Source organism: Podarcis muralis, chromosome 6 (genome assembly GCF_964188315.1).
Source record: "Podarcis muralis chromosome 6, rPodMur119.hap1.1, whole genome shotgun sequence".
Lineage (NCBI taxonomy): Eukaryota > Metazoa > Chordata > Lepidosauria > Squamata > Lacertidae > Podarcis > Podarcis muralis.
Window position 1 is genome coordinate 74,189,231 of NC_135660.1, and position 144,179 is coordinate 74,333,409.

Here is a 144,179-nt window from a genome sequence, read left to right on the forward strand (position 1 = left end):
TTAACTTTTTAAAACCCACATGTTCACTAATAATGCCATTTAGTGGAACACATAGTTAGCCCCTTAATAATATAGTAACTGAAACGAAGCCAACATGATGCTGCAGCAGACACATAGGGCTGCTACAGAAAACAGCAGCCTCATGCCTCTTGCTCATCTTTCTCAAGTAACACTAAGGTCTCTCAACATTCAACAATAATTCATCAGACGGTTGAGTTTCTTTACCCCTCCTGCTCCACTTCACTGGCTGTCATCTGCAGGTTTAGAGAACCTTGCATCACTATTATGTCATATCACACATACAGCATCCCCTTAGATCAGGGGCCAAGCTTTCTAGGTTCATGGTTAAACTGAGATCCAAAAGAATTAAACTGAGCCTTGAAAAGCACATAGAGCTGAAAGAGGAAGTGGGAAAGGGTGTCGCTCTTCCAACTTCCTCCTTCAGCTCTGAACATTTCAAGGGATAAAAACAGCACCCTCACCACCTTACAACTGAGGGTGCAGTGAGTGGGGACTGGGGGTCGGCTGAGAGGTTTCAAGGGCACCAGGAGAAGACCTCAAAGATGCCACTATGCCTATGGGCACCATGTTACCACCCCCTGCCCCAGATATAAGAAGACTGGGGACAATCTAGCTGTAATTTAAGAGTACCACCCGGGGAAAATAAAGTTATTTGCACCATAGCAGAACCCTGTGTGCAGCAACCAAAAGATAAATAAATAGCGGTATGAAAAACAAAAGCCAGTGCTCAAGGAGCTTAGCACTGAACTAAGTGGAAGGAATGCTGCAAGATCTGAGTTTCCACACTGGCTCTTTCATATTACCCACTACCACACCTTCTCTGCAGAACCTTGGCCAAGATAACAACCTTGTTCTCCCTTACATCTAGAAAGGATTGAGATGTTATCAAGTCATAGCATTACAAAACAAATTGAACTTAAGAAAAAACAAGTCCACAATGCTGCTTAGATTTGGTGAATCTAAATTTAGGTCTGGTTACAAGTAAAAAGGCAGGACTCCACATTCATTTACGGACTCATTGTTAAAACTGTGTTAATGGAAGACAATCTTACTCAGCTATGAGTGATCACCAAAGAAGAATAAGCCTTTCAAATGAGCAAATGTAGGCATGCCTAATTCTGCAAAGGCTTGCATTCTACACTGGAAAAGAAGGCATGACTTTCAGGCTACTACAAGACCCCTTTTTAGATGTTTCTTTCATAACCGAATCCTGTTGTAAAACTCAAGCACAGCAGTAGACTAGCAGTGGGCTCTTATGCAAAGTTTACTCAGAAGATTCACTGTGTTCAATGAGGCCATGTGTGCATTTATGTGGGGAAAACCAGAGAACTCATTGAAACATGCCTCCACTGTAAACATGAGCGGAGACTGTGTTGTAGAGAAGGCAGGGCTGAAAGCAAGTTTTGCTGAAGAGTGTATCCCATCCGATATCAATGAAACAAATAACTGCCCTCTGTGGGCAGCCTTGTATAGTAGGGAAGTTTTTAATGTTTGATGTCTTACTGTGTTTTAATTTGTTGGAAGCCACCCAGAATGGCTGGGGTAACCCAGTCAGAAAGGCGGCTTATGTTGTAGTAGTAGTAGTAGTAGTAGTAGTAGTGCATTCATTTTGCCATAGCGGCCTGCAAGTATTCTCCCTCACACGGGACCCCACCCATTTCCACTGCTTACTCTTGACAAAGCAGGCTCTTATGTGTCAAAAGGGCCATCTGAAATAAAACTTGGGTATGTTGCCATGGGCTTTTGCTTTAGTCGTGAGGTAACTTTACAGCCCATAGGTCACGCAACCCGTGGCAGGGCAGTTACCCCGAAGTACCTGCTTGTGCACAAGGCCTTAGAGCGCCTAGCAAGGCAACGCCGCGCACCTTCCCCTCAGAAGCCAGTCCAACCGGGGATGGGTGGTGGTGGGCGACTTACTTTCTCATATATATAACTCGGGCTCCAAGTTCTGGTGGGCCTGAAGGCCGTGCCGCCCGAAGCTCACCTGAGGCAGCAGCGGCGGCGCTGCTTTACCTAGAGACTATTGACGCCGCCTTTCTTTTTTTGGCGTGCAGATTGCGGTTCCGCCCAGGGAGGCGTCGGCGTCGGCGCTGTCTCCGCCCAGGCAGCCATGGAAATTGGCTGTATCCGTTGCAGTATCCCTAGGCCGCGGCCGGCGTCGCTGTGGGCCCGCCGGGGGAAGCGGGCAGCTCCCTTCTTGGAGCCGAGCGAGAGCGGCTTATTCGGCGCGGACGGAGCGTGCGCCAGCCTCTCGTCGCTTGCTCGGCCCAGGCGGTGAGCTTCGGCCGCCGACCCCGCCTCCGTGCCTCGCAGCAGCAGCAGCAGCACAGCCTCGGCAGCCGCAGCTGCCCGAGAGGCGGGCAGACGAGCAGGAAGGCGCGCTGAGGTGTGTGCAACAGCAGCAGGAGCCGCCGCCTCCCCAGGGCCGGGCATGGCCGACAGTGCCAGCGAGAGCGACACGGACGGCGCGGGGGGCAGCGGCGGCGGTCCGGGGGTGTCTCTGCCCGGCTGCCCGGCGGGGCCTGGCTCCTCGGGGGGCAGCAAAGCGGGCGGCATCGTGATCTCGCCGTTCCGGCTGGAGGAGCTGACGAACCGCCTGGCGTCGCTGCAGCAGGAGAACAAGGTGCTCAAGATCGAGCTGGAGACCTACAAGCTCAAGTGCAAAGCGCTGCAGGAGGAGAACCGCGACCTACGCAAGGCCAGCGTCACCATCGTGAGTGCGGGAGGGCCGGGCAGGGCGTTACGGGAGCAAGCGGGGCTCGACCCCCTTGGCCTTCCCCCCACGCGAGGCACCCTCGCTCCGTCCTCAGCGAGGCCCGCCGCTCGCCTCTTCACCTGGGAGTTGGTGGAGGGGAGGCTCCGGCCGGGCCCGCCTCAGGTGGGGCTTGGGAGGGCCTCGCCTTGGGAGGGCTCCGGGTGGTAGCGGGAGAAGGTGGAGGCCCAGCTGGGAGGGCTTTCCCGCGCCTCCGTCCCCTTTTCTCGCCTGCGCGCTTTTCCCCACGCGCGAGCTGCTGCTTTTCGCCCTGGCAGACAGCGCCTACTCCAAAGTAGGTCCTGCCGAGTTGAGTGCGCGCAGGATTGCATCTCCGAATCTGAGCCGGGCCTTCTCGGTATTGGGTCCTGGGCAGCAGCCACGCCAATGGGCCCCTGGTGGCAGCCGACTTTATTTTCGTTTTGCTCGCCACATGTTTTGGAGAGGGAATGGGCTCCCTTCTTCTCTGCTCCGCCTGCTGCCGCCATGCACGTCTATTGCACACAGTTGTTGTTGTGTCGTCGCCGCCGCCGCCTTCTGTTGGAATGGCTGGGTTGTGATTTTTTGTATTCGCACCTGAGCGGAAGGATGGCGTTGGAGATGGTGGCTGCCCGAAGCGTGGTTCGGAATGAACAGGGTGCCCATGTAAATTGCAGCGTTAGAATCTCAGATACATAAGCTAAGTGCCAAAAGGCTCCTTAAACCAGGGTTGCCATCACCAAAATGGATAGCCCTAGTTGCCGTTTTGGGGCCAGGTAGTCCTAAAACCAAATTTCTCAATATGTCTTTTTGGTTGCTGAAATTCATTCTGATTGTGCAGATAAAATATAACGGGTAGAACTTGTGTGTGAAAAGAGTCAAGATCCAATGATTCCCAGGCATGCAGCTCCAGATGATGGAGACATCAAAATGCACCTGACGAATTTCAAATGCTGGCAAGTTGGTGAGAGCAATGAAAAGCAAGCAAGGCATTATGTGTGGGTACAGCGAGGAATAGAAGTGTGGAGCTAGATGAATGGTGGACTTCAGATATTGCACACCTTTATACATGATCTTTCTATAGTTTTTATAAATTGCTTTTCTGTGCTTTGGGCTAGATGCCCATTGGGCTAGATGTCCATTCTATTATTCTATTCTGTACCCCACTTTTTTCTTCCAAGAAGCTCTAAGTGGTATACAAGTAACTCCCATTTGCACAGGCGTTGTGTTCTAGGTCATTGGCATGTCAGTGGTCACACATAAACCCATTCTGCCCCCCTCCAGGCCTGAAAGCTGCATGTATGTTGGCCATCAGTTGGACATGTGCAAAATGGTCGCCACCTGTACATGGTTCTCTCACCCCAATCCCCACAACAACCCTGTGAGGTAGATTAGAGTGAGAGGCAGTGAGTGAGTAGCCCAATGCCACCCGGTGAGCTTCATGGCCACAGTGGGGATTTGAACCCTGGTCTTCTGGGTCCCAGTCTGACATTCTAACCACTCATCCACAGTGGCTCATTTTATATAGCAAAGCCAGGTCTAGGGTGACTCAGAAAAACAGGGCATAGAGCAGTCACAAAACATACCAGTGGGATCAAGTTTTATTCTTTATTCTCTCTCGGATCACTGAATGGTTGCCATTGACTTGTAATATGGGGGAAAATAAAATGTTGCACTGAGAGGAAAGCCATGGCAAAAAAAGGTGCCATATGGTACTGCATAGGTCTGCTATGTACTTACATTCTGTGGCAGAATTGCTGGAACCACCTTCATTGGTTTTGTGTGAGGTTGCAGTCAAAAGTCTAGTTACTGTGTTGCCAAAGCCCTGTTCAAACCTAACATTTGAATGCTTCCATTGAGTCACATCAGTCCTGTTATTGCTGCGCAAATGGTTCATTGGATCCAACAATGACATTACATTGGGGCAATGCTAGATATGGTTTTCCTTTCTCTAATTAAAGAGAATCAAACCTATTTGTGTGGGACCAAATATATAATGTCTAAATCAGAATGGGCACTTTCAGAGATTTGAAGTAGGATTGCCTGTCTAAAATGGCTTTGGTTCTTGGAAAGAAATTCATCAGTCTTAGCAAAATTCCATGGTTTATGGTAGATTCAGGATTACAGCCTCTGTAAGCAGAGTTGCTTCAGAGATCATGAAAATTAGCCATAGCCTTTCTTTTGAAATTTGACTTTGTATGTAGTTTGTACGGTGTGCCAAGGTGAAAACTGTACTTGAGTGCCTTCAGGTGACATCCAACGGGATTTTAGTTGTCCAAAATAGTTTGACAAATAGGCTGCTATGATGTTTATTTTACATTTCTAAGCACAGTCCTGATGAAGACGCATGGGAGCTGACACAACACAAGTACTGGTGCAAGGCTGGGCTTTTAATATGCAGGGCTTCAATAATGAATATTAGGTACTGTGGCAAAATACACTAGCTTAGTTTTGTGAGCATCTATAAGTCAAGCCAAATATATACTGAACACAATATTTGTTGTCTATTGTAGACACAAGCTGTTCACAAACATATTGTGTGACATTGACAATAGTGGTATGTTCTAAGGGACCAGACTACATAGGGGAACCAGTTATGTAGCAGAACTGGTCTAGTTCATTGTGGAATGGACATTCCTAGGCAATCACTGACTTTCATCAGCTAGGTAAAATACTATCTCTTTAGTTGAAGTTGCTGATTAGTTTGCTTTATTCAGTTCTTAAGTTTGAATACTTATTTGAGAACTGACTATCATACTGGAACATTTCACTCATTTTGAATCTATTCTGATACTAGAAAACCTTTCACTTAAGGGTTTACTCTAAAGCATAGTAATAGCATTCTCCATGGCTCTGAAATTTTGAAAACTTGGTGTTTGTCTTTTTGGCATCCAGCTTATCCTATAAATCAAGAGGCAAACTTGTGGAATCTATAGAGGTTTGGCTTCCTGTGTATTTCTTGGAGAATAGTGACCAAACCGTTAGGAAGGAGTCCCTGGTGCATCCTAGAACTAGACACGATACTCTTTGAACAAATGAAGATTCTTCTTTGATGCCAGTAAAATGAACAAATGATTTTTTGCTCCCTAGTAGTGTAATTCTAACAAGAATGAGTCTGACAGGGATACCTCTCCCCAGCAAGCTCCCTATATCAGGATGTAATCTCCTGCCATAGGGAACCTGTGTAGCTGCTCTCTGCTTATCTGGTAGGCTCCCCCAAAGTCTGGGTGAAATTTTGTTTACAAAGTGCTGTGAAAGTGACCACATTTAATGGATTTAATGAAAGCTTATTTGTCTGGATAGCCCTTTCAAAATAAATGTTAACAGCTTGATAAGTGTCTTGATAAGTATCTTGATGATGAAACGCATTAACAGGATGCTGAATTAAATTTCCTTTTTTACTAACAGAGAAAGTCTTCCAATCTATGACTTCTCAAGTTTGATATTAACTGGTGTGTTCATTCAAATAGTATGTTTAATGAGGCTTGATTGGGTCACCTGATCTGGATTCACATGGGGAAAAAGTGTAATAAGCAAGTGATAAAGATTCATTTCTTCACTTGTTTTTATCATGATGAAACAAGCCTCTTTATAAGTTGTGGATATACTTGGGATAATTTAAAGTTCAGTATTGGTACATACTATGTTAGGAGGCAGAAATCTCTGGGGGAAATGCCAAAATTATTTGCAATGTGACTAGAGGAGCTTATTGATGCTGATTTCAGTGAATGGCCTCAGATGCAAATCTTCACATTAAAGATGTGTACTTTATGTAAACTAAAGCCTTAGATGTGTGCAAGTTCAAAGGGGTTATCTTGATAATAAACAATTACAATTGGCAATACTTTCTTTAAGAGTCTAAATATTGCATTGACCAGAGGTTTATATATAAATGCTTTTATATGCAATACAGAAGTACAGATAGTTCTGAAAAGCTTACTGAAGAATATAGAAGGGTACAGCATTTCTATAGCAAGTTGTTGGCAGTCGGCCTTTTAATAGCTTTCAAAAATATCTGTAAAATGAACACTTAAATAGTTTTTGATTGTCATTGCAGGGGCAGTTTAGATACTGAAAATCAAGCTAGATACATAATGGGCAACATGAAAAGTACTGTTAAATCAGTTGTGCGTCACAACTGAAGTGTTAATGTGCAAGCAGTAAAGGATTGGGTGAATGCATAAAAAAGAATAGGATGTTAATATGAGAACCTCTTTATACCATTTTTTGCTGTCACTACCGTTGGGGCTTAGAGATGCTTCCCCTTTCAGTACAGCCTTTTTCTGTTTGTTTTTGGTGTTTTAAGATTTCAGGCAATGTTTTAAAAACGTAGCTGTGTATAGTTCACATTTCTTTTTGCTGTAAGATTTGAACATATTTATGAAACCAGTGGAATTTATTTGTTAATGTGAAAAGAACTGAAACTGTTTTTAATGTTTGTTAAGCAGAAACGAATATTTCACTAACTTTTAGTGCTAAAGACGGCTTCCACTATTAAGTATTCAGATGTATCCAGTCATGTAGAGAAGAATAGTTTTTTAAAAAAATAATATTTGAAATTTGTTAATAGAAGAGAGTTGCCCAAACTTCTGAAAGCTGAGGCAGTCCCCCTTATCCCACAATTAAAACTGACGGCATTTTTCTCTTGTTTACATAACTAAAAACAAAGCTCTTTGGGTGTGTAAGAACTATCTGCCCTCAGAGGAGCTTTACCCCTGTGTTTCTGAGTTGCTGTTCTCAGTGTGCCTCCTCTGAGGGTAGTTCTGCTGCATCTCTCTCTGTGGGGTGATTTAATGATCAAATTGCATCAAATGCTGAGGCTGCTTGGGAGGCTCTAAGGACAAACAGTGGATCTTACTGACATGCAGGTGGCAGTCTCCTCTGCAGGTGGATCCTTTTTGCTTGTGAGAGGTTACTTTTGATTGCATCTTAGCTGTTCTCTTGCGGCTCACTGGTGTGCCCAAATAGCAGAAATTTATGGGGGTAGCTGTGCTGGATTTAGGAGGGGGGCTTGAATTTAGGATGGGTACACATTACCTCTAGTGCTTGTATACTGTAGGATAGGTAGATCAGAATCCGTTGTTGTTGTTAGTTCACCTTCTCCGCTCTGCCTGGATGAGTAGCATGTCATTGTGCATTGGATTCCAAGGATGATACCATCAATATAAAGTGGGAAATTTTGTTGCATGTATCAAGTGTTGGAGCCCAAGTTAGAAATTATTATTTATTTGTGTGATGTGTTAACAGTGTACTTAGTTTTTTTTTAAATCCAAAGATGCCTTAAAATTTATAGTGTATTGATCTGTTTCTTACTGGAAATAGAAATCGTGGCCACAGCAAAGAACCACTCATCCATACTTGTTTCTTGAATTGCACCTTCTCAAAACACATTCCTCCACCCTCACACCAATTCTACATGGCAAACCTGTTTTAAAGGGGAAGTTTTAAAAAGAAGCTTGTGCTGTGGCAATGCGGGTGAGGTAACTATCTAATCACTTTTTTAAAGAAAACCCAAGTTAGTACAAGCATTTGGGTGTGCCGCAGTAGTTCTTTGGACTTCAGCCCATTTGTGTCATTTTTTTTGGATTATTTAATATTGATATGGAATAAGATTTCCCTTAAAGTTACTGGTGTGTCCCCCCCATGATATGTTGACATAGCTTTATACACATAAACATAGTATTAAACAAAGACAATTTCAACTTACTCTGCAGAGAGAGGAGTGACTACGCCAACTTTTGCTGGGCAAGTGGGGTGTGTGAGTACCCAGTGATGCACCTTTAATTATTTTTATTTAATTGTCAATCTATTCTGTACATCCTAGGGACCCAAAATTCACTTACTATCTAGCACTTCCACAGTGTTCCTTTATAATAGGAAGCAAAATTCTGCACAAGGTCCTTTCTACCTTTTGGGGGGATTGTCACATCTATTTATGCAGATTTCTGGTGATGAGTCAATAAAAGTACGGAAGGATCCTGCAGGTGAGATACCCAGAACTAGGACAGTACTGTTGATACAGACTGGACAAAGAGTTGTAAAATGTCTTTGCGGTCAGAGGTGCCCAGTACAGCAATGGAAAATAATTTAAAATGGCAAGTCCTGGCAAGAAGTTGGAATATTTGCTTAGTTTTTGGTTTGTGTTAATGATGACAACTCAGACCTTAAAGCAAAGCGGTTATTAAACTAGGTTCTTGGTGGAAATCAATAATATGGCATTCTTTCGTTCTCATGTTTAGTTTCATTTTCTTTATTACTATTTTCTTTAGACTCCCTGATTAGATTTCTTATGCAGAATGTTAGTCTTGATCCTCCTAATAAGTGTTACAATAAGATGCTTACCGTTCTAGGTTTTCTGCTTCCTGAGAAAGGAGGCCTATGGTTGTCTCTTGAGAGTGTGGCAGAAGAGATGGATATGAATGTTAAGGCACTCCATCTTTTTCTTAGTAATGAAACTGGCAACTCTTTGGGCAACTCATCCTAAGTACACTCCGTGATGAAATTGTTAAATGTTTTTGGTTTTGCATGTTCCGGTGAAACAGCCAAAGCTGGGCATAGCCATTTCTAGCTGCAGAAGAGATTTGAGACTCTGGTGACAAGTTGGAATCCTGGAGTACTCTCAGACTATGAATCTGTTCCTTCAACCCCTCGCAGAAGAGTTTGCTCCCCTAATTCCTGGACTTGGGAGGCATCCACCCACAGAACCTCCATCTTGTCAGCTTTCAGCCTGTTTAATTGGCCCCTATCCAGCCCATTACTGCTTCCAGACACAAGTTCAGCACCTGCATAGCACCTCCAGATTGAGATAAAATGGAGAGATAAAAGAGTGCCAGAAGCATAAAGATTCTGTGCTCCCAACTCCACATATGATGGCACCCAACTATTTCCTATAGATGTTGGATAACATATAAAACAGAATGGATCCTTGTGAAGACCCCAAGCTGAAAAGCTATGGAGCCAAGTAACTTTCTCTAGTTGCTCTGAAATAATAGCAACTTTCGGCAAATTGAGGGACGTAGTTAAATCTTTTTTCCTCTCTTCATTGACATTTTCCTCTTCTCCTTCTCTCTCTTTGTTGTTGTTGTTGTTGCTCATTCAAATTTGTCCTGTTAGACAAAAAAAGCAAAGGTAGCCTTCTTTCTGTTTCATGATACTGTATTGCTGACTGCACGGCATTATTTGCTGACTGCACGGCATTATTTTAATAATTGTATACTCCATCCATAGAGCAAAACAGAGTGGAATTTCAGAAAGAACCTGGAAGAATGCCAAAGTGTAAGGGGTGGGAGTGACTCAACAGAACAGTTAAACAAATATGGTAATTTGTAACTGTGTTCTTATTTATACTTCCCACATGTAGTGGAACTATAACTGCTCTCTGCTTGCTGCTAGACACAGGACAGAAATGTTAATTATTAAAGTTGATGAATATCTTGCAGGTTAAGAGTGAAGATTGTGCATATCTTACCTGTAGTTATGCATATTCTATAGCCTTCTAAGTTGAATTGAAACTTGCTTCTTTTCTCTGGGAAACTGAAAAGAACAGCCATGCTTGGGCTATGTTAGGCAAGGCAAAAGGTATGTGGCAAAGTTCAAATTATCCAGTTAATTAAAAGTGTCAGTATAGTCAAGTCACAAAAGGAAAGAGTCTTTAATAAAATGGAACCATTTATATATATGAAGAGATCACCGCAGGAAGGGAGACATGAGAGTGAAATGAAAATATTCCAAGGCTACACTCCAAAGAGTCTATTTAGTTGCACCACAGGGCTTCTGTGTTTTTCTCCATCTCCGTTGGCTGCCAGTCCATTACTCGGACCAAATCAAAGCTTTGGTATTAACCTTAAAGTCCTGAACAGCTTTAGGCCAAGTTACCTGAAGGATTGTTTCCTCTTAGACATAAGTTTCTGGATCCTAAGATCATCTTCAGAGACCCTTCTCTTGGTGCCAGCACCAGATCAGATTCTGTGGCAATGGTAGCTACCCAGGAGGGACATTTTTTGGTGGTTTTGGAATGCCTTTCCTAGAGATGTGTGCCTGTTACCCACATCATGGTTGTTTTGCCATGCTTTTTAAGTACCGTATTTTTCGCCCTATAGGACGCACCGGCCCATAGGACGCACCTAATTTTTTTTGGGGGGGGGGAATAAAGAAAAAAAATTATTCCCCCCCAGCCGCGGGGGAAGCACGAGCTTTTAAAAACGCACCTACCGTAGTTTTTAGAGGAGAAAAGGATATTTGCCCGAAGCGCGGGGCGCTCTGCTTCAGCGCACCCCGCGCTCCGGGCGGCAAGCTGGAACTCCTGCGGGCTCCCCAGGCTTGCTGATAGCTTCCTGAAGCCTGGAGAGCGAGAGGGGTCGGTGCGCACCAACCCGTCTCACTCTCCAAGCTTCAGTGAAAGCCTGCATTCACCCCATAGGACGCACACAGATTTCCCCTTCATTTTTGGAGGGGGAAAAGTGCGTCCTATAGGGCGAAAAATACGGTATTTAGAATCTTCTGGTGCTTTTTAATGCTGTTTTTATATAGTTGCAAATTGTGGCTATATTTTTTATTGTGATTATATGTTTTGCCTTGTATTAATTTTTGTATGGCTTTTAAATTTTCTTGTTCACCACCCAGAGAATTATTGGATGAGTAATTGAGCTGTGGTGCACTTGTGAAACCAGGCTGGGCACACAGGGTTACTAAACCTGTGAACCTGATTTTTTTTCTTTCCAAACCAGGAGCAATGGCTAATTATGGTTTATCCAAACAAGCCAGGATCAGAAATGGTGGTTTGATCTTGGCTTGTTTGGACAAACCATAGCAAAAGCTAATCAGACTTTAACCTCTTTAAAATGGAACCAGATGCTTCCCATGTTTTTCTCGCCACCATGCTAAAGAATGAGAAGGGAGTGCACAAGCACACGGCTCATTCATACAGAACTATGATTTAGTGCTGTGTTGAAAGGCAACCTTATATAATTCACAGTTTGTAAAAATTAAATGCAGGCAGGCAGCATTGAAAAGCAAGGCAAATGCGCCTACAAAGCTAGTACAGTGGTGCCTCGCAAGACGAAATTAATCCGTTCCGCGAGTCTCTTCGTCTTGCGGTTTTTTCGTCTTGCGAAGCACGGCGGCTTAGCGGCTTTAAGAAAAAGGAAACAAACTCGCAAGAACTCGCAAGATGTTTCGTCTTGCAAAGCAAGCCCATAGGGAAATTTGTCTTGCGGAACGACTCAAAAAACGGAAAACCCTTTCGTCTAGCGGGTTTTCGTCTTGCGAGGCTTTCGTCTTGCGGGGCACCACTGTAAGGGAAACCAGTGTTACGCCAACAGATTGAGCTTCATTGAAGGCTTCAAATCAGTATGAATTTCTTCCATTGGAAAAATACAAGGTAATAAATACATCACATGATTTGGATTTAGACATCAGACACCCAAAATGAAGCATTGTGAAAAGGAAATGATAGATACTACTTTTGCAACTTCACAGACAATTTTTTCTAAGCACAGTGTTCAAAGTTTATTCCGATGGATAGCATGACCAATATGCTAGAATCAAGTTGCAAGTTTCTCCAACTTGTTTGCACACCCTATTTTTCTGTATTTTGTAATACAAATTAGCTCCAGTTTCAACCAGTGGGTGCCAGCTGTTCTGCCAAACCTGCTGCTTCAAGTATGAGTGTGCACTATTCTAGAGCACACTTGGGTCATCTACGGTTCCATGCACCAGTGTAGTTTTTTCTGTACACTACTGAAGCAAGGAGCTCTGAGCAGTACAGTGAAGGAGAGGTAACCTCTGTTGGTTGCCTAACTACCGTATATAGGACGCACTTTTTCCCCTTCAAAGATGAAGGGGAAATGTGTGTGCGTCCTATAGAGCGAAGAAGCCATAGCCCCGCGACCCTCTCCCAGCTGGAGAAGTGACGCGTGACTATGGCAGCAGCCTCTCTGCTGCTCCCTGACCTGCTCTTTGCGGCTGGTGGTGGGCTTCCCCCCGCCAGCCCCAAAGAGCAGGTCGAAAGGAACCTGAAGCCTGGAGAGCGAGAGGGGTCAGTGCGCACCTACCCCTCTCGCTCTCCAGGCTTCCAAGGTAGCCGCCTGAACGCACCTTAAACGCACCTTGTTTTAGAGCGGGAAAACAAGAGGGGGGAAATTCTCCCACTCTCTGTGCAGCGCCTCCTGCCGCTTCACTGAAGGGGCGCTGGGCAGAGAGCAGAAGAAATTTTTTCCCTTGTTCTCCCCCCTCTAAAACAAGGTGCGTCCTATTGTCCGGTGCGTCCTATGGTGCGAAAAATACGGTATACCACACAGCCAGTCACACAGGTCCTCTTTTTCTTTTCTAAGCACGCTACAACTCCTCTTCCGTTTTCCATTTGTGTCACTGTTCTGCATTATAAAGGCATGATTTTCTCCAAAAAGCACTACTTTCTTCATCTTGTTTTTCCAGTTGTGCATGTTTTATACTTCCTTAAGAAGCTTAGTATAGTCAATATTTATAGGACCAGCTCCTTATAAGAGGAAAGAGTGTTGAAAGCTCATGGTACATTGTACTGATCTGCTTATTTACAAATGTGCACATACAAATGGATAAAACACACAAACATACTCAGTTAGAGTCACAGTTGCTGCCCCCCTTTGCCTCTCTAGAATTATCGCAATCATCCAGCCAGCCAGCTCTAGGCTGCTTCTGTTCTGCAAACTTTGTGAAAAGAAGAAGAAAACAATTGTGCCAAACTAAAACTGGATTGAGTTCTCACCAGAGCAGTATGAGTCACATCAATGCCTGGAACAACCTAATGATCCATTAATGCCATGTTCAAAGCTCACCAAGCACAGGGTGGATGTCATAGTAGGCCAGCAAACTTTACAACCCAGTAATAATTTTTGAAACCGCATTTTATATTCCCACTGCCACAAGACACACACAGGCTATAATCTGAAAACGAAAAACTGCAGTTAGGTGAATATGGAAGCGGCTCCTTCCGTTCTCCCCCTTGGCATCTGTGCCAAGCACCATAGTCTGATAGATTTGTGTGTAGCATTAATTGGGATTTTAAAAATTGCTCCATTCCAAAGCCTGAGGTCTGATTTAAAACAAGATTAAAATATTGTAAACCTACATACATCTGCAGCTGAAATCTTAACACCCCCTCCAAAAAGAGCCAGCTGAAAAGCTAGTTTTATAGTCTCTATAAAATAATTTCTATGATATTGGTGATTATTTGATTTTGTTTTAAATTCTTTTTTAGCTGTATCTTGCATGGTACAATAAATGTGGATTTGGAGGGCATTTTCTGCTTTTGTCTCCTCAGTGGTTCCCATTTTGCATATTGAGATTGAGGAGAGAACTGATATCCGAAACCATTTTATCGTTTTCATCTCGAAATGGTAATGTGTCATATGTGTCAGTAAACAAGTCTTCTCTTTTTTTAAAAAAAAAAAAAGCAACATGGCGCCAGTGGCAGGCAAAGCTTCATTGCTTTTCTACTGCCTCAGGCCAAGTAGCATTGCAAATTATGTTTGGCGGTTTAGTAAACCAGTCCAATTGAAGTTTGTATGAAACTGTAGGTAGAGACATTTTTTATTAATGTATTTTGTTAGGTTTTTAAAAATTGGTTTTTTACAAAATAACAAAAGCCAGCAAGGGAGAAAAACATGAGTTGGGAGGATGGTGTCTAGATCAATAGCAAAATATCCATGAGTGGCTGCCTGTCCATAACCATGTGGGTAAGGGTGTAAAAGTAATAAGTTCAGTTTATACGTTGAATTCTGTAAGGCAAAGTGGCTAACCTGGGGCATTCACATTTTATTGGACCATAATCCCAGTCATCCCTGACTACTGGCTACAGTTTTTAAGCATAAGAAACAGATTGTTTCATTAACATAATGATAACAGTTGCACAATTATAAGACCGAAGTAATCATGGGTTGTGAATTACCAGTGGCAACAACAATGGATCTCATAAGCCTTGACTGAGCAGCCAATGCACACTCACCACCACATGGGTAGTGCCCACAAAATGGTTACATGAAGCATATAATTGCTGTTATTTTATGCAGTTGTGTCAACCACAATGATGGCATCTGCCTCTTGGTGTCATCTGTGGTGAGCCCTACCACTTCCGAGCCTGCCTTTCTTGACATCCCTAGCAGGCTATCTAGACTCAGTCTGTGGTTTGATTGACTATAGTCCTAGGTCTGCTAGGAAGATAATGTCTTTTGCAATGTTCACACCCTCATGGGTTGTTGAGCTTCTATCTGCTGTGTATTTTGGAAAGTGGTTTGTCTGTCCATCTGTCCTCTATAGGTTTGACTATCTCTTGAGATATCACTGTCAGACTTGGCAGAATGGTTCCCAAGGTTGGGGCAGTGGTCTTCGTTGTCATTTGGATGCCGGACAGCATTTTGAATCAAGATGGGAGTCTGCAACCACACTTTGGCATGGCTGTTCCCATTTTCTGGGCTAGGTTCAGCTGCCTCCTGTGAGATACTGTTGCCAAACTTGGCACAAAATTTCCTGAAGTGAAGATGGGGGACTTTTCTGCCATTTGGGCACTGAGCACCACTTTGAATCAAGATGAGAGAACAAAACATTGCTTTGACGTGACTTCACCCGATTTTTGGCATGATGAGTCCAAACTCACAAATTACATTATCCATTTTAAAATCACAATCTTTTTGGTTTTCAAAAAGCACGACATATAAGCAGCCAATGCCATCTTATTATTATTTTATTATAAAACTTCTCTGGCTTTTACATCACGTGTTTAGAACATATGTAGACGCCATTAGGTCACCAGTGTCCATGCCTCGTTTTGATTTATTATAATAAAGTGATATCTCAAGCTCGAAATTCTGTTTATGTGTTGGAGAATGGTGACTCACTGTCCTTCATTTGTTTAGTACATATCTTAGCAATGTCAAATAACCTTGAAAACAAAACAAAAAATGCTACTTCTATATTTTTAGGCAAGGATTTTTTCTTTCTGCAGTGTAAAGCAGAAATGTCCCCCCCTCACCTTCACAATTTGCAGGGGGGAGGTTTGGAAAAATAATGTTATTCTAATTTGACAGAAAAAGCTGTAGTTACTTGTTCTCGTTTGCAGTGATATTCAACCTCAGAAACTTGAATTCAAGGTTTTGCTTTCCTCTGTTTGCCAATTTAAATGTTTTTAGAAAATGAGAAATTTACTTGTTGTGAAAGAAAGAGAAGAAGCTAAGCTTGGATTTCACAACTAGCCAGTCACCTAATGGATTTTTATTTCATTTCTCCTACCCTCTAAAAATAGAACACACTTTTCTGTTCACTACTGTCGGTGTTGGAGAGGGGCGCGGGTGGCGCTGTGGTCTAAACCACTGAGCCTAGGGCTTGCCAATCGGAAGGTTGGCTGTTTGAATCCCCGCAACAGGGTGAGCTCCCGTTGCTCGGTCCCAGCTCCTGCCAACCTAGCAGTTCGAAAGGACGTCAAAGTGCAAATAGATAAAACGGTACCGCTCCGGCAGGAAGGTAAATGGCGTTTCCGTGTGCTGCTCTGGTTTCACCAGAAGCGGCCTAGTCATGCTGGCCACATGGCCCGGAAAAGGTGCGGACAAACGCCGGCTCCCTTGGCCAGTAAAGCGAGATGAGCGCCGCAACCCAAGTCGTTCATGACTGGACTTAATTGTCAGGGGTCCTTTACCTTTACTGTAGGTGTTGGTGTGAGTATGATCATTCACTGCTTAAAGTGAAAAGTTACTACATTCTGAGCAATAATCCTTTGACCATGCTTGGTTAATTATAGGACATGGGCGTGCTCCTGTCACTAAGGCACATAGTAAAAACAAGGTGCTGTCATTGTATGCCTCAGCCATCATAAGCAACTTTTAAGAGTGGGAGCAGAGATCTCATGGTGGAAAAACTGACATTTCCTAATCACTGTGGGTGTTCTCACACCTTTCCCTACATTACATACACACACACACACACACCAGACTTTAATTTTTCCCCCTCCCATTGATACTAATAGGAGGGATTACAAGTACACTATTGCCAGGGCTGATGTAATTTTTAGCTCTTTAGAGGAGAGTGTCAGGAAAACAAGGGGCCTTTGGATCCAACAGATCCAAAGCATCTCCTGATCAACACCATGTTTCTTATGCTACTAACTTGTCTCCGGAGCACTGGTATTAATAGAGCAATGGTGGCAGAGCTTCCCATTGTAATGGGGATGCTTTTGACTACAGAGAGGGCAGACACACAGGTAGCTGATGGGTGCTTCAATTAAGTTCTTTACTTTGAAATAATATACCACTGCTTAAAGTGGTATTATTTGTAATATATTTATAGTGCTGTATAAACTACTGAAAGCGCAGGGTGTAGCAAGACTCAGAAGCATACCAGGTCAATTCCCATTTATGCCTCAGTGCTGTGTCTCACTCGGTGATAAGTCATTTTACATTATTTTTCATTGTGGATGTTGTTTTCTTTCATTTACGGTATTACTGAATTGGATTGGTTTTCCCTCCCTGTTGCAACCCTCTTGAGCTTCCCACCTGATTTTCACCCTGCAGCATCCAGGCCCCCATCCCACACTGTTCTCTCAAGGGTCCACAAACTCCCCGGTGTAGCTTTCCATGGAGCTTCAATGGAGAGGAGCCACCCAAAGTGGCTGGTGCAACCCAGTCAGATGGGCAGGGTATAAGTAGTTAACTTAGCAGCAGCAACAACAACAGCAGCAGCAGCAGCAACATGACAGTTCTGAATCCAATCCATTGTTTTTACTTTGTGGAAAATTGAAAAGCAGAAAAGAGGTGTTTTCAATAAGAGATTTGAAAAATGTGCAGCCAAAACTCAGCAAATATCACTTTTGGAATTGATAAATACTGAGGAATTAATAACCTGGAGTTCCTTGTGCTGAGCAAGTGGAGGAAGAGTGTTAAGGGCAATGAGGCAAACAGTTATTTCAGGGAAATATGGCGTTATTTCCTTTTTTTCTACCACCAAATTATGTTTCTTCCCTTTGTTGTCTTGCCCCCCCCCCAAAAAAAACCCCACATATTAAACATTTTGTGACTGATAATTTTCATCTTAGACTGCTAAGGGTTATCCTTTGAACTTCCCTCTTCTGATCCTGGTAAATAGAAATGATAGAATCATAAATAGAAATGATTCAAAATATTTTGCTAGAATATCAATAAACCATGGGGGCTGTGAACACATGTAGATTGGTGGCACAGTCCTATCCAATTACGTATACTTGGAAATAACCCCTACTCTGTTAGGTGAATGTGCATAGAATTGCAGCCATAATCTTATACTTCGTCTTTTTGCTGGCCTGGGGTCGCTGCACATTTTGCAACAACCCCAGTGTCATCCCACTCTTGTGCTTGCTGCTGTTGTTGAATAGCGAATTACTAATTGCCCTGTTTCTTTTTATATATCCTTTGTTGAATTTCCTGCTCTGAGAAAATGTGTGAATAACTGTTAAGTATTGCTAAGTGAGACCAAGTGTTTAGGTGTTCTACTGGATTACTAAAGGTTTTTGTCTTGTCTTATTTGCAGTAGCATTCACATTACATTCTGAACTTCAGTATTTTCTCTCTCTCCAGATACCTTTGTGCATTGTTGTGTCAGTTTCTCAGATAGGGAACCGGTATGAATCAGATGGTGAATCTTCCCCAAGAGCACACATAAATCCTGCAGTAGACTGGAAGCACAAATGAAAGCTGAAGTCTCTAGAGGCCCAATCCAGTTCTGTAAACAGCAAGCAAACCTTCCCCTCACTCTTTCTGAGCTCTCTGAATCCTAATGCAAGTGTTACTGCTTAGGGCTGTGAAAATTTGCAATTGTGTTTAAAACATGCACACTGGGGCCTTTATTTCTAATGTAATTTCTGAAACTTCATTATGTACTGTAGAAGTTGACTATACATAGAAAACAGGTATTCCTATTAATATGTTTCACTTCTTGTTTCTCCTTGCTTTTTTTGAGCCAGCTGCTGATAAATGTAGACCAAAGAATTGATGTTTTAAAATCCTGGCACCTGTCTCGTATGTGGTGTGTGTCCTGTATAAAGGTGATGAAGGATCTCTGACTCCTCAAGTAGTCAAGAGACCTGCTGTCACTTCATCACATCTCCCAGTCCTTTTATATACATGGCTTTATTATCTATTAAAATCACCTTTACTCTCCTAAGGGCTTGCATTTTGTGATGGCTAAAAATATTCGCACTCTGGTTTGGTCATTGCACAGCATTGGCTAAAACTTGTGCGTACAGCTCTGCTTTGCTTTTTATAGGAAAGCCCACTGTCTATTTGGGAACTTAAGAAAACAAACAAAGCTGACCACACCCAGGAATCTATTAAATGTATGCATAACTCGCTTGGGTTAGTTTATATAACCCAATCACCATCAGTCCACACAGAGCTAGGCACTGTTTGTCCATTGGTGCAGCAATGTGTGCATTACTTCTTGCTGTTCTGTGGCTCTCTGGATAAGAACTTGGGTAATGTGGGTTTTATGGGTAGCGCTGCTGTTTCGCATCTTTTTGAATCTGATGAAAGTGGGGGCAGAGCAACTGCATTTTTCTCTTGGTGCCCAGTGCCTTTCTAGGCTAAGTGGCAAAAGGAAGGACTGAGCAGAGAAACATTTAGGGTACAATCCAGTTCATTGCTGGTGACTGGATCATTTCATCTTGTGGTTTCTGGTTTTATTATTTTTAAAAAAACAACAGACATGTTTCTCTTACAGCAAGCAAGGGCGGAGCAAGAAGAGGAATTTATCAGTAATACTCTCTTTAAGAAGATTCAAGCTTTGCAGAAGGAGAAGGAGACACTTGCAGTGAACTATGAAAAAGAGGAAGAATTTCTCACTAATGAGCTTTCAAGGAAGCTGATGCAGGTATGTAATGTTTCAGCTTGACTTTTCAGACCCAAAAAACCCACCAGATGATTCAGCTGAGGCACTATTACGAAAGTCATAGCTTCAAAAATTGTGGGTGGTATTCAACTAAATAATTGCGTACAGACTGACATTGGCACAACAGGACATCTCCCCCTCCCTCTGTGTATGTCCTGCACCATCGCCAGATCTGCTCCTGAGAGTTGAAGGAACATCTAGAACATATTTAGGGGGCATGTGGGGGGAGAAAGGTGCAGACTGTTCCATTGCTCAAGGAGAAATCCTTGTAATGATGGAACTGGAGGACATTGAATAAAACCCTGTAGTTTGAAATCTTTAAAACCCAGTATTGTAGTTTGAAATCTTTAAATGGAAAATGATATGTAACTGTGAAAGACCACTTAGGTAAGCATTCATGGGATTGGGCTATAAACTAATAAATGAGCTTAGTTGTGCATGTTTAGCCAGATGTCTCACCAAGTTCAGTAGTGCTTACTAGAGAACAAATGTGCATAGGATAGCAACTTAACTTTGCAACTTGAGGAGGGTATGGAATAATAGGGTCAGTGAGGGATATGGCCTGGGTAGGGACATGGCTTAGGGGGTGACAAGGACTACATAGAGGCACAAAAACCACATACACCAACCCCCACAAGCCTGAAGTTCCCCAGCCCTGGTTTAAAGTCACCATAAACCAGTCTCTAAAGCCAGCATGTGACGGCAAAGGTGAAATGAACACGTGGGCACAATCTTGTTCTCAGCTAAATCAACCATGGCTTAAGCTGGAATTGTTTTATCTGAACTAACCCACATGTTCCATCTTTGACTCTATCATGAAAGAGAATACGTGTGAGCTAGGGATGTTGCATGTTCTGAACGTTGTGTTCTTGTACCATTTCCTTCGATGTTTTTGCTTTAAAACATTAAAGATTAAACTCCGTTCCTCCCAGGCATAAGAACAGCCATGCTATATCAGGTCAAGAGCTCCAAGGCATTTTGTTCTCAAGATTGCAAATCAGTTGCCTGGGGACATGAGACCGATAGCCTCCTCCCTTTTGCCACTATGAAAATTGCTGCGAGGAATTCTGGAATTCTAAGCTACAGGATTCCTAAACCTGTAAACACAGAACCCTCATTTTGAAGTGCTGCAAATTGTGTCGTTTTCACATTAATTTGCTTAATTTACAGCATCTCAGAAGATTTTCAAAATCTTTCTCAAGGTGGTGGTCTCTTACTCTTCATGACATGATCACTCAAGCAGATTTCCAATGTCCCTGATTGCTACTACAGTGGTACCTCAGGTTAAGTACTTAATTCGTTCCGGAGGTCCGTACTTGACCTGAAACTGTTCCTAACCTGAAGCACCACTTCAGCTAATGGGGCCTCCTGCTGCTGCCGTGCCGCCAGAGCACGATTTCTGTTCTCATCCTGAAGCAAAGTTCTTAACCTGAAGCACTATTTCTGGGTTAGCGGAGTCTGTAACCTGAAGCGTATGTAACCCAATGTACCACTGTACATCATTCCATTGCAAAAACAGTTAACAAAGCAGCTGTCTCATAACGCCTGCACACATGCACTGTTAAACTTTTGCCTTTCACTGTGTAGGGAGTTAGACTTGTGTATTCAAAGAGGCATCTGGAAAAAGCTTCCAGAAGGATTTTTTCAGCACACTGTAAATACAAAAGCTAATAGCCAGTGTGAGAGCTATAGATCTCCTGTTAGCAGCTTGGCAAGAATTCCCCACATCAGCATGATTTGCTTTGTTGTAAGAAACACACTGATGTATCAGCTTTTCAGTTTTAGTGTAGGAAGGTATTGATTTTAAATACTCTTCAAACCTGACAGCTTAATTTAAAAGTAAAGTATGCTTTCACATGCAAGAGGAACATTTACTTAGACCCACCTCCAGTGAGAACATATTTTTTACAGTAGCATGTCATGACACACTATGCTGGCCTGGGCTGTAAAATGCCTGGATGTTGCTTTTAGTAATACTTTGTACTTATTTATTGGCCGTGTAAAGGCACTTTGTTCAATTAGGTTTATGTAGCACAGTAATTGGTTCCATAGATAATGCGCTGCAGAAGCACGGTGAGGGGGGAAATGCCCTATTAGCAGACATCTTGGAAGAGACTGTACTTGTCAGAAGAAAAGCTTTTAGAGAGAGACTGATGATGTAGAGCAAAACCTTAATGGACCCCTGCCTGTTTGGTTAGGTACTCAGTGGGTCAGAGTGGATTGGTTAGGTGTTTCTCTGTGCTCTTAAAAGTCATTGAGTTACAAGGGAGCTGAAGTCTGTCCCATTCTTCCCAGACTACAAAAAGTTAGCTAGCTCTTTTGTGTCCTTAACATTATGTAAAAGCTGTTCCAGTTCAGCTGATCGTTTGAGGCTTCATAAACTATTGAGTGCTGGGGAATAGATTCTGGTGCTAAGCGCACTTCCCTTACCCTCTCCTTCCTTCTGTCGCACACCAGCTTTAATTGTTGCTTTCCTAACATTATGCTATCCCTTCAGCAATCCCTTCAACAAATACATTGCTATATTTAGTGCCTTGTCACTTACCCCAGTTTTTTGGAGCCCCAACAGAAATTTCCTATTAATTATAATGATGAAGCTATCCTTTCAAAATGCAATGCAATGTTAATTTGCTTTTATTTCTTAACCATAATTTACAGATCCTTAATGTTTCACATTTTAGGAACAGTCTCTTATTCAATTTCAGAGTCTTGTTGTTTTTAAGCCGTATAAATTAAATGATGCTTATAAGTGCTTTGTAGCTCTTCAATTGCTTATGTCTTGGGTTTCACTATCTCTTCCAATCACAGCTACAGCATGAAAAGGCTGAACTCGAGCAGCATTTAGAACAGGAGCAGGAATTCCAAGTGAACAAATTGATGAAGAAAATTAAAAAACTGGAAAATGATACCATTTCAAAGCAGCTAACTCTGGAGCAGGTAAACACTATATTACCTATATTTAGGTTTGCCATATGTCAGGAAAATTCCTGAGATGTCCTGGTTTTCAGGTGTAAAAATGGCGTCAGGGGGATTTTGTCGAATCAGCAAAATGTCAGGGAAAACCCGGATGTATGGCAACATGATGTAAAAAGCAGCAGAAACAGCTCCAAAAACTTAAAATCACTGTTTTGGGAGGAGCTCAACAATATGGGTTTGTTCCCCAAAAAAGCTCAGCAACTTTGTGGGTGTCAGGAATTTTACTTTTTGAAATATAGCAACCCTACCCATATTGTATTGCACTTGTGCCAGTGAATTCTTTGAGGCTGACTGAGCTCTGGTAAAAATGTTGGGGATTAAACACTTTTGTGTTGCATCCCATCAAATAGTAATAAACAGGGACAGTAAGAAGAATATCTCATACATCTTATTGCATTAAGGTTAATTGAAGTAAAAGAAATGGCCTCTAGGTGGCAGTTGTTGCCTAATTCAAGTGCAATTGTTTATCTTCCAATGATTTGCTGGTTTACTGCAGGTTTTTAGGATGAGTTAAGATCTTCCTGTCTACCTTGCCTTTTATTGTCTTCAATATCCATTACAGATATAGCGTTACTGGAGTTGGTCATGTGTGATGGTCTTTGTGTGTTTTTTTTCCTTATTTTAATTGCAATTTAAATTGGGAATGAGAAGTTAACACAAGTGTGTGGTTGTTTGTTTGCGTTGTACGCCAGTTTGTATCCATTTCACCCAAAAAACAGGTTAAAATTTAGCAAAAACAAACACTATTGCAAAGGATTTCTGTAGAATAATAGCAATACACACCGACTTCTGTATAAGAAATCATACTGAGAATCTAAAACTTGTTTATGTGATGACAACCACATTCTGTTTTAAATTTAAAATGGTTCTGTCATTTAACCTTAAAGTAAGGTCATTGTGTGTGGTGCATTTAGCATATTTTTTGCTGACTTGTTTTAGGTTGTGTTATGTTTTTAAACCAAAAGCAACTCTCCACTGAGAACTACTTTTATGTGAACTTTAGTAGCTGGGAGTTGCAACAAAGAGAGGTTTGTTCCAATGGTTCACATTCTAGAATCATTCCTGGTAAATGATACATATTGGCCCATACAATGCTAAACCATGGTTATCCTTATATGCAAGAGCTGGAACAAACCCCCCACACAACTCAGACTCATGCACTTCACTCCCTTCCATCTCCTCTTCCCATGCTGACTTAAGAGGAGGACTGTTACATTCTTTACTCTCACTTTCACAGAATCCTGACTTACTGTTGCACAGGAACCAGAGACCATGACTTATAACAACTTCTGGTTAGTTTCAAAGCAAATCAAATTCAAACCAGAGGTTAGGAAGTGGATTTGTCAAGAGTTATAAACCACAATCTCTGGTTCATATGCAACAAGTCAGATTCAGTGAAAGTGAACATCATGTGACTTGCAGTTCCACATTCTGCGAGTTCATCTTCAAATAACTTTGAGGTGCTGAACAGCTTCCATTGATCTAGAAAACTGCAACACACAAGCTGCTTATCTGGAAATTGTAAATGCATTGCCTTCCAATTTTTTCCAGCATGGCATGCTGAAGTAGCAATTATATGCACAAAGGGAGTGTGCAGGTATATTTTGTTTTTATTGACTAGTCTGCTGCTGCAGTTTGACTGGTCCCCTGTGGTGTAGGAAATGAACAACAACCGGATTAGCACGCATGAAAATAGAAACCTTTGATAGAAGTGAGAACCATGATCATTCCAAAAATATTCTCTACAGATTTATAACGCTGACAGCCATAGTTGAACAAATGTCAGGTATGTTAGTATTTGTCTTTAGATGTGGAAAAAATTGATTAAGCCTATTAGCCACATACTGCAGGTTCTAACATTGCCATTTAATTTCTGGGATTGATCCAAAGGCTTTATAAGAGTGCTCTGTGGCATGCTCCCTAATGGAATCTGCATCCCTTTGCAGTAGCACAAGGGAACAATGTGTGCTATGCATTTACATTCCTACCATTCAGCCTGGCTGTAGAGCCATCAATGTGCGTGATATGCCCAATGGATGTGCAGAACTAGAGCCAGGTATCTAAAATAGCTCCTCTCTGTGGACAATAGCCTGTGGTCCTTCTCTAAGCCCGCAACCTTAGTTCCCCCAGCTTCTAAACCAAGCTGTTAAAGCACGTGTAGTTGTGAAGGGCTGTCTGGATCAGAATTATGGAAGAGGACTGCTGGAGTCTCCGTACCGCCTGCCCAGTTGTAGATTATGTAGATCACAGTGTAGGGGGAAAAGGTGAACACCACTTGTCATGATACCAATACTGATCCATCCCCACATGCAAGTGTCCAGCCAGGGTTTCTGCTGTAAGTGTGGATGGAGCAGGAAGGGGTCAGAGGTTGACCCAGCATCTGCACCTTGGCAGCACTGTGACTCAAGAAGCTGAAGCACCCTGCTTTTGGGGTGTTTCCTTTTCCCAGGAATCACCTGGCAAGGAGAGCTGGGAGCACCTATATACTGTTGCAAAAAGAAGGGTCTTCCTTGATGTGTCTTCATAGTTCACTGGCAATCACTACAGTCCCTTCCTTCCCTCCTTCTGTGTGCCATCAGTTTCACAACCACGTTTTTGTTTCCCTCAGCACAGTTGGCAAATCTTTAGACATCTACTTGACAAGCAGATGCAGGCTTTTCAGCAGTCACTTTGAGTGGAAAACTGGTTCTTATTTGAGGTGTCTGGCAACGCTCGTAACATCTAGCAGAGGTTTGAGCCCTACCTGCCAGTGATATTCAAGAGGCTGTTGTGCTAGTGGGCTTTGGAGTAAATTCTTTTCACACTAGAGGAAGATTTGTGCTTGGTAGTAAAAATATGGAGCTGGTTTATGTTCTGGTTCTATCATGAACATTCAGTGTAGCTGAGATACAAGTTTCCATATATGTTTTAAAAAAATGCCAGTAATTTGTGAAAGCTACAGTCCCATGATATGATTGGAAGTCATGTGATACAGCATTGGTCTTCAACTGGTGCGTTGGAACGCACTACTGGCTTGATCTATGATGGATCACCATACTATATATGGTAAAAAATTAAGAAATTGTCCCCAAGTTCAAATTTGGGTTACATGTAGGTCCTAGATCTGAAAACACTGAATACTACTGGGATACAGCAACCTTGCTAAAACTAAGCCTGTCTAGATCTGGTTAGCTGAATGGCAGATTTCCTGGGATCCCAGTGTACAAAGCCTTGATGGAATCTAAATGAAATAGATAAAATAGAGCAAGACTACTATTTGTTTTTGTTTCATTTTAGGAGTAAGATTCAGTAAGTATTTGGCATTATAGTCTCAAGCCCAATGGACTATATCTCTCAGTTTGTATGGGACCATTCAGCCTTGCAAAGGGAGGGGAGAGTGTTTGCGGCTTTCGAGGGTGGGTGAAATCAGATGGTGTGGGCTTACTTTTAAAGTTGTGGAGACATGGGGCTGCTTTTTCCTATTTTTTAACATAAAGGAAAAGCTTTGTCACCACTTCAAATGGCAGCTTGCTGCCCTCAGCAGCCCTGTAGAATCCCTTTGAAATTTGTGACAGACTCACCTCAGGGAACAAAGGTACATCATGGTCAATGGGGACACGCTTTTCCCGCCCAGAATGCTCCTTGGAAATGATGCTATTTTATGATGGAATATTCTTCCTCAGATTTCTGTAATTTCATTTTCTGCAGTGAATGGTACCAGAGCAGTTAATCATTTGGAAATCAGAATACAAAATCATTCAGATGGTAGTTTTAATGGAATTACATTCACATTTAGGCTGTTACTCTTCTATCGTGTAGGACTGCTTCCTTTTTAAGGTGGGTGGGTTATTATTTTTTAATAGATGTGGTTTATGACAAGGGTAAGTAAAGGCCATCTAAACATGTTTTCTTTATCATCCATTACTTTGATTACAATTATTTAGTCGTTGATGATTGAAATTATCCCCCCCCCCCATTATGCTTCTGCAGTGAAATGCTCATCTGAAACAGCAGTTCCAAGCTCTCTCTTTTTATCCACAATTTCTTTTTCCTAGCTAAGACGTGAGAAGATAGATCTTGAAAACACCCTAGAACAAGAACAAGAAGCACTAGTGAATCGTCTCTGGAAGAGAATGGATAAACTTGAGGCAGAAAAACGGTCTGTCATGGCTTTCTTTCTGCAGCTTCCCCCCCCCCAAATTGTGTGGTAAAACTCGAATATTTCACAATACCTTTTAGAGAAAAGAAAGCTATTTAAGTACTAATATAGTAATTAAAATAGGAAAGCTACATTTTTTGCATGCATTGATGCAAGTAGTGTTTTATTGAAGAAAAGAACCCTCTTCGGGCATCTCTCTGAACATACCATGGTTAATTAAAATTATGTAAGGGGTAGAACTATGCACACAAGCCTGTTCCCAATGATGTGTGGCCTCCTCTCTGCCCTTAGCGCTAAGTGTCTTTGAACTGAGTGCTATTCAAAGCCTCTGCAGCCCCCATACTTGTGGACCTTGGGAGTGAAGCTTCTGCCCCTCAAGAAACTTTTAATGTTCACATGTTCAGGCAAATGCTTGAGAAGGACTATAGAGAAGGTTGCTGAGTCATGCAGTAAGGAGCAGAGTGGAATGCTTGTTGGTGCTTATTCACCGGTAGTCATCCTCTGTGTCCTGTGACGAGCTTCGGCTTAATGTTACGAAACTCACTTGAAAACAAAAACATTAATATTCATGTAGCAATCCTGACTAGTCTGGATCTTCATAGGAACTGACATTTTACAGCATTCGGTGGATTTCACAGAACTAGTCAAGTCTTTGAGGCTATGAATATTTGTGATGGTGCTGTTGTTAATCTAGTTAATGAAGAGGTTAGAGTGTGATCTCTCTTGGCCTCGTGACAGTTTATTTGATCTTTCAGATCACATTGGGCTGAAAATGCTTTTTTATGGCTTGGCTATGTGATGTTGCATGTCATGTGTTCTTTTGCTCCAGTTTGCTTCAAATGTTGCTGGTTTTTAAGCATGGAGTTCTCAGTGCTGGCTGTGAGTCAAATTGTGGCCATCTGATTTATTGGATATATTTTTTCTTAAAATACAAAATGAGCAAGAAATTGCTTTTTATATGAGTGATATGTAAAAGGGACTTTAAAAGAACATTTTGAATACATTAATGTTGACTTGTCCATTAAGAGCCCGTGAAGACACTAGGTGACTGAAAACGATAGTTTTCAAAGTGGTAACTTAAATAAAGTATTCATCTAGCCATGTTGTAATCTGATTATTTGAATTACCGCCACATGTATTGGGGGAAATTCAATTAATCCCCTAAATCCTACCACAGAGTTCTGATCAGGTATGAAAGCGCTGTTAAAAAAATAAAATAAAACAAATAATGCTTATAACTTGGCATAAGATACCACCTCAGCAAGTATTGACTACAAGACTGAAGGTATGGCTGGTAATTGCAATAGATTTACCATCCATCATGTATCAGGAAATACGTTATTTAGATTTAGTGGCCTTGGGCATTTGCCGTCCTTGTCTTTCAGCTACAGACCTCCATTCTGCAATATGATGGTGATAACAATAATTAGATTAAGTATCAGTAGCACCTTGAACATTCTGAAACGCTAGAAAAAATTTTGGTAGTGATGACTACTACATCAGTTGTAGCAGCGATGTGGGCCCTGACATCTTAAATATAGCATTAAAACGTAACTCTTCTCCCATCAGCTTTGTTGCATTTGTAGGATCAATGCTGAGTGGTATTTTTACTTTTTGCACAGAGCCAGAAAGAGGGGAATAAAAGTTCAGTCAGGTTTTTAAACATTGTTAAAAGTAACCTATACTGAAGTCTTTAAACCTATTAGAGATTCTGTAGAATTTGTCTGTGGCCTTCTCTATTGTCTGTTAATGGAAGAATACTAAAAATGTGATGGCTCATTTCCTTACATTTCTGTAAGGAAGTTTTAATACTGTATTTGCAGTTTGTTGAATTGGCAAAGCCAAGACTCCACATTAGGTGAAAGTATGGGCTGGCAAACTATGGTTTGTCATTAATTCCCCATTCCCTCAATGTTTTAGACAACTCCCATGATCCCTGGTTGAAGCTGAATGGTTCACTGTGGCCCATGCAGTGAACAACACACCATGTTAATTTTTCAGGAAATGAGTTTACCAGAAAGAATGCTGATAATTTCAAACCACCTTGCTGTTTATCTGTTGGTGTAATATTACAAAGAATTGAAGCAGAATGTACCAGTTGGCATGTTTGATGTCAGAAGATAAAATCTCATTTATCTTAATTTCAGAATTCTGCAGGAGAAATTAGACCAGCCTGTTTCTGCTCCTCCATCTCCAAGGGACATATCAATGGAGATAGACTCTCCAGAGAATATGATGCGGCATATCAGGTTTCTAAAGAATGAAGTAGAGAGGTTAAAGAAACAGCTCAGAGCTGCACAGTTACAGCGTAAGTCCTGTTTGCCTTGGCTGTGTGGTCTTACTCATAATGCTGAGATGTGCTTTTCATGAACCGTCTCCTTTTCAAGTTGAAATTAATAACTCGAGGACCAAGTCAAAAATACAGTAATTTGTCTGTAGTATGCTAAACCATTTTCTTTTGTTCCACTTGGGTAGCTGAACAAATTTTAGTTGGACAAATCCTTTGGGCAGAACTGAAACAATTTTGTTACAAAGTTACATGTGATCTTGTACATTTGATTATCTTTGCTAAAATGCAATCATCCTGCTTTGCTTTGCCTTCAGTAAATATACAGTAGTACGCTAGTTTGATTGCTACAGTGAAAACATATTGGACAGTATCCAGTGAAATATACACCCCATTTGCACCCTAAATCTGTTCTGGGGGTTCCCCAACCCTCTGGTGACAAGGAGAAATTCCATTGTTCAAGCAGAAATTATTGTGCAGGCAGAAGCACTTTAGTTGAACACCACCCTTAGGTTCTTCCAGAATCGGCCCTACCATTTTGCAGCGTGAGGCACCCTCAGTGCTGGGGGGAGGGGTAGAAAGCAGCTTTCTCTTGAGTTATTTATTTGATTTCATTTTTCAATTACTTCCCATCAAATAGCTCAAAAGGATTTCATAATGAAAAGGGATGATGAAGACAGTTTAAAACTATTTTATATATTGTTGTTTAGTCGTTTAGTCGTGTCCGACTCTTCGTGACCCCATGGACCAGAGCACACCAGGCACTTCTGTCTTCCACTGCCTCCCGCAGTTTGGTCAAACTCATGCTGGTAGCTCCGAGAACACTATCCAACCACCTCGTCCTCTGTCGTCCCCTTCTCCTTGTGCCCTCCATCTTTCCAACACATCAGGGTCTTTTACAGGGAAGCTTCTCTTCTCATGAGGTGGCCAAAGTATTGGAGCCTCAGCTTCAGGATCTGTCCTTCCAGATTTTATATATACAAACAATCAAAAACATTTCCATGTGTAAAAAGTTAAAAGAATTTCAGCTGCCAGTCTGTTCAGAGTCATTAGGTGGAATGGGGTGTGCCCAGTTTTGTCCTTCAGCCAGCAAGCAGTTTGGGGCCATCCCTGGGTCCTGCAACTGCCTAGGAGCGTAATCTAAGATCTCTGGTAATGCAACCCACATGCCTTTTGCGCTACATCATCATAGCCTTCAAGGAACAAGTGTGGTCATCTTATGGAGAAACACTGTCTTGTGCATTTAATGTGCACACATGGTGACTAATAGTCCATAAATAACAATAAATAAGTGACCTATTGTGTAGAATTGCTATCTCCCCCCCCCCCCCGAACAACCGGCAGTTCATTGCTTTTGACAGAGCCTTGAATTTTATTTTGTATTGGCCTCATCCTTGCGATATCTGAATTTAAACAAATAGCTGTTCTTTAAAGTGAGATTTAACTGTGTGTGTCTATGGGTTTGGGGTTGTTTTTTTAAGGGTGATATCCATTGTTGGTCATAGTTGGAATAGACCTACTGAAATCAGTGGACTTAAAGTATAAACTTTAAAGTATAAACTTTCTAAGTATGACTTTGTTGGATATCGCCCACTGAATCTGATACTCAGAAGAATGTTTTTATTATTATTACTCCCAATTTTGGTTTCTCATCTGCATTTTGTGAGGGGAACAGAGACTAAGTGTGCAAGAATGAAGGCTTATATCAGTTTTATTGTGTTTAGAGATGGGATTGGGGCGGAGGCTAACATCTCCCCAGGACCTTATCTCAGATTTAATATGAACAATAGTTTAATGTTCTTATTTCCTTTGGGTGGAGTGGGGAAGAACTGTGCAAACAGTTGGCAGTTCTCACTGCTCTTGGATGCCCGTGTAGTCATCTTGATGAATGTGATACCCCTGTTTTGTCCTTTAATTCTTACTCTCATATGTTTAATTTAAAATCTAATAAAGCACTTTGGAATAGCAGTGGATTTTTTTCCAGCTTTGCTTTCTGGGGAATAATGTTTTGAATAATATATTCTTACTATTTGGAGGAGAAAGTATGTTGCATACTGAAACCTTGTATGGAAGTTCAGAAAATTAATATTCTTCATCCCTTAAAGGAGATGACATTAATCTCTCTGTACTTGTCAGTCTCTTCTATGCATTGCCTTTACTTTACTGTGCTTAAAAGTGGGAACAAGGGCTCTGAGTAATAGCTGTGTGCAAATGCTGGCCTGATTTATTGCCACGAGGGTGGATCTTGGTTTTGCTCTTCATCTTCTGAACATTCCGTTCTTGTCCTTGAGTGACCTGATGAACAAGTGAAGCTCTGCATGCGTGGATGTGGTTGATTTATCATTGCATGTGCCACCAAAAGCAATCATAAAAGGATCCTAACAGAAGAGCTGCAAAAAGTGCAGGAGGTCTTTGGAAGCTGCTGTAATTTCAGAATGGTCCAAATGACCTAGGAGAGAGTTCTGTTGTACCCTTGACCTGTCTCTGGGCAGTTGATGGGCCACCATGAGAACAAACTACCATTTGCCTTGAGTGGCTTTTCTCAAGGTGTGAGACTGAGGAAGAGGGAAGCTCTCCCAGGTGAGAGCTGTGAGGATTCACTTCTCTGTATGTGGATTGAAAATTAAAGATCTCATGGAGGGCTATACAGTGGTGCCTCGCAAGACGAAAATAATCCGTTCTGCGATTCTCTTCATCTAGCGGTTTTTTCGTCTTGCGAAGCAACCCTATTAGCGGATTAGCGCTATTAGCGGTTTAGCGGCTATTAAAGGCTTAGTGGCTTAGCTGCTAAAAGGCTATTAGCGGCTTAGCAGCTTAGAAAAAAGGGGGGGAATCGCAAGACTTGCAAGACATAGGGAAAATCGTCTTGCGAAGCAACTCAAAAACGGAAAACCCTTTCGTCTAGCGGGTTTTCCGTCTTGCGAGGCATTCGTCTTGCGGGGCACCACTGTATATGCACAACTTTGTGCTTAATTATATTATGTTATTTCTCTTTCTTCTTTTCTCTTTCCTCACCCTCCTTTATTTTTCTTTTTATGTTGTTATTTTGACTAGTGTTTTTATTTATCATATGTTGAAAATTCTTAATAAAATGGATTTATAAGAACAAACTGTCATGGGCCTGACCAATAGGGCTCTTCTTATCTCTGTCATCAAATTTCAGCTGGGACTTTTAATTCTACTTGAATGCCTTCTTGCATTTTCTTTCTGGCTCAGGAGCCTTTTCTCTGGGGTTCCTCCCCACAAGATTGTTGCCCCATACCTCCTCTCAATGTGGCACAGGTCTTCTGATCTTGTTTCCGCATCATGATACTCAGACCTGAAACTTGCTGGGTGGGCCTTGGGCCATTCAGTGTATCTGAAGCTAACCTATAGCACAGTTATTATTATTTATTAAATTTGTATACCGCCCTTCATCCGAACATCCCAAGGCAGTTCACAACAGAAAAAATAAAAAATGAGAATACAAAATACATAATAGAACAAAAACAGACAAAACCAATAACCCCCCTCATGTTCTGTGAGTATACTTTGAAGACAACCAACTTTGGATACAGCCCCGCCTATCCAGGATGCTGATGGTCCCTCTTACCTCCCCATAAGACACAGCAGCGTCACTAATATTGTTAGCAGTGAACCAGAATTAAGGGTTGGGGGGATGTTTATATGATGGTGATGATAATGATGATTTCCCCCTTACATGTCTTTATAACACACCACAACATCTTGCTAGTTATTTTTTAATAATTTAATAACTTTAAATATTAGGCACTATTACTAGCAACAAACCAAAATTCTGGTACAGGGAGGAGGGGACAAGCCGTCAACTAGTTAGTTACTAACCATCTACTCTTTTTGTGAAAATAATTTGGGTGAAATCCCAGGGGGAGGGGGGAGGGAGTCAACAAATGCAAATAGATAAATCATGACTTGTGCGCTTGGGGATTTCTGTAAGTGTGAAAGGGTTTCAAGGTTTTAAATTATCCTTTTAAAAGGGTAATACATTTTAAATGACGTCTCGATCCAAACAGTTCTTCTCATTAATGTAACAGCAAACCACTGCTGTCCAGCAGGCAGCAGTCTCTCCAAAATTAAAGCTTCTGGCTGAATGCCTGGTTCTAATTTCATCACTGCTTCAAAGTGGAGAGTCTTTCTGTACTGCTGCTTGAAAATGGAGCAACAGATCTAGTTCAGACTAGCATTTTAACCCAGAATGGGAAGCCTGTGGCCCTCCAGATGTTGTGGTACTCCAGCTCCCATTAGACCCAGCTAGTATGGCCCGTGGTCAGCGATGGTGGGAGTTGTAGTCCATAACATCTGGAGGGCCACAGGTTCCTATCAATGACCTAACCCATCATTTAATGCTTGCAAATAAGCTTGCATGACCAAAAAGACCAAAAACTTCCATTTTCCCTTTACAATAAACTCTGCATCTCTGCTACGTATGAACTTGTCAAATGGGGGTCAGATTGGATCAAATCAATCCACATTCTCATCACTTGGCAAAGGCAAGATCTGAGCTCTAAACATCTACCTGTATTTGACTATGCCTCCAGAACAAAACGTGAGTTTAGTAATAAAAAGGCTGATCAAATTTTTGATTCTTCAGATTCAGAGAAGATGGCACAGTATTTGGAGGAAGAACGCCACATGAGAGAAGAGAACTTAAGGCTCCAAAGAAAATTACAGAGAGAGATGGAGCGAAGAGAAGCCTTGTGCAGACAGCTGTCAGAAAGTGAATCGAGTTTGGAAATGGATGATGAGAGGTTTGTGTTGCCCGTATATTTAGGTGCTGCAGTAAGAAATCAAAAGCAGTCTAAAAACCAGGTTTCTAAAAATGGTACTGCTATAAAAATGATATCCTTTGTCAAGTTTCCCCCCTCTATCATGTATTGGACACTGTCCCTTATGTCCCATATTATTACGCTGTGCATTTCCCTCCACGTCAGCCGACCTGGTGGAGCTGGGGAGGGAAGAGACACAGCATAATGATACTGGGAGACAAGGTAAGTAGTGATTAGCTGTTGGGGGGGGAGCGTTGTGACACAAGTCTGATGTTTTGGGCAGCTGTCCAGTGTTAGGGATAACTTAGCAAATGATATATATAAAATCAAAGTAACAGTTGAGCCAATCAGGCCAGAGCATTAACAAGATTTGAGCTTCCAAAAACTGACCACTCTTCTCAGTTCCTTTTGAGTAGTGACTTCATGGTGCACCTCCTGGCAACCAGGTCATTTGTGAATTAAGCTAGTCTGTGTTGAGGACTGCCGAAAGGAAGGAGCACACACTAGATCTGTTATGGCTGGCACCCGGTCAGCGAGTCCCTTCTGCATTTGGTCACTGCACTGGCTTCAATTGATACGCATAAATTTGCTTATGAACAATTCCTCGGAAAGAAAGCAAACACACATAAGCACACTGCGGTTGAGCTTTCCTTGCTTTGTCATTGAAGGGAGGCCTTGCCTTTCTGGAAATGGTGCTTGCCACAATTCGTTCTTGCATCAGTACTTTTGTAAAATAAATTACTACTTTAAAAACCTTTTAAAACTAGTTGTTCACCAAACTAGATGGCTTTATTTAGAAGGGGATTAGAGAAACTCATTTAGGATAAGGCTATCCATGGCTACTAGCCCCGATGGCTATGCTCCACCTCCATGGTCAGAGGTAATAAAACTTTCCAGTTGCTGAAAACCATAGGAAGGGAGTGTACTCCTGCGTTCAGATCACGTTAGTTCACCAATGATTTAACTAAACATCGCAGCCTTGCTAACTACTGGTGCTGCTCTAGTATCTTCCAGTATTTGTCTCATGGTACACAGGACATATGCTGGAGGGGAACCTAAAAATAAAACTTAAGCAATAGTTCTTGGAAAGAGGAAACTCATCCGTGTTTATCTCTTAAAATAGATATTTTAATGAGATGTCTGCACAAGGATTAAGACCACGCACTGTGTCCAGTCCAATTCCATATACACCTTCACCAAGTTCTAGCAGACCTATATCACCTGGTAAATATATGCACCACTTTCTTCTTTATTTTTTAATGTATTGTGATAATATTTATATTTATCTAATCTTTCTTTTTACAAAAGCATTCAGTGGAAACTTGTGATGTGTCCTGAAATCTGTCAGAGCTTTTGTGTGTAATTAGCCAGTAAATGGGATTGAAGCATTTTTAATGCATGGACGTATTGGAATGCATACTTTTTTACTAAATTTGTTTGTAGGTTTTGTCGTTTTTTCTTTTTAAATAACGCTTCAGTGTAGCTTAGGAAGCCCAGCTGTTGGTGGTGAGAAGCAGATGTGCAGGTCCCAACTGTGTGACAAATATGGTGCAAAGTGCTTGGATTGGGGCAGGCTAGAAATTAAAATAACTCAAATCATATCTTGCTTTGTCAATTCCACTAAGCATAATAATTGTGCAAACAGGTGTTCAAATGAAGTTTGCACAGGTTAGGAGATAATGCCTGTTGCTTCTTTTTTATAAGGTGCTGGGTGTTTTGGTATCTGAGCACATTAGCATTTGTAAACCTACACCGTCTTGCTTTCCTTATTTTAGGTCTCTCGTATGCAAGTCACACAGTTGGCTTTACTCCCCCAACTCCACACACCAGAGCCGGCGTGTCTTATTATAACAACCCAGGCCTTCATGTGCAGCATATGGGACCATCCCATGGTATTACAGTGAGTATTTAAGAACTGAACATCATTATCTCTTACACATTTTTGGGGGGAGGGGGAATATATATTCTATGCTGGTTCCATTTAAGTGTCTTCAACCAGACCACCATTCATTCCATGCTTCCCTTTTTGCACTAGATAAAACATTTATATTTTTGCTCCAGTATAAAGAATAGTGCATGCCTTCCTCCCTCACTTCCAAAATCAGTAATGACTGTGACCTATAGATGGCTGTGTTGCTGCAAAATAGCGTGGCTCAGACTTGGGGGCAGGATAGTTTCACCTACGACCTCCCTCCCTCCATCAGTGCCTTTCATGCACCAGTTCAGCTGCTATGGTTTCCTATAGCATTCAGTTTATTAACTGCTTTCTACTTAAATAAAAAGTTTTTTTAAAAGAAGAGGAGGAATAGTACCAGGAGCAGCAAGTGTTAGAAATTAAAGTGGTGGAAGAAAGAAGCTTGGCTACATTGAGGATCAGAGCAGTGATATGATGAAAGTCATTCCTGCTCCCCAAGAAAGAAATGCTGCTTTTCACATCTTTCACCACCTTGACAGATGAATCATCCCATATTTTTCCAGGATTAGGTGTTCTTGTAGATATCCTACATATACTGTCATTCAGTCATTGTGTACTTTCACCCATTTCCTGCCAAATAGACTAGAAAGATTAGACCTCTTTGTTAAGACCGCCAGCTGTCTGAGTGTATTCTGGTCTGAAAAGCCAGGAAGCCTCAGAGCTGGCCCAACATACTTACTTATTGGCGCGGAGCCTAAAAGACCCACCAGTGCCCAGTCTTTCTTCTAATAAAAACCTGGGAACCCCACTTTGTATTGGGTTCCTGAACAAGCAAATCGTCCATCCCTTGCAGTTCTTTCAATTTTGGACAATAGTTTTCAAGCTTTTGATTCCATTCTTAGTTCCATTCTGTTTCCTCAGTTTTCCTAGGAAACATTTCATAGACTCATAGTATTATAGAGTTGGGAGGGACCCCAAGGGTCATCTAGCCCAGCCCTCCACAATGCAGTTGTGGAGCTGTGATGATAATGATGATTCACTGCTCAGCCACAAGGGGAGAAGGGTAGCAACAGTGACTGTACCTGTTGACTTACTCCTGCACAAAACCCTGGTAAAGGGCTCCATAGGCCTCTTTCACCGAATGCAAACAGTAATAAAGGCTTTGTGAGAGTTGAGAGCAGTGATGGGTATAAGGGGAGAATCCTTGATAGAGCCTCTGTTGCTGATCAGTCTTGAGGGGCAGGTTTTGAAACAGCCCTTTCCCTGAGTGTCATCTGGAGAAAAAGTGGTCCAAGTATTGGATGGAGTGAGGTCAGGAGCTATGATGGGAAGCCTTTGAGTCCTTGACCTCTGATTGCTTATCTCTGTTAACAGTTTCTATTAAACATTAAAACAAAAATACAGTTAACATCTAACCGATACACTTAAAGAGTTTCCTCCCCTCACTTGTAACTTACTTCCTTCCTTTTTTAATTTACTCCTGCCACAGTCCAAAGTGAGGAAAGTTGTGGTTAGTGCCAAGAAGGAATTGTCTCTAAACCATGGTTTGAAACGATTGATTTAGTGTTCAGTTACTACATCATTAGAGTTGAAACATTGTGTGTTGTTATCCAGGCGTAATTCAAATTCAGTTCTTCTAGAAAGGAGCCATTACTTTCAGCTGTTTTCAAGCTTTCTGCTACCATCTTGTATTTCCACTGTGTCAGTAGCATTTGTTCTTCTCATTTTGCCCTGCATGGGACACGTCATACGACAGCAGCATCACAGTATCCTGCTAAGAGGACAGAGGGCTATGTACAAAAGGCCAGCTTGAGACCCATAAGTTAGCTTTTCCCCTGTTTGAATTTCCCCACCAGGAATGATTTTGAGTTTAAGTGTGTCAAAAGGCAAGAGTGTCCCTGTCTTGTAACATGAGTCTATGCTAGTCAAAACTCTGGCTCTGTTGTTTTCTTTCACAGAGACCATCGCCCCGAAGAAGCAACAGCCCTGACAAATTCAAGCGTCCCACTCCTCCTCCTTCTCCTAATACACAGACCCCACTGCAGCCTGCCCCTCCACCTCCGCCACCCCCTGTGCAGCCTGCAGTCCAGTCGCCAGCCACTTTTCAACATTCAATGCATCCTTCTTCTCAGCCTTAGTGCATGTGCTCAGCAAATCTGTATTCCGAGTTGGACTCATAACACAGAGCAGTTTACTACAAGCCAAAGGCTTACAATGGTATATTTGGATTTGACTTATTTGCACTGAAGTTTTTGAGGCTTCACTGTTTAATTGTGTTGTACAAGTTTGTCCGAGGTTCAAATGTTAGCACGTCTCCTACATTGAAATACCTTCTGTGCAGGGGGGTGGGGGAAACATGAAACCTGCATGTAGATAATCACATGAATACATGTGGTGGTTTTCATGGTGGGTTGTTTTTTTTTTTAACATGGATGTGCTTTCCACGTAGGAAGTGTGCTATATTTGAAGTTGCCGTAAAATGCAGCCAGTGTTGTGGATCTGCAACACTAAATTTAAAATAAAATAAAAATTCCATCAGTGTTTTACTTGAACTTACATGTCTGTCCATCCTCTGGCTGGAACATTTGCTACTTTGTTTGGTATTATGGCATTGCTTTGCTGAGCTCCCAAAGCTTAAATATATATTTTTTTCTTTCCCCCCAGGCTTCTAGGTTTGTAAAATAAAAGGGACAGCTTTTTATATTTTTTCATGACAACTTTCATATAAAATTACAGGCACGAGCTGTATGTTACGAACTCCTAAATATTATAGTGTGTTTCAAGCATATAAAGTAAATCAGCACTACAGTTCAGTAATAAAAAGATACAGCTTTTAGTGCAAAAGTGAAAGTCTGACACCTTAATGCCCAAGCTCACTTTTTTTTTAAATTTTATCCCTTAATTTTCTGATACAGCAGCAAACATACATTGACAAATCCATACGTTTTCTCCAGTGTGTGGTACAGTCTGAAGTACAATGTGGGAAGCCTGACTTGTCAGAGTATATAGAATGTATTGATCCATGGACCTTAAAAGTTGATTGTTTCATTTCTCATTCATGTTGACCTGTAAAACTGTCCGTACTGTTGTTTTCATCACAATGATCTTCTGTAAGTGTGGTTCTGCCAACAAGATCCTTGTGGCTGATTAAAGTGTGCTCTCCAATTTCTGCTTTAGAAAAGCAATTTGTATTAAAAAGGCTGATTCCCCCCTCCCCTTGTTTAAAATATATTGTGTGACACCCCCCTCCTGAATGTTTGAACCAATATTTTAAGCATTCAAAGAAAAATCAGAGGAAAATATGATTGAAGGTGCACATTATAGCAGCATATTGGTGTAACAGCCGAAAATGTTGTATTGCTTGGTAGAAAAGGAACAGATTGCAGAGAAAAGTTAGATGGCAATAGCAAATGCATATTTAGCAGCATAAGCCGGTACAATGTATAAAGAAATGTATTCTGAAATACATTCTTTCCATTCATTTAGCACAAATAAATTGTTTGGTTTCACTTTGCAGTGTAACAAAGTGTCACTTTTTCCCCCTCAATAGGGCACCTATCTACTTACACAGGTGCTTTTTTCTTGGTACTCCTGCTCAACAGCTTTTACATAATGGGGATTAATTTTTTTAAAAGCAACCACAACAAAAATCAAGCCTGAATTTGCACAACTCTTACATGGAATTCCCCTTAAGCCACCATCAAACCACAGATCAGGCCATTTCGACGGCGCAAAATATGAATCCAAAAATAACCACGGTGGTGTTGAAAAAATCTTGGCTGCAGCTTGAGGTGAGGAGGGAGCTTGACCACAGATCCCAGTTTGGATGACCCGCTGCACCAAACCTCGGCTTAGCTTCCCACAGCTTAACAGGGGAAAGGACTAGGGAGGAGGAAAGCAGCTGAAAGCACCTCTCCAGGAGCCTGCAAATTTATGTGGTCTCCCCAAATCAAGGTTTGGCTTACCACGTCACGTGAACCAGCTCTCTCTGTGTTGTTAACATTCTGTTTTGGTTGGTTCTCTTGAGCAGCCATAGAGCCAGGTGGAAGCCTGGTTCCTTGTGAACCAGAATTGGCAAATTAGCCATAGAAGTGCAACTCCAACCAATTCCATGAAATTCTCCCCTCACTGTTCAACCTTGATTAAGCGGTATTTTGGCACAGGTACAAGCCACAGTCAAAAGGGGTTCTCCTTTACCCGGGATCTTGGAGTGCAACTTGAAATGTGTTCCACATCCTGGGTGGGGAGTCAAAGGTGACATTTCACCTGACTAGAAATTGTCCATGTTAGTCACCATTATTGCTTTTGATTATCCATATAACAAATAGAAAATGCATTTATTCCTTAAAAGTAATAACTTGTGTCTATCGCGGGCTGCTTAACATCTAATTCTGCTCCAACATTTTCTCCTTGTGTAGTTTTGTGTGTGTTTCGACAAATGGTGTTATGTTGGTTGTAACTTTGAAAGCAACAGTGGAAGATGGATGGACAACGGTTGAGGTGCTTAAAAGCCAAAACAGTGCAATTTAACTTGAATTTGGGAAAGCTGTCTAAAACTGAAGTCCTGTATTCCAGTTTGAGCATCAATTATGTGTGCTGTGATGAATTCTCCCCCATTTGTTTGTCTTCTGATACTCATTAGCTGAAAACCAAGTAAAAGATAGAGTGGTATGCATTCTTATTCAAATAGGTATTGGCAAATTTGTGCAGCTAAGAATTTGTACCTCAACTTTTATACAGTCATCTGTAGGCTAGAGAAGTTCATTCAGACTAGGGCTCCCATTCTATCAAGGGATTCTTTTTCTTGTCTTACACAACTAGAACAAAGCATCTTGTTGAATTGTTGTTGACCCCTTATACAGTGGTACCTCGGGTTACATAGGCTTCAGGTTACAGACTCTGCTAACCCAGAAATAATACCTCGGGTTAAGATAGATAGATAGATAGATAGATAGATAGATAGATAGATAGATAGATAGATAAATTTTATTGTCATTGTCCGTATATACACAGTATACACAACAACGAAAATCAAACACCCACCCAAAGACCGGGTTCACATACACATTTGCACGTATCTCCAACACTCTCATCCTATTCAGACATAATCTATAAAAGCATAACATAATCCAGAATATAACATAACCTATTAAAGGCATAACATAACCTAAAACCTATCTCATTCCTTCCTACTCCCTGCTTGCTATTTCTTGCAACTGGCCCTGAGATCATTATTTAGTGCAATCAGAGCTCTTGGATAGAAACTATTCAGAAGGCGTGTGGTTCGTGTTTTCATTGTCCTATATCTTCTGCCCGAAGGCAACAGTTCAAAGAAGTTGTGAGCAGGATGGGTGGGATCTCTCAGGATATTGTGTGACTTCTTCAAAGTGCGAGACGTGAAGATCTCATCCAGGGTTGGTAGTTGGAGCCCAATAACATTCTGGGCAATTTTAATTATTCTCTGTAAAGCTTTTTTATCCGTTTCAGAGCTGCTCCCATACCACGATAATATACTATAGGTTAAGACACTCTCGATGGTACTGTGATAATAGGACAGAAGTAGGTGCTGAGATAGATTCAGTCCCCTGAGCATTCTCAGGAAATACAACCTCCCCTGCACCTTCCTCACAACCATATTAATATTTGCAGTCCATGAGAGGTCCTCAGAGATATAAATGCCCAGGTATTTAAAACTACCAACCCTCTCCACCTCCTCGCCATTTATGTGCAATGGTAAAAATACACTTTTCTTTCTCCTAAAGTCAATTATGAGTTCTTTGGTTTTTTTGGTGTTAAGCATAAGATTGTTTTCTTTACACCATTGAATTAACCCCTGTACTTCTTTCCTATAAGCAGTCTCATCGTTCTCACTAATGAGCCCCACCACTGTTGTATCATCCGCAAATTTGATGATTGTGTTGGACTTGTGTTAAGAACTTTGCTTCAGGATGAGAACAGAAATCGTGTGGCGGCGGCGCAACAGCAGCGGGAAGCCCCATTAGCTAAAGTGGTGCTTCAGGTTAAGAACAGTTTCAGGTTAAGAACGGACCTCCGGAACGAATTAAGTACTTAACCCGAGGTACCACTGTACTTCTGATGTCACCACACTGCCTGTCTCAGAGTTGCAAAGCCACAGCTATCAGCTGCTGCTTAGTTTCTTCTCTGGTGTAGCAGTCACTCTGTGCTGTAGACACTTCTTCTTCACTTGTTCTAATTTCCTGTTTCAACTTGCTAGACTAACCAGCCACCCTTACTTTTAAGAAGAAGAAAAGTGCTGCTACAGTGAATGTCACCTGGTTATCTCGCCAGCATACTTGTTTGCATAGCATGAGCAGAGCTGAGAGGCAGATAATCCAAAATGCATTGTTATGGTAGTTTGCTTGACATTTTATGGAAGCAGCTATGTGGATTAAGATGTAATCTGTGGAACCTCGTTTTCTTTCCCAGCGTTGCTACTAGAAGTGATTGGATACTGTTTCTAAAACACATTTCAAGTGAGAAAAACACTCCCTGAACATGTTTTTACCGTTCTCAAGAAGGTAAAACATAGCTGATTGTGTAGGGCTTAGTGGTTATTTTTGTATCCCATGTATTGTTTGTATTCCTCCCTTGCACAGAGTTTGGAATGTGGGTGGTATGCTAGATTGTTAACAGCCTAGCTGTTAATCTGTATATGTAAAATTGAGTTCCTAGAATGAAAAGCAACACAGAAGAAGAAGAAGAAGAAGAAGAAGAAGAAGAAGAAGAAGAGTTTGAAGGGATGCTGCTCAGTTCTCAATGGCTTGGGTCACTAGGGGTCAATGAGCATCATCTCAGTGATGTCCCCTTCTGTGGCACAGAAGGGGAACCTGTGGTCCTCCAGATGTTGGACTCTTATCTCATCAGTCCCAGTGAGCAGGAATGATGGGAGTTGTAGTCCAACATCTGGAGGACCATAGGTTCCCCACCCCTGTTCTGTGCAAAGAGTAGCCATTGCGCTGGGGGCAGCAGAAGGGGGCTGGGGCAAACCTGAAGATTATTTTGCGGTGCTGTGAGGCATCTAGAAGAGCTGGAGTGAATCCCAACCTTCCATTCCTGCGCTTGAAATCTCAACATACCTTTCGCTAGTAGCAAGAATACTTGGTGTTCATTATTCTGTTAGTGGTCAGGAAGCTTCATAGACAGGACTGTGAGGTAGATCAGTATTCTTAAAAGTGAGACTGGTTAACCATTTTATTCCAAGGGCTGCACTCGCTATTGGTCAGCCTTCTCTTGCATGCTTGTACACATGCAAGAAGAGGTGACGAAGCAGTCATGGCAGCATACTGGAGCAGGCACGTCTCTTGGACCCTTGGGAACGGAACGTGGAACTAGATGTGCACTGGTCGTCTCCTGCAAGGCAGTTCCTTGTTGGCTGTTTGTCAGAGATGGAATTTATAGTCTTATATAAAAGTGGGGACACATCATGGGAGCAACTCAGCTACAAGTGCCTGCATGCTCAGCCTTCTAAAGGAGCTGCAAAGCACTGCACGACATACAGGTAAAAGTACAGCTAAGCCCTTTACCCTTAAATGAAAGATTTACACATCTTTATTGCCAGTTCCTTTTGCCAGTAGCCTTAACGCAACATACCTCAGCCTAGTGTAAGAGGATGCATTTCTTTCTGTTTAAACAGAGATAGTTTTAACAGACTTTAATGAGCTGTAGCTGTCATACCAGCTTTATTTAAATGAATGTATAATTCTGTTTGCTTCTTTCCAAAACAAGCAGAAGCCATGACAACATATTAAAGTATCAAGTCAAATTCTTCAACCTATTAAGTAACTCACTAGGATTATTTCCTGGTATTCGGGGGGAGGGGGCTGTTTTTGTTTTTTTCTAAATCACAGACTAGTTTAATGCTTAATTCCTGGAGTGTAAATAAGGATTTTAAAACTGTTGAAGAAAACTTCCCCTTGTGCTATGAATTTGGACTTCTGCCAGATGCATATTTTTTGTTGCGTATACACTTAAATCACATGGAACAGAGTTTTTGGCTTTCTACCATTTCAGACTGCAAATAACATGGAGGATTGTTAAAAAAAACATGAACCAAAAAAAGCACCTGCCATTGGAAATTGCATGTCTGCACATTTTTTATAATCCAACCTTCAAGTGACAGTTTTGTCTGCCAGTAATCTGTAGCACACCCTCACACAAAGCAAGGCACGCACACATATCCTGACTGACCCCTAATAGACCTGCCTGTGCTGTTTGAATCTCCATGTGCCATGAGGCTCACTGGGCGATCTTAGGCCAGTCACACACTCTCAGCCTAACCTACCTCACAGAGAGATTGAGGGGCTAAAAGGGAGAGCTCAAGAGGAGTCTGTACCTTCTGAGCCACACCTTATCTGTATAACCCATTCCTGGCTTCAATTTATTGGCCCTGGCGCAGGTGGCGTGACAGCGTTCCCATGCCCGTGATCAAGTCTGGTGTCCGCTCCTGGCAAATAGCAGGGTCTGTGGTCCTCAGAGGGCCTACTGTGGCTGTAGCCAGCTTCCCTTTTTTGAGGGCGGAGGAATACATATTTTAGAGCCCAGCACTGTGACGTAGCCAATCCCCATCTTTGTTGCCTCATAATGCTGCTCTCCCCACATTTCCCCAGAGGCATTCCAGAAAAATCAAGATGGTTGCAACAGGAGGCTGAACTGCTCAGCACCAGAGACTGCCGCCATTTTCTCCTTTGCAGCCCAGTAAATATTTTTGTGGAGAGGAGGGCACCTATAGGTGGTATTTAACACCAGTTAAAGTGGCCAAAATGTATAGAACAAAAAAAGTTGGAAATGTAAGGAAAAGGAAGGTACTTTTTACCATATGTGGTGGACATGTAAAGAGATAAAAGCTTTCTGGGAAATGATATATAATGAGTTAAAAGAAAATGTCTAAAAACACTTTTGCTTAAAAACCAGAAGCATTTTTTATTGGGTATAGTGGGGATAAAAAATTGATAGATAAAAAATAAAAAGATAAAAAATTGTTCTTATTTGCAACAACTGCGGCAAGAATTTTGTTAGGCCAAAGATGAAAACAACAGGAGTTACCAACAAAAGAAGAGTGGCAGATGAAGCTGATGGACTTTGCAGAACTGGCGAAACTGACAGGAAGAATCCGGAGCCAGCAAGACCAAGCATTCCCAAAGGGCTAGAACAAATTTATATGCAATTAACAGCATTAGCAGGGTTCTCTGAAGATTTGTAAGATGAAATTGCTACCTATTCAGGTTGAGTAATATAATGTTTTAGGTAATGATACAACAAGGATAGGAAACGAAGCAGAATGTAAAGATGTAAAGTTTAATTTTGTAAACCATCAAATGGGAGGGAGAAAAGTCGTTAGGCTCAGTTGAGCCAAAGAGATAAAATAAGAGGGTACGATGTTATGAAATGTGATTATATGTAAAACCAATAAAAATCATTTATTAAAAAATAAATTGAGAGAGGAGGGCACCTTGACCAGGGCCTCTTCAAACCTGGGGCAGTCGTGTGCTGCGCTGAAGACTCGAAAGCAATTGTATCTGAGAATCTGCACCCATCTCAACCAAATTAGCTGATGCTTATCTGTGCCTCTGGCTTAAAAATATAGCCTGGGAAATGTCCAGTAAGATGAAAGTGTGTGTGTACTTGTTCATGTTGCCTCTTGTACGGCTGGAGGGCATGGGACATATCAACAAAAACTAGTGTGAACCAGCTTCAGGGTCTCTTCCGTGAGATTTTGTATATAGAAATACTAACCAGTTTGTGATGCCAGTAAAAGTGAGGAGTTAAACTATGTCACCTTTCATGTGGCTCTTAATTTAGATGGGTAAGAGAGAAGCACAAACCTGGTCAAAATGACTTAAGTTGTGAGGGTGACTTGCTGTGCTGCTGCCATTGCTGCTGAATTATTTTTTTAATTGGATTTCGTTTCCATTCCAAGGTGGGTCAGAACACTGATCTTCAACTGGTGGATTGGTACCTAAAAGCGGACCACAGCCTAATTGCAGCTTAGGTCACAGCAGGAGCACTACCACCGTATAAATACATTTTTTAAAATGTATTTCTACGGTTGCAGTGCTGCTGTTGTCAATTAAGAAATGATAGCTAAAGGCTGAAGGCTGCTGGTTTGCAACAATGTAAGAATACAAGATTAAAATCAGTTGGAACAACGCAGAGAGGGGGCCAAGCTACGCACAGGCTTCTTTCTCTTTTAACAGTGCAATCCTACACAGCTTTTACTTGGAAGGAAGGCCCATTAAAGAAAATTAGGTTTTTTCCCTGTTAAGTGAACTAAAGTTTGCTGCTTAAAAAGTTGGTCAACCACAATCATATATAAAGGTAGGTTGATTTCCAGTATCAGAATGTACAACAACTCTTGGAAATCAATGTTGCCTTTTCCTATTACTTAAAAGACAGGGGGAAGAGACATAGAAGGTCATTTTATAATTAACTTTATGGGAAATATAAGCTTGGCATACTGTTGTTTTGATGCGGTCTTCCAATTTGGAATAATTGGAAAAGGGAATCTTGCAAAATTCCAGAAGTGGAAATCATGGTTGCACTCACAACCACCCTCTTAATTATTATTGGATTATTGTAATCTCACATTTAGGCTGCAGGCCATTGCAGAAAATAATTGTATGAAGTCTGTACAGGAGTATAAGAAGAGGAATTGGAAAATGAGCCAATAACCTGCTAGGCCATACTCTCTCCTCCTGTTACGCTTTTGGCGAGCCATTCAATTTAGTTTCCAGTTAAGTGCGTTTTGTCAAAGCAAATTCAGAAAGCACAATCAAAAGAATCAGGTTTCTTATGATGCTCCTTATGAACTTCTTTCAGAACAGAATATTGTAACTTTAGACGCAATAGATCTTCTTTACAAACAAACAAACAAACAAACAAACAAACAAACAGACAGATAGATAGATAGATAGATGATAGATAGATAGATAGATAGATATATCTATATATATCTATCTATCTATCCATCCATCCAACCATCTGACAGTCTTGATGTTATTAACTAGCAGGACACCAAGGAAGAGGATCCCAGCAAGGGGTGCAGCTATAATTGGTACACACCATGACAAGCTGAAGATGGAGAAGAGGAGGCAGGGGACTTAGGAGGTACTCAATGGGCATCAGAGGATGTTTGCGGGAGCCAGAGAAAGTGGACACATCATCAAAACTGGAGATGCCCCCTTCACAAACACGAAAAGCAATGAGCAGTTGTGAACAGCAGGAAGTACACTTTAGGAGACTTGAGGCAGGCAAGAGAACACAGCCCAGCTTACTAGCTTGATTAAGCTCACAGCAGGTGATCACATGCTTCGTTAAGGGGAGACACACAGCTACTCAGCTGGAGCAAGCTAAGAGGAGGAACAAAAAGAGAAGCAAGGGAGAGACTCTTGTGTCTGCTCAGCTTTGACCATTGATGTACCCTCTCTTGACTGTTCCGGGAACTCCACCAGACTGTGATTCAACACTAACCTTAGGATTCTAACCCTGGATCGTCTTCAGAGACAGGAACCTGGCCTTACGGTTTGACTTTGAACCTTTCTCATTGCATTGGAACTTAACTTGTATTTGACTATGGGACTGCCTGATTCCTCTCTAGTGTTGCCCTCGAGACTTTGGTCAACAGAACTTTCTGCTTAGTGCAAGCAGTGAAGTCAGTAGGGACTTATCTCAGAGTACGCCAGCATTCAGGAGACTTGATTGGTTTTTGCGTGTGCCAGCAATGGTGCAGGAACTCTGCTCTTGAGGGTATGCTTGCAATGATGATCTAATTAATCTCTTGTCACTTTTGAATGTAATATACAGTGGGGAGATATACCTGATACCTGCCCCCCCCCAGCTAGTTGACCCTTCGGGTTCCTTCCAGCTCTGTGAATCTATGTTCTCTATCCAAAGCCAAACTTGTTTTTCTACACACTTTCCTTTGATGTTCCATGGGTGTGTTGATATCTTGAGAGCCCCATAGTATGGAGTGAAGACACGTGAGTCCATCATCAAGCCAAAGTTAAGCAGGCCTGGGTCTGGTCAGTGCCTACCAGGGAACTCCATGTACATTCCTTTGGAATCCATGATGGAATGCTGGTGGTTGTGATGAAAGACTCCCTATATAGTAAGGCCCTGAACAAAGCAACAAGCCTAGACATATGAGTGTCCTCAGTCTCTATAGATACGAAAAACCAAGATCAGTCTTCTCCAACTTTGTGGTCTGCAGATGCTTCCCATCAGCCCCAGCCAGTAGTACAAAATAACTAGAGCACACCAGGTTGGAAAAAGTGGATCTACATCATTCCACATTCAAATGTTGCCTCCCCCTCCCCTTCCCCCGCCTCAGCAAATAATAAAGGCACATGAGGCCATCTGATTGGAGATTTTAATCCCCCTCCTCTTGGGGAATGTCCCCCACATACTTATTAGAAATAAACGGGAAAACCCAATTCCTTTGTTCTTTGTGTGGGCAGCAAATGAAACTCAGGCCAGCTTCTGTTCACTTATCTGCAAGCTGTTTTGCACCACTTTTTTTGTTTTGCCTATTTTAGGCTCCCTTATATGTAAAGCTTAGCTAGTTGATTTTGTGTTTTCTTTTCATTCTTGCAATTCCTCACTTCTGAATTACTTATGCTTGGTTCTTGGATAAATGTATTTAATTGGACTCTGGAGGTAATTTGAGTTATTTGGCATAACCTAGGTTGGCTCTGCACCCACCCCCTCTTAGACCTCTCGCTTGGTTTTCTGGAGTTTAGAAAAAGCTCTGTAAAATGTCCTCCAGAAATGAAAGCTGTAAGCCAGAGCTGTCTGTGTGCTCAGATATGGGGTGAAAGGACACCGAGTGCACCTTTAAAGCATATTTGAAACACATTCTTTCCCTCAAAGAATTCTGGGCGCTGTAGTTTACCCCTCACAGAGTTCCATGTCTGGAGAATAAACAAGTTGCAACCCATTGTTCACCTTGAAAGCATCTAATGAAACATTGGTATTTGGGAGTGGCTTTTTTGGTAACTAGAAAATTTTTAAGAGCCCTGCTGGATCGGACCAGAGGCCCAGCATCCTGTTCCCAAAGTGGCCAACCAGATGTCTATAGGAAGCCTGCAGGCTTGAAGCAGTAAATTTAATTATATATCTGTCATTATTTAGAATCTAAAATTCTCTAAATCGGTAAAATTAATCTGTGTGCAAATTCAGTACTTGTTTGTGCAAAAGCATATGGTTACTTTGATGCAAACTTCACGTGCAGATCATGCACTGTTATCCATGTATTTTGGACTTTTGTCAGGGCAACTTAAAATCTAGTATTGGGCACCAGTGCTGACATCTTAGTTTGTTTTGGTTCACTTGCAACAGTAATGAATTATTTGCCTTTTAAAATAATGAAGGTTAATTTTTCATAGTATAATGCACATTTTGTTCTCTTCCTGACTGCAGCCAAGTCTCTTTGTGCTTACACATCCTCCTTCTATTTGCTTTTAAAAATTATTCTTAGTGATTGAATAAAATACCAGGAATCACAAGACAAAGAAACCAGTAGGAGAACACTTCAGTCTCCCAGGACATTCTATACAAGATCTCAAAGTAGCTGTCTTATTACAAAAGAATTTCAGAAATAGACTGGTTACAGGCAGGTAGCCGTGTTAGTCTGCCATAGTCTAAGGTGCTACTGGAAGGATTTTTTTAAATTTTGTTTAGAAATAGATTGGAAAGAGAAGTTGCTGAATTGCAACTTATTACCAAACTTAAAACCATGGAGGGACCTGGTCTGAATAGAGACATTGGATTCTTATCTCATTATACATTACAGTGGTACCTCGGGTTAAGTACTTAATTCGTTCCGGAGGTCTGTTCTTTACCTGAAACTGTTCTTAACCTGAAGCACCACTTTAGCTAATGGGGCCTCTTGCTGCCGCCACGCTACCGGAGCCCAATTTCTGTTCTTATCCTGAAGCAAAGTTCTTAACCTGAAGCACTATTTCTGGGTTAGCGGAGTGTGTAACCTGAAGCGTATGTAACCTGAAGCATATGTAACCCGAGGTACCACTGTATAAAGCTATTTTTAGCCATCTCACGCCTTGCTTTTTCCTGTAAGACCAATTGCAGTCGTTAAGTCATCAACAGGTTTACCACACTTATCAGCCAATCACCCATTCCCACCACCCTTCTGAGTAATACCCCTCCCCACCCTCTCAATATATATAAGGGCCTGATGACTTCTGTTTCAGTGTACAGTCATACCTCAGGTTGAATATGCTTCAGGTTGAGCGTTTTCAAGTTACGCTCCGCGGCAACCCGGAAGTAACGGAGTGCATTACATCCAAGTTTCGCCGCTCGTGCATGCGCAGACGCTCAAAATGACATCATGCGCGGAAGCGGCAAAACGCGACCCGCACATGCGCAGACGCGTCTTACGTTCTATTCAGGATGCGAACAGGGCTCCGGAACGGATCCCATTTGCATCCGAGGGACCACTATATCTGAAGAAGTGTGCATGCACACGAAAGCACTCATACCAATAACTAACTTAGTTGGTCTCTCAGTTGCTACTGGAGGGATTTTTAAATGTTTATTTATTTTTTTAATTATATTTTGTTTCGACTATGGCAGACCAACACAGCTACCTATCCATGAATAAACTACAGTTTACCTTAGCATATCTATTTATGTTCTGCTAATAAAAGAAAATGAAGTTAAAATACCTTAGATATCCACTTTGTGTCCCTTACATTTAACTTGATAGATACTTTTATATGGGAGCAATTTAGCTTAATATATTGAACTGCTAGTGATTTCAAATTCTACCTGTAGCCTCGCCCTTTTTATCTGTCTAACTTACGACTGCATTACGATCCAATTTCCTGCATAGATATAAATTCTGTAGAGCAAAATGCATACATCTTGCAAGTGCATTTTGTCACACATAGCAATGAACATGTGTCTATTTTACCGTATTTACTGATGGGTGGAAATTCCTGACTGGCAAGCACATTTCTGTAGATTGTACATCTGGAAAATGTATGGCATGAGCTCACTTTCGTTTAAGAGGGTATCAGTGTAAGGGGGGGAACTATTTACAGGGTAAGTGCATTAAAGTGGTTCAGCAGTTTATGACTCCAGCTAAATTGCCCAAAAATAGTCAGGATATGAAAAAGCTGTGTTTATCTGAAGAAATGTAAACGTAAGAACGCTCTATTTTAAACACTGTTGGATTGTAAGTAAACTTCTCAGAGAGTGGGAAATTGTCTTATTCCTATCTGAAGCCAGAGAGATACATTGTGTTGGGTTTTAGTTGACAGTCTGCCAGTTAGCAATTATGCTGTTGCTGGAGAAATGACATGTAACTTGGAAGGTTTCAAGTTGTGACAGTTGGCTGTAGAATTCGTGTTTTAAATGGTTCAGTGGACTTAAAAACACCAGACTGTTAAATATCAGAATTATTGTGTTGTTGTTTTTGGTGGACATTCCATTCAAGCTTATTATAGGCCAACGAGGTTTCAGAATTCTAGAGGGAAACTGCTCTCTCGCACTCTGTTTTCCTCAGACAAGCACCTACTCCAATCAGTTAATGAATCCACAAACTCAAAAGTTTGGCAGAAAGAGAAATCCTGTTGGCAATTTCTACTAGCCAATAACCATATTCACCTGCCCACAGGGGGTATCTGCACCCCAAAAAGTCTCAATCCACCCCCACCCCACCTACCAAACATGACACATAAGTGGCTCACGTAAATGTAAACAAGCTTTAATAATGAACTGAGAAAAAACTGTAAGAGAATAACATAATGTCTGAGAGAAACTAAACATCTAGAGACAAGTCTGAGGCAAGAAAACAAGAAGTGCCAGTTGGTCTCTCTCAACTGACATTCTTAACGGAGCAAGCACTGAAGGGAGGGGCTGATTCCAGAGCAAAAAAACAACAACCTCTGCACAAGCCCCACCCACCAGATACCAAGCACTCTATTATTCAAATTAGACCCCAGTGTTTTTCTTACAGGGAGAACCTTTTAAATAGGCCTGGGTACCACAGTCTTTTGTCCCTACCATCTAAGTTCATTGATCTCTTACCTCAGGGCATGTCATTAGATAACCCTGCAAGTCACCCTCTACATTGTGTGCTATTCATGAGGAGACCAGACCTAAATAGGCATAACAGATTAACTAAGTAAATCAGCATACTAGATTTGAGCTAAAGAGCTCCTTTTATTTTCCAATCTGCTGTGTCCATTTGTCCTCTCCCCTACTTTTAGAAATCCTTACTAAAACCCCATATAATGTCAAATGTTAAGGTTCACGTAATCCCCCACTTGCCTAGTTCTCTTGGTTCATGCTACAGGAATATAGGATTGGGGTTGATAGAGAAGAGCAGGCTGCTCTGATCTGAGTTGGCTGCTCTGATCTCAGTTATCATACATAGTTTTGATGAAGGGCTGAAAGTTCTATTGTCAATCATTGACCAAGAAAACTCAATATGTTCCTGGGTCTTGTACGCTGGAATATAAAATTACTTGTTTCTTCCTAATTGCTCTGGGCGCTCTGTATTTTTACACTCAATTTAATTAACACTCCCCTCTTCATTCTTTACCTTATCTTTTATCTTAACAAATAAACCCTGCAAACCACTTTTAGAAATTAGATTTTCGCCCACATTGAATAAGCAAAATGTGTCTTGTCTTGTTTCTTTTTTTTAACGAGTAGCATATTTTTTTAAAGTAAAAAATTGAAATCCAGAAAAAAGGCATAACATTTTAACAACACAAACCTACAATATCAAAATTAAAATGAGCATGTTTAGCCCCAGCAATTAAAAACAGCCTAATTTTTAAAAGCAATAAGCTCTGGGCATGTTTCCACTATGTTAAGCAGAAAGGAGTGGCACACTCCACAACCACAAACAACTTTTATTGTAATGTGGAAAGCCTATTTTCATTTACAGTGGTACCTTGGTTCTCAAACTTAATCCACTCCGGAAGTCCATTCGAAAACCAAAACGTTCCAAAACCAAGGCATGCTTTCCCATAGAAAGTAATGCAAAATGGATTAATCTGCTCCAGACCTTTAAAAACAACCCCTAAAACAGCAATTTAACATGAATTTTACTATCTAATGAGTCCATTGATCCATAAAATGAAAGCAATAATCAATGTACTGTACTATAAAATAAGACAGTATTGTAGATGATAATAATTAAAATTATTATTTTTTATTACCTGCACTGATGATGGTCATTGTTTGGATGGGGGGGGGGGGCTTTTATCCATTTCTGCAGCCACACAATCAAATCAGTAGTTGAACTGGGTTCCACACAGCCACAAAAACAATTTAACCAAAAAAGCCACAAAAACGCAAAATAAAGAGCAAAAACAAAAGCAAAAACAAAAACTTAATCCATTCCAGAAGTCCGTTTGACTTCTGAAATGCTTGAAAAACAAGGCACAGCTTCTGATTGGTGCAGGCGCCCCGGAAACAATAGCCGACAGCTGCATCGGACGTTCGGCTTCCAAAAAACATTTGAAAACCGGAACACTTACTTCCAGGTTTTCCGTGTTTGGGAACCAAGGTGTTTGAGTACCAAGGTACCACTGTACTATCTTACCTTCAAGCTGGCACACCGTTAAAAAAGGTTTAAAATCTAATGCCAAACAGTGTAAGTGAACACTGTCAAACAACCTCCAGTTAAAAGAGGGCCAGAGTTGTGTAGTGGACAGAGTATCTGCGTTGTTGTGTAACGAAGACCTGTGTTCAAATCCCCAGACATGAAATTTACTTGGTGACCTTGGGCTAATCGCTCACTCTCAGCCTGAGCTGACTCACAGGAATAGTGCTGACTGAGAATAAAACGGAGTGGGAGCTCTTTGGAGAAAGGGATTGTTTAAATAAAATAAATATGAATGAAAATGTGTGTTATACTCTAAGCTTGCTTTCTAGAATATGTGCCTTGCTTACAGAAGCGCAAGAGAGAGGTGGACCCTGCTCATAAGAGTTGATGATTCTGCTGTGGGTGGGAGGAGCTGGGGTAGACAGGAGTCCCATAGAAGAAGCCCTGATGAAACAAACATGTGAATTGCTGAAGTGTGGCTTTTGTTCCAAGCTGGATAAATTTGCTTGTGAATAAATAGATGGTCTAGTTAAGAGTGGTCTCTCATGAGGCATTGCATATAGGAGGCATTAGATCTGATTTCTCTTTGTCTCTGACTCTCTCTGGGAAGAGATTGCGCTGCCAGTTTTCATTATTGCTGCTGAGTTACTTAACCCATTTCTAAATCCCACTGAAGTAAACATGCTATGTATTTTCATTTGAACCCTGCATTTGAGACTTAAAGTGCGCAGCTGTGTGCGATAGTGATTATTTTGTTTTTTGTAGATGTGCCATTTACTGGGATTTTCATTTCATTAGCTTAAAAGCTAGAGAAGGGATAGGGCAGGGGTAGGCAACCTAAGGCCCAGGGGCTGGATCTGGCCCAATCGCCTTCTAAATCCGGCCCACGGATGGTCCGGAAATCAGTGTGTTTTTACATGAGTAGAATGTGTGCTTTTATTTAAAATGCACCTCTGGGTTATTTGTGGGACATAAGAATTTCTTCATCCCCCCCCCCAAAAAAAATATAGTCCGGCCCCCCGCATGGTCTGAGGGATGGTGGACAGCTGAAAAAGGTTGCTGACCCCTGGGCTAGGTTCTACCTCCCAAACATTTGCTAGAGATAGGCAAACTGGCAGAATTCTGTTACCCTGATGTGGTGTTCAGACAAATGAATTTTGTTTTATTTTTTCCTCGTTTGACTTTTTGTACTCGGACTCATAAGACCAAGTACAAAATATATTCACTTTATGTCAAGCATGGATGACGCGTATCTGTATGTATCTTGGTGTGTGCAGTCTGTTGTCCCCCTTCCACCAACCTTATATGAATACCTAACAAAAATGTAAAAAACCATTTTCAGTGCATGAATTTCATTTACTATATCAAGGCTTTTCCAAAAATGACTATGCTTCTATGTTTCACCAATTTAGGGCACATCCACACTATACATTTAAAGCACATTCAATGTGTTGGTTGATGGAACCACTGTTTATTGGTGAAGCAGTGTTGCATATCTTTTGTTTGTTTGTTTGTAAAAGATATATATATTTTTTCTTTTGCATAATTTTGCTATTTATTTGTCTGTTTTCTTTTTGTTTTCTTCTTTGCTTTTCCCCTAAATGTTCTTTGTGTGTATGTGTTGATTTTAAAACCTAAAAAGATTAATATTTTAAAAAACAAATAAAGCACATTCAATGCACATTTAAAGTACACGACAGCTTGCCCTAAAGAAGAATCCTAATAAACTGTAGTTTCTTAAGAATGGAAGTGGTGGTTCTGTGAAGGGTGGCGGTAGAAGAGGAGAATGAAGACCTGTGATAAAGTACTCAATTTCAAGAGAATCATTCAGTCTGGACTCTGTCACCCCCCCCACACACACACTTCACTCTCTGCCCTCAGTCTTGGCTGTTCCATAGAATCATACAATTGTAGAGTTGGATGGAAGCTCAAGGGTCATCTAGTCCAACAGCCTGCAATCTCAGCTAAAGCATCCATGACAGGTGGCCATCCAGCCTCTGCTTAAAAACCTCCACGGAAGGAGAGTCCACAACCTCCTGAGGGAGACCATTCCACTGTAAAACAGCTATTACCGTCAGAAGTCCGTCCCCCCCCCCCCAATGTTTAGTTGGAATCTCCTTTCTTATAACTTGAAGCCGTTGGTTTGAGTCTCCAGAGCAGGAGAAAACAAGCCTGTTCCACTTTCAGTTCAGCTGTTCAGGTGCCAGTCTGAGCCTTGAAAAGCACATAGAGCTGAGAGAGGAAGTGGGGGAAATTGCTGCTCCTTTCACTTCCTACTCCAGCTCCATTTACTCTTCAAGCAGGGGGCGAGGGGGGTGGGGTGGGGAGGTGATCACCCTTGCCACTCTATGACTCAGGGGACAGTGAGTGGGAAGTGAGATGCAAAAGCTTAATGGGTACCAAGGGAGGTCCTCATGGAAACCATTGTGCCCACATCGATGACCTCTGAAGTATATCATGTTCCAGGAGTACTAAAGTGTGCTTACTTTAACTACAAACATGGCATGATTCTGGCAACGCCAAGCCTTTATAAGACTAATTGATTTCAGCATGTGATAACATTTTTTAAAAAAGGATACCCACCTTTCCTTATAAAAGGTAAACATGACTTGTATGCCAGAATCAAGCAGTAATGCAACAGAGCAGCAGATCAAGAGATAACAGATAAGACCAGCAATAACATTTAATTAAAAACCCATGTTTTTAATTTAAAAACTCTCCCTCCCAATACACTGATGTACTCAGGATGATAAGGTTTAAACACCATGACTAATGTTCTTCCTCACAAGTTTCAACACCTGGGTGAGCAACAGAAAAGGTCCTCTCCCTTTTTTCCATCAAACACAAGTTTGGAACTTCGTTGATTACCTTAATCTGCAGGGAGCCTCAAGTCACAAGAAGCATGTGCTTGAGGCTACAATACTATACGCACTTTTATTTTATTTTTTACAAGTAAACAGTGGACACTCTCAGGATAGTTAACAATAAAATTTAAACCCATAAAGATTAAACAAGCCAAACATAATAAAACAACCGCAGTGTAAATCTAACTAAAGAAAACCAACTGCAGCAAAGCATTAATACAGTAAATTGAAAGCCTTATGATTAATATGCCTGATGAAATAAAGATGTGCTGACCTGGTGCCAGGTGAGTCTTATCAGTGGGAAAGGAGGAACAACATCACAGGAGGAGTGTTTCCACCTGGCTGCCTCTGGAAGCCTAGCAAGTTGCTGCAGGAGAAGGACTCTAAGCAACATCACGAGGCAGAGAGGTTTCCAGGACCAAGGTAAAACTGACAAAGTTCCCTTGCTATTGTTACTATTGTCAGGAGGTATAATCTGGTTGATGCAATCATGTTATATTTATAGTACTGAAATGCTGTCTTTGTGTATACCGGTAGTTGCTATTATGTTGCACTGTAATGAAATTGGTTGATGTGGGAACGTGTTTTAGTTGGCTTGCAAGGAGCTTTCAGCTCGCCACCTTTTGCAGAGAGACATGTGGAGGTGAAGGGCTGCTTTTGTGGTATGAACACGTGGGGGCCCTGCATTGTTATGTCACCTCAAGCAGCAGCAGGGGCCCCTCCAAAGTTAAGGTTGTGTTTTGTGCTTAAGGGCCCTTCCCCAAGAGCACTCCTTCCTCTTGTCCACAAAGGCAAAATTCCCCGGGCCGCACACCCTAATGAAATGTGGTGCACTCCCATCACTGGCTTGAGAAGTGGTGCATGCACAACATTAGCCACAATCCATGTCTACCCCGTATCTACTCTTTTGTTTGAAATACTGTGTCCCCCAAAACAACCTTGATCCAAATTGAGAAACAGAATGACCTAGCAGCACTTTAAGCTAATACAGTAATGTGTAGATAGCAATAAATGCCAGCTTAAATTAGGAAACCTGGTCTTTACTGCCCTAATCGCCCACTTCAGTGACTATCTTAGAACATGATGTTAACAGAAAAGTGTCTGGGAAATTCCCTCATATCCAGGCTTTTGTATGTTCCTGGTATTAGAAGGAATGGTAAGAGGGAAAGGACCTAGCCCTGCTTTGCTTAAATATGGAGGAAGGAAATAGTTATCTTGTTTTTATCTATTTTAGAGGTTCTTATATGCCATGCGTGATCCTTTAATCCTTTGCCAAGTCCTCTTATTTCCTGGTGTACGAACAATGGAGTGATCCAGGGTGTGTTGCTCATCCTACGAACTTTTATTGCCCCACTTTTAACGATACACAAAGTTAACAGGGAGATTTCGCTGGAATGCAAGAGACTTAAGAAGCACCTCTATGGCCTCTTACTGCATGCGAGAGGCAGAAAGGTATAGGTTTGAGTCTGGGATGTGAGATTAGGCTGCTTTAGGAAGCTTGGAGTGTGTGCACGGTGCCAAATGCAGAACATAAAAGCAAGCGTATAGAAATGCTGCAATGTCTTGCCTTGACAATTGTTTTTGCAAAGCCAGCACTCTTCAGCTGCTACCTCCATTGTGTCAGAGAAAGCTGCTCCCAGATTAAAGGACAAAGCAGATAACTCTCTCTTTGTGTGTGTTTTAAACCAAGGCAACTCACTCTGCTTCACCTAGCATTAGAAGCATCAGCATAAAGAGATTCACCCCAAACTTGACCGGCGCAAAAGAGAGCCAACCGTTGAAAAAGCAAGCCTGTCGTTACCGAGGGGTGTGCAGGGCTTTGAGGCGGAGACGTGCGCCCAAGTTGTTCGAGGTGCTTAAGAAAATGCGTAACCTTTTTTTTTTTTTTTCAACGGGGAGTTTTTAAAAAGTGACTTTTTCAGTTCGGGTGATTGAAAAGGCACTGGCTGCTGCCTATGTCTGTGTGTGTTAGTTTCACCCCTCGCTGACCCCGCGGCGCGCGACGGAGAAGCCGCGGGGGACGCAGGGAGGGAGATGGGCGAGGGGGGCTTCCCGCCAGCACCACCTCCTCCCGGGGGCAGGAAGGCCGCCGACTTCGGCACCCAGCAGCAGCCTCCGCTTGACGGCGGCATTTCCCGCCTCGCTGCCTTGAAAAGGCGCCGCCTGCTGCCCATCCCCGCCCCTCTCTCTTCTTTGCAGGGCTAGCCAGCCAGCCAGAGGTTTATGGGGACAGACGGAGGCGCCTCGGCCGCCTTCTCTCTCTCTCTCTCTCCGGCGGCAGCCCGAGCCTCTGCAGCGCCGCCTTTTTCCTCAGCAGAAAGGAAAACACACACAACACGCACACGCCCCACACGCTCGCTTAGTTGCAACCGGTTTGTACCGGCCGCCGGCTCTGGCTGCCTCCACACGGCAGCGCCTCCCCGCCGGAGGATGAAAGGAGCCCGGGAGGGCGGCGGGGGAGAAGGAGAGCTCGGCGCTGGAAGGCGGCCCGCGCGCCCACCGGCCGGCCGGCTGGCTGCCTCCCTCTCTCCCTCCAGCAGCCTCGCTCTGCCCTCGGCCTGAGGGCGCAAATAAATAGAGGGCCGCCCCCCGCTCTGGGGGTGGGTGGGATCCCTGTCGCCGCAGAGCGAGCCTTCCTTGCTTGCCACCCCCCCCCCCGGGACGGCGGCAGGTAAATAGAGGGGTGGGTGGGGCGACAGAGGGAGAGCCCCGTGGGAATATTTGGGGGTGGGTGGGGGGTTGCTGTGTCACACTGGGGGCTGGGGCGGGAGGGGCAGCAACTTTAGCAGCAGCAGGGAGGTGGGGGAATTAAAATATTTAAAAAAGACTGCCTGGACTAGAGATGTGGTGCAAAGGGGAGCCAGCCCGGAGACTGCAGCAGTGTCGTGGGCTGCAGACGCGGGGAGGTTTCTGCAAGCCCTGATTGAGCCGCTTGCTGTGCTTCTTAAGCGAGCAAGTCGCCCCCCGCCCCAAAACAACGAGCAAGCGCAGGTCGCCGCCAAGAGAGCACATAGCTTTTGCTCAGGTTGCTTCTGCAGGTTGCAGATCTTCTCCCCGTGCACTCTCCCCTCTCCCTACCCTTGGACGTAGTGGGATTTGCTGCTGAGCAAGCATGCATTGGACTATGATGTTAATTAACTTCTTCTCTTTTTTGCAGTAATGCTATGGCAGGGCAGCGAAAGCTTCATTTCCTGGTTGTCTGCACCGGGGGATTCTAGCCAGCTTTCGTGAGGTTAACTTGCTGATATTTGTCCTTTCTTAGTCTTCTCTCTCTCTCTCCCCACTGTACGGAGCTTAATACTAAAAACTCATGCAGGCTCTTTCAGCTTGTTATCCCGCAAACCTCCCATGTGCATTGATGGCCATTGTATAAACAAGCAGGAGTAGAAGATGCAGGGCTCTTAAAATTCCTCAAGTTCCAGTTAGAACTGTATGTTGTGGACAATTAGCGCACTATTCCAAAGTTAATTTTGTCCTTGCACACTGTACCCGTTGTCATCTCGAAGAAGCATGCTTGTTTTATGTTATGTGAACGCAAGGTGTTTCCTGTGGTTAATGAGCTACAACTGTCAAAGGTGGGTGTCCCACCAGTGACACATAAGCGAAAAAGCTGCATATGTTATGGGAGAAGGAAATGTTAACACTGTTAAATAGGCTACTTTTGGAGTTTGGGTCTCAGGCTGGTGCTAAGGAGTCCCGTTGATGGTTTAACCAACTTTAAATATAATTTCGATAGAACACTTAATACATTACTGCCATGTTATCTTATTTGCCCTTGCAAGACTCTTGCTCTTTTTACTGATGGAAGACGTAAGAGGTAGTTCCCCTTCAGTCATCTGCTGAGTGCCAGGATTTGAATCCAGAGTGCAGAGTCCAAATTTCTTTCCAATAAATTCCTTTTCTTTGGTCATAGTTCCAAGATAAGCTGCAAGCTCATCCCTTAAACGAGAACGTCAAAGTGCCTTAAGGACAACAAGGTGTTCCTTTATTTAAAGGTACTTTAATTTCCACATAGGTTTATCGTGTCCCCTCTTTTTAAAATTTCATTCTGGAAACTTAATTAAGTGTATTGTTAACATTCAAGCATGAGGATATCACTGTGTTTAAGGCTATCCTCAGCTTGCCTCAAGATACCCTGAGAGTTAAAGGGTATAAATGTGTTGAGGCTGAAGTGCATGTTGTCTTATGACAGCCTGGAGTTCAGTGTGTGTCTCTGGAAGTTAAGATTATTTTGAAGCTTCATTTTATAAAGCCAGTTGTATGTCTGAGGAGGTTTTTCTACTTTACAACTTAGTGTTAAAATACTAGAAGTGGTTTTCCCCACCTATTAAAAAGACCCCCCCCCCCATGTTTCTTATTGGTTTGCCTCCTGGTGGCACTCCAGTATTCTTCAAGGCCGTCTTTTATTAGACGATGATTTCGGTTTTTGTTGTTTTCAGCTGTGGACTAAGTAAGGAGACAGTCTTCCTGTTTTTGTTGTTTTTTTGTTGTCAGTTGTGGATTAAGTAAGAAGGAAGGATTGGAAACATCAGGAAGCAGATATGCCGGACACTTAAGGCTGCATTGCTAAAGTTAGCTGACTTGCTGTGACCGCTTCTGGTAAGTTAAAGCCTTTTCTTTAATTATCCTTGCATTTTCCGCATTTTCCTCTGCTTGTTTGCCACCCTTTCTCCAAGATTATCTGGGTAGGATATGCAGGATTATCTTATCCTCCCAACAACTAACTCCTCTCTCTCTCTCTCTCTCTCTCTCTCTCTCTCTCTCTCTGTGTGTGTGTGTGTGTGTGTGTGTGTGTGTGTGAGAGAGAGAGAGAGAGAGAGAGAGAGAGATGGATGGGTGGATATCCAGTGAGTTTCATGACCAAGTGGATCTTTGAACCCAGTTCTCATGTGTACTTGACTAAAACTCTATCCTATAACAAGTTGTAGGCAGAAATTCAGCTACAACCAACTAGTGGTTCACAGAATTCTTACCAAGGAATGTTGGACTATGTGAACCTTGGGTCTCCTCCAACAAAACACTTCTTACGTTAAGCAAGAATGCATACTCAGGATCACTTAGTGCAGATTAGTTGTGCTTTAACTGTTCAGAGGTCTTGATTATTCAGTTCTGCTGTGCAAATTGAAAGCACTTTAGTGGGCCATGGGGAATCTACTTTAAAAACCAAACAGTAGACCAAGCAACACTATAGTTGGTAACTCCTGCACAATATTATATTGGTTGTCATTGTCTTTTTTCAGTCTGTGTGGTGAGCTGCATAGCGTTGCCTTGATCTGACTTCTAGATAAGTGCCGAAACATGTTAAAATAAGACTGCTTCCCTCAGTTAACCATTGTTACCTAAACAAACACAACTAAATCAATGCAAACATTTAGTGGTTATTTTCTAAAAGTATTTTCAGCTGTTTAATGTCGGGTGTCATGAAAGCTCAGTACAACCTCCCCTCAGTCTTATTAGTGCAATTCCGTGTAGCATTGCATTATTTCTATGCTACTGTTTATCAATTTGACAGTTTTCGGGGGGGAAAGACACTTGGCAAAAAGTTATTGTGAGTGAATAGAAATGTCTGAAAACAGGAACAATAATTCTTGTGCTCTGCTTCTCTGCAAAAAGTGTTGAAGTGGAAATAATTAGTTTCTGTTTAACCAAGAGCGTGATAGGATTGTAGGCTATTGAGAACAGTGCTTTCTAGAGTGTTGGGCAAGAGATGTTAAATTTGTTAACCACAAACGGAAAACAGATTTTATCTGGAAACCAGGTAACGCAAAGGAAGTTCACTTATTAGTGATCTCTGGGAATGTGTATTGTTTGTCATAAACAGCTCTGAAGTGGTTTGGGGATACTGTGAGGTAATAAATAGTTTAGATCTGTGTATCATTTAAGAGGAAGTTTGCCGTATGGATAAGTAGGAGAACAACCCTATAAAACCCTGCATCCCTTCTTTAAAATAAGAACCCAGTTGCATGGACTTACTGAAATGGAGACGAGACTCTGAAAGGAGCCGACATGTATTGTGGCATGTAAGATTACAGCTTTCAGATGTTATACTTTGTAACTAAGATGTCAGCTGGCAGCTTGATTCAAGAAGCCATTGGAAATGCTTCTTGCTATTTAGCAATCCAGTGATGTGCTTTTTATTTATTTAAACAGTAAGCTCATTTCCTCCTCCTGGTTATATTTTTCTTCTCTGACAGTTCAGAAGCCATGAAATGTGAATTGGGAATACATTTTTATTTTATGAACTCTAGCCTTTGGTAGGTAGACAAGGGCCCTAATCCAGTGAGTGTGAATGTTTTAAGTTGCACTGAAACTAATGGCACAAGTTAGTCACAGCTATCTGGTATCCAACACTTTCACTGGGACTTACCTGAGTAACTTCCTTTAATCATTAGGACTTACTTCCTGAGGGGATAGGTAGAATCAAGTTGCATGCCAAAACTTAACTTTAGTAGAAACAGGGCCAAGTGTAGAGGAGTTAAATATTTTGTTTACATCTTTCTGATTACCAAAGAAATATGACAACTGAATGAAAGCTTTAAAAGAGAACAGAGAAATCCATGGAAATTGATGGATATGACTAATGTGAGTCCATTAATTTCAGTGTGCCTACTGTGACTAGAAATTAACTGGATGCAACCCTATTTTTTCAGTAGCAATGGTTAGAAATATCAAATGGTCAGCAATTGCGAAGGCAATAATGCTTTGAGTAAAACGCCACCAATGACTAACATAAGATTTTCAAATGTTATAATATTAACTTTTGGTCATTTGTATTTTAGTAACCATGAACTCTTGTACTCTTCTCAAGTCTGGTATGAGGTTCTTTTGATCCTTAGCCTTCTACCCTCTTAGCCCCACTGCATACCAGTACAAATGTAAACATTGGTGCAGATCATGGCACCTCACACCTGTGGTCTCTTGGACTACTGCAATGTGCTCTATGTGGGGCTACCTTTGAAGGTGATCTACAACTAATCCAGAATGCGGCAGCTAGACTGGTGGCTGGGAGCGGCCGCCGAGACCACATAACATCGGTCTTGAAAGACCTACATTGGCTCCCAGTACGTTTCCGAGCACAATTCAAAGTGTTGGTGCTGACCTTTAAAGCCCTAAACGGCCTCTGTCCAGTATACCTGAAAGATCATCTCCACCCCCATCGTTCAGCCCAGACACTGAGATCCAGCGCCGAGGGCCTTCTGGCGGTTCCCTCACTGCGAGAAGCCAAGTTACAGGGAAGCAGGCGGAGGGCCTTCTCGGTAGTGGCACCCGCCCTGTGGAACGCCCTCCCTGTTGGGATTTTTATATCTCACCAGCTGCGGAGAAGCAGCACATTGTTGACATCATGTGATGTCTCTAAGCGTGAGACAGGAAGTCTCTGCTTGTTCTCATGTAACCAGAGAGTTACTTTCGCTTCTGAGTTGAAGTGTGTGTTGAGTCGTGGACTTCTGTGCTAGCTGCTCAGGAGAGCAGACATGCCTGTAAGAGCTGCATGTACAGTCTGTAAATAAAGTAGTGAGTAGACTACTGACTGTCTCTTTCTTCTGTGATGGGATACCAGAAGATGAGTGTGCTCCTCTCAGGATGGAGGGGTCGCTTATTGCCGGTCTCTCTGGACTGAGGGCAATTCCAGCCAGAGAGTGACCACCGGAGAGAAGCCTCGGTGTCGTGTCTCGGGAAGTTGGCACCCTTCCCGGGGACGTTTTTCCAACACTCCCACCAGATGTCAAAGAGAACAATAACTACCAGACTTTTAGAAGACATCTGAAGACAGCCCTGTTTAGGGAAGCTTTTTTTGTTTGGACTACTGTATTTTAATAATTTGTTGGAAGCCACCCAGAGTGGATGGGGAAACCCAGCCGGATGGGCAGGGTATAAATAAATTATTATTATTATTATTATTATTATTATTATTATTATTATTATTATTTATTATGTAGGTTGGCAGACCTCTAGCAACTTTTTGTGGGGATGCTTCATGCCCCCAACCCCATGCATCAAGCTGTTTTTGAATGGGATATTTGTTTTTTTTTTGGAGCTGCTATATTTGCTTGTTTACTTTGTTTGCAAAGAGAAGTGTATAAAAACAACCCCTACTTCTCATAAAATAGCTAAGATAGTATGGTGGCTAAAAGTGTGATCTGGGAAGATCCAGTCTTTCCTCTTATAGCTATAGACTTAACTTGAAAGGCTTCAGGCAACTCACTGTTTCCTCAGTCTCAGCAACCCAGACTGCAATATGGGGTTATACTGGCCTATTTTACAATTGGAAGGGTTCCTGAGATAAGTGTACATGAAGTGAACATGTGGGATCCATTACATAAATGTTGTTTGTTGGTCATAATTATGTAATATTCAGTTCCAAACATTGGGTTTAAAGGCCAATATCTATCTTATCTATAGGGGGAGGATTGATTATACATTAAGGACAAGTCATTGCCAGGCAATAAATAAAATCAACCGTCACCTTAGAGTTCTGTAAATCATTATAAAATATTGCAAGTTTCAAAGCTTTTTACTTTCCTTCGGTCCAAGGCTGCTGTCAAGAGCTTGAGTGATGGTAGGAGTTGGGTCATGATTTTTCTTTCTGTCTGCTTGTTCCAGAGAGTATGATCTTTTGAAGTTGGTATGAAAGTGTATAAAAATCAACCTCATACCAGAATTTCCTATTTCCATGTTCATTTCCGCTACTTGGTACAGTAAGAGTTGCTTCGGTTTCATGTACCTGGTATTTCTCTGCAGGTTGAATTGCCAAATACACCAAAAACAACATGTTCTAGAAGACTGAATGACAAGATTCTATTCTGTAAGTAATATACTTTCCCCTTTTAATAAGTACTTTGCAACTTTGTAATATTTATACGGAAGGCCTTCCCTCCCTCCTTCCTTCCTTCCTTCCTTCCTTCCTTCCTTCCTTCCTTCCTGGATTTTCTTTTAACTTGAAATTCATGATGCAATTGATATTTTTATGTCCTTCCCATTGTAATTCTGACTATCCTTTCTTTTACAAAAATTAATCATTATTTGTAATACTTATTTTGCATCCTCATGCTTTTTGACATTTGGATATACTGTATTCAGTTTCTGTAGAAACGAAGATTATGCTAAATCCTCTGCCTTGGGAACCAAAACCTCTGATTGTTTTCTTGTTAATTACTTTATATTACACAACATGACTTCAACTATCTTTGGGAGTTCAGATTGTGTTCACATGAGGCTCCCGTGTCGTCCTATACATGGTACATAGTCTCAGAATAGTCAACCCTATCCAGCTATTGTGGCATCCTTGTGCCTTCAAAGCAAGCAAACGTGTTCCTTTCTGCCTCCTTGGAAAACAAACATTTCTCCAAACTTTGGTTCCACAATGTGAGGCCAGCAGCAAGTTGCAAGTGCTCTTAATGAGAGCTTCTGACCAAGTCATGATGTTGAGGTCAGTTGTTAAAACACCATTGACAAATATTTCATTCAATAAAGCTGAACTGGCTCCCAGGTCATTGTTATATCAATTCTAAGACCATAGTACCCTGTCCTAGGCAATTTGAACACTACCTGTTAGCAGGATGAGACTTACAGGGTTTTTAAGACACTTGGGGTATGTTGCAAACTTTCAGATCTTTGTATATTTACAATGAGCTCTTCGTGGAGTTTAGGCAACTGGGTCAACTAAGAGCCAGTTCACACAGTATGTATTTCCCAGAGGAAGAATCTGTCTCCAGTTCCCTTGGTGCTCTGTGTTCCTTCTTATCAACTCTGTTTTCTATTTCTTTGTATTCTTTTATATAGAGCTGCTTCTGACCCTTGAATTTATCCTGGAAAATGGTGTTCCAGAAGTCACCAGATGGTGGATGGGGCTGGATGATTGTACTGGTGTCCTTCTTTACCCAGTTCTTGTGCTATGGATCTCCATTAGCTGTTGGAGTTCTCTATCTAGAATGGCTGGATCTATTTGGAGAAGGAAAAGGAAAGACTGCATGGGTTGGCTCCCTTGCAAGTGGAGTTGGACTACTTGCAAGTAAGTCTTTTAGATAAAGCATATGATTTAAAATGAAGTGTTTACTTATTAAATGCTTTTAAAATGCATATATGTGATCTTTAAATTTCTGGCCTGAAAGAAATGAATTCTTTTAAGAATAGTTCCTTGCATATATTTGAATAAGAATATAAAGAAAGAAAATGTCATTTGACTGTCGTCAAGTTGAAAACATGCAACTTTTGAGAAATTGCAAATAACTAAAGTAAATTGGCATGATGGCTTGGAGAAAGGATTGACCTCTAATGAAAATTAGGTAAACATATTGTCTTTCTTGATAACATGCTCTGGATTGTGTGGTTTTTTTAGTCCCCAGCACTGAATTCAATTGAATTTATTCATAGTAATTGTTCTTAAGACTGCAAGCTTAGCAGACAGTAGGAAAGCCAATGTAGATGTTGCTGAAGCCAGCTTGTGTGAGCAGTGTAATAATATTTGACGTAGGAAGATGGAAGATTGCAGCAGCTATTTTCAGGGCTAGAAAACCTGAAATATGCAATTTTTCAAATAATAGAAAGCACTACTTCAGTCTTATACAATTATCTGCTTCAGGTGTTAGTTGAAACATGAAACAAGAAATAGAAAACCTTCAGAAGTGAAACATCTGCACCAGCATTTAAGGCAAATAGAAAGTCCAGTTTTGTAAGTTCACCACAACCCGAAGGAGCTATGTTTATTTTGGAAATAGTTCAAATGGTGGGTGCCATCCAGAGAATGTTGGGCATATGTCTGATCTTCTGAAATGATTTTTCAGTGTTTGTGGTATTTTTAAATACTGCACAATTCAGTGGAGGGACAAGGTTCTGTGAAAAGTGAAAATTTATTACCCTGATCACTGAAAAGTTCAGTAAGAAAGCAGACACTGTTTTCAACCTGCAGAGCTTTCTCTTGAATATTTTTTTTGAGCAAAAAACTTGAATTTGTAATATGATAATTGTAAGCTGTAAGCTGGACTCTAATCCTTTGAGCTCTCAAAGTCATGCTGTGAAACTAATTTTCTTAAATGTAAGAAGTTGATGAACCAGCTTTTATACAATTCCACATGATATCTTCGCACATAACAGTGAGTGTTGTAACTTAGAAAGACCCACAATTTATTGGGCATCTCAATTTAAACTGTGGTTTCCAGTTGTAGTTTTGAGGCAAGCTGCTTGCCTTACACAGGCAGAGCTTTCCAAATTGTGTGTCATGACACGTTAGTGTGTCGGCTGCAGTGTGTAGGTGTGTCGCGCAAATCTCCCCACGTTCCTCCCAGGTCTGGAAGGGGGTTAGTTTAACCTCCAGTTTCCTAGTAAAACTGAATTACAAAATGATGCATGTCTAAAAAGTGTGTCACCAACATGAAAGTTTGGAAAACTCTGGTGTAAAGCGTTGATTTGGATGTCGTGGCAAGGTGAATAAAATATGTACCTTCTGCAAACCACACAGGCTTTAAAAACTGTTCTTGGTCCTTATAGTAGACTGGGGCAGCATGGCTGGCAGGGACCAGATTTGTTGCAGACAGTCCCACACAACCGTATCTCTCTCTTCTCCAGTACGATCTCCAGTTTAATACTAGGATTTAGTGTTTGCCTTTACATCCTGCCTTTCCTCTAAAGAGCTCAAGGTGGTACATGGAGTTCTGTCCTGTCCTCTTTCATCCTCACTACCGTTCTGCGAGGTAGATGAGAAAGAGTAACTTCCCTAAGGACTCCATGGCTAAATGAGGCTTTGAAACTGGGTCTCCCCAGTCCTAGCTTGGTACTCTGTATCACCAGCACCACATCACTCTGCCTCTCAGGGATTCAATCTAAGACAGGATTTTGCCCATAAAATAAGATTTTAAAGATTATTTTTTTATGTGGTGGTGAAGTTTGGATCAAAATATTTATCACCAGTGCTTATGAAGAAAAACGCATTGCCCTTGAAAAATGATTTGCTGGATTTGAAGGAGTGGGTCATAAGGACATCATATTTAAGCTTTAGAAATGGCATTGCCAGCTGCAGGAGGGAAGGCTATCCTGTTTCCCTCTCCATGGCAACCAAGGCTCTTTGGAGGTGCCTCATCAACCAAAGCAAGGAAGATGTATAGCAAAACATCCAGCCTAATTTCCCAAGTCGTAAACTCTCGTAACACCCCTGCTAGTGGAAAGAAAAAATCCCACTTGATTTCTTTTCTTACAGTACAGTGAGTTTTAGGCAGGGGTCAGCAACCTTTTTAAGCCGTGGGCCAGTCCACTGTCCCTCAGACCATGTGGTAGGCCAGACTATATTTTGAAAAAAAATAACAATGAAAGAATTCCTATGCCCCACAAATAACCCAGAGATGCATTTTAAATAAAAGCACACATTCTACTCATGTAAAAACATGCTGATTCCTGGACTGTCCGCGGGCTGGATTTAGAAGGCTATTGAGCTGCATCTGTCCCCTGGGCCTTAGGTTGCCTATGCCTGATTTTAGGTAATTCTTAGTGAAATAGAGGCTCATTTATTGAATGCTCCCTGTGCTCTTCTAAATGTTAGATGTGCAAGGGATAACTAATTTGGATAACCAAGACCTGGTTACTGAGATTTCTTCTTTTTCTGTCATTATTTATAGCTGCATACAATAAATGTACTGGTTTTGTGTAAATGAACATTTATTATTTTTAATATTATGGGGTGAAAACCTTCATATTTTTGCAAGTCCTCTCATGATTATTTCCCCCCATTGATTTAAATGGTACCAAAGTGTGCCTAAATTAGTTTGGATCCAGCCCATTGTGTTTATTTTTTAAAAGCAAATGCAGTTTTTCTCTCTTCCTTGGCCTATGTGCTGTGTTATCACTGTTTATATACCTATAATTATTATCATCTATATTTTAGATGTAATGCTCATGAACATTCAAATGAAAGCATGAAGCTTTTGCCTTTGAATTCTGACATCTACATTGGTGAGATCTAAATCTACCATTGGTTTCTCCTGTACCTTTAGGGCTTGGTCGCAAACAGTTTTACAGAGTATTACCGGAAGAAATACCAAGAAAAAAGTTTTTACCATTAACCATGGCTTTAATGCCTCCCTAAATATCTGGAAATTCAACACTTTAACTGTGTGTCTGCTGCCAAAAATGGAGCCCTGTGTTGGGCTCTCATTTCATAAAACTAAATAAAATTTATACCTATGTCCTCAAAGGACAGCTGCTGCTAAACCACAGAGCTTCCATCATTGGCAGCAGCTTCTAGTTTAGCATAACTTCTACTTCGGTCCTTAAAAGTGCATATTATCTTGGTTACTATGCCCCATTTCCCCAAGAAAACTAGAAGAGCATATAGCTAGAGATGGCTTATACTTCCCCTCCCTTTGCCAGAATATTGAAGATGCTATGGCAGAGTCAACAGCTGCTAGCATTCTAGTGGTTGCAGCACTATGGAAAGCTCCAAGTGAGCAGCTGTGCTCTGGCAAAAACTGGAGGTGGAGTGGGGTCTTTTGAGTCCATCTGTCCCATTCATCCAGCCCATGGTTCTGCTCTCCTGCTGGAAGAATGCATGTTTTTAAAGGGCCAATTCCCTGTCCAGAAGGAGTGCTTCCTTCTGCATTGACTCCCCAGGTAAAGTGGGCTTATTGGGGAAGATGTCTACAAGCATCCTGGTTCAGGTTCTGCAGCCTCCTGACCACCAGGCTCCGGCTCTGCCTGTGAACCCTGGTCTAGTGTTAGAGCAGCCCCAGATTCATCAGGCTCATCCCCCCTCTGACCAGAGCTTGAGCGCAGGACGGTAAAGCACTTGTACATTTTGTCTTCTGCATGCACTCCTGTAGGTCCAGGCTTAGGTCTCTTGCCTATGACTGCATGCACTGCCAGGTCAGACAGGCTTACCATGCTAACAATGCTCTTTGATACATTGTCTATTTCTTACTAAATAACTTGCACTAATACAATCCCACTGCTGGTATGTGGTTGCAGTTTGCAACTAACTCACTCATTGTTGTAACAATGTAGCACATCACTTAATTCATGACAGCTCGTTAAGATATAGTGGCAAATCAGTCTATTCTGAAGTCTTTCGTAGTACTCCCATTTTTGTGACATGCTACAAAATTTGCTGTGTAAGTAGACCACTTTAGAGTTAAGCCTTTTTTAAACCAGCTCAGCGAAAAAACTTAATACATTATGCCAACCTCTTACCAAGAAATAACTGTTTTCCTGTACATTGCCTGGCACTCTGGTAGTTTCTACTAAGAGTTTCCACATTTAGTTTCTTTAAGGGTCCCTGTCAGCTCCAGTTGAATGAAGAGTCGTGGAAGACGACAGAATCCTGACTTGGAAGCAGGGACCTGTTGTCTTGTACAGTTCCTTGCTGCATCAGTACAGCTCTTCTGTTAATACTCTGTTAATATTATCTTCTATTTAAAAGAATTTCTAAAAAGAATTTCCAAAAAAGTTGAAGATTTTTGGGGGAAGGTATCTATCTGCCTGGCTATTGTGAGAATAGAGTGCTGGACTAGATGGGTTTTAGGCCTGATTCAGCAGAGCTCTTCTTAGGTCCTTGAGTGATGCTCAAGGTTTACTGAAATAGCAGAAGAATGTTGTAATGATAGAGAGGTTTAGTTTCTGGATTTCTTGTGATACGCCATTTTACCTTTGCCATTAGATCAAACATCCACTGGGGTAAGCACTGCCAGCATAGAACTGAGCATCTATTTTGCTTACTCGGTCAAGCGAAATCATTAAGAACAACTTTCTCTCCAGTTGAAATCCTAGCCATGCTTGCTTAGAAGCAGTTTGATGGAAATATTTATGCTTATGTTTCCGGCCCCCTTTTTAAGATTACAGCATTTTGTCTCATCAGTTATGTATGCCACTGATCAAATAGCATGTCTGCTTCCAAGTCCCTACTTTGAGTCTAGGAATGTAGGAAGTTGCCTTATAAGTCAGAACAATTGGTTCATCTAGTGTCTACACTGACTGACAGCACCTGGGCATGGCTCTAGGCAGGTGGCTTTCCTAGCCCTAACTTAAGGTGCTAGGGATTAAAAGATCTTGGGACCTTTTGCATGTAAAATATGTGTTCTACAATATCTGGCAAACATCTGGAAAGATTTGTAGGGAAAAATACTTTAGGAAGCTTGCAGGCAATATGTATTTATGTGTCTGCACCAGTTAGTGCTGTTGTATATTCTTTATTTTGATTATGTTCTTTCGGGGTTAAACAACTATTTTATTCATCTGAAATGTGAGCTTTGAGGGCTCTTTTAGTAGCCAACCCAGAAGCAGGAGAAGTAATAAAGGACATTGTTGCTAGATAAAACGGATTTGTCAGCAACACACCTTAGAGAGTGGCACAGTGGGAGCTTGTCTCACAGAAAGCTGCTCCCCTGTAAAACTAGTTGCATACAAAGTTAACAGTTCTTGATCAAACATATTTTCAGGGTGGGTGTCCTGACTGGAGAGAGGGGGCTACCTAGTGAAACCGCAGGAATTCAGGCAGGACTTGGGTAGCAACCTCTTATCCTGCACAAGGTCACAAGCATAACTATCAACATTTTCCCCTTTTTAAGGGAAATTCCCTTATTCCGAATAGGATTCCTTGCAAGAAAAGGGAAAAGTTGACAGCTATGGTCACAAGGCCAGGGGAAAGAGGTTTGGTTTTTCAGAAATCGCCTTGCATAATTTGCACTGTGAATGCTTTGAGGACGGTAATGCATTTCTGCCTGTTTTTATAAGTTTAACATGTTAAGTGTGTAAATATATGTCTAAGCCCTCATGATCCATACAGAGGAAATTGAAGTCCAAAGGATATAGATAAAATATATTCTTAAAGAATAAATTTGTGCTTTTTCAAGTGTAGCTGTACAATACTCTTTGTTATAAAATTGCTTAATTTGTCACCCAGCTTGAGGAAATCCAACAACGGGTATACTAGGTGGAAGTGCTAACCGTGGCACACTGTAGATGGACGGGAGGGACAAGGACTACAGAATTATTTCAAACTCTAGTTGGGCAGAGATCATGTGGGGAAGCAGATGTTGGTGAAAGAGTAGGTAGCCTCATTGACTCTTGGAGCCATAACTGGACCACCATTTCCTGGTTCAGCCAAGACATAAACAACTGATTGGAAACAGAGAGGCGATCTCAGTTCCCCATGCGTCATGGATCTTTTAAAAATACATGCCTTCTTTCATATTGAGAGCAATTCTGCTAAGGGGAGAAATCTCTTTAGCGCTTGCTTATGGAACATTCTTTTCTTTTCTGTTCTGTTCTTTCCTTTTCACAATCCACTCCTCTTGTTCTTAAATAGGTCCTATTTGCAGTTCATGTGTATCTGCTTTTGGAGCAAGACCTGTAACAATCTTCAGTGGCTTTATGGTTGCTGGGGGTTTGATGATGAGCAGCGTTGCACCCAATATCTACTTCCTGTTTTTTTCCTATGGAATTGTTGTTGGTAAGAATCACAAGAGATTATTTTTGAAAAACCCCTAAACTAAAAAGGGGGTTGGAAGGGGTTGTGTGTCTCAATTTCAAAATTAAAATGTCAAATCTCCCTTTTATTAGTAGCAGCAAATAATTATTATTATTATATTTCTATACCACTTAATATATAAAAAAATCACTAAGCGGCATACAAAAAACTGAAGCAACAGCAGACAACTTAATTCTTGTGCAGTTTTGATGAATTAAAAAAAGGCTTATAGGCAGCTGCCTCACGAGCCACCTTCAGGTGAATGGAGGTTGTGTAGCATTGGGGGCGCGTTGCGAGTTTCACTTCCAAAATGGCTCTTTCTGTGCTGTTTTAATTTAATGAATCAAAACTGAACCATTAGCAATGTTAATAACAAGAGTGCCTGATTCTTTGTGATTAATGCTTTGCCTTTTTAGGACTTGGGTGTGGCTTATTGTACACAGCAACAGTAACCATCACATGTCAGTATTTTGAAAAACGCAGAGGCCTTGCACTTGGTCTAATTTCAACAGGTATGGTTTTTATCTCTATTTTGAATTACCTTATACTGGTTTAGGACTTAGTTATGGTTTCATTAGCTGTGATTATTGCATCTTAAGTCTCATAGAAAAGTGAACTGTTTTGAATTTGGTTTGCAAACCATGGTTTGCATCTATAGTTGGTAAGCATTTGGTTTGCAAACCATGGTTTGCATCTATAGTTGGTAAGCACTGTATTTGTTCTGAGCAAACTGTGATTAATGTGCTTTCCCATCTCTCCAGCATCTCAGCTTCCTAAGTCACAAGCAGGTCCTGCTGGTGCCTCTGCCTTCCAGGAGAAGGGCTTGTCTAAGCAAGCTAAACCATTGGTTCATACATAGGTCATTTGGTGCCATGAGAATGATATCTTTGCATAGGCACTCACTTCTCCCCTTCTTTTCTGTCTTCATGTTCTCCACTTCAGCTACTTTCTTTTAGTGCAAACTCTGGGTTTGTGCTTGCCCTCCAAACCATCTTCATATCTTCATTTGCTCTCCTGGTTTGTAAGCCAATGACGAGCAATAATTTTGCTGATTTGGATGTACTGTAATGGTTTATGGTAAAGAAGTAAGCAAGTAACTGAAGCAAAATGTGAGATGGAAAGCGGTGACAGTGCACATCAGAACAGGGCATATGTCTTTAGTGCCATACCATGGTTATGGCTTATATCCAAATGAAGTCTTAATATTTGTGCTCTTAACCCTGGCAGTAAACCATGGTTAAGCAGTATATGTGCATTAGGCCCAAGACAACAGTAGTGAAGAAGTGCAAAGGATTAGATCATGAATCTGCTTCAGACTGTAGTCCATACATTTCAGCCTCACTTCCTTTAGGAAATGCCTGTTTTAAAATTTAGACTTTTATGTGTTTTGATTCCATATAGACACATTCTGATCTCTCTTTATGAAGCTTTATTTCTTACTTTTTGCTCCAGAGATTATTCTCTAGAAAGTAGTGTCCCTTACAGACGTGTAATTGTAACTTTTCAGCATTAACTGGTCAGAAAATCGGCATTATCTTAGACACACCTAATCCCTTTGTACCATGCCTGACAAATAAAAACAAAAAGAATGCAAAACTGTACCAGATTTTATTAATATACTTCTGGCAATTTTTTCACATACCTAATTTGTCTTCAGTTCATGTTTATTATCAGTCAGAGTCAGGTCAGGTCTTATACATCAAACAAAAATGTTCTTAACAGAAATATTAAGAGATCCAGCGCTGAGGGCCTTCTGGCGGTTCCCTCATTGCGAGAAGTGAGGCTACAGGGAACCAGACAGAGGGTCTTCTCGGTAGTGGCGCCCGCCCTGTGGAACGCCCTCCCATCAGATGTCAAAGAGATAAATAATTACCTGACATTCAGAAGACATCTTAAGGCAGCCCTGTTCAGGGAAGTTTTTAATATGTAATGCTGTACTGTTTTTAACACTGATTGGGAGCCGCCCAGAGTGGCTGGGGATTATTATTATTATTATTATTATTATTATTATTATTAATTTTAAAGCAGGTAGTGCATGATATATGGTAGCCATGCCTGCATTCTCAAAGAAAGAGGAAACATACCACTCCAAAAAGGGAACACAGATTTGCATTTTTTAAAAATGCACATGCTAATTTATATGTAGAGATTGAAAATTAGAAATGCTGACTATAATTTAAATAGAAATAAAATGCACCTCATCATAGCGAGGGAGACTGTGCCCAGGGGACCTGTGTGATTTCTTAGTCTGCTGTCTAGATCAGGCATCCCCAACCTTCGGCCCTCCAGATGTTTTGGACTACAATTCCCATCACCCCTGACCACTGGTCCTGTTAGCTAGGGATCATGGGAGTTGTAGGCCAAAACATCTGGAGGGCCACAGATTGGGGATGCCTGGTTTGGATGTTAACAGTTGATGGGCCACTTCCAAGACCCATATTCTCCTACAAGTCTTTTACCTGTAAACAAAATTTTGAGTCAGACAATCTGCAAAATAGAGAACTGGTACTTGTAGACATATAGCCATCCTAACATGGTTGTTTATTTATTTAAACATATCTGTTGCCTTTACAAAGAAAATTTATGCCCATAGTGATGTCCAATACAATTATCAATAGTTCATCTATTATTTTAACTATAGTATTTTTCGCCCTATAGGACGCACCTTTTCCCCTCCAAAAATGTAGGGGAAATGTATGTGCGTCCTATGGGGCGAATACAGGCTTTCACTGAAGCCTGGAGAACGAGAGGGGTCGGTGCGCACCGACCCCTCTCGCTCTCCAGGCTTCAGGAAGCTCTGTGCAACCCTCGGGAGCCCGCCGCAAAGCCGTGCCGGGCTCCGTAAGGTTGCACAGAGCTGCCTGCGCTCCCGGGCTCCGCGCAGCTCTGCGCAACCCTCGGGAGCCCGGCGCCAAGCCGTGCTGGGCTCCGAAGGGTTGCGCAGAGCTGCCTGCGCTCCCGGGGTTCGCGCACGGCTTCCTAGGCTTGCGGATAGCAGGCTGTTCTGGGGGCTGGGGTCGGGGGAAGCTCAGGCGTCCCCCGCACCAGCCCCGTGCCTGGGGGGGGGGAAAATAACTTTTTTTCCTTTATTTCCCCCCCCAAAAAACTAGGTGCGTCCTATAGGGTGGTGCGTCCTATGGGGCGAAAAATACAGTATTTAACTTTGCCAAGCACACCCACCCTGGTAATTGCAGCCCTTCAGCCATGGCATAACAGCCACAGAGAAGCTTGATAAATTTCCTGTTTTTGCTTGCCTGCCTGGGAGTTCTTAAGTTCCTGCCAGGCCACAGTATGGGCTGGAGTTCTTTGTTCAGCTTGATGAAGAGGCCTGAACTGTGTTACGAACACAGGATTTATTATCCAGTTTCATAAATCACACGTTCAGTCAGTGGATTGTGTGGAGCATTGGTGTTGTAGGATATTTTATGAACTCATTTATATGTTTCTATTCTCTCCTTTCAGGATCAAGCGTTGGGGTTTTTATATATGCAGCATTACAGAGGGAGCTAATTGAACTGTATGGATTAGATGGGTGTCTGCTTATTGTTGGTGCATTGTCTCTAAATATATTAGCGTGTGGGAGTCTGATGAGACCTTTGCAGTCGTGTGGCTCTGCCTTACCAGAGAAGCGAATCCTCGAGAAGGTTCCAGATCAATACCTCATTTATAATGAAAGAGAAAAGAACACTTATGAAGAAAATGTACTTGAAAAAGCCAGCAGTGAAGAAAAAGGTGTGAACCAAACATCCTGTGGTGACTGCAAGCAGGAGTCAGCAATAACTAAGAACAATCTATTAATGATAACACCACACGAGAGAGAGACTTACAGACGGAAAGTTGTAGAACGGACCTATTTCTGTAAACAGCTTGCCAAGAAAAAATGGCAGTTATATTTAGACTACTGGGGGGAAACGCTGGGGCTTTTTAAAAACAAAGTATTTTCATCACTTTTTATTGCCATCTTCTTCTTTGACATTGGCGGCTTTCCTCCTTCATTGCTCATGGAAGACATTGCAAGAAGTTCCAATATTGGTGAAGATGACACTGTCATTCCTCTCATTTCTGTCATAGGCATCATGACTGCCATTGGGAAACTTGTTCTAGGAATACTGGCAGATTTTGAATGGATTAATACCCTATATCTATATGTCCTGACTTTGATATTGACTTCGGTGGCACTAGTATTGATTCCGTTTGCCCAAAATTACATCACACTGGCAATACTTTCAGGGGTTTTGGGTTTTCTGACAGGCAATTGGTCCATTTTCCCATATGTTACAACAAAGACTGTAGGAATCGAAAAATTAACACATGCATATGGCATACTGATGTTCTTTGCTGGACTTGGAAACAGTCTTGGACCACCAATTGTAGGTAAGGCTGCGTTTTAACAGGCATTTATAAGTATTCTGAGGTACTTTACAGCAGTTTGTCTGCTCTCAATTTCTACCTGTTCAGTACTCAATTTCATAAGTTCATTCATGTCTCGATGATGCAGCAGCCTGTTTGGCAGAACAGTAACTATAACTATGGTTTGTAGATTCAGACACAATAGCAAACCACTGCAAATTGTGGTCCCCAAAGCAGCCTCAAACTGTGGCTTAATGTCCTGGTTTGACAGCCCCTTGTAAGCCACAACTTAGCTAGTCTGATGTGGCACCTGAATGCTGACAATGTGTTGCTTCATTTGCTTGTGCAGAATATTTATTTTACAATTACACTGTTGTTTTCAAGGAAATGCAGCAAGTATTCTTCCTTCTACTTTTTAACTACCTGGCTGTGAGGTAGTAGGTTGCTTTATTTATCTGTTCTGTAAAACTACTTCTGACAGCTTCTCTTTTTGTTGTTGCTTTTCAGGTTGGTTTTATGACTGGACAAAGTCTTACGACATAGCATTCTATTTCAGCGGACTTTGTGTTCTGTTTGGAGGGCTGCTTCTGTTGGTGGCAGCGCTGCCATGTTGGAACACCAGGAACGGTAGCAATCAAGCTGAAAAGCCACTTCCAAATATCTACTCCTACAAAGTTGCTTCCAGTGTGTAGGTGACAAGTGCGGAACAGTTGCTCCTCTTTTTATACTGCACAGCAAGATATTTTTAGTAATTTCCTCACTTATTTATGAGGCCAAAAAACACACAAAAATACATTTTTATACTACTTTGAAATGCTTTTAGCCAGAGCCTCTTACCTGTACCCATTGCTGGGTGTGTCAGATGAAGCTCCGTTTTAGCACAAGGGGCCTTTTGCTGTTGACAGCGGTGCTGGAAACCGTAGGAGTGGATGGGGCTATTGTGCTCATATCCTGCTTGCGGGGTTCCCGTAGGCATCTGATGGACCGCTGTGAGGACAGGATTAAATGGGCTACTGGCCTGATCCAGTAGGTTCTTACGTTCTTCACAATCGGAAAGCCCTGCTTGTGCCTATACAGCTGCATTACAGCCTAAGGGCATTAATTTGTTTCCTTGAGCTCTAATGTACACGGTGAGCTCCTGTTGCAAGGGCTTGTTCACACACAGATCCTTTGTGTATACATGAAAGTGCACAAAGGTATCTGATACGCAGCCAGCAATGTTCTCCTGTGACTTCCTTTTTCTGATACGTAGTATATACTACAGTTTCACAAGTTAAATATTTTTCCAATGGAACAAAATGTATTTTGAACCGACCTCTTGCTTTTGCTTGTCTTTGACAAAAGACGGCACATTGCTTCTCTCTTCAGAAATCTCGATAACTATGTAGTGAAAGACCTTTAAGACAATCGGACCATTATCACCATGAATGTAATGCGAATTTGAAGTGCTTGCTTCTTTGGTAAGGTAAATGCTTTCTGTTATACAATCTCATGTGTTGCCACAAGCAGGATTTGGGTCACATTACTTGTGAAGTGAACAGTATGGCATGAATTGCACTTCTAAATGCCACTGAAGATGCTGCTGTCCAAATATTTCACATTTCACTTCTCCAGAAAATGTGTTAAACCAAAATCTGTGAAACCAAGGAATAAATATAAGTTCTGAAACAACCACATGATTTTGAAATAGTTTCACCCTGTGTCAAAATTCCATTTTAGCAAAACTTGAAGGTTACTTTAATTTTTTTAAAAAAACAACAACCTAAAAGAAAACTATAGGCTCTTAAGTTTCAGGAATTTCACTTTTAAATGATCAGATATTTTATGGTTGCAATTGGCAAGCAATCAGCCAATAGTTTTCCCTATATAGGCTTGATAGAAACAACTGCTGCTGGCATACAGTATCAACTTCTTTGTAGACTGTTTCTGTTTATTGTCATTCAGCTCTTTATGCCAAGCACAACAAAATGGAAAATTTTGCAACATGGGGGGAAAACAACAACCTCAAAGAAGTTTACAAAAAGGTAATACAATTAAATTATTGATAAGAAGAACTGACCACAATAATTTAAGGATTTCCAAAAGTTAAAGTAACAATAAACTAAAAACAGATTAAAACTCACATCAGCTTTCTAATTATCTGTGTAGGCTTGTCTAAAGAAATTTTTTTCCAGCAGGTGCCAAAAAGAGTACAGTGAAGGTGTCTGCCTGGTATAGGCTAGATGTTCCAAAATGTAGATGCTGCCACACTAAAAGACTGAGTTCTTACAAAGGGGGAAAGGGTTCTTACGTGGCACCCTTAACAGTGCTAGTCCACTGACTAAAGTGGTTGAATATGATTTCGTAGGTACACTGCTCCCATGTTTTTACCAGCTTCATATACTAATGGTAACACCCTGAACTTGGCCTAGTAGCAAATTGGCAGGCAGTGAAAATATCTGAGGACATGTCTTGTATACCGACAAGGCCTCAACTCTTGTCAGCAATCGTGCTGCAGCACTCTAACTGCAGCTTCTAGATCAAGCACAAGGGAAACCCCACATAGGGTATTTTTCACATAAAACTTTCCAAAAGACACATTTTCTTATCAATGATAAAATCAAGGGGGGAAGAGGATAATTTCTGACTCAGAAACGGTTATGTGATTCAGTTCTTGGTGCACCAGCATCTCAAGTAGTTCAGAGATCCCAGATGGTCCTCCTTTTTTAAAAAAATTGTTTGCTTTGTCACACAAAAAAGCCAAGTAAAAACTGAGGCGGTCCTTCATTTATGCAATTTTATTCAGTAGAGGGCACCACTCGGCAGAGCAGAGGTTGTAAATACAGGACTGACATACAAGTGTTAAAAGCGGACCATCATAGTACATAAAGTGACATCAGACCAGTGCCGGATTTATGTATAAGCTAAACAAGCTATAGCTTAGGGCCCCACTCTCTTGGGGGCCCCAAAAAATGTAAAGGGGAAAAAGCTGGATGTACATTTCCAAAATATAAGAGATCATTTTGCTGCTGCATTGCACTGATCTAAGCAATGACTTGGCAAAGCACAAGGGTGCTGAAACTTTTCCAGCCTGAGGATCCTGTTCCTTTCTGATCAACCTTCCAAGGATCACATGCCAGTGGTGAGCAGAAAAGCGAGTGGAGCCATGGATGTACAGAAGGCTGGTTTCTACATAAGCACATGCACCCCTCGCTATCTTCCATGCAGACAAGCAAGAAGCATTATCAGAGTAAAGGACACATTTGAGGTGTGAATCAGGGCCAGCAAAGATTATGGTTGGGGAGAATCATGAGAGGCCCAGAAGGCCGTGTTTTCAAGTACTATGTGCAGAAAGAATTCAGTTCAGGGAACGCCTGGTGATGCATCTCCATCTTGTGGCTCAAAGGAGAAGTGAATGAAATTGCAATTTTATTTTTTGCTATTTTACCCAGCTTATGAGTAGCGCACTATACTCATACCATTCTAACAGCCACGGCTCCTACCCCCACCCCAAAGAATCGTGATAACTGTAGTTGGTTTGAGGTGCTGATTTTTTAAATTATTATTATTATAGGGTTTTTAAAAATTGAACTTTTAAGAAAAGACAACAACAAAAAGAAATATAGTCAAGTAAGTCATACTAAACCCCAATGAAACAAAGCAATAGTTTTATGCAGGAGGGGTGTATGTAGTCGGTGGTCCAGTAACACAAATAGATCTGTATATGGTATCCACATATCTTAAAATCTTCCACTTGTGCTTGTTGAAGGTCATCTCATATGCTGGGAGTTGTTGTCATCTCATAAGGGTGCTGGGAGTTGTTAGAAGACCCTCCTCACAGAGCTACAATTCCCAGCACCCTTGGCAAATGACAGTTCCCAGGATTATTGGGGAGATTTTGCTGTTAAAGCGGTATAAGAGCGCTTTAAATGTGTTGGTGTCAGTTTAGAAGTCAAAAGTCAGTCCTCTGATCAACTGTAGCAACATCACTCTGGCAATATCAGTAGCCGCATTGGAATCGCCCAGAGAGGGTTTGATTTTAATGAATGGCAGTTAATTCTGAGCCTCTCAAGACAAAGAGAACTTTCCTCCACCTTCTGGAAGGAAAGCTTTCAGCTGCCTGCCTGCTTCCTTGCGGCCTGCCAGGAGCCGGGAGAGACGAGCTTAAATCGGCAGTGAGCTTCGCCACACCTTGTAAGGCACAAACTCTTTGTGGTGCATGGCAGCAGGGGCTGCTTCTCAGGCTTCCTACTCCCAGGGCCCGTTGGGTGGGGCCTGCCTTAGTCACAAGGAGTCACGAAATGGTGGCAGAGCTCAGCACGACTGACAAAACACTGATGTTCTCACCTCACATCTAAACCACCTTCGGAAATGGCTCAGTTCTCCCTCTCCTTTTTGACACCGTGATTTCCTGTCTTGTGGTATTGTGACTCAGCCTCCCCATTTTAGGCAGAATTTGGAAGTCCATAAGCTCTTAAATGGAAAAAAAAGGCTTTTCTTTTTTGTATCTTTTTCTATTCCCGCCCCCACATATGTCTCAAGATGGCCATCTGTGATTTCTTCTCCCATTCTTTCCCAAACTTGGCTTGTACCTAATCTGCCGCCTCCCCCCACAGCCCTTTTGTGTTCACTTTCTCCTTCCATAATTGCATTTCCTCTCTTATACTCTTCATTTCTATTCCAAGTTCGTTTATTTACTAAATATAACAATATGGCTGCTGCAGTTACTAAAGAGAGAGAGAGAGAGAGAAACCGCTCTTCTCATTTCAGCATCTCCTCTGGCCCCCTCTCCCCTCAGTTGGAGGGCAGGCCTTCCTTCCCTCTTCTAAACTTAGCTTTTCTGCCAGCCACCTTTGCTCAACATGCAAGAGGTTGCCGGCGCTTCCTTTGCGCCAACCAAAAGGCTGCGGGGCACTGAGGCCTTCCTGGAAGTGGCTCAAGGCCCCCATTTGAGCAGCACTGCTGCAGCACTGCTGTATATCATACAAGCCTCAGTTTGCCATGTGGCATGAAGAGCTGCTTCTCAACAAACGCAGGCCCGATACTGTCTTGGGCCTGTGGAACTATTAGTGTGGTTGTTTGGATACTAGCCGCTGTGCATGTTTTATGTGTTCACTTTTACAGGAAACAAAAACTGATTTTCTAAAGGGGATTTAACACTGGACAAGGCAATCCTAAACTGTGGCAGATGGACAGCTGTGTCCCAAACCCTAATGCTCACACCACTGAGGGCGGAAGGTGGAGTGGCTCCCCCCCCATCACCAAACACAAAATTAGACCCCTTTGAGGATCTGCAGGGTTTTTGATCCAGGGACTCCAAAGATGCCAGTACTTTGTCTTGAAACAGACTGTTTTACAGCTGGTAGGAGAGCTACCAGTGATAGCTTCCAGTTCCCTCCGTGCTGGCAAAGTCCAGCAGATGGTCTCCTCAGCCTTATAATAATCCCCTCTAGAAACACGGATAAAAGGGTTAGGATTGCACTGTTACGATTACATCTCTTTTATGAGTTTTGTATGCATTGTGCAGCTGTGTCAAAGTGCACACACTTCGTAGCTATTAAGGCCTTTCTGTTAGGTGGTATCAGTGTTAAGAAAAGATTTGTGAGAGACTGAGGTTCTATGGGAAAATATATTTCTGGCACCCAGGCTCCTATCTGGAGTGGATGTTGCCAACCCTTTCTACCTGTGGGCCCTTCTGAAGATTTAAGAAATGTCATGGGCACACACCACAACCTGTTATATTGGCTACAACAGAATTCTTCTTTCAAGCCTGATTTCAGTGGGGCAAAAGGGACCGCAATGGCATCAGGGAAGGCCTTTGTGTGCACATGTGAACCTGAAGTCACTGGATTGGAAACCCCTGGTCCAGGGAATGCAATGGTGGTGACCTCATAGCATTAAAAGTCTTTACTTATGTAAATCCAGATTCTGTGACAAAAGTTCTGCACCAGAAAAAGTAACCTGTATAAATCAAGCACGTAGTGCAAATGTGCATTAGTTGTCCCATTGTAAAAATATTTTCTGCTAGCCATAGCATAGAACAATATTTTCTGCACAAAACCACATTCATACCTGAATTCTGCAAACAACATAAATGACACACATAAAGCATGTGTTTGTATATTTTTCTATTTGCATAATTTAGTCTGCTTCTACTAACCATGGTGAGGAGAATGCAGGGCACAGAAATGGTAAATCCTGGCCACTGGAAATCGCCCCAAGCCCCAGTATTTCACCAGACATTGCGTATTTACTTTTACAGTCCCACCCCCTCTGAATAAGAGCTAGAATATTACCAAGAAGAAAGGTGGAATCCTCACAATTCGGCACACTATTTTGAACGCTATGACTCTCTAGTTTTCATCCGAAAGCAATGATATCTCCTGGGTAAGAAGTGGTCAGGGTTGGCAGGAAGGAATAATCGGCAGCTCTGCTAGTTACTTCCCCGTGGAATGCAAAAGCTGAATGTCAAGCAGGCTATGAGCATGTCGGAAGTTATTCTGTGCTGTTGTGTGTGTGTGTGTTAAGCACTATGGTAACACCATTGGCTCTGACACCTCAGTAACTTTTTGTAGCTACAGAGCTGACTGAGTAAAAATTATTGTTAGAGGAGGAAAAATAAACTAGGTTCTTTAATCTAGATCAGGCTAGATTAAAGTAAGAATCTGCATGTAACAATAAATTTATTTTAATGTATTGAATGGTTGCATGCAGAGTTGCTGAGAAGATGACATGGATTGACCAAGGAACATGACATTTGTATCTTCTGACATTCGGCACAGTGGAGCTTGATTGATCAGGCTTAACATGGGAACAGGTGCCTCCATTTCGATCTGTGTAAGTGGAATGTTACTAGCTAATTGTTTCTGACTTGTGACTGATCTACATCTGAAAAAGCAAAAGAGGTCTTTATTTTATCTCTGAAGATTAAAAAAATGCAGAGACTGCCAGAATCAGAAACAACATTCCGGAATATTTGAAGGAGACTTAAGGGTTGTTGTTGTTTTTACAAATCATGAACTTGCACTATCAATTCAATCAGCGTTCTTGTTTTTTCCTCCTGACTGCATTTTATTTTTCAACACCCTGATTGATTGCAAGCATATTTACTTGGAAGCAAGCCCCATTGATTTCAGTATGATTTGCTCTAAGAAAACAACAACTAGTAAAACACAGTTGTTGAGATTCACATTTAATACTGCATTGCAGGGAATTCTGCACTACCTGGCTTAGGATGGCATGTGGGAGCTGAGGCTGGTGTTCGTAATTCAAATGTAAAAGGTCAAAGATGGATGTTCCAAGTTTTATTGCAATTATTCAGTGCTTAGTGGAGAGATTACATTGCAATTTCCCTGGCTCCCTTGAAAACAGGTGTATTTGTCAACAAGGGGTGGTAATCAACTAAATTTTACTCCGAGCAGACCATTGAAATCAATGGACCTAACTTAGGTTAATTAATTGTCGTGGGTAAAACATGAGTAAAACTTTCTTGACTACCACCCCTGTTTTGGGAACTGCAAATTAGATAATTTCACCTATAAATGCAAGCTTAACCAAGTTCTCACCCCCTTCCTAGTTAGATTAGGCAAAATTCCCATCTAGTCCAGCATTCTGTTCTCACGGTACCAACCAGATGCTGATGGAAAACGCACAAGCAAGATTTGACTGCAACAGCATTCTCTTGACTTGGGATTCCCAAAACCTGGTATTCAGAGGCATACTGCCTCCATCACTAGAGATCACACATAGCTATCATAGCTAGTGGCTATTGATAGCCCAGCCTTTCTTGAAAATCATGAAATTTAGAATTGCAGCAGCTATTATTTTCCTGACCTAGCTGGTACAGTTTGACTCTTCATTCTGTTTAGAGCAGAGTAAATCACAATTAAATCAGTGGGATTCACTCCAAAGTAAAGGTACATCAGATTGCAGTCTTAAGGCTGTCCATTTCTAGCAGGAATTATATCTGCATATTTTTGTCATGGCAACAGAAGTAAACAACCCAGCAGAGCGCATAATTTTACTCCGTTCTGCTGTTATAAATCTGTAGAGCAAGAAGTGTATTATGTAAATGACACTAGAGTATTTTGACCTGAAAAGAAGATATAAATAGATATTTTCAATTTATCAACATTATAAATACTAAGCTAATAAGTGAAAGATCAAGATGTATTAAATTCAGTGTGAGATCTGCAGTGATGATTCATGCATGATATTTAACTTACATCTCAGCTACTCACTTTTAAGTAATCGGTGTGATTTTATCTTTTTTAAATAACCCCTACTTGTGGCTTTTGGGAAAATTACAAAAAAGTCAGAATTGTATTTCCTTCCTTCCTTCCTTTCTTGGAAGAGATTATATTCAAAGTCAATAATCCATTATTTATGCAGAAGTTACTTTGTGCATTAGGAAGAGTAGCCTTTGCTGAAAACCTGCATCATTAAGAATTGATTGTTTGACTATTTTAGTTTATAATGCAGCTGCGATTTTCTAAAACCTGTAATAAATAAAAATGTTAAAATGTTATTATTATTTTTATTAAAAAAATACTTAGTAAAGTACTCTGTAAAACTGCCAGTACTATGATCAGCTGCTGGGTATTTTGAAGATGTTTGGACATTCTATCAGACTATAACAGAACTGCAGATCCTCCCTCTCAGTTTTGCTGAGGAACCAGAAACCTTTAGCTACTCCTTTTAGCTACTCTGTCCCTTCAACTGGTCATTGCAAGAACCTCACAACTAAAAACTAATGTCTGTGTCTTCTTTCCCCCTTCTCCCTCCCAATCCCTTTTCCTTTTGTGGCGTGTCTTTGAGAAGTCAAGAAATTTGGCATGGTTAGATAAAATCTTAGTCTGATCACTTGAATTTTGATACCGTGGTGGTATACAGAACAAACCAATAACTAGAAAAACCAAAGCTTGGAATTATTTGACTCAAGTTGCTTTAAAAGGCAATAATGGGAGCAGTGGGAACCTTTGATTTTGCTCTGCTGGCAGAACCAAATTTCCATTGCCAATTTGAGATTCCCCCCCCCCTCCCAATATTTTGTATGAATACATTTTTAACCCTATCCCTACAAAAAAACTTTCCAAGTTCTTTAGATCTCTTCTGCTCTTTCAATTTCTTTTGCATCAATGGTGCAAAGAGGCCTCAAGAAGGTGTTGCATTTCTTTCTGTTTGCAGCAGTCGTTATCCTCTGTAGAAATTAAGTACTGTAGAAATAAAGTTGGACCACAACCTCAGGGAACTTTTGGCATTCCTCTTGACTACTTTGCCCAAGAGGAAACTCAATTTCCTGTTCCTTCCGTTGTCAAGCACTTGGTGGAATATTTAGAAGAGTTTGGTAAGTTCATTATCTTTAGCTGAACTTTGTAAGAATTTCTTTTGTTCCTTTCAATAAAAATGCTGAGCTTCGCACTGAATTTCTGTGGCTTCCTGATCTGGTTAGGAAGCAGCATTTGAAGTGGGGATTTCATATGGCCTGTGGCTCCCTCCAGAACAATTATGACATCATTGATCCTGTGCTCTGCTTCTGGCCTCTGATGTGGGCATCTGGTGAAGTGTCTATGATGTCATCAATCCTGGGCATGCCCAAAGGCACTTTCTGGGTTCTGAAATAGAGGGTGATATCCATTATTAGTCATACTCTGCTTAGATCCATTAAAATCAAAAGACTTAAGTCAATTATTTCATCAATTATTTCATTGGTGAATCCCAACTCTTTCCCTACCATTGACACATCTTTAAAGAACATGTTTGGAGAAATTTTTGCAAAGCTACCTTCTTTTCCTAGGGGAATGAGAAAAAGAAAAATCTCAGAAATTTTCTGAGAATTTTTGTCTCAACCCATTTTTGGGGTGGGTGGGTGTGAGAGAACACAAAATCTGTTCTTGGTAACAGACACCTGCCTTACCTCTAGTCATATATTCTTTGCAAATAACCACTTGTAAAACAATAAAGCAGAAGTTAAGTATAGCAATAAATGATTTTCATGTAGGTAACCCGAAGAAAAAGTTATGCAATTTTGTTAGGTACAGAGCTAAGTACCATTTTAGAACTGACACCAGGCCTCCCATTGATTTTGACAGATCAGGATTGTGTATTTATTCAGTAATATTCATAATGTTCATACACTGAAATGATAGATTTATCTTATTTCTATGGGGGGGAGTGTTTTAGTGCCATGTACTTCTCATATTATTTAAAGAAAATGTTTTCTTGCTTACAAAGATGCTGATTAACTACCAGGTTGTTTAGTTTTGTTGCCATGACAAAAGCATACCCAGAAACCATTCCTACCATACATGAACAAATTTAGAGATGCAGTCATGCATCTGAGACAGTATGTGAGGAAGCAGGTGTTCTTCCCCCCTACTTTTTTTTTTTGTATTTTTTCAAATCCTAGTGTTCCCACAACCCCCTCCTTCTGCATGGATGTTAGTATGAAAACAAATTTGCTGTTACTATAGGATGTTGCCTATTTCAATAGGTCTGAATCACAAAGGCCTATTTCGGATCTGTGGCTCAGTGACCAAAATCAAAGCGCTGAAGGAGAAGTATGACCAAGGAGAAGAGGTGGATCTTGTTAATGAAGGAGATGTCAATTCCATTGCCAGCCTGCTTAAACTCTTCCTGAATGAGCTCCCAGTCGCTGTTATCCCTGACTATCTGTGCGCCAATATTTTAGCTACTTTTGAAGGTAAAACAATTACATATTTTTGTTCAAGTGGGCATGTTGCCACATCTTGGAAAAATACATGTGCAAAGGTTCTTGATCAGGGAGAGGGTTGAAATGGATGATACATATATTTTGCTCTATTCTGTAATTAGAAACTGGTTTATCAAACACGAATGAAGGCGTTTGACCTTGAGCATAAGAGGTGCTGAACAAACTCAGAGAATGATGAACACTACATGGATCTGCTCAAGATTGCATAATGGTTTGTGGCCATTGGTATCAATTTGTGTACACTGACTTGCTGTCACCCTCTTCATCGAGCTTTAACATTCTTTATCTATATCCTCTTGTGTTCCCCCTTCTTACCCTTTTCACTTCTTCCATTCTTCTCAAACTCACATGTTAATTAACTGCAGGTTGCTCTGCTCTCATCCCTGTGCTTTCAGCTATATCACTACATATGCCTGGAAAGGTTTTTCCGTCTCTGCTCATCAGACCACATTCCTTTTTTCCAATAACCCTCAAGACAAACTTTGTTTAGCAAAATCTTTTTGGTATCTCTTAACACCAGTTTGGGGCTGATCTACTTATGCAGAGAAATCATTCAACTTCCTGAAACCTAGTTCAGACTGCAAGTGGGGATTGCATGTCTACATGCTTTCCTAGGTTGAAAAAAGCCCCAAACAAAACCAAACCCCCAACCCTCTCTGCTTGTGTGGTGATGTCAAGAAGGAGGGTTCTAGATTTCTCCTTGCTGAGAACTCCCCCCACCCAGCAAATAGGGGAGTATCTCCTACCAGCAGTTTGAAGTAGTGCAACTCCCAGAAGGCCACTCCCTGTGATATGTCTGTATGTGCAGATTGGCCGTCATTTGTTTCTCTCCTACCTGTCTCCGTGTCCATTCCTGCTATTCATGATAATTGATCATAAACATTTCTCCTTTCTCAGTTTTGTCGGTGTAACACAGAGTTGGGTTTGCGTGTTACTAAGAAGCTGCAATACTGGAAGCCAAGGTTGTTTGTACACCTTCTGCTTTCACTTTCTACATAATGTGCAAAAGGGGGATGTACACGTCTCTCCCATGGGGAGAATTTCAAGAGCATATGATGCTCATACACTAAGGTTACCAGATTTATTTCAATGAATCCAGGGACACTATAAATAAATAAATAAATAAATAAATTTATATAAAAAAAAGGGGAAAAGTTATTTTTTAAAAAAAGAAGTAATATCTTCTCTTCTGTGGTCTCTGGGTCCTGGCCTTTCTTGGAGCGCTAGCTGTGTTTTCCCCCTCCCTCCCTCCCTCTCCCACCTTGCACTGCAATCCCCTATAGTCTTACTTGGGAATAAGCATTAGCAGAAACCCCCTCCTCCTGCTGCTGCCCTGCCCACCTGTCTGTCTGGCCATCTCCTGCACAGGGATGGTCCGGCGGCTGCCCATCCGCGCCTTGGCGCGCCCAGTCAGCGGGTCCCGGAGCAGAGCGAGCGGGAGGAGGTGCGCTTGGGTTGGATCAGCTCATCTCCTGCTTGCCTCTCATCCGCGATGGCCAACAACGAGCTGGCCAACAAGCTGAGCCGCCGCTTGCAAGTCGAGGAGCACAATGGTGAAGCCGAGCAGCAGCCGCAGCTGCCCAAGCACCACCCGGAGGCTGAGCTGGAGCCTGAGCCGATGGCCTTGGGCAGCGGTGCCGACGGCGAGCTGAGTGCCAAGTTGCAGCGGCGCACCGAACTCAAGGACCCTGCACAGCTCTCGCCCGGCGGTGGCACCCAGCACTGTGTCTTCAGGCCCTACACCGAGTCCCCATATGATGTGTCTTGTGCGCAACACATCTTATGGGGACTTCCAGCGAGGCAAAATGGCAGGCGCCTCCTGAAGCCAGCCAGAGCCAACTGCGCTACCAGGCTGGCTCCAGGCTGCTGAGACTGCCGCTGCCACGTTTCCCGGGGACATTAGATGAAATCCGGGGACATTCCGGGGATGGAATTTGTCCAGGGACAAATTTGCAAATCCGGGGACTATCCCCGGGAAACGGGGATGTCTGGTAACCCTATCATACACCTCACTGTTGTACAGGATGTCACTCATGTTTATGCTGTCAATGCTTCTCTGGCACCCATCTGGGCGGTGACCATCTTACCTCAGTACAAAACACCTTGCACATGCTTGGTACTCAGTAAGTATGAAACACTAGCAGTAATAACTACAACTTATGCTAACCTTAGTTAATGATTAACATTTAATCCTTCACAGATAATAAAAGCGACATGGCAGACCGCCCAGGATGCACCCTAAGAAGGCTATTAAGCAGCCTACCGAAAGCCCACTATAGCCTTTTCCATTTCCTTATTAGATTTCTGGTCAAAGTGGCAGCACATAGCGATGAGAACCACATGACAATGGAGAACCTTGCCAATGTTTTTGGCCCCACCCTTTTCCGGTAAGATGTTGTTATGATTGCTGTATAATGTGTAAATTCCCTTTTCCTGTGGTATAACTTTCCTGGCAACATTCCTTTAGTCTGCAGGCGGGGGCTTGGATGTTTCCTCTAAAGAAGCCCTCAACCTTTCTTGGATATGTTATGTCTAGAAATACATGCAAGAGAGAAGGGTTCTGGCCTAGTTGAGAGATTAATTTTCCATTTACAAAGAGTTGTTGTTCCCACATGGGAGCTTTCAAGCTTATTTCACTGCCTGAAGTGGGATAAAACAAAAAAAAATTCCTTCCAGTAGCACCTTAAAGACCAACTAAGTTAGTTCTTGGTATGAGCTTTCGTGTGCATGCACACTTCTTCAGATAGTTCAGGAAATGGTTTACGCAAATGATTTTACTGGTTGTGTATTCTGGTCCCGAGGGTAGTATGCTTAAACTGACTTAAAATGCAAGTGTCCTCTGAGTTTCCATGTGCCTTGGAATTTACAAGTTTGTAAGTAATAGCAGAATTACTTTTTCTTGGTAGTTTGTTTGCCATGTTCAGTCTTGGAGCTCCTCCAGATGTGCTTTTTATTGTGCGTTCATGACGATGCGTGTTCATGATGGTATCAGGGCTGTTATACACAATTCTGCTTTAAATACTGTTTTTGCTTGCAGAAGTTTTAGGACAGATGTACTGCTTTTGTTTCCATGCATCAGTGCATGTCCCATAACTTCTAACTGAAATCCTGTAACTTTCGATACCACAAATGTTCTGGTTTATTTATTTTTTTGGTCCCGCAGTTGTCATGCTATAGTGCAAGAGTGTCCCTCTAAATGGCCATAATATTGAGGAAGCATTGTGGAACCACTGACAAAGTAGAATTATGTGTGGCTGGTGCAGTCCACCACTAATGCTGCAATCCAATGACATGCTGCAGAATACATCTGCAAAAAAGAAAAGGAAAGAAAGACACACATGAAGGAGACCTTGGTCCAACTACAATCAGAGTTACCAAACTGCATCTACTTTGAAAGTGGCTTCCTTGACATTGCTGATGCATGTCCCCCTCTGTGGCTATCTGCTCTCCCAGCCTGTCTGCTGGGGACCTTGACTGCATTAAATTATCACTTAATTATAAGTAAAGTAAGGTAAAGGTACCCCTGCCCGTACGGGCCAGTCTTGACAGACTCTGGGGTTGTGCGCCCATCTCACTCTATAGGCCGGGGGCCAGCGCTGTCCGGAGACACTTCCGGGTCACGTGGCCAGCGTGACAAAGCTGCATCTGGCGAGCCAGCGCAGCACACGGAACGCCGTTTACCTTCCCGCTGGTAAGCGGTCCCTATTTATCTACTTGCACCCAGGGGTGCTTTCGAACTGCTAGGTTGGCAGGCGCTGGGACCGAGCAGCGGGAGCGCACCCTGCCACGGGGATTCGAACCGCCGACCTTTCGATCGGCAAGCCCTAGGCGCTGAGGCTTTTACCCACAGCGCCACCCGCGTCCCTATCACTTAATTATAGTGAGTGACAATTTAATATTCAGCTTCAGAATTTATATGGGCCTGAGAGGATGCACAGCATTACACTATGAAGTATGCCACCGTTTTACAACCCTCTTTTGATGTACCATAACTTATATAGCCTTCATAATTACACCAATAATCGCTTTATTGAATTAACAGCAGGACCAAACACCCAAATATTTTTAATGTCTGGATTAAACAGAAATTTACTCTTTACAGTATCATTAAAAATGAATGAATCTCTTCCCCACCACCACCACATTTGCATTTTCCATTAGAGAACAACAGCATCATTGGCCATGTTATATATAATGCGCACGCTGTGTGCATGCTGTGAGCTTTCAGTTCCTTGCAATATTTGGATGACTTTACCATGGAGTTACCAGATTTTATCCAGATATTTTAATAACAGTTTTATTATACATACAAATAACTATTGCCAAAGCAGGATAGCAAGCACAATTCCTAACAATAATTCAGGTTAGAAGTATGCTACATCAAATATGTACTGACTTGTTAAAAGCAAGTGCAGAAAAGGCTTCTTTCTTTTACTCTCCCTCTCCTTATGGCAAGTTCAGCAAAAATTGTCGCTGATACACACACACACACACACACACACACACACGAGCTGTCTGCAACATGCACATTTATCTTTTCATTTCCTCCTTTTATAAAACATAACGGCAAGCACTTAAAACATTTATGTTCTGTAAGTTCCTTTCTAATGACCACCAGACTGGGTGGTTGGTGATTCATAGGGCTAGAGTATGAGGACCATTAAACTGATGGCATTCCATTTTCTTTTTTCCTTTTCAGAATTCCTTGCAGCCCCTCAGCTCATAAAAAACAAGCAGTATGCAATGGCATTCTCCTATATATTCTTCAGCACCATGCGGGGATATTTGTGGTCTGCCCTGACACTCATTTCTCACTGACAGAGGCAGGTGACCCCCAGGTAAGGAGCTATTAAGGGAGACTGAGTCAACAGATAATTTCTCATTAACTCCTAGGTATGTATTTTTCTCAACTACACTGTGAAGTCACCCCATGGCCAATGCTTGGTTTATCAGTAGCACATCGAGTGCAGATGAGAAACTTGGTTTTTAAATGATAATTTCTCCTGCCAAAGAATACAAATGATCAGCTTTAAAGAGAATGTTGTTTAAACTGAAGGCGCTAATAAATTGTTCCAGGGCAAGTGAGTTTAAATCTATTTTTTTGTCAAGTTTCATGTAAGGGTCTTAAATATAGTGCACTTTATAATTATGATATATCTGGTTTAATAATGGAATGATATATATTATGTTGTAATTACATAATCAGTAAATATGAAAAACTATATATTGTGTGTTGGGGATAAGCTTTTAAAAACTAAGGGAAAGGGTTCCAGCTGGTTTTCTAGGTGTAAAGATGTTTTTAGGAAAAGTGGCCTTTCAAACATAGAGTCAAGAGACAATTTCACCATTTGATAAGCTGTTTGCGTGAACTTGGCTGCAATGCAGTTTAGATTCTGGGGGTTAATGACAGAGGACATATATGCCTCTAATATATGGTGAAGGGGGTTGAAAATGACCTTTTGATCTCTCTTGCACTGTTATAAATCTATTATAAAGAATAGGTTATTAACAGTTTTCAACATAACATCACTCTGCTCCTTCCCCCTTATTTCTGCCTCACCATCCCATTCCAATCATTTGTACGCTTTCCCCACAGATTCTCTCCCCTGCCCCATTGTCCCAAGAGCTGACACAACAGACAGAGGAAATCCATCATCCATAATGTATGCGGCAAGCAACCTAAGACTGGCTGGCCCCTTCCCTCCACATGGTGTCAGTATTGCGTTTTGGAAGCTCACTGTTCCACTTGGTGGCAACTGGCTGGATTTTAACCTGCAGTTTTCAAGGTCTTTTTTTTACAGTTTGCCCCTTCTTCTGTTCACATGCACAGCAATGTCATTATGACTGATTTATAACAACTCAAAGGATCCGTTTGGATAATCAGATGTTTGGGTACATAGGTGTGCAAATTTATATCCTTAATTAAAACACTGAGATGCAAAGAACATTCCCTCCGCCGCTCCTGTAATGGGTGGGGGAGCTGTGAGACTCTGCAAGGGCTTCCTCTCAAGCAAAGGCCCTTTTGAAGCCTCACCACTGGGCAGGAAGAGCCTGGCAAACTCCACAAGGACTTCCAGAACGCCTCTCTCTTGCTGAGAGGGAGGCATTCTGGAGAGCTATGCTGCTGCCCCTAGGGATGGGGAGGACTAGCAGCAATCAAAATAGGTGGTGAATCAGTTCCTACCTTCTATTTCTGACTATATGTGATTATTTCTTAGTAGCATCTATAACTTTGGCCCACTCATTGATTTGACACTTGAAATGACTTTTAAAACAAACAATTAAATGTGCATAGGCAGTATCATATGCCAAAGGCACAAATCCTGTTGCTAACAAAAGAGTCTGACCTCTGTTGATAATATTACTATAGCTAGTGTGTGTGTGTGTGTGTGTGTGTGTGTGTGTGTGTGTGTGTGAGACAACAAACGGCTCTTCTCCTTTTTTCTGAAGGATGGATTCAAGGCTGGGCCTTTGGATGTTGATAAATCCTTCCCCATCCCTTTGAAAACTCTTTGGGGATGACTGTCAATTCCTCGACATGTTTTCAGTTATAGGATGGTTACTGCCATGCTCTGTCAGTAAAATGTGACTAGCTGCACTTTGCCCCTTGTTTCTGGGAGGCTAATGCTGTCGGCTGTAGTGTGCTTCTCTCTCTCTAGATGCTGCTGTTTGCCATCTGTCTCTCGTTTGTTCCAAGAGGACAAATTACTCTAGGTTGTGTGCTAATCCAAAGCAATAGGCAATAACATTTCTACTCCCCTCCACAAAATCTCTCCAGCCATCCAGAACGATGCACAATTGGAAATCATTTCCACTGATAATACCTTCGGAGTTTAGGAAAATTATTTCACAAAGCGAAGCAAACAAAGCTCGGGTGAATTTCCACCGTGACTCTGCAAGAGATGTCATTATATCCCTGTTGTCTTTATTTCTCAGTGTTCTGAAAGCACCTAGGAATTAAGTGCTCTTGAGTATGTGAGAAAGGGGAGCTTGAGTGCAGCTTCTCACATGTATGTGCATGCTTAAGTGTCTGGAGACAGAGCTTTGCAGAGAATGACACATTGCAGGCACATTTTGCTACTGTTCAGCACCCCTCCAAGAAACCTTGGGTGACGGCTGTGGGCTGGGCCAGCAAATGTGAAACTCTGGGTCATTTTCTCTGCTGTTTTCTACCCCATTGCTTTTCACTTGCTTACCTCTCCCCCCCCCCACACTTCTTTCCTTCGACCCATTCCCATTTTTCCAAAGATTCCATTAATCCACCCCCACTCCTACTTCCCAACAGAAGATAGAAGCTGCCTCCCACAGGGTCAGGCTTTTCCGCCACCCCATTGACTTCAGATCTGCCCAACACAGGCAGAAGCTTTGCCTCTGGTGGAAACTGTCTCCATTTAATGGGAGAGGCCAGCCATTGAACTAGAAACCTGAAAGCTGTCGTCCCTCCTGTTTTCCGCTGGGGCTTCTCCTCTTGCCCCTAGAATAGAGGCTGCAGTTGGTGTGGATCGGATTCTGACAGCGAAAGGTCAGCACAGCTGAGCCATGCCTGTCCACACCACCTTTCCCTTCCATCTTCTACTGTTTTCAAGCGATTCTCTTTTCTCCTATCTGATTTCACACACGCACCCATGTTTATCTATCCAGTGGGTGTCATGTTAATTTTATGCCCCGGGTGCCAGATTCCTTTAGGCTCCCCCTGCAGACACCCACACACTCTTTTCTTGTTCCAAAGTATGGAGACGTATTTGGAAGAATGCAAGAAGCCAGATATGGAGGCAGCCAAAATTAATTTCTCCCTCCCCCCCCCCCCACTGCCAATCTCTGGGAACAAAACGAATAGCTTTGATTTAGAATCTTTTTCACTGGTCAGGTTGAGTGGGACCTTCTAAAAATAACAATATGTTCTATTTTGCTGCTGCTGTAACTCTACTGCACAAATATCTTTTATCAACACAGTTAATATTTGCATATTTCTCTTAGGAAATATAACAAGGAGTCTGCCAAGTCCATCGAGCAAAGGGAATATTTTCGGAATTCAGCTGCTTGATCTGTTTTTTTATAATCATTATTTGTGCTTCAAGTCTGACCTTCACATCCCTCAACATGAAATCCATGTCACTAAAGTCCCTGTTATTTGATCTTACATTTACAGTCCATAGGGTGCTGCCTTTGCATAGAGCAGTGCTAGACATTGCAAAATAAATAAACAAAGAACCACCAAAAAACCAACAGCACTGCCCCCCCACCCCCAGCTGAGTTTTCCTCTTCTTCTCTTTTGGATTTGGCCTGCCTCATTCTGGATGTTGTTGTTCTGAGTTTTCTCTGCCCCTGATAGTCCTGTAGATATCGGGACATGTGGCAAATGGGAGCAGATGTTATAGAGCGGGGCAGGGGAGGAGGAACTTGGCATGGGGCTGCTCTTTTTGGCAGTAGCAACTCTGTATTTTGTAACATCTAGGTACAAACACACACTGCTTCCACTTGGCTTGGTCCCATGAGGCTGTTCTATGTGTGTGGATACTGCAGCCTCCCACACAAAGCCAGTGGCACAAGTCTTTCTCAGGTGACTTCAGTCTCAGTGGTACAGATAAGTAGCAGCTTGGGGACAGGATACCTAGCAGCCCACCTTCCCCTTTACAATATACCTCTGGTTGGTCACTCAGATCTTCCAAGGGGGCCTTTCTGATGCGAAAAATGATGGGATTCAATTTTATAGCATCTTGCAAGCAGGCCTTTTCAGTAGTGGCACCGCTCTCTGGGACATAAACCATGTGATGTTCATGAGGTAGCAATACCTTCTGAAGACCCATCAATTTATGCAGGCTTTCTCTGGCCTGTAAGCTTCATTGCACTGCTCCATTTTACTGATGTATTCTTTGCTTTTGTTGATGTGGGTTTTTTTTTTGTATTTTGGTTAACTGTTGTAATATAGATCTTTTAATGATCTTAACTGTTTCATGTGAGCTGTTTAGAAACGTCACTCATTAACTGGGACATAGATATTATAAATAAAAATGAATGAAAGAATAATATGGGCTGAAATATTTGTGGACTGTTTAAGTGTGTGTGTGTGTGTAAATATTCGCCAGGAGTTTGGGTGAGGGAAAACAATAAATTTCTCAGAAAACTTTCTCCTGAGAAATCTTGGCTCACATAATCTTGAATGAACCTCTGTTGTTAGTTCATATAGGTGAACTCCATATTTGTATATGCAGCCTTTGTGTGTACATGTGCCCAGTTTTGATGGAAATATAGAACTACACTCCCTCTATCTATCTATCTATCTATCTATCTATCTATCTCCATACCTTGGTGGAGGAAGTGTTTCCTCCCAGCTGAAGGGATCAGTGCCTGCATTTTCCCTCTACCCTGTTTAATGTCCAGTTCTTCCACATGCCATATACCCTCTTCAATAGCTGAGTATCTGCTGTGGAATCCTTGCACATAGCAAAGCCAGCGTGTACACTCAGGACATGTGGGTCACTGACCAGGCCCATTTGGGCCTCACCATTTTCTTGCACGAAGTGACCCCATGCTGTAGGGATCACCTAGCACTCTGCCACAGATGTCCATTAGAAGAGACCAGTAATGGGTAAGCAAGCTGTTTCGAAGGGAATCTTCTCTGCCGTTTGTGGAATACCTAATCAGGAACCACAGGGCTCCGGCAATCTAGTAAGCACTGCATTAGGATGTATTTATGTGGGTATTTACCATGAATTCTGCACTATGTTTAAAAAATGAATATGTAACAGATATTGCTAATAGTTCCACTTGCCAAGCCCTTCTGATGTTGCTGACCCAGACTGAAAGCCACAGCAGTCATTTTGTCAGATATCGGAGAAAGAACCTAAGCGTCTTCTGGTTGCTAAGGCAACGCAAGAGTACATTCTTCTCTCTTTTATCTCCTTTAGCAAATTTCGTTCTTTTAGCTTCAAGACTAGCCTAAGTAGATCAAAAGTAGTCTCTTCATTATGTACCACCGAGATAGCTGCTTCTAAGGCAAATGAACTGTTAAGTTGAAGTGCGTTGCAACCTGAAATACATTTTGTTTTGTTTTGTTTGGAGGAAGGCCATTGACTCTGGAGTGACTTGCTGGAGGAGATAAGATTAAGCCAAAGCAGAGAAATTTCAAAGCACATTGCAAGGATAATCTCCGTTTGCAAAATATTTCAAAAGGGCAAAAGAATTAACATTTCTTAAAAACACCCCTCCACTCAGTGCTGAAAAGCATTCCTTCGTCTACACATATTCAGTTCTTGTACACAGTTTGGAATAGAGAGTGTGTGTGTGTGTGTGTGTGTGTGTGAGAGAGAGAGAGAGAGAGAGAGAGAGAGAGAGATTTGTTATACTGCATTTCCTTCGAATTCCCAGAATGTTTCAGATAGGAAGAGCTGTTTGACAGTGGAACGGTCTCCCTCCTTCCTCGGAGGTTTTTAAGCAGAGGTTGGATGGCCATCTTCTATGGATGCTTTGGCAGATATTCCTGCATTGCAGGAGATTAGACTAGATGGCCCTTTGGGTCCCTCCCAACTCTACAATTCTATGATTCTAATTCCCTAGCTAACAGGACCAGTGGTCAGGGATGATGGGAATTGTAGTCCCAAAACAGCTGGAGGGCCAAGTTTGGCCATTGCTGCTATAGACAAAGCTCTCTGTTTATATCCAGTGCCCAGCTATGTGTTTACTAGTCTCCTGCCAGCTAGCAAGACCACACGCACATCAATGTAATATAGAGTTACAGTTGTGTGTAAGAACTGAATGTAAGAACAGATGCTTCATGATTTGTGGCCGCGTTAGACCACATGTATAACACATACATAAACAGTACATTGTTTAAAGAATTAGGCAGCTACAATGTGTTCTAGAAACCATTTATCCCATTTGACATGGGAATGCTGAGACTGAAGTTTCAATTCTAGCCCCACTTAATAGGATTAAATCCCTTTGACTTCAAATGGACGTCTGAATAGACCTTGTTAACGTTATGATATGACTTGCCCAAGTACACAGTGACTCATTGCACAATTCCCTCCTCACTTCTCATCTTGCACTCACCAGAATAGGAGAGTAAAAGCTTCTGCTTTCAGTTTTAGTCTAACCACGAGTCCTGTCATGATTGAGCTTGAGGAACTGTGGTTTGCTTAGAACTCTAGGGATGGGTAAGCTGTAGCCCTCCAAATATTGCTGGAATCCAACCTCCATTAGCCCCAGCCAGCATGACCAATAGGCAAGGAGTATGGAAGCTGTAATTCAACAACATTTGGAGGGCCACAAAATCACTAGTTTTAACTTTGCTTTGAGAACAAGCTAGGATATGAAACCATAGTTTGATCCTGGATTGTTTAAACAAGCCACAGTTCCCTGAGTTTGGGTACCACAAGGAACTGTGAAACAGATGCTTCCATTTTCCTCTGTCACATGAGAAGAAGGGGGGAATTAATTTTTCAGGGACTCCTTTCCTTCCACATAGACATGAATTAACCTATCAATGATATTAATGAATAAGGGAGATTGAAGCAAGTTCATTTTATGTTCTGTGGTAGTTTCTAGGAGCAGAGGGAATGCAAATTGTTTCAGATTATTCCTTTGCTCCAAAGAGTCGGCATGGTGTGATTAGAGTATTGGACAAGGAATGGAGAGAACTAGCTATGAAGCTCTCGCTTGGTGACCTTGAGCCACTCAACGTCTCTCCACCAAAATGATTCATGGAGTGCTGTGAAGGCCATGGATACCGTCTTGAGTGCCTTAGAATAAGGATAATACATAATTCATCTTTCATATAAAACCTACATATGTGCTGTTTAAATTCTGATGTAACATTTTGTACATTGGCTACTTGAATAAGTTGACTCTGCTCATGTGCCCCTTTTCACTCCAAAGTTTTGTTTTGGGGGTTGTTTAATTGTATCAAAGCTTTGGAATCAAAGAAAGAAAGAAAGAAAATTAAATTGAACAAAGGAGAAAACTAGCTTGAAATGCTTTCTGAAACATTCAGAATATCATTTTGGAGGCCTTCCTTTGTGTGAAAATCTATTAGTGGAGTTTGAGGAAAGTTCAGGAGAGTGGGCCACAATGGACAATTTTTCTTCAGTGTTACACAACGTGGAACAAACCAGTACAAGCTGGTTGGAACCGGTTTAGACTGGTTTCAACCGGTCCAAGCTGGTTGTAACTAGTTACAGCCGGTTTGAACCGGTACAGACAGGTTTGATCTGGTCGAAGCTGGTTGGAACCTCTCCAGACCGGTTTGAACCTGTCAAAGCCAATTGGAACGGGTTGAAGACTGGTTCCAACTGGTGTAGACCAAATCAAACCGACTTCAACCGGTTCCAACCGGTCTAGACTGGTTCCAACCTGCTTGGACCGCCAAAACCAGCTTCAACCGGTTCAAACCGGCTTGGACTGGTTCAAACAGGTCTAGACTGGTTCCAACCGGTGTAGATCGATTCAAACCGGCTTCAACCGGTTCCAACCAGTCCGAACCGGTTCAAACCAGCTTGGACCGGTTTGAAACAGCCTGGACCGGTTCCAGCCTGTCTAAACCAGTTCAAACCAGCTTCAACCAGTTCAAACTGGTCTAGACTGGTTCCAACTGGTGTAGATCGGTTCAAACCATCTTTGACCAGTTCAAACCCGTCTGAACCAGTTCCAACCAGTCTAGACCAGTTCCAACCAGCTTCGACCGGTTCCAAGCAGCTTGGACTGGTTCCAACCGGTCTAAACCGGTTCAACCCGGCTTCAACTGGTTCCAACCAGTCTAGACCGGTTCCAACCTGCTTGGACCGCCAAAACCAGCTTCAACCGGTTCAAACCGGTCTGGACCGGTTCTAACTGGCTTTGACAGGTTCAAACCGGCTTCAACCGGTTCCAACTGGTCTGGACCAGTTCCAACCAGCTTGGACCAGTTCGAAACAGAATGGACCGGTTCCAACCAGTCTAAACCGGTTCAAACCAGTTTCAACCGGTTCAAACCGGTCTAGACTGGTTTCAACTGGTGTAGACCTATTCAAACCGGCTTCAACCAGTTACAACCCGTCTGGACCGGTTCCAACCTGTCTAGACAGGTTCCAACCAGCTTGGAGCAGTTCAGAAGGGTCTAGACCAGTACTGACCAACTTGGTCCGGTTTCTACCAGTCTCAATCTGTTCCAACTGGCTTGGGCTGGTTCAAACCAGCTGTGACCGGTTCTTACTGGTCTAGACTGGTTCAAACAGGCTTGGACCGGTTCAAACCTGTCTGTACCGGTTCAAACTGGCTTCAACCAGTTACAACCAGCTTGGAGTGGTTCCAACTGGTCTAAACCTCATCAAACCGGCTTCAACCGGTTCAAACTGGTCTGGACTGGTTCCAACTGCCTTCAAACTAGCGATATTTAATGCAAATGCATTTTAAGGCTGAGTCTAGGTAGCCAGTGTGGTTGGTGCCCTTCAGATTCTGTTGGACTCCAACTCCCATCAGTCTCAGACAGCATGGCCAGTGGAGAGGGTTGATAGGAGTCCAACAGCAACTGGCAAGATTAAATGCATGTGCCGCTGCATTCAAGAAATACCACTCACCCTGCTTTTGTCCACTTTCAGTGCTTGAGCTCTCTTGCTTTTCTTCAGGGAATTAGTTAAACTTGTAGAACCATTAGCACCTCACTAACAAATTGCTCAGTAGCTTTGTTAATTGAACAGCACCACAGTGCATTGGCAAGCACTGTGCCTCTTTGTTGGAGCCATGGTGTAACTCTGCAGAAAGGATCATCATTAGCCTTGGGTTTAGCATTTGTCACCCGGTAGAGCTGCAGGATTGACTAGCCCACCCAACGAGCTCCCAGTCAACAAACTTAAGAACAGTATCTTTAGATCAAATAGTTTAACCACTCTCCATTTCCAAAGGAGAAGGTAAGGTCTGTGTGAACATGTGTGTATGACAGGGAGCTGTGGAGTTTGGTCAGACGATAGTAATATGTGAAAAAAGAGAATGAATGCAGAAAGGGCACCACTAATATAAATAATCCATTCATTTTCATGGGCATTGATGTTAGTAAATAAGTATTCCTTGAGATGGACCAGGCAGGCATTTCATAATTATGACCTGTTGAGATCTGAGGGTCCCCCCCGCCGCCCTTTGCAATCAAGTGGCATATAAATTTTATGAATAAATGTATAAATAAAATTGCTGGTTGTTGTAATCCAGCTCAGCTATTTGTAAATACTGCCGCATTTAACCATGGGCAAGACTGCAGCTTTCCTTTGTTTTCAACTTTTTGATCCATTCCATTTTAAGACAGAAATGGTAGATGAGAGCTATTTTTCATGTACTTATCTCTCCCTTCAAGTTAATCCGCTGTTACTAGTCCTGAGCCCTTTGGTTTCCATAGAAACTGCCGCAGCCTCCAACTGTGCAGCCCTCAGAGACTTAATTGCATTCCAAGTTTCATAAACTTTCTATTAACCTTCGCCTGGCAGACACATGCGTGTTGCAAGATAATGAGCTGAATTAATAGTCCAATATGATGGATTTGATTTTTCCCTCAACAGCAACCGGCCCCTCAAATATCCTTTTTTGGGGGGGCGGGTGTCAATGAATATTATCTGTAAAAACTGCTGGGCTGCCATTGCTGATGTTTTGCTTGCTATTTGCAAAATGTCAGACATAAATGAAAACAATCCCATCGGCATTCAGAAAATGGCCTCCAGTTGGCTAGCTAGTGTGTCCCCCCCCCCCCGCTTTTAAAATACGCTGCTGTGGCTAGAATTTCTGGCACAGGCTGCATGCACACCATACATTTAAGGCACACTTCTCACCCCCCAAAAAGATATATTCTGGGAACTGTAGTTTATCCCTCACAGAGTTATATTTTCCAGCACTTAATAAACAACAGTTCCCAAGATTCTTTGGTGGAAGTCGTGATTTAAGTATATGGTGTGTATAGAGCTGTATTCTTAAGGCAAACCTATGCTATACACTTATGGCTTCAAGGAAACCTAAGAAAGATAAGTCATAAAAAGTCTGTGAGGAGATTAGAGATGTATAACAGATTTCTCAGCTCCCTAACAAGTCTAAAAATCTAAAGGTTTCCTCATGGGGAACCACAGTTTAGGTATGCTGTACAGAGAGCATCTTTTTCCAGGCCATCCCTGCCCCAATTTCTGACTGTGGTAGAACTTCCAAGGAGGCCCTTTCTGCCAGTCTTAGCACCCTGATTCAGAAAGTTACCTGGTCAATGATTCTCTTTGAGAAGTGAAGGAGTGTGTAAATACTTCCTGCAAAGGGAATAGCATAGGAATTTTTGGAGTTAGCAAATATGGGGCAGCCATGCAGGGAAGATCTGTCACCGACAACCTCTCCTTTTTCAGATTTAAGTTTTCACCCAACACTGCCCACACAATTTCAAAGCTGTTTCCTGAAACCATGTAGAATAGAAACTTGGAGACAGAAGATTTACAGGCTGTCAAATTCCACACCAGTTTGAATGGTTTGTCCTGAAACTCAAAGATGAAAACTGTTTGTGAGTTCCTCCCACCACCCCTACATTAAGAGCACCTGCTTTGAGAGGGTCCAATGTGACATAGAAAAGCAGCACAGGCGAGTGCTTAACCCTTGCCCTCTCCCTCCGTGCAATTCCTTCCCCCAATGTATTCCCTGATTATTTGCAAGGAACTCTGTGAAGTGTATGGATCAGCTAGGGAAGGGGAAATTAGTGGGCAGTAGGAAAAAGGCTTAGCATCCCTTTTAACACGCACGCGCACACACACACACAGCTTCTCTGTTCTAAACTCCCCAACAATCATTTTCCCTTGCTGAACTGGCTGTCAGGATTGTGGTATACACATTAGTCATCCCAATATGTTTTGAACGCATTTGGCTGGGACAATTAAACAGAACACAGACACCAGAAACATTGATCCATCTACAAAGCAGGCATCTGCTCACACCTAACGTAGATGCAAATTTGTACCTGCTTCAGATACTTCTTCACAAACTGCCTGGCTGTGTCTTTTCAGTGTAGATGGAGAAATGCAAACTAGGCCACTAAGCTGTTTTACACCACTTGTTACACATAATTAGAGATGGGTTTGTTTTTTTAAACTAGCTAACTAACTAACTAACTTACACCCATGATTTCTTCATGCTCAGCAAGACCACATATGAACGTTTGAGTCCCCGAACATTCAACCTTGTGACCTGAACAAGACAGCCTTGTTACTTTTGGCTGTTCTCAAGATGACCTATTGCATAAAACCAGCTTATGTCAAGGCGCATTTGTGTTTTTCCCCTTATACAGTAATTCTCAAGAGGCAAGGAGCCTAGTTCCCACAGTCCCTCCATCAAAGCCAGAGAAAAGAAAAAATAATTTTGGTTAGATAAGGAAAGATATAAATAGGAATAGGTTTAGTTTTTTTGCCCACCTCCTCTGTGCCGTTAGAAGTTATTTTCCTGGTTACTCTATGAGGCAAAGCATTCTGCTGATCACTGTCAGGATTAAATTCTTCAAAGATGGGCACAAACTAAAAATAATACATTCTACTGTTTTTCATTAAAGGCACACTTAAAGAATCTCTTCTACTTAATGCACTATAGAACAGAGAGGATGAAAGTGAGCATTAGGGCCTTTCTCTTTTCTTCTTGAAAAGCACATCAATACCCTCAGCTGAAGACTGTGGGAAATTCTCAGCACTAGTCATTGGAATGTGAACTATTCCATGGGCCCTCCAATTTTAATGTTAGCTAGCGGCACCATCCATGCTGGAATATCTGCAGTTCATCTTCCTGGTTTCTGTATAAATTTATCCATGTGGCCAAGTATACACATTCTCCAAAAATGCATAATATCTTCACAAAAGGGTACCGTCAGGTGGAGGGCAGGGGCGGAATGACAGGACCTTCAAAGGTCTGCCAGTGGCTATTAGCCACGGGTGGGGGAATCACATGTGACCTGTTGGTGGAGTGAATGGCAAAAGAAAGCAGGGGAATGGGCACTTGAGCCTTAATAGCTTAGTTGGTTAGAGCACGGTGCTGATAATACCAAGGTTGCAGGTTTGATCCCCTTATGGGACAGCTGCATATTCATGCATTACAGAGGGTTGGACTAGATGATCCTCAGGGTCCCTTCCAAGTCTACAGTTCTATGCTCTATGAAGCAGGGCCAGTGAGGGAGATGGCCTTGGGAGGCAGGGTGTAGCCTGGGTGATGGGGGTGGCCAGACAGAAGGCTGTATCCAATCCAAACCTGAGGTTCCCTACCCCTTTCATAGATGCGGGTGGCGCTGTGGTCTAAACCACTGAGCTTCCTGGGCTTGCCAATCAGAAGGTCAGTGGTTCGAATCTCCACGATGGCATATGCTCCCATTGCTCTGTCCCAGCTCCTGCCAACTTAGCATTTCGAAAGCATGCCAGTGCAAGTGTATAAATAGGTACCACTGAGGTGGGAAGGTAAATGGCGTTTCTGTGTGCTCTGGTTTCCATCACGGTGTTCCGTTGAGCCAGAAGCAGCTTAATCATGCTGGCCACATGACCCAGAAAACTGACTGTGGGCAAACGCCAGCTCCCTCAGCCAGAGTCACCTTTGACTGGACCTAACCATCCAGGGGTTCTTTACCTTTTACCTTTTTAACCTATACCTCCGGATTTTGCTGATGCTAAGGAAAAGAAATCATAACTGAAGCAGAAAACGCACACACAATCAAAGCCAATGTTTTTTGTGTTGTAGAACCTGAGTAGTATTACAATTGCAAGTCCTGTTTTTTTGGAAAAAGCATCCCATAAACCCAACCCTAATCATAGCATGCTATCAGTTCCAGGTAGGAATTACTTGATGTGTGAAGCAGCCTTAATGACTCAACCTCTTCATTACTAGGCCTGCTTGTTGGAATGCCGCACTGGGAAAACGGTTCCATTTAAAGTTCTAAGTGTGCTGAAAACATGAGGATAATTTTAATCAAACCTGAGGAACTATTGGAGAGGGCCAAACACTTCAGATGGCTAAGTAGCAATACCACAAGGTTTCTTAGGGATCTGATGAACTGGAATTGGTGACTTGTGCTCCAGCAATGCTTGATTGCATTTGGAGGAGCAGTATCAAAACTATTAAGTGTAAAATAAAATTACTGCAGGCTCTCATCTATAACGCCTTAATAAAGGCATATTACTTGGACACAAGGGTTTTCTGGCTTTTGAAATTAAATGCTATTAATGATTGCTAACGTGGTGTTATGCACCCCATGAAGTTAATGAGCATAATTTAGAAGATAACTGAAGTGTCACCAGAAAACTCCAAGGTGATCAGGGGTGGGGGTGGGGAGGAATGGGGACTTGAAAAATATGCCAGATGAACAGAGGAGAAATTAAAGGCTTCATTTTCTTGCTTCTCAAGCAGCCCACTCTAGAACAGGATTTCAGTGCACACAGTTGATGCGTATGAGCATCATAACGTTTCTCTAGTATCCATGATGGATGCAGCAGATGAAGATGGAAATCTGGATTCTCTCATCCAGGGAAACTAGTTGCATGGCGCAAAGCATTACTACAGCCAGGGATGAGAAAATATGGCCAGTTTCTCATTTTTCCAGCGTTCAGTTCAGTTCTCTGTATTTCATCATCAGAGATATATATATATATATATATATATATATATATATATATATATATATATGCAGGTTTTGGTGTCCTCGGGTGTCTTCCCGTGTAAAAGTTGGGGTGTCTAGGCGACGTTTCGACGAGGTCTCACTCGTCATCTTCAGGCTGGTGTTTTCGGCTTCTTGTTACTGGAACAGAGCAGGATCTCAGTGTTTGGGTTCCTATAAATACTGTTGAAGGTGTGGTGTATAGCCTCCAATGTTTTGGGCAGAGAGGAGGTTCCCAGGCTAGTGTGCCTTTTCTTCTTTTGTTCCTTAATTACTTGAGGGATATCTTGAGTGATTTCTTGAGCGATATCCTGAATCCCACTTAGGTGGGTCATTAGGTGTGGATTAGTTGCTCAAGCCTTTGTGTCTTGAACTCTTGAACTTTGTGAAGAGTTTTTTTGAGAAGATGGCTGTACTGCATTTGGTTGTGCTCTGGCTTGGCTTCGTGTATAGGGGCGAGCTGTGGTTTTGTGGCCTGTGCCGGCCAGATCTGTGTAGGGATTGCAGGGGGGTGCAGCATCCGGAGGTGCCACCATGGTTTGGCTACTGGATGGTATCTGTAATTCATCTGTGGAGAGGGTCTGGGTTTGGGTCTGGTGTGGTTGATTGGTGATGGCGTTCTGTTCACCAATCAACCACACCAGACCCAAACCCAGACCCTCTCCACAGATGAATTACAGATACCATCCAGTAGCCAAACCATGGTGGCACCTCCGGATGCTGCACCCCCCTGCAATCCCTACACAGATCTGGCCGGCACAGGCCACAAAACCACAGCTCGCCCCTATACACGAAGCCAAGCCAGAGCACAACCAAATGCAGTACAGCCATCTTCTCAAAAAAACTCTTCACAAAGTTCAAGAGTTCAAGACACAAAGGCTTGAGCAACTAATCCACACCTAATGACCCACCTAAGTGGGATTCAGGATATCGCTCAAGAAATCACTCAAGATATCCCTCAAGTAATTAAGGAACAAAAGAAGAAAAGGCACACTAGCCTGGGAACCTCCTCTCTGCCCAAAACATTGGAGGCTATACACCACACCTTCAACAGTATTTATAGGAACCCAAACACTGAGATCCTGCTCTGTTCCAGTAACAAGAAGCCGAAAACACCAGCCTGAAGATGACGAGTGAGACCTCGTCGAAACGTCGCCTAGACACCCCAACTTTTACACGGGAAGACACCCGAGGACACCAAAACCTGCATTCCTGTACCCGTGAAAATCTACGAAAGCATATATATATATATATATATATATATATATATATATATATATGGTTGTCATGAAAATCCACCAGCATTTTAATGTGGATTTCTCCTAATAAACACATTTTGCACTTGCTTTTGTCCACTATACAGTTTCCTCATACAATGCAATTTGATGTTAGCTTTTCTAATATATATGCAGTTTAATGCACATTTTACCCTAGTAAATGAATTTTTTGCACATACTGATTTCCTGGTTTAATCGCATTGCAAATCCGGGTGGTGTGCACTTTTCAAAGTATAACTGTTTTGGTTTTCATATTGCTTCCGAAAGTGTGAACTAGTTAGGTCAACTTTAAATTTGAATACAAATTTCTCTCCACATCCCTAATGCAGCTGATTGAAACCACTTTCTTTTAGCTGTTTTGCCCTGGATGCCTCAGTGTCATCATGGATAAAATCAGTGCTTAGAAAGTTCATTTAAAAAAGGAATTGGTTACAGTTCATCCCCTCCAAAAATGAACTAATTTTGTTCCAGTTCAATTCACAATTAATTCATGTGGTCCTCAGCTTACCGCCCCCCTCCACCAGTTTTCAGAATTTTACAATCTGTTCTGCTAAAGTATAAAATATGCTCATGAAGACTAAGAAACCATCAAAACAGACACACAGTTTAAAGGGAACAATTGTTTTATTTTTCCCAACAGTTATGATAGTTTTTCAGATAAGTAAGAATTGTAACTAGAATGGTCACAATCACACATAAAGTGCAATGAATTCCATAATATGTGTGTGTGTGTGTGTGTGTGTGTGAGAGAGAGAGAGAGAGAGTGAGAGAGAGAGAGAGAGAGTGAGAGAGAGAGAGAGAGAGAATTAAAACTGAATTGAATTAAGAATCACCCAGAGTTGCACTGCAAAGAAACAATTCATGTTCAGTTCATACAGGAATTGTAGGAACTACTTTCAGGTGTAATTCTGAGATTTTTGAATTGTGGTAGTTAAGTGAACTAGTTAATCCAAATTAGTTCATGGCAAGTGATGTATAAAACTCAGAATTTTTTTCTACTAAAGCTTCTCTTTTCTGCTTCTTTGATTATTAATGCAGACAATTTCTCCTCATAGTCTTCTGATCATGAACCTTCAGTTGGTTTTGTAGAATTCTCTTTCATATTCCTTTCACATCTCGCTATGTCTTGTCCTTTGTTAGCCTTTAGTATTGTCAAAATCCATCTTTTTCTATTTTGACTGCTAGGATGATTGCCTGGGCTCCGATAATTTTTCACCTTCATTACTGTAATATTTTACTTTCGGAGCATCCTGCCTCAAACTTTAATCTCTGTTCCGAATGCTGCTGCTCGGGTAATTCATTCCACTTGTCATCTTGATCATGCAACACCTCTTTATCATCCCCTCCTTTATCTCCCAGTTCCTTTCCCCCATGCATTTTAAACTGTGTTTATACCTTTTAAAATTCTTTGTGGCCTGGTTCTTCCATTTTTGCCCAAGTCCATATTCATCAGCTTTGCTATTCTGAGTCTTGGCTTCCTTGTTTTCCATCAACATGGTCTGAATTTTCTGGACATGGGAGAGGCAGATTGGGGGGAGTGTGCCCGCTTCAGGTGCACTGGGCCTCAGGGGCACCACTGGGGACTCCGAACAATGTTTTAGAAGAGGCCGCACATGGCAGCACTGAGATTTGAGATGCCAAGATCTGCCACTGCCCCAATATTACTTTGTCAGACACAATGGATCTGGTCCAAGGAGGCATTGCCCCACCAACCTCAGCTTGGTGCTGCCTGTCAGCTTCCTCCTCTGTAGTTTCAGTGTTGCCGATTCAGGACATGTAAGAAGAAGAAGAAGAAGAAGAGTTTTGATTTGATACCCCGCCTTTCACTCCCTTTAAGGAGTCTCAAAGCGGCTAACATTCTCCTTTCCCTTCCTCCCCCACAACAAACACTCTGTGAGGTGAGTGGGGCTGAGAGACTTCAAATAAGTGTGTCTGGCCCAAGGTCACCCAGCAGCTGCATGTGGGGGAGCGGAGACGCGAACCCGGTTCCCCAGATTGCAAGACTACCGCTCCTAGCCACTACACCACACTGGCTCTCAGGAATTTTCCTGATGTATGGCAAGCCTAGGCTCTTAAATCTTCTACACAACTTCCTTGCAGGCTAGTACCAAACATCCAGCTGAAAGTAAGGATGACCAAGGGGCATGTGGGGAAGCAACAGTTTGGGAAAACCAAGGAGGTTTAAGTGGAGGGAGGAACACCCTGGATCAACTGAGCCAATCTGATCCATGGGAATAATTTTCTCTCTGCCACAAATATGACAGTCAGCTGAACCCCCGGCATAAATGAAAAAACCATCTACAGGGCTTCTCCATGAGAAATTGTTCATGGTCAGCTTTCTGTAAAGCTTGCAACAACACATGATTTGCGATAGGCATTCTGTTCTAAGGAAACACTGTGACCCAGCCAATTTAGCTTCCAACACTATAATATGTGGGTTTGTTTTTCTTGGACCTGTCTCTCCAACGCTCAGTTCATACTACCTTATTAAACTCACTGCCCTTACAGTATCAGTGGTGAAATAAGGATCTCGGGTGAACATGCTGACCTGCCAAATTTAAGAGCTAGAAAATCTCTCAGCATTGAGTTGTCTTTTCCAACCAGTGTGGTTTTGTGCCAAGTAGCGTCCAACGAGATCATTCTGTGATGTAGTTGTGTGTAACTGCAACAATGAAAGAAATATCACCCTTTGCTAACAGGAAGTCAAAGGCAGAAGGAAATTGCTACCACATGTGTAGCATTAGTGCCCTCAAAGCTACGGCATTTGATTCCCACCCCGTTAAAAAAAAGCAAATTTTGTCTTGTTGAGTTGGCTTTTGGCAAGTCCAAGCATAGTAAAGTATATTTCATGTTTTGTTAACACCACAGCATTGCACCTGGCCACCTGAGGAATGTTCCTGGTGGGTTTGGCGCAGAATGTAAGGAATTCTAACAAACAGTCACAAAAGTAGGTGGAAAATGAGCACCAAAACGAAAAAGACAAATTCAGGCCTTATGAGGGGAGTTACTGAATGGCCAACTTTGAGTGTTTTGATTTCTTGGTACCATTTGTTTATTAATTTTATTTGCAATTTATTGACATATGCTCTCTGGGTGACTCTCAAAAGAAATGCAACAATTAAAGTTAAATAATAATAATAAAAAGAATTAATTCATTTTTTAAAAACTAAGAGGACCAGAGTGTAAGACACATTTAAAAGTGCTAGGTGAACATCAGGTCTTCACCTGGTGCCAAAAAAGATGACATGGTGCAAGACAAACTGCTCTGGGAAGGTTCTTTGCATAACTGGGCTGCCACTACCAAAAAAGCCCCTCTTCCTCATGGTAACCCTGTTGTAATATACAGTTATTGACTCACACTTACATGCACAAAATGGTTAACCTGAGTCCTGAGCTCACATTATCAGAGTAGGTGTGGCTTAGCAGGCTCTCAGTCTCTCTGTGCTTTTTGGAACAAGCAAGAAGTCATGCGGCTATGGCTCTCTAAAAGTGAACTGAATCTCTCTAAATGGAGATTTTACAGCCTGCATCTTTGCTAGCCTAAAGACTGCATGATTCTTTTGGTAAGTGTTATGTACTGAAGTTCTCACCCTTGGCCAGCAGAGGGATACTGTAGATAGTTTTCACTCAGGTCCACATATGCAAATAAGGGATTGAAAGTGACGTTCAGTGATTGGATAGTTACAGAAAGTGGTTACTGTTGCGTTTTAGTGGAGCTCTATATAAGCAGGCTGGCTCAACCCTTCAGTTCAGTTCTGTTCTGGCCTGTGAATAAACAAGAGCTGTTTGAAGAATCGCTGTGTCGTCTGATACGTTCACCCACAACTTAACAGTAAGAAAATCAAGCCCCCCCCCCCTTAAGTCGTTTGGACGACGTCTTCTTCTTCATTTTTACTGCCAACAGATGGAGATATGTGTGCTGTAACTTCTGGAAAAAACTGTGAGTAAAATATTCAATAATTTGCAAAGCTAAGTGTGATTTAGTCTAGCCTAAGTATTTTTTGTAGGGAATGTTAGTTTAAAGGTAAATGAGGGCAGATGCAAAATCTAACCAAGTTTTAATGTGCTTGGACCAATCACCATTGTACTAGCTCCTCTATGGGGGAGTAAGCATCTCTCTTCCATAGCATACAGACATTCAATAGGAGGACTGTCTGTCAAGACTAAATCCATGCAGAGCATGTAGAGAACATAGGCTGCATACACACTATACAGTGGTACCTTGGGTTACAGACGCTTCAGGTTACAGACTCCACTAACCCAAAAATAGTACCTCGGGTTAAGAACTTTGCTTCAGGATGAGAACAGAAATCGTGCGGTGGTGGTAGTGGGAGGCCCCATTAGCTAAAGTGGTACCTCAGGTTAATAACAGATTCGGGTTAAGAACGGACCTCCAGAATGAATTAAGTTCTTAACCCGAGGTACCACTGTATGTTTAAAGCAAACTCAAAGCACACTGTTGTTTGTTAAATATAGCTGGGAATTGCAAACAGTACCCAGAATTCTCTGGGGGAATGAATGTGCTTTAAATGTGCCTTAAAGGTATATAGCGCATACACAATCATAGATGGCTGGTTCATATGTAATGCTAGAATATAGAATATAGCCCTAGATGCCTAAACTAGCATAAGCCTGAGCAAAGTCAGAGGCTTCTAAGTTCCTTCTCCCTTGTGTGTGGGCTGGAGGAGGATTTCTGCAATATTTTGTCCGCCCCCCCCCCCCCCAAATCTTGGCTTAGTCTTGCCTACAAATCAGAGCTTGTGGTTTAAAGCAAACTCTGGCCAGTTTCTTTAAAAAACCAACTTCAAGGCATGCATTATGAAGCTGGTTTGTTGAACTAGCCAGTGTTTGTTTTAAACCACAAGCTCTGGTGTGTGATGCTATGCCAGAATTCTTTGAAAGTGAAACTAAATGCTGCATAACTCCTTCTCCTGCTGTGCCCCCTCTTTTTCTTCCAGCATCCTCCTCCCCACCCCCACCCCCGGATCCTTGTCCACCATTACTGATCTTTTCATTGTGGAATCTCCCAGGAATTTCCAAGGAAACATGGTGTTTGCTTGGTTACATTTTGGAAAATACTGGTTTACATTACCTCAGTAATCCTCCCCCAAACGCTGCCAGGTAGGTCAATATTATATTTTTACCTATGTACAGTATTGCAAAGTCAGAGAGAGAGACCTATGCTTCTTGATTTAATGTGTGGAATGAGGTCTGGACTCCAGCTGGTGTGAAAAGTAGAACCATAGACTCATAGGACACTCATAGGCCCCCTAGTCCCTCCCTGGAGTTTTGTCTGCATTGATTGATGACAGGTCACTGTCCTTTTAAAAGAAACCAAGTGGAACTCTGGGGAAAGGAAGGAGAAAACATATTCCAGGAGAGTTGCGAAGGCGTGTGGTTATCTGTGTAGGTTTTTGCTGAATTGGGGAATTTTTTTCCAAAGATAAAATTTTAATTTTCTAGAGGTCCTTGGCCTGGAGTATAACACTGATAGTCTTATCTCATTATGCTACACTGCACCAGCTCTCAAATGTATACCTTATAAGCACATCCATGAATAAGGTAGTCATACTAAACAAATGCCCTAAATATTTACTAATTAGAACCCCCCCACTTACAAAAAATGTGTGATTTTTACAAGTCAGAACCATAAACCTTAGTACTGAGGCAGTACAGTGGTACCTCGGGTTAAGTACTTAATTTGTTCCGAGGTCTGTACTTAACCTGAAACTGTTCTTAACCTGAGGCACCACTTTAGCTAATGGGGCCTCCTGCTGCTGCCGCACTGCCGGAGCACAATTTCTGTTCTCATCCTGAAGCAAAGTTCTTAACCTGAAGCACTATTTCTGGGTTAGTGGAGTCTGTAACCTGAAGCGTATGTAACCTGAAGTGTATGTAACCCGAGGTACCACTGTAGTATTTTCCAGCAGAAACGCTGCAGTGTTTAGCTCCATGTACTGCTTGATTTTATTCTTAAAATGTGTGCACTGCTTAACCATCAAAGCCTCTACATGGTTTACATAGAACATGAAACGTACATCAAAATTAGCAGCAAAAGTCAGATGTGAAAAACAAGTTGACCAAAAATATTTTCTTTATTTATTACCTTTATATGCCACCATTATCTTCCAAGGATCAAGGTGGTCTCCATGGTTCTCCTGCTCCCCATTTCATCCTCACAACCGCCCTGTGAGGTAGGCTAGGCTGAGAGGTAGTGACTGCCCCAAGGTCACCCAGTGAGCTTCATGGCTGAGTGGGGATTCAAACCCCCCCGGTCTCCCAGGTCATAGTTCAGAACTCTAACAATTACACTACACTGCCTTCCAAATATAAAGAAAACCAGTAGACTCTATATATCTCATTGAAGTCAAATGGACTTAAGCAAACGTGTGTACACCAGAGCTTTCCAGACTTTTCTTGTTGGTGACACACTTTTTAGACATGGATCATTTTGCAACACACCAATTCAGTTTTATTAGCAAACCAGCAGGCTGCCCACTCCCTTTTAACCCCGGGAGGAGCATCGGGACCGTTTGTGCAGCACACCTACACACTGCAGCCGACACTAAAGTGTTGCAACACACACAGTTTGGAAAGCTCTGGTGAACAAACTTGCAGTTGGAAGCTAATATTGTAAGGGTCTTTGGGGGACAGGGGCAGATTGCAGTTTCTAGTCAAACAGTTTCTAGTGTGCTGTAGCTTTGTATAAAACTGGTAATATTCTCAGCTCTTTTTTTTAAAAAAGAAAATATTATTCTAAGACACTTTCAAAGGTCACATATTTGAAATCATCATAATCACCATTCCAGGAAACTTTCCTTCATAAAGATGGAATAATTTTCTTGGTGAGAAAAATCTGGTTGATGTTTAAGTTGGAGGCATAACTTTCTCCCGTCGCCATCTGTCGTTTTGCATCTACCTGTTCCCTAAGTGCATTTCTGGCTCACTCGTTCTTCCTTCGTGACTAACCTCACATGCCTCTGTTGCACTCATTCATTTTGCAAGAGCAGCAGGGTTTTCCTAACTGTGAAGACATGGAATGTGCTGTGGAATGAATTGCCATATTAGACCAGTCTCAAGATGTTAGGAAGGAGTATGGAAATGTGATCCAGACAGGGATGACGCCTTGCATAATAATGGTGTGTGATGGTTCCCAGAGCAAACCTCCTTTACAGTGGTACCTTGGGTTACAGACACTTCAGGTTACAGACGCTTCAGGTTACAGACTTCGCTAACCCAGAAATAGTACCTTGGGTTAAGAACTTTGCTTCAGGATGAGAACAGAAATTGCATGGTGGCAGCGGGAGGCCTCATGAGCTAAAGTGGTACCTCAGGTTAAGAACAGTTTCAGGTTAAGAATGGACCTCCAGAACGAATTAAGTTCTTAACCTAAGGTACCACTGTATTAAACATCACGCCAGTGAGGTTTAGCAGAGGGTGGGAGGTGCTTCAGAGAGCGATTTGCCAAACCGCTCTCTGAAGCGCTCCCCTCCATTAAACATTGATGGGGTGGTATTAACCAGATGGGGCCAGCAGTAAGCAGGGGCACCCCCTCTCCCAATGAGATCAGACCCCAGCCTCATAAAGCGGCAGGGGGCTGGCGCCGCTCCAGTGGTGAGGACTGGGCTGGATGGAGCTCAGTGGGCTCCTTTCGCCCTCCGTGCCCCGGGCGTCGTTAAAGCACTCTCTGCCACTGCCCTTATGTGCTTGTTTTCTGGGTGCAGGGTAATTTCTACATGGAGAGTTTTCTGCCGTTTGATGTGGTTCAGTCCATTTTTCCATCGCCTTCTGTTCCACATGCATTTTCAGTCTGTGAATCAGTTTTTCACACACTGGCTAGGGATTCAACTCGCAACTATTGCGAGCGCAGCTGGGGATTTCCTATTGTTGGCAAGGGCAGGACTTGTGCATAAATTCTCTGCCTTCTACAGCCAATGATTAGACTCCCTTGCACATATTGTTCTCTGAAATGCAGCCAAATCCTTTTGGAAGCAAGGTGTAATTTGCACAGCAGGAATTTTAAAATTCTAGATACGTTTTCTTCTATTAGTAGAGTTATAGCTTTATGAACCATAATGTATGGGCCTTAATTCAGAACACTAATACCCTAATCTAGCATATTGGTATGGACACAGGAACAAAATACCAATGCATACTAAGATGTCCCCTGCTGTATGGTCTTCCCTGTTCATTTTGATGAAGTTGGCAGCTGTGTGTGTATTATGCTTCGTCTGCGTGGAACTGATGCTTCTGTTGAAGTAAACAGGGACACCAACAGCCATGGGGGAACTTTGTGTGCGTATCACTGGAGCTGCAAAGCTCTGGCTAGGAATTCAGAACTGAAGAGGAAGCAACACAATTCCAAGGGTATCCTTCAGCCCCAACTGATTGCAGTGGATCTTACTTCCAAGTAGGAAGCGCTGCTAACATTTTTTCCCCTGGCAGAGCCCTTGTGCCTTTAACAGCTGCGCAACAAGCAGAAAATCAACTGGTGAGCCATTTCACAACAAGCAGATGCAGCAGTTGGAATGAGCTACACCTGATGGAATTCTGATTGCAGATCTGGGCCATTGATGAGAACCAGCAATGCTCAATTTCTAGAAAAAAGAAATGCCAAGGTTGAAATAGGTTTGGAAACCCCACCACAACTCCCTTCACACATAAATTCAAAATGTGGAAAGTGGTCCAGGGGGTGGGGGGACCAGACCACCTTTGCTAGCCCTGTCCCCAGTGTTGTACTCCCTGGGACTATCGTCACCAACAACACCTCCCTCTCCAAATATCCATGCAATTGGCACAATACTTGAAAGGGGTGTCCTCACCTGTACAACTGTATGTGCTTAGGCTATCCATTCAAATAGGACTCGGAGCACAGGGCATGAGGGGTGGGGCCAATGGCCTGTGTGACTTTGGTCTTCTGCCCCCTACAGACATTGGAGAGGGAAGGCTACCTAACACTTGATCAGAGAGATTTTCATCTAGTCTTACGCCATATGCTCCAGGGTTGAGTCTTAGCATTGGAAAGCACATGCTGGAGCAGAGTCTTGGTGAGCCCCGGCACATTTTAAGCTTCGACAGCCTCTGGGGCTTAGGAAAGAAAGTTACCAATGTGCTAAAGTAACTAGGTCAGACAGGGTCTAGGAAAAGCAAATACGTAAGCCAGTCAGTCATTTAATATTTATGCACTGCAGAGCCTAATCTGTGAGCATGAATCATCTGGGCAGATACATACTTGAAAGAACTCAAATGCTTACATCTATTAAACAGAAAATCACCAATAAATATATAGCCAAATTATAAGAGGTATCGAATGCTAACAACCCGAGTGTCACGAGCAATGTGTTAGGAAACCAAACAGCTACAGAGCTTGTGTTTCCCATTCCAGAAAACATGACAGCAATCATGGTGGCTGGGGGTGGGCCGGCAGTAAGCTTGAGCAACCTGTTTCCAGGTTAATGAAAAGAGGTGGGGATATTTCCAACTGGACACACCACAGAAAGCCAAAGTATGGTTTACTGAGGATGCACAAATGTGCTGGTTCCCCGAGAGCAGCAGCTCACAGCTGCTTTACTCCTCTTGGTCCTTTTAACACAGCATGAGGCAGCAGCTACACCAAGCTGTGTAATTCAAACTGGGATTGTGGTTAAGGTCTCTTCTCCTCACAGTGACCTGTAGTCAAAGTTTTTTGCTATCCCGGGCTTGGACAACACTTTAAATCAAACCTTGGCTCAGCTGCCATGTCACAGTAAAAGGATTGGGTAAGAACTCCTCTCTGGGAACAAGCACAAGGGTTGTGTTCCTGCCCCACCCCACATTGACGAAGTGTGCGTTAGCCCGCCCTGCCTTGATACACCCCATTATGCTCCCGTTTCACTCTCTTCCGGGTCCAAAACGACCCATGTGTTGGCAGTTGTGTATCAATTGAATGTGCTCAAATTGGTCACAGCCTGTAACGGAAATGCGAAAGACCTTTGTATTATGAGGAGTAGTGGTGTACAGCAATAGCTCCTCTCATGCTCAGACCTTTTTGGGGTCTGGGGCACTTTAGCCAGCCGCATTTCTTATCTTGCAATTGAATGCCTGCTGATAAGGTGGCTAATTTCTTATCTATCACTTTGTCATGGGTAGATCTTCAGAGAGCCCCAAGTCAAAGGAGCACTGGTGTACATTCCAGGAAGAATGTACAACAACAGTAGGCTTGAACACAGCTACAAGCTGTCTCTCCTAATACACAAGGGTTTGTGTGAAATAGCGCATACTTGTTCTTTATACTGTATACGTAGTTACTCAGACAAGTGTACAGCTCAACAATTGTGTATATGGGTCCACAGATTGTAAGGCTGCTGCTCTCTTACCATACCCCTTCCCCCAAACTGCTACACTATTCTGTAAAGTCACTAAAAATGAAGTGGAATAAAATGGGGAAAGAGACAAGAGGGAAAAAAAAGAAAACCACATATATTTTCAGTGGAGTTCATGGAAGTTGGCTGCCCTTTTCTATTTGAATGGCAAGTAGAACTGAGCACCCAATACCCACAGGCACCTTTGAAACCTTTAGGTTTAATTACTTGACTAAATTTTACTTCCCTTTCCCTTTTGATGCATGATAAGACCTGCATAGGCACTAATTGACTCATAGATCCCAATGCAGGTGTGAAGGTGATTTAAAAGGGCCCATTTGCAATGATGGTCTGGATGCTAATTAAACCCTCCGAAGTTCTGTGAACTTCCATTTTCCTGCTGTCAAGGTTAAAAAACTGAAATATGGAAAGTACGTTCGACAAATGAGAATCATTACATTTTTCTCATTTGATGTGCTTGAATTAAACTTTCTAACCCTTCAGGTTTAGAGGTTTAATAGTTAGCTTTTTTTATCCATGGTGTGCTTTGCTATCCAATCCTATCAGGAGGAAACATAAATTGACCCTTCCAGGTATGTAGTGGTTTTAGCCGTAATTAAGGGCAAAAGCACTGGAATATGGCAGACCTATCTGAAAAGTGTTAGTTTGGGAAAAGGAAAAATAGTAGATACAGACAAAAGGAGAATTCCCTGGATGCCTAGAACCAGGTTTGGGACAACTACTCTTTGGTGAGAGAGCTCCATCAGAGATTTAAAATCACAAAGCATGCAGCAAAGTAAAGGGTGGAAATATAGGCTGTCAGATCTTTAAACATATCCCCTTCTAAGTTGCGTCCCCACTTCCTGTAGCATAGAGAGAGACCACATATTTGCTAAGTTAAAAATGGTTTACTTACAAATTCTTCAAAGGTCAGAACCATGCGCTTTTCCATACAGCAACAATAAAAGGCAGGCAGTATAACTTAGATTCCAAAATGGTAAGCAGGGGTGCTAACCTGGATAAATATTGTGGGGGCCCAGGTAATCCCTGTTCCACATAACCAATCACATTATGCAGTGCACACACAACATTTGAATGGGAATGCCCATCAATTTTGTGGATGCTGAAGCCCCTGCGGCACTTATGAGTTGGCTCCTATGATGGTAAGAATTTCTAAATAATTTATATAGAAACACAAAGATGGTTTGCTTAAGCTGCACAGTCTAAGCCTGGAGCATCTAGCTTAGGCCTCTTTGCTGGTAGGGTTCACATGGTAGAAGAGAGAACAAAGAGTTTGGTAACCCTTTCTCCCAAGATGATAGGGTGTGACCAAGTTAAGCCTGGCAGGACAGCTTACTCTATGGTCTTAACCCCTTCATACATTAATTAGAGTTAAGCATGTTGGTTATACAAGGCTGGATATGTTGCATGGTAGCCTCTCGTGCTCTGCTGTCATTAAGTTAAGTTGTTCCTCTCTAGTGGCTACCTAGAGTGTGCCCTCTCTGCTTTGTTCCCCTCAGGGTCTTGGGGCGGTTTTCTCATATTCCCAAACATCATTGCAGTTAACTTTACCTCAGGCTTCGCTATAGTTACACCCTTCCCATTTAATGGGTTCTTTAATGGCTTTGCAGTTTCATCGCAGCCTGCAGGTGTAAAAAAAAAAAGAATAAAGAATTGCATTCTCAATAAATCAAGAGGAAGGCATCTTTATTAGATGTGCCGAGTCTCATTTGTGGATATATGTCTCCAGACTGTATTAATGTCTGCACATTCTTTAATCCCACCCCTCCTTTTGGCAGGACCTTCTCACATTTCACTACTGATTCTAATCTATTTCTGTCTTAGTTTAATTTGAAGCAAGTCAAAATCCATCGGAAGAAGAAGAAGAAATGGAATGAGAAGGGCTATCACAAATGTTTTAACTGCTAATAAATGCCCAGAGGAGTTGTACACCTATTACGTTTTACCTCTCAATTGCTGTACCAATAAAGTTCATACCTCGATAGCAGGGAAGGGGAGGGAAACTGTAGCCCTTCAGATGCTGTTGAACTACAACTCCCATCAGCCCCAATCAGCATAAACAATGGTTCAGGGATGATGGGAATTTTAGTCCAGCAACTTCTGGGGGAAGGCATATGTTCTCCATCCACGCTCTTCCAGTAACTACCTTAACTACCTAAGCCTACAATCCTAAATTCCCAATCTTTGGTAATAAATCTGGGTGAAAAAACTGAGTAAACATGGAAAGGTTGAGGCTTCGTGGTACAGCTGAAGACATTCTCCTGCCTGAAGCAAGGATGGTGGCACCCCATTGAAAGCAGAGAAGCTGACCGGATTGGCAGTTGAATCTTCTCCGACTACTGGAAATAGGACAGCACCCTCCACCCCCACAAGGTCAGTAGGCTACCTTAATCTGTGGCCCGAAACTACCGCCTCACCTTGTGCCATGGTAGGGCTTCTCTTATGCCAGAAAGTGGCTGCAGCAGGCCTACAGCATAGCATAGTGACACATAGAAATGATCTCACAATTGGAAACAAACTTTGTTATGGGGCAACTAGTCAGTATAGTCTGCATTAGGGATGGGGGGGGGGGGGATTTGATTCAGTTTACATTTAAAAGTGAGTTTATCAAATCATGTAACCACACTTCAAAATTCACACTTAACCTGAATTTTGTGGTGCATTTCTCTAACCAAGCCATGTTTACAAAAATTTGCATAAAAATGAATATGCTACTTAAAATAACATGCAAAAATGCATTTTATTAAGAGAAATTGTTTGCAAGGAATGTGTCCACTACTTAAAAATGTATATAAACTGTGTTTATTTGGAGAAATTCACAGTGTAATGCTGAATAATTTTCTTGATACACTTTCTCCCCCATGATACTCTTTAAAAACAACAACACCCACAAATTGCTGCAGCAATGTGGAGAAGTGGGAAGTATTGTGGAAATTTAAGATGGGAAAACGAAAAAGTTAAGAGAATTGAAACTGACCATTCCTTCCATTCATAGTCGGCATTCCTTAAGGGGCAGACAACAAGCTAAAGAACCTCCTATTTTAATAAGAGGAATATTTCTCTTAAGATTGTGGTGATGATTTTTTTTCTTTTTGAACATCTTTGATATATTTTCCAGGGGCATGACTATGGCTTGGTGATATAGCAGGTGGTTTGCCTGAAGAGCGTCACAGAGGGCCACAGATTAAGGTAGCCTACTGAACTTGTGGGGGTGGAGGGTGCTGTTCAGTCCATGGTACCCCAATTTAAAATGAAATAGCAGAACTGGGAAATACCTTTGCTGGCTGAGAGCATGGACACCATTTAAAGACACAGTAGAGAGCACTGGGCGAGACCAGGGGTGAGGAACCATGTCCCACCACATGTTGCTGAACTGCAAATCCCATCATCCCTGGCTATTGGGTATGCTTGCTGGGGCTGATGGGAATTGTAGTTCAGAAATGACAGGTCCCTCAACCCTGGTCTAGACAGACCAGTGACCTACTTTGGTATATGGCTGGTTCTTATTTTGTTGTGAGTGTGAGTCCTTTTCAGGCATTACATCTAGGTGTTATTTAAACATGTGGGGGGCAGTGGGAGTGAGTTCACTATCTCAGCCCCCTTGTTGCTAACCCTTCCAACTTGTGGTAGGTGAACGTCTGCAGTGGGGAGCCCCAATTTGCCATGGTTATAAAATGCATGGGGAGCATCCATAGGTACAAAAGCTTCCCTGCAGCAGAAATTCATCTTTCTCAGTTTGATAGGTGACAGAAATGTCAATGGGGATGTTGTTGGCAGACATATTCCCTCTGCTCCTCTCACACTTACAACCTGAAGTATTACTTCTGTTATACTGATTTCCATAAATGTTTCTCTCCCTGAGTTAGGTCTTAAAGGTAAGCATCACGTGATGACTAGTGAGGCAGCAAATGAATGTCAGTGGCTCTCTGGGCGTGGAATTATTTCCTCAATAGGTAATCAGTTTGCAGAGTTGGGTGCATGTGTCTGAGATCTTCTCTCTCTCTCTCTCTCTCTCTCTCTCTCTCTCTCTCTCTCTGTGTGTGTGTGTGTGTGTGTGTGTGTGTAAAAAGAACACAATATTTGTAACTTAAACCTTACAAGAAGGACAGGTTACATATTGCAATCAGTTAGTCCTTTCCCCACCCCAGAGATGGTTAGAGCTGATAAGGTACTGCACATATTATGCTGGATGTGGGTTCGAATGTTGACAACACTGTGCTATCTCAAGTACTGGCGTGTCTTCAGAATGGCTTCTTAGGACGTGCCACTTATCCATTTCTCTTGGCTGCCAAAACCCATTATCAATTTCACTTAACATCTCTTTTTTTAACAAACCTATTTTTTATTGAATATTTTCTTGGTTTACAAAAGTATTTGCAATCTCTCCCCCCCCCCCCCGCCCCAGTAACATGTTTAACAGATCAGTTTCATTAACATCTCTTCTTGAAACTTTTCCGTGCAAGGCACTGATATGACCAGCCACCAGGTGGAACGCTTTGAAAAGCGTATGAAAGGAGGTTGAAGAAATTGTATCCTGGATCAATTGCTCTTTTTCAGCAGTGCCGTTTGCTGTTATTAAACTCTCGGCATCTCATTTGTCTGCTCTGGATAACCACGCTGAGAAGCATGTTCATGACCCTGGTGATGAGAGCTGATATGGCTGTCTTCATATCTCTTCATTTTAAGCCCAGAAAAACAAACACACTTGATAACTTCTCTGCCTCGACAGCAGCCCTGTGAAGCAAATTTATGCACAGTGCACTTCTGATGTCTGGGTTCTTTTTTTTTTTTTTGGAAGGGGGTAGCCATCATGAAAAGGATTAGCAAATGTTAAGGAGAAGGCTCTGAGAAAGCTGCTGCCTTTCCTCACCAATTACTGTAGTTCAAAAGGCAACTCAAAATCGGCACTGCCAAAGATGCCATCCAAAAGTTGGAGCTGCGAATTTCTTTAATCTGCAAATCTGTTTGTTGGAGAGCAATTTGTGTGTGCATGTGTGTTTGTGGGAGAAATATAGGATGCTTCTTCACAGTAACAACAAATCTATACATTTGATGCTAAAGATAAATTTGTGGAAATTGTAAGGAATAGAGAAAACCTTTATTTTTTAAAAATAAAATGTTTTCACTGAGTTTTTCTTCGGTACTATTTGCAGATGAAACCTTTATTGATAGAGAAGCTATCTCATTATATATATAACTCATGAATTGTTAAAACTGCTGTCAATAGCAGGCTTTTTAAATAAACAACAACGGTTTGTTGTATTTGCTGGGTCTTTATAACATCCCTTCCTTTCTGATATTCGTATGCTATCCTGTAACCTAAAATTCTCTGAGGGGCTTACAGTGAATAAAGAAAAACAACTGTAATACAAAACATAAACCATTAAAAGGGAAAGAGCTAGATAAATAGAACAAAACAGAATTTGGTGCACCACTGCCACAATTAAAATCTCTCTCTCTCTCTCTCTCTCTCTCTCTCTCTCTCTCTCTCTCTCTGTGTGTGTGTGTGTGTGTGTGTGTGTGTGTGTGTGTGAAGGTTCCAGACCACTTAAGCTATTTAAAAGGCCTGGATGAACAGAACTATATTTACGTGGGATGAAAAAAGATCACAAAGATGATGTTGGGTGAGCCTTTCTTGGAAGGCTACTCTGCAACCAGGGTGCTACTACTGAAAAGGCTCTGGTGGTTACTTCACTTTGTGGTCACTTCATTCAGTAGAGGCACCTGGAGCAAGCAGGACATCGAAGAGATCCAGGTAAGATATATATGGGAGAAGATGATATTTGGGTTATGCACCAAAAGGTGGCCTACATAGTTACATATAAATGAATTTCTAATTCAGATGAATGCCAGACCATGGTTTGGAGACACAGCATTACCATGTATGAGGAGGGGAGAACACAAAAGTAAGGTCTCAGTGTCCCCTCATGTGTCTCACATCAAACCATGATTTGGTGTTCCATCTGAATCAGCTTACTATTGCACCTGATGTCTGGCCTAAATATCCATGTGTGCACAAGTATACCTGTTACTCATTTTGAACCTTTAAAAAACCCCTTAAAGAGAGCTTTTAAAAGACCCTTTACCCCTACCCTTTAAATCCATCTTCGGCTCTAGTGATAGCAAATGTGGCGGGGGGGGGGGGGCGTGGAGAGAAGAAAAGCATTGGAAGAGACAGTTTAGCTATAAAACTAATCTAAGGCTGTGTGATCATTAGCAGCTTAAGACTCAGGCCATTTCCCTACATGGCATTTCAAGACACATTTGCATGTTGCTGCACAAACCAGAGAGCGAAGTGGGATGTCCTATGCACATTACCTGTTTGTTTCCCTGGCACCTGCACCTGCCTCTCTTCGTTAAGCTGTGATTGCACATGCAAAACAGCTGCCTCACAGGAACACACCTCAGCTGAACTGTGAAGTGATTGTGGCTTATTGTTTTCAAACTGGGTGGGAGCTGGTTGGAGGGGAACTGCATCAAACTGCAGTATTCCTCAAGAACTACGGGATATGGATGGTGGCTAATAAACATTGTGTGGACACAGGTTCAGACATCGGGAGCGGAAGGAAGCCTACTGGAGCCAGAGGAAAAGGTAATGCTTACACAGTGTTGTTAATTCATCTATGAAATGTTATAGGTATTAAAATCAGGCCCTCTCCAGCTTATTCTACATGACTGGGGCCATGGGTGTAGCCAAGGAGGGGTGGTTGCCTCCTTAAATCAATAAAATTCAATAAAAATACATAGCAAACTGAGGTTCTGCCCCCCCCAAACAAAAAGCCTGCCCCCCTAGCAAAAATCCTGGCTATGCCCATGACTGGGGCAGTTTTGTGCTTAAATGTGGCAGTAGCCGTTACATGTGTTTATTTTTGCTTTCAGACCCAAGCTGGCACGCTGTGTATTTCATTGAAATTTATTGTGCTGAGGTCCTTCTTGAGGTAATTGGATGCTAAAATGAATCCCCCCCCCTCCTGTCGAATCTGGTGTTTCTTCTCTAGCTTAAATTCACCCACTTCTTGAGTCCTTTTTCCTCAGTTCTTTTTGTTTTGCTTCATCTTTCTACCATAGGCTCTTAACTGCCATTTTCACTGAAAATTCCTCTCAAGTTCCATCTTCCTTTGTTCACAGCCTGGCCTCCCATTGGTCAGGGCAAAGATGCCATGACATCATCACCCTGACCAGGTCATTCCATCTGATGTTGCTCCTTTTTTGCCTGTGAGAGTTGCGATGAAGCAGAGTGTGTTCAGCTAAAGAACTGACACAGTTGAGGGTGGAGTGGAAAGTTAGGTGCTTTCCCCCTTGCTTCTCTTTCTTTTGTTAACCCAAGAACTGAATAATGTTTTCCCTCATAAAATGTGACATTAAGGGTTCTGTTGCTCTTTTTAAAGGCGTTTAAATAATTCACAATGGTGTATCTCCACAGCGCTGGAAACGTTGTTAACAAGTGTCTCTCTAGAGAGTCACGGTTCTGCTTTGAAATTCTCACTCCATGTGAGAAAGGAAGAGTTCAGAACTTCTTGGCACCGTAGAAACTGTATTACGCAGGCATATTATCATTTATTCATATAGCATAATCTATGTACATGGTGCTTTGGAAAGAACAGGGACGTGAGCATTTTATTTTAGTGGATATTGAATATTGGAACATAAGCATTGTGATTTTCAGTATGCGCAATATGGAAACAATATGTTCCAAAATTTGTATTTGAAAACGTGTTTGAGAACATGGGCACATGCCACAGGCAATTCCCAGTTAACCATGAACTCCCTGTGACATTATATGAAAATACTTGTTTCCCCCAAAGCCATATGTAAAATTGATCGGAAGCCTCTTAAATCTAAGGACTAGACTCTGGTGTAGCTGATTTGTTGTTTGAGGTACATTCTTGCTTTAGGACCATAGTTTTCAAACTTTGTTTTAAAGGAACCTGGGGTACCTCAGAAGCTGATCAGCAGTTCCTCAATGAGATCACCATAATGGCAGATTTATTATTATTATTAATTGATTGATTGAAAATATATATATATATATATATATGCAGGTTTTGGTGTCCTCGGGTGTCTTCCCGTGTAAAAGTTGGGGTGTCTAGGCGACGTTTCGACGAGGTCTCACTCGTCATCTTCAGGCTGGTGCTTTCGGCTTCTTGTTACTGGAACAGAGCAGGATCTCAGTGTTTGAGTTCCTATAAATACTGTTGAGGAGGTGTGGCCTCTAATGTTCTTGGGCAGAGAGGAAGTTCCCAGGCTAGTGTGCCTTTTCTTCTTTTGTTTCTTAATTACTTGAGGGATATCTTGAGTGATTTCTTGAGTTGTATCCTGAGTACCACTTAGGTGGGTCATTAGGTGTGGATTAGTTGCTAAAGCCTTTGTGTCTTGACCTCTTGAACTTTGTGAAGAGTTTTTCTGGGAAGATGGTTGTACTGCATTTTGTTGTGCTCTGGCTTGGCTTCGTGTATAGGGGCGAGCTGTGGTTTTGTGGTCTGTGCCAGCCAGATCTGTGTAGGGATTGCAGGGGGGTGCAGCATCCGGAGGTGCCACCATGGTTTGGCTACTGGATGGTATCTGTAATTCATCTGTGGAGAGGGTCTGGGTTTGGGTCTGGTGTGGTTGATTGGTGATGGCGTTCTGTGTGCCTCTGGCTCTGGTGTCAGTTTTTGTGGGGAGGGCTAATTTCCAGATGTCTGGCAAGCGGGATGTGTCGTCACGCTTGTTCATGTTGTGAGGGTGTTTCTCTATCTCGATGGCTTCCATGATTATTCTCTTGTGGTGATGTTCCATGTTAAAGACATCTGGAAATTAGCCCTCCCCACAAAAACTGACACCAGAGCCAGAGGCACACAGAACGCCATCACCAATCAACCACACCAGACCCAAACCCAGACCCTCTCCACAGATGAATTACAGATACCATCCAGTAGCCAAACCATGGTGGCACCTCCGGATGCTGCACCCCCCTGCAATCCCTACACAGATCTGGCTGGCACAGACCACAAAACCACAGCTCGCCCCTATACACGAAGCCAAGCCAGAGCACAACAAAATGCAGTACAACCATCTTCCCAGAAAAACTCTTCACAAAGTTCAAGAGGTCAAGACACAAAGGCTTTAGCAACTAATCCACACCTAATGACCCACCTAAGTGGTACTCAGGATACAACTCAAGAAATCACTCAAGATATCCCTCAAGTAATTAAGAAACAAAAGAAGAAAAGGCACACTAGCCTGGGAACTTCCTCTCTGCCCAAGAACATTAGAGGCCACACCTCCTCAACAGTATTTATAGGAACTCAAACACTGAGATCCTGCTCTGTTCCAGTAACAAGAAGCCGAAAGCACCAGCCTGAAGATGACGAGTGAGACCTCGTCGAAACGTCGCCTAGACACCCCAACTTTTACACGGGAAGACACCCGAGGACACCAAAACCTGCATTCCTGTACCCGTGAAAATCTACGAAAGCATATATATATATATATATATATATATATATATATATATATATATTTCAAGGGACGTGGGTGGCGCTGTGGGTTAAACCACAGAGCCTAGGATTTACTGATCAGAAGGTTGGCGGTTCGAATCCCCACGACGGGGTGAGCTCCCATTGCTCGGCCCCAGCTCCTGCCCACCTAGCAGTTCGAAAGCATGTCAAAGTGCAAGTAGATAAATAGGTACCACTCTGGTGGGAAGGTAAACTGCGTTTCTGTGCGCTGCTCTGGTTCACCAGAAGCGACTTTGTCATGCTGGCCACATGACCCGGAAGCTGTACGCCAGCTCCCTCAGCCTATAGAGCGAGATGAGCGCCGCAACCCCAGAGTCGGTCACGACTGGACCTAATGGTCAGGGGTCCCCTTTACCTTTTATATACCGTATATTCATATATTTCTCTGCAATACAGTCCACTGCTTGGAAAGTCCAAAACAGCCAGGATTGAAGGGGCGGGGGGACGCTATTAACAAGGGGAAAAGATCTAGCACAACATTGCTCCAACAGTAATGCAGAGACATGCAGGTGCAAAACCGCATTTTGCACTAGTATGGACAAGACCCATGTGAGCGTCTACCTCCTGATACAGTACAGATACAGGTTGAGCTGCACCTTTAATTACATCATGTGGTGATAGCCTTCCCCCTGTTTCGCTGTAATCTCTGCTTTGCGTAGAAAAGTGGATTTGAATTTTATAGAATGTGTGACGTCTTGACTTAGTTTGTCCTGAAGTTTGACATCTTGCTTACTGTTTATTGGAGGTTTCTCTCTACTTTTCAACTGTGCTTTTAATTTGAAGATGATTTGCTCATCACAGGTTGATGAGGCACTCATGCGTCTTCTTCTGTACAGCAATATCACCATATCGATAAAGACAGTTACGTTTTGTCTGAGTGCCAGCCTCTGTGTCTGCCTTTCTTAAGCAGGGAACTTGGTAACCACAAAATGGACAACCCAAAAAACCTTAGACCATAAATGTATATATCCCTGTGCCTTTTGGATAATTAGATTCTAACTTCTATTACTTTGAACTGGAGCTATGTGTGATCCCTGGAGACTATGCTATTTAATGTAACCTGGTAGAGGCATTTTTTTATTTTTTTATTGGTTAAAATAATATTGCTATCACACAGCAAGCAAGTTAAAAGACCGGTGCGCCAATTCAGTTTAGAATTGGGTTGGATATGCAACCATTTCTGCACTGTGACATTTGCTCATGAGGCCACTGTGTCTGGCTGTTGCACAACAGGGTTGCACTTCATGGGGTTGCACAACTGACTTGTGGGGCTATTTGTTGTGTCTCACTGTTTCAAATAAGTTCAAATAAGTTCAAGATCCGGAATTAAGAGGATTGAAATGTCTTAGAGTAGTCAGTCCCATCCTGAATGCAGAAATACAACAGAATTACCTTCGCTTAGGGATGCAATCCTATCCTACTTGGGGTTAAGCCCCATTGAAATAAATGGAGCTTATTTTGAGGTAAATGCACATGGGATCAAACCACTGTCGGGCTCCACCCATTTGCTGTGACCTACAAAGCACCTGCCTTTGGTCTCCTTGCACTTCACCAGGAGGCTAATCCGGCTATTTCCTGAAATTTGAAGACTTGATTAGCTATAACACTTGCTGGGTTCAGGGCCAGAGAGGTCTGGCACCCACAAACTCATAACACTCTCCCTTTGTCTCCCTCTGAGACTCGGGCTCAAAGGCAATTTTGTGTTTCCAACTTTTTTCTTTCTTTTTTTATAAATGACTTTCCTTCAAAAGATCTGAAGAGGCAGGGAAGCTATGCCAGTACCTTTGAGACATCAATCACATATGGTGGGAGAAAATGATACTTTGCAGATCACTGAAATTTAATAGAAGAATTTGTATCGGCCTACACGTCTGTGTGCCATCATTCTAGCTCTGAGCAGCATCTATGAGCTAACAGAACCACATGTTGAAACTCTGTGAGTTGCCATCTTGGCCTTCCTTCCTTCCTTCCATCTAGGAATCCTTATAGATTAGTGGCAGAGGGCCCAAACAGATGTAGTATTAAATATGCAAATACATAAAATGTACCCGACTCTGTCTGAGCACGTGGGAGGGCCACTCTGAGCCAGAGTACATATGCATAATTTTTGATCCCCCCCCGCCCCCCGGGTCTGCACCCAGCCCACCACTGTGGTGAGCAGGAGGTTCCTCACAAGTGGATGGGCCAAAAAAAATGCCCTCCTCTTTTTTGACACATAGTTTGAAGGATGTACCACTTAAGAGCTCCAAACATGCTTGGCTAAGGAACTTCCATGAGGCATCTGGCTCCTGGCCACTACTGGGAACAAAATCCTGGACTAGATATACCAGTGATCTGATCCAGCGAGGCAAATCTTCTAACACACGAGACCTGGGCAGCTACTCAACCTTCCCAGGTGCTTCTGGAAGTCACTGTTGTAAGAGAACTGTGGGACTCTCTCTCTCTCTCTCTCTCTCTCTGATTAAAAATCTTTCGGGTCCTAAATGTATTTTGACTAAAGAAATATGAGCTAGTCTTGCTTGGTAGCGCACCATGCTTTCATGTTGTGAATAATTGATGATCATTGGGTCTGTTTATTGGTCTTGGGGGTATTGCTTGGGTGATTGATCGCTGCTTCGCACACAGCCTTTACATAATTTGGCAAGTACACCTTGCTCTAGAAAATAATAAATGTGCCAGAGGATGGAAGTTATCCCTCCCACCTCTCCACACATTTAACAGCAACGGCCATATTTTCTGTTGCATCTTGGGTTCAATAAAAATAGGATGCTCCTCACTGGAATGGCTTGAACTTGTGCTTGCAGTTCACCTTATAACGGGGCCATGGGCTGATTTGCAACAAGGCGGATTAGTCCCAATTGGTTTTATGGGCAAGCTGGCACCTCTGGCTTTGACAAGGTATTTATCTTGCAGAAGAATCTTTGGGTCTAAGAGAACACAGTGATGTTTCACACATTCTGTGGAAGTGAACCATGGGGTTTGTCCGCTCAGTGTATACTTGGCAGGGATTTGCAGTCAGTCTCGGCACTCTGCCAGGAGTCGCTGGAGTTGGGAATCTTTGGCTCTCTACGCAACTGACCATGTGGTGGACCAAAAAAAAACACGTTTGGAGCCTCTTACTGGGCTCCTTATTGGTCCTACCCACCTAGGCTGGTCATTGGGCCCTTCAAACCTGGAAGGACTATTGAAAGCTTCCTGTTTGGACTGGGTGATCACTGCCTTCCTTCTTATGTTAGGGAAGGACTGTACTCTAGTAGGTAGAGCAACTGCTTGAATAAATTGTCCCAGGTACAATCCTTAGTGTCTTTAGGTATGGCTGGGAGAGACTCCCACCTAGGGAGCCACTGCCAGTGTAGACAAGGCCGAGGTAGGTGGACTAATGGTCTGGGTCGGTATAAGACCACTTCCTGTATCCCTCCCTCCCTTCCTCTGTTGTCTCCACGCTCCTGCTGTATCAGGCCCCAGGTCCATCTAGTCTAGCATCCTGTTTTGACTGTGGCCAACCAAACGCCTGCAGGAAGCTCACAATCAGGGCAAGTGGGTCAGTGCTCTCCTAGTTTGCAATTCCCTTGGTGTCTCCAGATATGGCTGGAGAGGCTCCTGGCTGAAACCCTGGGGAGCTGTTGTTCGCTTAGGGTGCTGGGAATTGTAGCTCTGTGGGAATTGGGGGTGGGGGGGGAGCTACAGGGGCCATTTCAGAAGTGGGGAAGGGATGGCCCATGAAGCACATCGTGCATTCAAGAGGCAGAGAGGTGGTGGCAAAATGGTGACAAAAGAAGGCATTTTAAATTTGGTTAAAATTAGGAAAGAATTGAAAAGGGTACTACTGTTAAGTGGGCCTTTGAAAGTGTGACATACTGTATGGACATTCCTGGAGGAGGGATGATTCATCAAGCTCCAGAGGCTTGTTCTTAGATGCAGTCAAGGTTAAATTGTCAAACAGCAATGCATTTCAAGAGCATTTATTTGCAATCATAGTGAAATACAGTGTTCTACAATGTGGATTTTTGTTCTTGTCTTTTGCATATTTGATCCTTATTCATGTTTTTGAAAACTGCTTATAGTTTTCCTCCTAATATATAAAAATTATCTAAATCAATAAAACAAATCTCTCTTCTTTCTTCCTTTCCCCCAGCCTCTCCACACTACCCCCCCCCCAAATGTATTTAGGCTTCCTTGTGTGGGTTTTTTTGTAATAAAAAAAACTTACCGTACATCAATTTTGCTGTCTTCCCATCCTGAAAAATATTCCTAAAGCTTTTTAAAAAATATACTGATACCTCCCTTCTTGTTTCTTAGTCACCCTGTTATGGCTTCAATCCTATTGGCACTCAATCAGCATAATTTGCTATTAGAGTGAATGATGGCAATAACTATTGTGAGGTTAGCTGCATGGAACAAGCACATTTCCCAGCTATATCTTTTTTTTTAAACAAAGGGATATAGTTTGCCCATGCTTGCCTAGTATAGAGTCCCATTTGATTTGTAGCAACGTTCAACCTGCATGCAGAACCGTTGAGTTGAGAGAGAGATAGCTGTGGGGCACAATCACATACTGTATAGGGTTTGAAATATGGAAGACTGGGAATTACATGGGTGATCCCACCTGCCCTCCCTAAATGAGCGGAGGGCTGTTGGAAATTCTGGCTGTAACTCATAGTTGCATTGCCAGGGTGACTCAGCAATGAATGGCCCCTTCAACATGATGGAAGCACATTTAACAGTCTGACTCACTTGATGTGTTCTGCACCTCCAAGCCATTTTGTCCTAAAGTGGAACTGTTAAAACCATCCAAGCACTATGTCAAACTCAGACAGTGAGTTAACAGTGATGGAACTGGGAGCTGCTAATCTTGGTCCAATATAAGTCTTACACTTCCTCTTTCAGAACAGTGTAAAATGCTTGCTTATCCTATACAGATTTGGAGTGCAAAGAGATTTGAACAGCTATTAATGCCTAACCGGCATTTGGTTCAAAGCGCAGGTCTTGAAGGAACGGTGCCGACTCAAGTCACAACTTGTGAGTCATTTATTTGAGTCATCCAGTTCTACTACTTTCTGGTGGCTGTCTTATTTTTCTGGCACACATGGATACAGCCTGTTCTCCTAAGAATAATTGTTAATTCTGCCTTTCATTAAGAGTATTTTCTTGATAGCATTACAACCATGTATCAAAAGTAGGCTGTTTTATTGAATATTTACATTAGATAAAACAAAGCAAATGAAAAATTAGGAAAAACTTTATCCCTGACTGGGAAGGGTTGGCCAAATGTTATGGGCAGATCATGGCTTTGTCCAGACAGGGGCATTATCTTGCATTTGGGTCATTTGGATATGATTTTTCTGCATGCTCAATGAAGGACACCCCCCTTTTTTTGCTCACCATCTTTATTGATATTCTGCTTCTGAGTGGAGCTTGGCAGAGAATAACCTGGGGTTATGTTTTGTTAGGGACGCGGGTGGCGCTGTGGGTAAAAGCCTCAGCGCCTAGGGCTTGCCGATCTAAAGGTCGGTGGTTCGAATCCCTGCGGCAGAATGCGCTCCCGTTGCTCGGTCCCAGCGCCTGCCAACCTAGCAGTTCGAAAGCACCCCCGGGTGCAAGTAGATAAATAGGGACCGCTTACTAGCGGGAAGGTAAACGGCGTTTCCGTGTGCGGCTCTGGTTCACCAGAGCAGCGATGTCACTCTGGCCACGTGACCCGGAAGTGTCTCTGGACAGCGCTGGCCCCCGGCCTCTTGAGTGAGATGGGCGCACAACCCTAGAGTCTGTCAAGACTGGCCCGTATGGGCAGGGGTACCTTTACCTTTTTATGTTTTGTTTTCGGCCTCCTCCTTAAATATTCCCCGTTACCTTGCAGGATCAGACTGCAATTTGCTTGTTCATTTATTTAAAAATAAATGCACTTTTGCACAATTTGGATTTAATAGAACTGTGCAAAATCTGTAATGATAAAACAAATTGGGGCCTCTTGATGGTCTGAGTAGGGACGCAGGTGGCGCTGTGGGTTAAACCACAGAACCTAGGGCTTGCCAATCAGAAGGTCGGTGGTTCGAATCCCTGTGACGGGGTGAGCTCCCGTTGCTCGGTCCCAGCTCCTGCCCACCTAGCAGTTCAAAAGCACATCAAGTGCAAGTAGATAAATAGGTACCGCTCCAGCGGGAAGGTAAACGGCATTTCCGTGCGCTGCTCTGGTTCGCCAGAAGCGGCTTAGTCATGCTGGCCACATGACCCAGAAGCTGTACGCCGGCTCCCTCGGCCAATAAAGCGAGATGAGCGCTGCAACCCCAGAGTCAGCCATGACTGGACCTAATGGTCTGAGTGGGGTGTGTACTGAACTCTCTGTAAATTAAGGATCTCTTCTATCCTTCTCTAAATGAAGTCCAACTTCATATTAAACCACATTGGGATCTGATTATGTTACTGAGGGCCCAGCCACACTTTCCCATAAGTCCATACCTCTTTGGCCCATTTTCAATTTGGTCCAGGGCTGGGTGTTCGTACTTGGGATTTTTGCCTAAGCTTTTACTTGAGGAAGATCTGTGAAAGCCTGTGTTTTCCCATTTATTCTTCCTTCAGCTCTGCCCAGCTGTGGCAGAGAGTAGGAGAAACAGCGAGTCAGAGAATCGAGAAGGGATTACGTTCACATAGCTGGACCTGCATGGATCTTTAAAACAAACGAGGGCAAAATCGAAAGAAACAATGAACTGCGAAGGCAGCAGACATGTTTTGCGCATATATCATGTGATCAGTCAGGTCAGCAATGCTAAGGACCAGAAGAGCACTGCTGAGAAGTTGGAAAGACAACTGGAAAATTATCCTTGAGGGGAGGCAGGGATAGAAGGTGAAGAGGTGGACTGCCCCAGAATGCAACTCCAGGGAAAAGTATGAGGAATCCCATTTAAGAGCTGTTTTCAGAGCAGTTTAGGAAGTGGAGCAAATCTCTCTCTGGGTTTCCCCTGGATTTCATAAAACTTGATTTAATGGTTAACCAGAGCAAGCAGAGAGAGAAGCTGTTGGACCCGGGATAAGCGATCAATACAGAATATGGGGGTAATATGCGTCCAACAAAAGGCCATTTGTTTAGGTGTGATGTTTGTCTTCACATTTAAATTGCTATGTATCTGTCTTGCGTTATTGCATTACAGTGGATGCATTTATGTAAGATGTGCTGAAGAAACAGAGAGGCCGATTCAGCCATACCCAAGCATGGAGATATCAATACTTACTGATCTGGCAGTGTTTGGGGCAGCGGGGGCTGTTCTGTGCCCAAAAGGCCGCCCTACCTATAGAATCCTCAGCTTTTTCAGCAGGACATGATGTGCCAAAGGTTGTGTGTGCCTCCTTATATTGAAGTGAATAAGAAAGCCTGCTGGCACAATGCTCCACATAGAGAAAAATGAAGAGCTGGGTTATTTTTAGCGAGCTGCCTTTTGTCTTGGTTGTTCTAGATTCTTGCTTATATATGCCTCTAGGTCATGCTCTGCTGAGAACCTGCTTTTGGTGAAATAGAATTTCCTCCTCCTGACACTTGCAAGGAAAAAATACATATATTAAAGGGATGCATGATCAAAGCTTTTTTCCTGAACTGTTAAATGACCAAGTGTCTTGAGGTAAAACGTGTCCTCATTCTGTGAAATGTGTGGTAGAAAGCAACTTGGGCAGCAAAACTGCGCACACATAGAAATGGGACACAGAGACAGGCACACTGAATGGAGAGATGTAGAAGCCCACTTGAGAAAAAACAACAACAGGCCAGTGCTGACATCTTTAAATGTGTATGCATTCATACTGAACTCAGTATGTGAACAGGGACACCCCAGATACCCCTGGGTGGTGGATATTACCTCAGTGTCTCACTGTGACATGGAGCAGGAGACTCACTAAGGGACCTACCACTTGACATGGATGTGTGGTAGTGGAGAGGACACTTTCCTTCATGTGTGAGAGCCAGTGTGGTGTAGTGGTTAAGAGCGGTAGTCTCGTAATCTGGGGGAACCGGGTTCGCTTCCCCGCTCCTCCACATGCAGCTGCTAGGTGACCTTGGGCCAGTCACACTTCTTTGAAGTCTCTCAGCCCCACTCACCTCACAGAGTGTTTGTTGTGGGGGAGGAAGGGAAAGGAGATTGTTAGCCACTTTGAGACTCCTGAAGAGGAGTGAAAGGCGGGGTATCAAATCCAAACTCCTCCTCCTCTTCTACCCTGTCCATAGCCACCATGAATTGGCTAAGGGAGACAGGTGCAGAACTATAACCTGGTTCATAGCACAATCCTAGGCTTGTTCACTCAGATGTAAATCCCACTGTATTCAGTGGTACTTAACACAGTTAAGTTTGTTTAAGATTGTGGAGACAAACTACAAAGCTGCCTTATATAGCATAATGTCAGGTCATTGGCACAGACCAATGTGGGGAACCTTTGGGACTCCAGATGTTACTGAACTACAAGTCCCAGCAAGCATAGCCAGTGGCTAGGGATGATGATAGTTCAGCAACACCCGAAGGGCCAGAGGTTCCCCACACCTGGTCTATGTAGTCCAGGATTGTCTTCTCCAGCCGTACCATGTTGTGCCCTCCAAATGTTTGGGGCTGAAACTCCCATCACCCTCAGCCAGGGTCCCAAAGTCAGCAGCTCTCCATAAACTCAGGCAAGACCCTTCCCTCTTCTGCAACCTGGGATTCTTTTAACTGATGATGCTGGAGATTGAGCTCAAGACTTTGTAGATGCAAGTCATGAACTTAAACCATGCACTGGGGGCACTTTTCTTCTTTCTCATTTGGTGGAAACACTGAACACGTCACTCTTGTGACACTCCCAGTTCCTTTCCCTTTTACCATGTCAGAGATTTCAAATGCAAAATGCCAAAGTGCAACAGAGTCAAAGTTTCTGCTTAAAAAACTAAACCATAATGCTTCGTGTGCTTTTCTCTGTGGGTTATTTTTTTTTAAACCCTTAAATCCTGGTTAGTCATTTCTATGCTAAAACTCTTATCTCCTACTCTGCACCTTTACAGCATCTTACATCATTGTTAATATTTCTCCTTTGAGGTTTTAGTCAGTGCTGTTAGCACTATGTATAAATATGAGTAACTCTTCCCAAAAAAAAGTGAAGTGAGAAGAACTGCAGATTTGCTCGCAAACCTTATTTGCAAACAGGAAGCGAGGCCCATGGCCATTCTGGAGAATTATAAGGCAGTGAAACCCAAACAAGTAATATTCTCAGCAGAGCTGAAAGCATTCATCACTTAATCTGTGGAATCTGTTCATTAATCATAGATTTTAAGCTCTGGAATTTCTCATCCCTCTCTGCAAAGTCTTGTAAACAACCTGTGCACATTAAACCATAACCCTGCCCATGTAGTAAACAGAAACAAGTAATTATTATTGAGTAAATGGCCTCATAAGATCAAAGGCAATGAAGTTTCATTGTACTAATTATTAAATTGTTGAATGCATACATTAAGTTACAGCCACAACTTCCCTGTGAGACAGGATAAGAACCTCCTTCTCTGATTCAGGCTAAAGGTTTGCTTAGGGCAGGTGTTTGGAACCTTTGGCCCTTCAGATGTTGCTGAACTACAACTCCCATGTCCCGGCAAGCATGGCCAGTTGCCAGGAATGATGGGAGTTGCAGTTCAGCCCCTCCCCCCTCTTAAATGTGAATGCAACCTGGATCAAAAACACCAGGCAGCCAACCTAACAGCTGCCAAAGAATTATAACAAATAACCATAACCTCCCCCTATTCATTATTGACTTCAAAATTCTTTTAAGTAGTGAATGGGGGGTTGTAGGGACTATCATTGTCTGATTTCCCCCCAAAGCAATTTATGATTTAATAACCCTTGGCATTAATGCTGTCCTTTGTTTTTGTTAATACAGTGGTACCTCGGGTTACAGACACTTCAGGTTACAGACTCTGCTAACCCAGAAATAGTGCTTCAGGTTAAGAACTTTGCTTCAGGATAAGAACAGAAATCGTGCTCCGGCGGCGCAGCAGCAACAGGAGGCCCCATTAGCTAAAGTGGTGCTTCAGGTTAAGAACAGTTTCAAGTTAAGAACGAACGGAATGAATTACTTAACCCGAGGTACCACTGTAGCTCTCAAAGGAGCTGTCCAAAAGACAGTGAACTTTAAGAGATTTGCATCAGTGAAAATTGGGGTCTCTTTTTCCTTTTTATCTTGTTCATTTGGGGTGCTTTTCCTATTTTTTCTTGCACTCCCATAGTTTGGGAGCCAAGATTGCAGGTGTGTGTGTGTGGGGGGGTAAGCAAATATTTTTAAGTTTACTAGTCAGCAGTCTCAGTTTTGGCTTCTCCTTGCATATCATTCCTTCAACTGTAGTCACCTTGATTTTTTTAAAAAAAATATTTCCCCAGAAATAATATTCTTCTATGCTACAGAACAGAATGTAAACCCTAACGGTCACTAGGACAATGTGGAGGGCAGTTCAGTAGAAGTAATCTAGGCTCTGTGGAAAATAACATAAAAATAAAGGCCCTGCAATCAGGGGCGTATGAAGTGGGGGGGCGGAAGGGGCGGGCTGCCGTGGGTGCCACTTGAGGTGTGTGTGACAAGATGGCCCCTGCCTCCCCCCCAGCTGTAGAGCAACCAAGGGTGCACACAGTCGGTATGAGCGCCGCTCACACGGCATCCATACGGGCTGCCGCTCTTGCACGCCGTCCATATGGGCGTCTGTATGGGATGCCTCTCGCACGGCAACCGTACGGGCTGCCACTCATGAGCAGCGGCCCATATGGAGTGCGCACGCGTGGCAGCCTGTACGGTTGCCGTGCATGTGTCACCGGGTGGTTTGCCCCGCCCCTCGGCGTCCCACCCCGGTTCCAGAGAGGGTTCTTCCGCTACTGCCTGCAAGCGCTGTGAATCATGCTTTGTAGGACTGACATCAAATGCCACAAGCAACCAAGCAGAGATGCTCAGTTTTCCTGTACACCAAGGAATGTGGATTTCTCTAGTATTCACTGTGCTGCCTATGCACCAGCTGAGCAAACATTTTATTCCCCCAGATTACAAATATCATTATTCTGTTGCTAGGACTGAACACTCCACTGGCTTCAGACAAATATTCCTTACAAGTGTACGTGGTGGCTTTATCACATAGCACAGACATGGTGTAGGAAACAGAGCTTCATTGATTTTCATCCTTGAATATTGTTGAGGTAAAATAGTTTTTTTTCCTTGGTTTTTTTTTTAAGGGCAAGATATCCAGGGGGTGGGTGGGTTGCCAAAAAGTGAAATTTCTCTCACACACTCCCCAAGTGTTTGCAGGCATTTATAGCCTCTGGTTTTCCTTACGATTATTGCTTTAGTGCCATTTGTGTTTACCTGGGATTTTGTCTTCTGTAAGTGATCCCAACCTATCAGGAAACGTAAATGGAATGTGATGACATCACTGTGGCACAAAACCTATCAAATTTTGGTGACAACACCACTGAGGGCAAGCAAAGCCAATCCTTTGGACTGGTGATGGGAGGAAAGGCCACACTGAGCCAGAGCAGAGAGGTGAGAGTTTTGTGCCCTCCTGGGCCTGCACCCTTGGTGGCAGCCAAGCTGCCAAACCCTAGGTATGCCCCTGCCGGTCCTACCTACATTTCAGATTATTTATTCTTGGGGGAGGGAGATCTGGGACAGGATATAGACAGATTATTCTCTGCAGGTGCACATGGTGTTCTATATTTAGTGCAGCAACCTCTGTTTCCCAAAACACCAATTCTTCTTCTTCTTCTTCTTCTTCTTCTTCTTCTTCTTCTTCTTCTTCTTCTTCTTCTTCTTCTTCTTCTTCTTCTTCCCCTGTGAAAGATCAAGTATATGGAGAAAGCAGAGTCAGGATTCAATATGACCTTCTGTTGAAATTCATTTAGTTAGTTTGCTCTTCAGCTTTGGTCAGAACACACCTGGAGTCCTGTGTCCAGTTTTGGGGGCCACATTTTAAGAAGGATATTGACAAGCTTGAAAGTGTGCCGAGGATGACGGCCGAGATGATTGAGGGTCTGGAAACCAAGCCTTATGAGGAACGATGGAAGGAGCTGGGTATATTTTGCTTGGAAAAGTGGAGACTTGAGGGGAGATATGATCGCCAGGGCCGTCTTAAGCATATCTGGCGCCGTGGTGCAAAGCTCCCTCCGGTGCCCCCCCAGTTTCCCAGAGTTTTTTTAAGGGAGGACAGCGCTGCCAATGGGGCTAGAGGAGGAGGGCAGCAGCTGGAGGGTGGCTCCTCCGGCGGGGAAGAGGCAGAGGCTGGACGCAGCACCTCCCAGCTCAGCTGGCTACTTTGTGCCGTGGTGGCCATGGCAGATGGAGGCTATGGGTGCAGCGCTGCTTCGGCGTGGCATGGCGAGGGTGGTGAGCTGATGCCGGGAGGCGCCACGTCCAGCCTCCGCCTCTTCCCTGGCACCCTCCAGAACTTGGCACCCCGTGCCACTAGCCTCTATGGGTAAGATGCCCCCTGATGATCGCCATCTTCAAATATCTTCAAATGTCACATGGAAGACGGAGAAAGCTTGTTTTCTCCTGCTCTGGAGGGTAGGACTCAATCCAATGGCGTCAAGTTACAAGAAAAGAGGTTCCAACTAAACATCGGGAAGAACTTTCTGACAGGGCCGTTTGACAGTGGAATAGACTCTCTCGGGAGCTGGTGGTTTTTAAGAAGAGGTTGGATGACTATCTGTCCTGGATGCTTTAGTTGAGATTCGTACATTGCAGGGGGTTGGACTAGATGATCCTCGGGGTCTCTTCCAACTGTACAGTGTTATGGTTCGCTCTCACCACATGTGTAAAAACACACACAGAGAAACAACTTCGCCTCTTGAATCGCCATAATTGCAATGGTGAGCGCGCTTCCTCCTCCTCTTAATTCTCCAAGCGGCGCGGGATATTTTTCTCGCGCTCTCTCCCGGGAGGCGTCGCGCTGCCGAGCAGAACCTGCGAAAGGGAATCTCCGAAGATGACTCATCCTGGCGGCAGGGAGGAAAGGGAGCCCATCCTGATCCTCGCACCTACCGCAGGGACCGACAAGTGTGGCGAGAGGCTCGCGCCAAAAGCCTGGGATCGAGGTGCGCGCGCGGGCTGCTCCCTCCTCTCCTCTCCCCACCCCCCCCCCCCCAGTTCCCCAAGACGCGCGCAAGGGCGCGTTCCTCGCCTAGCCCTTGCTTCTGTACCTTCATTCAGCGCAGCAGCAGCAGTGGCTGATGGGCGTTGTGGTTTCCAGCAAGGCTGACACGCAGAAATCCCAGGGGGTCCTCGGATGGTGAGCATGTGCAGAAGAGGCCAGGATACAGCCTTGTGTACGCCGAGCTAGCCGGCGCGCGCGCCCGCCCGCAGGATAATCTCGCCTTCGCCGTGCCATGCCTCTGCATGGGTTGCAGCCGCTGAGAAGGATCCGAGGAGGAGGCGGAAAAGCAGCCTGCCCGCCTTTCTGATCAGCCCCTCCGATGTTTTCTTGCTTCTGCTTCAGCATCCAGGACCATTCCTTCAGCAGCTCGGCTCTGCCAGAGTAAGTGTGCCTGCTTTCAGTGGCTGCCCCCCGGCTGCCTACCCCCCCGTGATGAATGGCAACGGTATGCTTTTTGGCCAATGGATACGTTGCTCAAACCCTTTGCATGGAAGGCAGGTAGGAAAGGAAAGGAAAGGAAAGGGGGGGGGAACATGCCCCCTCCCGTAGTCATCCTTAAATTACGAGCAACACAATAAGCGAGCAACCTCTCTCTACGTGCGGGGAGTAGTTAACTGTTTACCAGCTGGACGCGCCTGGCAACCTCTAGTACGGGTGCAGATGGCGGGGTTCCTGCTTTTGATTCGCATGGTTCTGCAGAGAGGAGTTTTATGCCTAGGGCACGCCTCGAGAGAAAAGAGGGTGACGATCCAGCTGGTTGTAAATCGGGGCCAGCCAGTACGTGAGGGTTAGGAGAGCACATGAGCTCTGTAGCAAGTGACGGCAGGAGCGGGGGGCGGGGGGGGGGGGAGAACCACACCATAAAGCATGTTTTCAGGGGAAACCGCTGAATTCCTGCAGATTTCCCCACCCCACCCCTCGCCTTGTTGGGAGTTAATGCACAGTGTGGGGGAAAAAATGCATGCATTTATTTTATTAATGACCCCAGATTTTATTTTATTAAAAACCCCTTGATGCTGCTTTCCTTCAAGGTGTCATTTTCATATCTGAATATTGCTGAGTTTATTGCGAGCTGCAGTTGTGGATCCCTGGAGCATGTGCCATGCCTGGAATATTGTGGTCTATTTTTGCATCACGTCCCCCCCCCCCCCCGTTATATTTTTGGAGCTAGGAAACATGAGGGTTCAGCAAGGTCAGGAGCAGGGAAACAATTTATGGATTTGTTTACGTGTGGAGTACAGTTTTCCATTGTGGAAATGGTGGGAACGCAACAAAATACATTAAACACATGCATAAAGGTGTGTTTTCGAGACTAAATTCCTGCAGGAGAGATTACATGTATTGTTTCATTAGCAATAAGCAGTGCTGCCAGCAGGTGCTTCTGAAAAGTGGGAGTGCTACAAGGCCTACACATTGTGCCAAGTCAGACCCTTACCCCATTGCCCCTCAACTCCACCCACATCAAGCTCCTCCCACTTGCCCTATCCAAGGTCTACCTGTGCACACCTGTTAGTGTGTGACATAGCCAGGATTTATTTGGGGTGGGGTGAGGTTTATGTTAGGAGGGGGACAGAACTGAGTTATCTGCAACACAAATGGTCAATGGGGGGGGGGGGAGCTGCCCTCTGCCCCTCCTGGCTACGCCCATGGATAAATGGAACCAGAACCAGTTTGCTTCTGAATGACAGATGCTGGGGAGAAATCGGTTTCCCAGGTATTTGAGGGTGCTGCTGGACACATCAGATGGGGGGTTAGTGAACAGGGTCTTTTTGTGGGTTGGGGCAGGATGGCAAATCAGATTGTGACTACAGTAGTGGCCAAGTGGAAGTTAACTTCCCCCCTGTTTTAATCACCCCCCTTCTATTTAGGGGGAGAGACCTTGCATATGTGACATGTATGCTTTCCCCCAGCAAATAAGGTGTTGGTGGTGTTGTATATAAATCTGGAAAATTGTGTTTGTGAGGGTTGGGTGGAGGGTTTAAATCTCCCCCTCACAGCAGTATTGACCGTAATACGATTCCCCCCTTCTCCTGTAGGTAGGGGCTTTAATTTTTGTTATTTTTAAAGGTGGGAAATCCTGTTGATCTATAGATTGCCCCCTGCATGGGGCAGAATCATAGAATTGCAGAGTTGGAAGGGACCACAAGTGTCATCTAGTTTAACCCTCTGCAATGCAGGAATCTTTTGCCTAATGTGGGACTCAAACCCATAACCCTGAGATTTAGAGCCTTATACTGTACCAGCTGCCTGAGAGTCTTTCTCAAAGCATATGTTACTTCTAGACTTGCTGATACGCCATGCTACAACCTTCCAACCCATCCACCAATTTTCCAGTGATCAAAAGGAGAACAGTGGTACCTCTGGATACGCACACTTCTGGTTGCATATCCTTTGGGTTACGCACACGGCAAACCCGGAAGTATTTTTCCAGGGTTCCGCCATGCGCGCTTGCGCAGAAGTGCTCTATGCGCCGCGCTCATGCGCAGAACGGGCACCTCCGGTTGCGAATTCCTCGGGATCTGACCGGAGCTCCAGAATGGATTCCGTGCACCACCGGAGGTACCACTGTACCAGTTTTGGAAACTTTGGAAAACAAAGGTTGCACTGCCTCAGATGGCTCTTAAGAAGATTAGAAAACCTCAGAGAGGAAGGATCCATCAAGGGCTACTAGCCTTTGGAAACTCCATTTTCAGAGACATTGTATCTCTGACCCAAGCACTAAAGCCAAGCAGTTACTACTTTGTATCCCCCCATTTGCTGACACACCTCCTATTTGCTTTTAATTGCTTCCCCTCTAAAAAAACAAATTACGTTTCAAAGCTCACAAGGCTCAGAAGGAGAAATAAATTCAGGCATCTTCAGAAAGCAATTCTGTAGCAGCTGAAGATGTAGGACACCTCCAAACAGGGCCAGCCCAACTGTTAGACAGAGGGAACAGACACTCTGGGGCAGCCCCTGGCTGTTCCTTCTGACCACCACCACTCTACCCATTATAGAGCAGTGCTTGCTACAGCTGGCAATGGGGTGGTAGTTGTTTGTTTGTAGCTTCACGCAGCACCACATCTTGGAGTGGCCTGGTTTCCTGGTGTTTTAGTTTTCATTGAAAATCGGCTAGAGCGGAGAAGCTTCCCCTGTATGCCAATTTCCCCATTTACATTGCCTGCCCACCCCCCACCCCCGAGCTGCCGTTGGCTCTGCTATGGGACATACTTGCATAGTTGTGCGCTTTTCCCAGGAGCAAAATAATGGCAGCTTTTAGGGGGCTACCACAGATCAAGAAAACTGGCAGAGGGGAAAGGATCAAACTCTCGCAAGTGCCATTGGCCTGAATACTTAAAACTCAGTCTCTGGTGTCTTGTGCTATTCGGCCTTAAATGGTAGGTGCCTCAGAGTGGCAGAACCTGAAAAAGACTAAAGCAAAATAATAAGTAGGTAAATGACAGTCACTTAGTTTGCATACATGTGTGCTGACCGTAAATGATTATTTTTTTTATTAGTCCTTAATTTTTTTGTATGTCCTTGGCAGACTTCCCCTCCCCCTGGCTGTAATATAGTGGTTCTGCTTTCTGGGTTTTCTGTAAATCAACCAGCGTGTAATTCTTTA

The 144,179-nt window shown here is 42.7% G+C and overlaps 4 protein-coding genes across 21 annotated transcripts in view; all 4 read left to right on the top strand.

Moving 5' to 3' along the window:
* Nucleotides 1–2,244: 2,244 nt before the first annotated feature.
* CCDC6 (coiled-coil domain containing 6) lies at nt 2,245–38,099 on the top strand. The gene is made up of 9 exons (XM_028729346.2): nt 2,245–2,734; nt 19,469–19,618; nt 22,445–22,573; nt 26,647–26,750; nt 28,898–29,058; nt 33,647–33,803; nt 34,945–35,045; nt 35,597–35,721; nt 37,695–38,099. Exons 1-9 carry the CDS (start codon nt 2,453–2,455, stop codon nt 37,872–37,874), a joined length of 1,389 nt encoding a protein of 462 aa, XP_028585179.1. The 5' UTR covers nt 2,245–2,452; the 3' UTR covers nt 37,875–38,099.
* A 20,312-nt stretch (nt 38,100–58,411) lies between these two features.
* SLC16A9 (solute carrier family 16 member 9) lies at nt 58,412–78,664 on the top strand. Of its 7 annotated transcripts, none has more exons than XM_028729318.2 (10): nt 58,412–58,867; nt 59,354–59,428; nt 60,110–60,191; nt 60,636–60,795; nt 64,936–64,999; nt 65,977–66,205; nt 72,482–72,625; nt 73,060–73,155; nt 76,106–77,017; nt 77,501–78,664. In XM_028729318.2, the coding sequence occupies exons 6-10, from the start codon at nt 66,010–66,012 to the stop codon at nt 77,683–77,685; spliced, it is 1,533 nt and encodes a 510-aa protein (XP_028585151.2). In that variant the 5' UTR covers nt 58,412–58,867; nt 59,354–59,428; nt 60,110–60,191; nt 60,636–60,795; nt 64,936–64,999; nt 65,977–66,009; the 3' UTR covers nt 77,686–78,664. The 7 variants fall into 7 exon arrangements, with proteins under 7 accessions (XP_028585151.2, XP_028585149.2, XP_028585152.2 ...); XM_028729316.2 differs by having other exon boundaries at nt 60,691–60,795; XM_028729319.2 differs by lacking the exon at nt 60,110–60,191 and having other exon boundaries at nt 60,691–60,795.
* A 138-nt stretch (nt 78,665–78,802) lies between these two features.
* Nucleotides 78,803–119,884, top strand: LOC114597150 (protein FAM13A-like). 6 transcript variants are annotated; one of them, XR_013393282.1, is made up of 10 exons: nt 80,730–81,166; nt 83,687–83,809; nt 86,159–86,318; nt 87,465–87,674; nt 89,905–90,091; nt 92,404–92,542; nt 93,301–93,416; nt 111,493–111,528; nt 112,547–112,709; nt 119,774–119,884. XR_013393282.1 is itself a non-coding variant. In XM_077930575.1 (7 exons), the coding sequence occupies exons 2-7, from the start codon at nt 83,780–83,782 to the stop codon at nt 93,364–93,366; spliced, it is 792 nt and encodes a 263-aa protein (XP_077786701.1). In that variant the 5' UTR covers nt 78,803–79,017; nt 83,687–83,779; the 3' UTR covers nt 93,367–96,731. The 6 variants fall into 6 exon arrangements, 3 of the variants coding, with proteins under 3 accessions (XP_077786701.1, XP_028585157.2, XP_028585158.2); XR_013393281.1 differs by lacking the exons at nt 111,493–111,528; nt 112,547–112,709; nt 119,774–119,884 and adding an exon at nt 95,682–96,731 and having other exon boundaries at nt 93,301–93,490; XR_013393283.1 differs by lacking the exons at nt 111,493–111,528; nt 112,547–112,709; nt 119,774–119,884 and adding an exon at nt 95,682–96,731.
* Nucleotides 119,885–124,094: 4,210 nt separating this feature from the next.
* FAM13C (family with sequence similarity 13 member C) overlaps nt 124,095–144,179 on the top strand; it is a 76,081-nt gene continuing 55,996 nt past the window's right edge. For 3 of the 7 annotated variants that reach the window (XM_028729307.2, XM_077930571.1, XM_028729309.2), the window contains exon 1: nt 140,402–140,956. In XM_028729307.2, the coding sequence (XP_028585140.2) occupies nt 140,895–140,956 (62 nt within the window). In that variant the 5' untranslated portion in view covers nt 140,402–140,894. Of the gene's footprint in view, nt 124,542–140,400; nt 140,957–144,179 lie in introns of those variants that run through there. The other 4 variants (XM_077930572.1, XM_077930573.1, XM_028729310.2 and 1 more) reach the window with 3 other exon arrangements.

Coding starts and splice junctions, on each gene's coding strand:
- CCDC6 (XM_028729346.2), top strand. CDS start 2,453: ATGGCCGACAGTGCCAGCGAGAGCGACACGGACGGCGCGGGGGGCAGC. Junction 33,804..34,944: donor TTGGAAATGGATGATGAGAG/GTTTGTGTTGCC, acceptor CTCTTAAAATAG/ATATTTTAATGAGATGTCTG. Junction 35,722..37,694: donor GACCATCCCATGGTATTACA/GTGAGTATTTAA, acceptor TTTCTTTCACAG/AGACCATCGCCCCGAAGAAG.
- SLC16A9 (XM_028729318.2), top strand. CDS start 66,010: ATGGTGTTCCAGAAGTCACCAGATGGTGGATGGGGCTGGATGATTGTA. Junction 72,626..73,059: donor TTCCTATGGAATTGTTGTTG/GTAAGAATCACA, acceptor TTGCCTTTTTAG/GACTTGGGTGTGGCTTATTG. Junction 77,018..77,500: donor TCTTGGACCACCAATTGTAG/GTAAGGCTGCGT, acceptor GTTGCTTTTCAG/GTTGGTTTTATGACTGGACA.
- LOC114597150 (XM_077930575.1), top strand. CDS start 83,780: ATGGGAACAGGTGCCTCCATTTCGATCTGT. Junction 83,810..86,158: donor GTGCCTCCATTTCGATCTGT/GTAAGTGGAATG, acceptor TTCTGTTTGCAG/CAGTCGTTATCCTCTGTAGA. Junction 92,543..93,300: donor CAGAGGCAGGTGACCCCCAG/GTAAGGAGCTAT, acceptor CTTTCCCCACAG/ATTCTCTCCCCTGCCCCATT.